Raw genomic sequence first — 144,179 nt, 5'->3', positions numbered from 1 at the left:
TGTCCTTACCAGCTACTAGGTACCAGCCACTTCTTGTGGTTATCCTATATCCTGTCCACAACTCTGTGACTAGCCCCTTTATGAAAACTCCTTTATGATTGCCCTCGTCTGTGTCAGTTGTTTCCTGCTGAGACTCTGACTGACATGCCCACTTGTTCCAAGTATAAGAAAAAGTCTTAATGTGACCCAACAAGATCAGGATCCACCATGTCTCTGACCATATCAACTTCTACCACACTTTTGTTGTCCCCAGCTTGTTCTATTCCAGTGTCACTGGCTTCTATGCTGTGAGACTTTGCATGCCAAGACTGCTCTTGCCACACAAATTCATGACTCACTGTCTCAACTCATTAAGGTCTCTGCTCAAGTGTTCCTTAACTAAAAGGCTTTCCCTTCCTATTTTATATACAATGGTAAGATCCCAATCTCCCTTAACTATTTTATAATGCTTTGGTTTTTTCTTTTTTTTAAAAAAAGATTTTATTTATTTATTCATGAGAGACACACAGAAGCAGACATAGGCAGAGGGAGAAACAGGCACCCTGCAGGGAGCCTGATGCAGAATTTGTTCCCAGGACCTTGGGGATCATGACCTGAGCTGAAGGCAGACACTCAACCACTGAGCCACCCAGGTGCCCCAGTGCTTTGCTTTTCTGTTGAACGCTTATGTTGCATGTTTTCTTGATTTTTCTATAATCCATCTTTCCCCCACTAAAACGTAAGTGCTTCAATAACAAAACTTGAGTTTCATTCATTGCTATAAACACCAGTGTCTTAAACAGTGCCTAGCATATAGAATATATTTAATAGAAAGATTTGTGGTTAAGAGCACAGACTGTCTGGGTTCAAAACTTGGCTCTACCATTTACTAGACAGGGAGCTCAGGTAAATTACAGGTACACCACATTAGTTTTCTCATCTGTAAAATGGGGATAATAACAGTACATGCTTCCTTAAGCTTATATTGAGTACTCAGTAAGTTAATATTCATAAGGCATTGAGAAGAATGCCTCGCCTATAGGAAGGGCTATGTAAATGTTTAGTCCTTTATTAATGTATTGAAATAACACTATAAAAAATGACCACTACATAAAAAGGAACAATTCACAAGAAAAAAAACTAATCCTGAATGTACTCAGTTATATGTCAAAATATATATTAGAAAAAAATGACAGAAATGGCAAAAAAGTGTTAATCCATATCCAGAGCAGAAGACTTTAATACATATCTATCATTAAATAAGTCTGAGGACAAAAATCTGAATGTACATACTATCTCTGAAAACACAATTAGCTTGAGTTAATAGGCACATACTCTACATCTAAAACTTAGAGAATATACATTATTTTCAAAGAAACATGAACACTTACAAAATGTGACCAACTAATAGGTTGACTAGTTAGATATTGCATTCAGCTGGACATGAACAGAATACCACCTCAAAAACAAACCAAAAAATAAAAATGACTTTGGCTTCAACCAGTTAGAGGTTATTTTTAATCATATAAGGACAAGTCTGTGAACAAGCAGTCCAGAGCTGATACTGCCAATCAGAGATTTTGGAGGAGCCCATATCATTGTGATTTTTTGCTGCACTGTGGTTTTTGTCATCATGATCAAAATATAGCTCTTTCAACTCTTGCCTTGAGTCCACGTTCAAGAGAAAGAACAGGTAAGATGAACAGAATATAGGTGAGGCAAACAAGTCAGATGATGTTCTCCTTAGTGACTCCTACCTATTTCTCATGGTCAGCAGAGCAAGGCAATACCCCTCTGGGCTTCAAAGAAGCCTTGGAGATTGAGTATTTTCAATCCTGCTCATTGACAGCTTGAACAACAACGAAAACATTTTTAAAGTAAATAAGTAGGGGAGAATGGACATTGGGAAAGAAGCTAAACAAAATACCATACCAGGGTAGAAAGATAAAAAAGAATCAGTGTCATAAACTCCACTTACCTGACAAAAATGCCATTAAACTAGGAAAAGTATATAGTAAATATAGTCTAATTTCCTCTATGATAAACTAATTCACTCAGGAGATATTCAGAAATGCTTTTTTGAATATGCTACGTACTGATTTTTTAAAGAGTAAATTATAGCAAACATACTAAATACAAAACTATGGAACATAACTTAACATTTATTTTAGAGTATGGCTCTAGACATAAGTGTTTATACTAAAACAAAAAGACTAAAAACTAACAAACTCGTGGCCCAATCTTAGGATGAGACACTGTAAAAGTAATCCCACACTCAACTATCTATTAATAAATGTCTGGTCCCAGTTTATTTTGTGGCCACTCAGTAAAGAGCGGAGGCATCCTCATACTGATTACTTTTCCAGGGTTTGCCTCCAAAGTCAGTTCTCATAAATCAACAAAGAATCACTGAAAGATTTTTCAAAATTAATACACCCACAAGTTTTGCATCCAGAGAAAACTTCATATTTTTCCTAATGTAGGAGGTATTATTAAAGGCATTCCCTTGGTCTTTATATTCACAAGCGTCTTTGCAGTGAATTCTCAGTTTCCTAAGGAATGTGGAAAAATGACTTTCCAGTACTGATGACATTCAATAGGACTTTCTCTCCAGAAGAAATCCTCATGCTTCTTAAAAATTCAGAGAACATTCAAGGCCTTCCCATAGTAATTGTATTCAGAATATTTCCCCATCTTTTGCTCAGTTAATGCAAAGACTTGTGCTGAAGGGGTTTCCACATTCTTTCTACAGATATTCCTCTCTAGTGGTTTCTCACATGTGCTCTAAGGGATGAGTGTCCCTGAAGGCTTTTGCATTCTGATGATATTGAAAAGGCTTTCTCCATAGTGTGAACTGTCACCTGACTCCCTAGAAATATCATGAAGGCTTTCCTACAGCTACTGCATTCCTCAGGTTTCTCCCCATACATAATCTTTTCTGCACATTGGGGTGAGTTTGAGCTGACAAGCTTACCACAAAGCTTGCACATGTGAGATTTCTCTCCAGAGCGAATTAATATGAGTTATTGAAGGCTACTTCATATAGGATAGAATGAGAGTCTGCTAAAGGCTTTTCTCCACTGATTTCATGGCAAGCTTCTCAGATGGTTTCTTACAATCTGTCGTCTCCTGATATACATACCCTGTGTAATTTCTTCCCACATTATATGAGCAATACAGTCTGGAAGAAGTGATAATATGTCCTTCTGAGGCTAGGTTGATAAAGTCAATGTGGCTTTTGCATTTAGTTCTCCCACAGATCAAATGCTTTGGGAGGAACCTGCTGCTACATCATAAAGATACTTAGCCCTGTGGAGAGTGAGGTAACGAAGGTTCCCTGCCAACAACTGGCATTAACCTGCCAGACACGTGAGTGAGCCATTTTGGAAGTAGATTCTTCAGCAGTAAAGACTCAGATGAGTGTTGTTCCAGCTGACGTCTTGACCTCACCTCATGACAGATCCTGAGCCAGAACTACACAGCTAAGCCATTTCCAAATTCCTGACCTACAGAAATTGTGAGATAAATGTATGTTGTCTGAAGCCACAATGTTTTAGAGGGAAATATGCAGCAACAGATAACGCATACATCTAGTGAGTTACCATCGGTTGCCAGAGGGATGAGAAATCAACGAATATTTTCCTGGTTACTGTACTCATATCCACCTATTATGAATCCTCTTGTGCACAGAAAGGTAAGAGTTAGTGGTGAAAGATTTTCCACAGTGATTACATTCGTAGGGCTTTTCTCCAGTGTGAGTTCTCACGTGTTTCTTAACAGCTGAGAGATTATTAAATGCTTTCCCACAGTTACTGCATTCATAGGGTTTCTCCCCAGTGTGAATTCTCTTGTGCACAGTCAGAGAAAAGCTACTGCTGAAGGATTTTCCACACTGATCACACTCATAGGGTTTTTCTCCAGTATGAGTTCTCATATGCTGGGTCAGATATGAGCTCTTCCTAAAGGCTTTCCCACAATCGTGACACTCGTAAGGTTTCTCCCCTGTATGAATACTGTTGTGCCCAGTAAGGGAGGACCTCGTGCTGAAGGCCTTGCCACACTGATTACATTCATGGTGATTCTCTCTTGTATGAATTCTCTTGTGGCTTTTTAGGTTACAACTAGTGCGGAAAACATGAAAACATTGATTACATTCATAGGGTTTTTCTCCAGTGTGAATTCTCACATGCAGTCTAAGGGATGAAGGGTCATTGAAGGCTTTCCCACAGTCATTGCATTCATAGGGTTTCTCCCCATTATGTATCCTCTTATGAATAGTCAGGTAAGATCTACTGCTGAAGGATTTCCCACACTGATTACAGTCATAGGGTTTTTCTCCAGTATGAATTCTCTTGTGCTGAGTGAGGTTAGATTTTGTGCTGAAGACTTTAAAGCACTGGTTACATTCATTGAGTTTCACTCCAAGGTGACTTCTTTCCTGTTGGTTAAGAGATGAATGATAACTATAATTTATACTATTTTTAATATTCAATGAATTTTATGCATATGGACTCTCTTTCCCAGGGATTCTGTTTCATTATTACAAATGATGTTTTGGCTATTTTCATGTATATGGCTTCTGCGCAGTTTGGGCTCTCAGAAGTTATAAAAGATAGACACTTTGCCACAAGTCCTCATCATAATCACAGAGCATCTTCTAATAAACTTAAGACCACTTTATATTTCAGCAGTCAATATCTTAGTCACATTTAAATAAATATTTACTTGTGGAAACTCCCAGTGAGGAAACAAGTTTGGAGCTAATTTATAGTTTTCTCCAAACTGACAACTTTTCATACTTTTCATTATCTTTCCACAGACACAATTTCCTCATGTATAAATGATAGTTTTCTTTAATGACTCTGTTAACTTTGTGACTTTTCTAACTTATTCTCCTACTGTGAAAAACCAGAAATCAGCTATCTTAGTCTTACCGCTTTTATACCATTAGAATGTTCTTTTCTAAATACATGCTTCTTAGGAGTTAACCATTTGGCTTTAAGTACAGTCTCCAAATCTGAAACAAAATAAAAAGAAATTAAAGTTGATGGAGAAAAAAAATGCACATATGAGTAAATGCAGACTCTGAGGGGTCAGCATATTTGAGGTTTGCCATGAAAGAGATAGGAATATGAAAATTGTAGGTTTTTAAAAAGTGATTCAAAGATGATTAAGACCATTGAGAAATTTACAGAAGAAGGGATTATCAGGAATGCAAAGTAGGAAGGAATTGGAAAAAGTGCTCATATGAGATTTATTTAAAAAGGTAAAGAACTATAATAGCATTGTATGGTGACAGATGGTAGCTACACTTATGGTGGGCATAGTGTAACTTAAACTTGTCAAATCACTACATTGTACACCTGCAACTAATTTAACACTGCATGTAACTACACTTTAATTTTTTAAAAAAAGGAAAAGAGGTCTTTTTTTCCCTCCAAGTCCAAGGTAATGTTTGAGGTGTTGAATAGAAAGATAAAAAGGAGTGAAAAAACATACATAGGGAAGCTCATACCAAAATTCTTGACCATCTCTGTCAGAAAAAAGGACACTATACAAACTTCCCTGATTGACATTTCCTAAATGTAATACTCTCATGCTCCAAATCACCGGCCAGAGCTATTCCTCAAAAAGATGCATATCCACCTGTCTACCTGGTGCTCACCTGAACAGGTGCCTTGGAGAATTCCCCGCTCCTCTGTCATCACCTTGTCTTCTTGCTCCAGTTGGGAGATCAGACTGGGCTTATCAACATGATATCCTGTTCAAAGAGGAAAGACACATGATGTTGGGTGACTGTGCAGGTGACAAGTAATCCTATGAAACTGGAACCAACAATTCCGAAGATGATCGAGTAGGACTTTTGCAGCAATGGAGTAACTATGCATACACTCTAGTGAATATAGTAACTCTCAAGAAGCAAAAATTCAAGCAAACTCAATGTCCAGATGACAGGACATAAACAGTCCCAGAGTTCATGTCCAAGTTTACATATATATCAGAAGCTCTAAAGCTTTTAACCATGGAGAATATAAAGTCAGGGCAAGCAACAGCTGTTCATTCACAGAGAAGGCATCACACAAAAAGTTCCATGAGGGTGAGGACTCACTCATCACTATTTCTAAAGACAGTATTGATCCAAGGACACAGAAGTGCTTCAGAAAGACTTGTGAGAAGTGATCATAGTGAAAACTGAGGGAAACTGAACCAAAAGTCTGTAACTTTACAAAAATGGTGAACTGGGGAAAACCATCAGAATCAACTTTATCAGAACTTTGGAAACTTACAAAAGTTCACAGCAACTTGGAAAATGTTTAATCAAAGACAACAACCAGCTGACATTTTGACTGACCCTTGTCTCATCCTCTATGTCCTGCTTTGGCTGTGACCTTGAAGATGACAGCCCACATTTCTAGGACAAGAGGGAGCAGGATGGACCTTATTCTCCAAGTTCTGTGGTTATTTGTTTTGACCTTTCTGCAGGTTTGGCTCAAAGGGCTTGCCTTTATTTAACTCCAAACTCTCCAAAGGCTGAGCTGCCTACTCAGTGGGCACATGCTGAACACATATAAAGGCAAATATACTAGCCACTGTCACCAGAGACATATGAAATAGCCCAGAAAACAAAAGACTAGCCAAGAAACTTGGGAGGAAAAGTGTGGAATAAGATGTTTGGGGAAATTTTTTTTTATAAATTTTTTTTATAAATTTATTTTTTATTGGTGTTCAATTTGCCAACATATAGAATACCACTCAGTGCTCATCCCATCAAGTGCCCCCCTCAGTGCCTGTCACCCAGTTACCCCCACCCCCTGCCTACCTCCCCTTCCACCACCCCTAGTTCATTTCCCAGAGTTAGGAGTCTCTCATATTCTGTCTCCCTTTCTGATATTTCCCACTCATTTTTTCTCCTTTCCCCTTTATTCCCTTTCACTATTTTTTATATTCCCCAAATGAATGAGACCATATAATGTTTGTCCTTCTCCGATTGACTTATTCCACTCAGCATAATACCTTCCAGTTCCATCCACGTTGAAGCAAATGGTGGGTATCTGTCGTGTCTAATGGCTGAGTACTATTCCATTGTATACATAAACCACATCTTCTTTATCCATTCATCTTTCAATGGGCACCGAGGCTCCTTCCACAGTTTGGCTATTGTGGACATTGCTGCTATAAATATCGGGGTGCAGGTGTCCCGGCATTTCATTGCATCTGTTATCTTTGGGGTAAATCTGTTTGGGTAAATTTTTAAAAATTTCCTTCCTAAGGTGCCTGGGTGGCTCAGTCAGTTAAGCGTCTGCCTTTGGTTCAGGGTTTGATCCCAGGGTCCTAGGATCAAGTCCCACATTGGGACTCCCTGCTTAGTAGGGAATCTGCTTCTCCCTCTACCCTTCCCCTCTACTCATGATCTCTCTTCTCTCAGATAAATAAAATCTTTAAAAAATGTTTTTCCCTCCTATTTCTTTAAATCTAGAAAGCCAGGATTGGTCACATGCTCAGAAAAGACTTGAAACAGTGCTAAGTCCTCAGCTTTGGCTGACCTTCAAGTCCTGCACAAGCAGAAAGTGACGATTATGGCTGAGTTGTAAACCACCTGATGATTTTGCAGGTATGCCCTATACACACATGCAGAACACATCTGCAGAGACTACAGGTTTTTAATCTCTGACAAACTACTAGCTAGCCATGAAGTTAACAAAACAGCCTTTAGGGACCACATGTGAGAAATACAGACATTACAAAATTAGTTCAGGAGTATCATTTAACAACATACAAGTAACAAAAAAAATTTTAGTGATAGAGAAAAATCTGATTCCAGAATTGCCATATAACAATGTTCCAAATATCCAGTTTTCAACAAGATTTTGAGGCAAGCAAAAAACAAATGTGTGGCCCATCACAGGAAAAAAAAATTCCTCCCTGAGGAAGCCCAAACATCAGACTTACTAGTCAAAGAACTTAAATAAACTATTTTAAGTATGGTCAAAGACGAAAAGAAAGCCATATAAAGAATAAAGGAGGGATCCCTGGGTGGCGCAGTGGTTTAGTGCCTGCCTTTGGCCCAGGGCGCGATCCTGGAGACCCGGGATCGAATCCCATGTCGGGCTCCCGGTGCATGGAGCCTGCTTCTCCCTCTGCCTGTGTCTCTGCCTCTCTCTCTCTCTGTGTGTGACTATCATAAATAAATAAAAATTAAAAAAAAAGAATAAAGGAAACCTTAAGGATGAATTCTCATGAAATAGAACACGTGTTAAAGAGATAGAAATTATAAACACAAGTAAAAAATTTTGGAATTGAAAAGTAAAAAACTGAAATGAAAAATTTGGAGGATGTGTCCAACAGCAGAAATAAGCGGGCAGAAGAAAGAATCTATAAGCATTTATACTATCTCATCAGAAGAATAGAAAAAAAAGTATGAAAGAAATATGAACAGAACCCTAAAAATCTATAGGATACCATCAAACATACCAACATACATATCATGGGAGTTCCTGTAGTGGAGAAGAGAATGAGGTAGAAAGAATATTTGAAGAAATAATGGCCAGAACTTCCAAAAAACTGATGAAAGAAACAAATGTATACAACCAAGAAGCTTAAGAAACCTCAAGTAGGCTAAACTGAGAGACACAGAGATCACTAGCACATCTACCCTACAAGAAATGCTAATGGGAGGCTTTCAGGCTGAAATGAAAGGATAATGGATATCAACTCAAATCCACACAAAGAAACAAAGAACCCGATAAATGGAAATACATAAGGCAATAATAATTGGCTCTTTATTTTTGGTTTTAACTCAAATTTATGACTTGAAATTCTTTTTTTTCTTATATAATTTCAAAGAGAAATGTCCAAACCGGTAATTATGAATCTATGTTAATGGGCATAGAAAGTATAAAGATATAATTTGTGAAAAGGCAATATAAAGGGGGTGGTGTATGTGCACCTATACAAGAGCAAAAACTTGGTATCTTGGTATGCTATTGAAACATGGTTGGTAATTAAATCAAAATAGACTGCTATAAGTTAAAATGTTCATTGTAATCCCTAGGACAGCCATTTAAAAAAATAACCAAAAACCAAAAAGAAATGAGAGGGAATCAAAGTGGCCCCCTATAAAACATCTAACACAAAAATAACAATGAAAGAACTGAGGAACAAAAATGGTGTAAGGCATGTTGAAAATAACAAAATGGCCTACCTACATGAATCTTTAATAGTAATTACCTTAAATGTAAATGGATTAGCCTGTCCAATTAAAAGGCAGATTTTGGCAGAATAGATAAAAAATATTCCATTATATGCTATCTATAAGAGACTCAATTTATATCTAAACACACTAAGGGGCTGAAAGTCAGCAGATAGAAAAATATATTCCATGCAAGAAGCAGCCAAAAGAGAATGTAGCTATGTTAATTTCAGGCAAAATAGACTTTAAGACAAAAACTATTACAACACACAAAAAAATTATTTCATGATAAAAAGGTCAATTCAGGGCAGCCCGGGTGTCTCAGGGGTTTAGTGCCACCTTCAGCCCAGGGCCTGATCCTGGAGACCCGGGATCGAGTCCCATGTCAGGCTCTCTGCATGGAGCCTGTTTCTCCCTCCGCTTGTGTCTCTGCCTGTGTGTGTGTGTGTGTGTCTCATGAATAAATTTAAAAAATTTCTTAAAAAAGGTCAACTCATCCAGAAGATGTAACCATTACAGACAGTAGCAACAGAATTCTACATATTAAATTTCAAGCTGACAGAATTGAAAGGAGAAATAGGAAATTCTACAATAGTTCCAAACTTTGTTGCAAACACCCCACTTTGGCAAGGGGCAGAACAACTAGTTAGGAGGTTAATAAGGAAAAAGAGGACTTAAACAATCTTACAAATTAATTAGACCTAACAGACATATAAAATACTCTGCTCCACAACTGAAGACACATTCATCTCAAGTGCATATGGAACATTCTCCACAACAGTCAGACCATATGTGAGGCCATAAAACAAGTCTGAATAAATTTTAAAACAGTGAAATCGTACAAAGTATTTTCTCTGAGTATAACAGGATCAAATAAAAAATTAGTAACAGAAAGATGTGTATTGGAAAACTTCATATTGTTAGGATGACAACACTCACCACAGTGATCTACAGGTTCAGTGCAATCATTACCAAAATTCCAACAGCTTTTATTTGTACAAATGGTCAAACGAAGCCTAAAACTCACATGAACTTGCAAAGGATCCCAAATAGACAAAACACTCTTGAAAAGGAACAAAATAGGAATTCTCACACTCCCTGACACCAAAACTTATTTCAAAGCAAGAGTAATGGACATTCTGCAGTCCTGGTATAAGGAGAGGTATAAAGATCCATGGGATGGGACTGAGTGAATAGAAACTCCCAAGTGTGGTCAATTTTTGACAAGGGAGTACAAATAATTCAAGGAGGAAAGAAAAGTCTCCTACAGAAATGCTGGGTAACTAGGTAAACACAAGCAAAAAAAAATGAAACTGGCACTTTCTCTAAGCTATACTGAAAATTAATGGGCAAAGGACCAAAGACCTAATTGAAGAGAAACTAGAAAAATTCCTGGAAGAAAGCAGGGATAAATGTTCAAAGCTTTGGTGGGTTTGGCGATAACTTCTTAGGTATGATACCAAAGGAACAGCAAAAAAAAAGAAAAACGATAGTTATCCATCAAAATAAAAACTTTATCAAAATTAAAACTTTCCGTGACTGGCTTATTTCGCTTAGCACAAAACTCTCTAGTTTCATCCACGTCATTGCAAATGGCAAGATTCATTCTCTTGTATGGCCGAGTAATATTCCATTGTATACATACACCACATCTTCTTTTTTTTTTTTTTTTTTTAAAGTTTTTTTATTTATTCATGAGAGACACAGAGATTTTTTTTTAAAGATTTTATTTATTTATTCACATGTATATGATTTTAAACTCAATTTAAGCCTCCTAACAATTTATGGCCTTATAGTTACTTCTGTCCTACAAGTTTGACTACATTAAGTCACACACACACACACACACACACACACACACACACACACACACCCCACATCTTCTTTATCCATTTATCTATCAATGGACATCTGGGTTCTTTCCATATTTTGGCTATTGTGGACATTGCTGCTATAAACATCAGGGTGCATGTATCTCTTTGGAATTAGTATTTTTTTTTATTATAAATTAATTTTTATTGGTGTTCAATTTACCAACATACAGAATAACACCCAGTGCTCATCCCGTCAAGTGTCCCCCTCCGTGCCCGTCACCCATTCACCCCCACCCCCCGCCCTCCTCCTCTTCCACCACCCCTAGTTCATTTCCCAGAGTTAGAAGTCTTTATGTTCTGTGTCCCTTTCTGATATCTCCCACACATTTCTTCTCCCTTCCCTTATATTCCCCTTCACTATTATTCATATTCCCCAAATGAGTGAGAACATACACTGTTTGTCCTTCTCCGATTGACTTACTTCACTCAGCATAATACCCTCCAGTTCCATCCACGTTGAAGCAAATGTACACCACATCTTCTTTGTCCATTCATCAGTTGATGGACTTTGGGCTTTTCCATAATTTGGCCATTGTTGATAGCGGTGCTATAAATATCAGGGTGCATGTGCCCCTTCAAATCAATATTTTTGTATTCTTTGGATACTTAGGAATGCAACTGCTGAGTCATAGGGTAGTTCTATTTTTAACTTTTTGAGGAACCTCCATATTGTTGTCCACAGTGGCTGCACTAGTTTGCATTCCTACCAATAGTGTGAGAGGGCTCCCCTTTCTCCACATCCTCACCAACACCTGTTGTTTCTTGTGTTGTTGATTTTGGCCACTCTGACAGCTCTGGGGTAATATCTCTCACTGTAGTTTTGATTTGAATTTCCTTGATATTGAGTGATGGTGAGCATCTTTTCATGTGTCTGTTGGCTATCCAGATGTCTTGTTTGGAAAAACAGGATTTCACTCATATGTGGAATTTAAGAAACAAAACAAATGAGGAAAGGGGTGGGGGGAAGAGACACACACAAACCAAGAAATCGACTCTTAACTATAGAGAACAAACGGACGGTTACCAGAGGGGAGGTGGGTGATGGCTGGGTTAAGTAGGTGTAGAGATTAAGGAGGGCACATGTGATGAACACTGGGTGATGTACGGAAGTGCTGAATCACTGTATTGTACACCTGAAGCTAATCTAACACTGTATGTTAACTAACTGGAATTTAAATCAAAACTTAAAAAAAATAAAACTTGGGGTGCTTTGGTGGCTCAGCTGATTAAGCACCTGCCTTTGGCTCAGCTCATGATCTCAGGGTCCTGGGATGGAGCCTCACATCAGACTTCCCTGCTCAGAGGGAAGCCTGCTTCTCCCTCTCCCCCACCCCCCACTTACGCGCTCTCTCTCTCTCTCTCTCAAATAAATAAATCTTTAAAAAAAATTAAAACTTTCATGTGTTAAAGGACATAAGAAAATGAAAATACATCACAAAATGGGAGAAATGATTTCCAAATCATATTGTGGATAAGGGACCAGTATTCACAATATATAATATATTTTTATAATCCAAGAACAAAAGATAAACAATCAAATTTCAAACTGGGTGAAGGACTCCACAGAAGATCTGCAAACAGCCCACGGGTACGTGAAAAAGTGCTCAAGGTCATTAGTCATGAGGGAAATGCAAATCAGAACAGCAACGAAATCCCACTTCATAACCACGAGGATGGCTATGGTCAGAAAAACAAATGTTGGCTTCTCCCTCTGCCTATGTCTGCTTCTCCCTCTGCCTATGTCTGCTTCTCCCTCTGCCTATGTCTCTGCCTCTCTCTCTCTCTCTGTGACTATCATAAATAAAAAAAAAAAAAAAAAAAAGGGATCCCTGGGTGGCGCAGCGGTTTGGCGCCTGCCTTTGGCCCAGGGCGCTATCCTGGAGACCCGGGATCGAATCCCACGTCGGGCTCCCAGTGCATGGAGCCTGCTTCTCCCTCTGCCTATGTCTCTGCCTCTCTCTCTCTCTCTGTGACTATCATAAATAAAAATAATAATAATAATAATAATAATAAAAAAAAGAAAAACAAATGTTGGCGAAGACATGGAGAAATCAGAACCGTCACACCCTGGTGCAGCGGCTGTGGAAAATAGTTTGGCAGTTCCTCCAAAAGCTCAACGTAGTAATATGTGACCCAGCATTCCACTCCTAGACACATACCCAACAAAAGTAGAAACATGTTCAGACAACAACCTGAACGCAAATATTCATAGTAGCATTGTTTATAACAGCCAGTCAGTGGAAACCACCCATGTTTATCAATTGATGAATGAATTTTAAAAATATGGTAGACCCATAAAAAGGTATGCTATTTAGTCATAACGAGGAATAACGAACTGGTACATGAAACACTACAGCTGGACTTTTAAACATTATGCTGCCCGCATGACGAGATGAGCACTGAGCATTATACTATATGTTGGCAAACTGAATTTGAATAAAATATTAAAAAACAAAAAAACAAACAAACAAACAAAACAAAAAACCCCATTATGCTGCCTGAAAGAAGCCAGACAAAAAAACATCACGTATTTTAAAATTCCAATGATATTAAATGTTCTCCACAGGCAAATCCATAGAAACAGAAGGTAAATTAGTGGTGGCCAGCAGGGGTTGGGGGGAAGGTAATGGGGACTGAGCACTTGATAGGGAGAGGCCGAGGGGTGAGGATGATGTTCTTTAATTAGATATGTTAGGGCTGCTGGCTGTATGGAAAGCTACTGAGTTGTAAGCTTAAAATAGTCACAGTGGTAAATTTCATGTTTGTGAATGTCATGTCAACTGAAAAAGGAGGGAGGGGCACCTGGGAGGCTCAGTGGTTGGGCCTCTGCCTTTGGCTCAGGTCCTGATCCTGGAATCCTGGGATCGAGTCCCACATGGGGCTCCCCGCAGGGAGCCTGCTTCTCCCTCTGCCTATGTCTCTGCCTCTCTCTCTCTCTGTGCCTCCCATGAATAAATAAAATCTTAAACAAAAAAAAAAAGAGGACCTGCATCATGTTATCTTTGTCACCTGCATCATGAAATAAATGCAGGGCTGAGGTCAGGCTTACCTAGAGATGCCAGGTTCCTGCAGTTTTCCCGCATCACATCTCTGTACAGTGTTCTCTGAGAAGGGTCCAGCAGGGCCCACTCCTCCTGGCTGAACTCCACCGCCACATCCTCGAAGGTCACCGAGTCCTGAGTGGTCACAAACATCATGGCTTAGCCAAGGACCACCCCCACCAAGTTAACAGGAGGATGACAGGATTGAAACAGGGAACCCAAAGCACAGGATGCCTGGGTGCGGTTCTGAGCTCAGCCTGCAGTGCTCCTCTCCTGTCAACCTACTCCCACTCCTAAGGCTAAACGTACCTCTAACACGTAGGTGATTCTCTTATTCCAGTGAGACTGTGACACTGCAGTCTTATTCCCTCAATCTCAGGGTTGAGCATAAGATCGGGTCATGGTAGATGTCAGAGAAATACTTGGTAAGTGAATGAGTGATTTCCCAACAGCCATCATCAATTACTTGACTCTAGGACACTTAAGTTTACCTTCCCCTTAAAACTCTCAGCAGAGCACGATGTAGACAGCGACCCTAGAGGAAACTATGAAAATGTAAAAAACGCTGACAAACATTGACGTTCCTGTGGCAGCCCCTAACCCCCTATCAGACACCCTCAGACCCTGGCCTGTCTGAGACCTGGTTCGCTGTGGGGCTCTGAGTCACTGAAAGATAACAAAGCCAACTGCCGATGAGAGGAATAATGATTCGGAAAAAAAGAGTATGTGACTCACCGGTAACCAGCCTGTCAGGAAGCCATGAGCCAACCCTTCCCCCTCCACGCATCCTCTCTGAGGGGAGGCCGAGTACAGGGAAGGCTGAGCTGGAGAAGAAGAAATGGGTCAGAAGAATCTAGGATTGCTCTATACTCTGGCACTCACCAGTTTGGAGGCTTCCCCCACTTAGTTGTAACTGGCCATACCCCAACACACACACACACACACACACACACACACACACACACACACACACACAGAGCTTTCACAGGACACGAGGGCACAGCCCTGTCTCACCAGGGCCAAAAAATAGGCCCAAGGCTCTTACTGCCCTGGAGGAAGACATTATTATTCCCATTTCACAGATGAGGAGATTGAAGTTCAAGGGACAGCACTGTTACTTTATCAAGTTTATAGAAAGAATGAAAGGTATAATTCAAAGGCTCTCCCACATTCACCACACAGGTGACACCCCCACGGACGCTCAGATCCCCAAATCCCAAGAACCACCTGGGGTCCCAGGGACCCCCGGACATTCGGGCCTCTACTCCTGCCTCACCACTCAGCCCCTCCTTTCCTGCTCTGTGGTGCAGGCGCCTTTAACACCGGGGCTCTGGGGGCCCCCAACTTACCGCAGGTGGGAGACAGAACCATGGCCGCCATCCTGTGACCCCGACAGAGAACCTGGATGCTCGTGCTCTTGTCCCCACAGTGCACGCAGGCCAGGCTCTGGAAGAAACGGGAAACAGGAAGCCTTCCCAGTCTCTCTCCCTCTCCCGCTACTGAGGACGAACCTGCCTCAGCCTGCCCGCCATGTCCTCCTTCAAAATGCAAGTGGGCTCTCCAGTCCTGGGTCTTCACTTTGCTTAGCAGGTGATGGGCGCAGGGCACGTGAAGGCATAACCTGTCCTCTTCTGTCCTGACCAGTACGACCAGCACATGCCTGTCCCACCCCACTCAAGTCCCCAGCTTCACTGGGTCCCAGGGCACCTTCTTCCCATCCAGGTGGTCGTCACACATTCCCAAGCACAACCCTTTACCAACTGGGGTCGCTGGCACCTGCCTGCCCTGAGTCCTTCAACCTCTGGTCCCAGCACCCTTGGATGATGTCAGAGCTCGTGAGGATGACCTCACTGTGTCACACGTTTGTTCCCATCCACCTTGGCTGCACCTTCCATCTGCATCACCCAAGACCTCATCATCACCTGACACTATTTTACCATCTAGAACAACCGCTCAGAAATGTCTCTGAACCCAGCCTCCTAAACTACATCCTTGCTCACTCAGCATCTCCTTCACCACACAGGGATCCATCCAGCCGCTCTCCTGCTTCCCCAATGCTCCCTGTTCTCACTTCACGCTTCCCCACTTTGGACTTCATGACCCTTCACGTACGCATTTCCTCATCTATATGCCCCACCTTCACGCTCACCCAGAAGAACTCCCAACTAGGCAGGACTCCCATCCTCCGCCGGCACCAGGGCTGTAATGCTGCCACTTCTAGGGAAACGCGGTCACCAACACGCAAAAAGCCCCTGACCCTGCAGGGTGTCTTGTAAGTCAGGGTGGCTCCCTACCCACCTGCTCGAATCTCTTTACACCTCACACACCCTCCCCTCTCCCTCCACATTAACCAGCTTCCTAAATGGCCCTCGATGACCCAGGCCTCCTGGTGTCCACACCCGCCTGCATCAGACTGACCTGCCAGACAAGACTACCTTGGAGGTGACTTCCGAGGCTGGGTGCTAGCCACGCTGCAAGGAACTCGAGCAGCCCCATGGAGAGACTTTCTGGGAGAAGAACCAAGGCCTCCTTCCAACAGCTGCACCAACAGGGCCAGCCTGGGAGTGAAAGGCCTTGGCCATGAACCCTCAGCACCAGCCAATGCCACACATCACTGCAGCCCCAGTTGATACCCTGCTAGGAACTCATGAAAGTCCTTGAGCCAGAACCTTCTAGCTAAGCTGCCCTGAATTCCTGAACCACAGAAACCATGAGAGATAACACATGATTGTTATGGTTTTCGGTCACTGCGGTTTGGGACAATCTGTTAGATGGTAACAGAAAACAAACACACCCTCACTTTGGGCAGATGGTCCTGCCTCCTACTTCTCAAAGTAACCTTCCTGAGAATGAATCTACCTGCCTGCGTTGCTGCCCAAATGGCCACGTGCACCAAGGTTTCCGCCCTCCCTCCTGTTACAGACCCAGAGCCATGTCCCCTTCTGCAGAAGGCCCAGCTCTTGGGCTCTGCTCCGTGCCCCGGTCCACCTGCTGCTTTAGGGGCTGCACACAACCCACTGCCTCCTGCCTGCCCTTCCTCCCAGCTCTCCCACTCTACTGGATCCTTTCCTACACCATTTAAACCTGATGCAGTGGTTTTCAGCAGTGAAATAAATCTATCTTAAGGGTAGTTTTCTTTCTGTTACTGGCCAGCCTCTCTCTCTGACCACAGGCCAAGTGTCTTACTCTCTATCTCATTTCCTCATATTCCACACCCTCCTCAACCCGGGACACTCTGGTTTCCATCACTACCATTTCAAGGACACCACCCTTGATAGAATCACAGTGATCTTATTCTTTTTTTTTTTTTAAAGATTTATTTATTCATGAGAGACACACACAGAGAGAGAGGCAGAGACACAGGCAGAGGGAGAAGCAGGCTCCATGCAGGGAGCCTGCTGCGGGACTAGATCCTGGGACTCCAGGATCATGCCCTGGGCTGAAGGGAGGTACTAAATCACTGAGCCACCCAGGCATCCCCTGATCTTATTCTTAATAACAGAGACACACACTGCAACTACACTGATACCATTTTTTACCTGTCAGATCAACAAAGACCTGGTGGACCACATCTCTGTGCAAGCTGTCGGTAAAGGCTACTCTCATACACTTCTGGGGCACAATTTCTATGGAAGGAAAATTGCCAATTTCAAGCAAAATGCAACACTTACACTTTCCCTGCCAATCACACTTCTAGGAGCCCATCTTGAGGATACACAAATACTAACTGGCAAGGGTGCTATGATTCACCTCGGCCTTACTTATAATATCAAAGGACTGGAAGCAATACAATGGATTATCAATAGGGAATTAGCTCAATAAATTAGGGAATATCCACAAAATGAAGAAACATGGGATGCCTGGGTGTCTCAGTGGTTGACCATCTGTCTTTGGCTCAGGGCATGTTCCCAGGGTCCTAGGATTGAGTCCCGTATCGGGCTCCTTGCAGGGAGCCTGCTTCTCCCTCTGCCTATGTCTTTGCCCTCTCTCTGTGTCTCTCATGAATAAATAAAATCTTTAAAGTAAATAAAGAATGAAGAAACATACAGCCAAAAAAGAAAGGAGGACCTCTAAGTATTGATAGAAATTCTTATCTTCAATAAATTCAGGTGAAAAAAAAATGAAGGTTCAGAGCAGTATCTATGGAATGAATGCCTCCTTTCCCTGGAGTTAGGGAACAACTCCTTAAAACCAGTTTTTTTTTTTTTTTTTTTTTATACAAGGAAAAGGAGTCTCCCCTAGAGCCTCCAGAAGGAATGTGGCCCTGTTGACCCATTTAGGATTTCTACCCCAGAATGGCAGGAAAATAAGTCTGTGTTGCTTTAAGCCACTGAGTCTCTGCAAATTTGTTACAGTAGCCACAGGAAATGAATACTGCCTCTCACCTCCAACTTTCCCTGAGGCTTGGAGTGAGTCCCGGAGACCCAGACAACTGCTGTGGAGGTGGAGGATGTTTCCTTTCTCCCCACCAGAGACCCAATTTACAGTTAGGAAGATTCTAGTCACTGAGCTGAGGAGTCACAGGGCTCCCAGGAACTGGGAAGATAGGAATGGCTGAGCTGAGACAACCAAGTTGGGGGCAGGAGGTGAGCCAGCCCAGAGCAGGGCAGGCTGGACCAGGTCAGGTCTTAGATTTGGACCTGTCTTCCCAGTTTCTGGAGCATACAAGGCTCTCTCCTGCTTTGGGGGTTGTCTTCATGTGGTTCCCTTTGCCTGATATGCTCTCCTGAAAGTAATCCCATATCCTTGCTCCAGCTAACCCTACAGCTAGCTAAATATCAGTTCTTCTCAAGAAGGCTTCTCTGTTCCCTCGACTGAGTGCTCTTTGCCAAGCTCCCACATCACTCCCGTCATTAGTTGTTTAAAATCACAATTCCTGGGTGCCTGGGTGGCTCAGTTGGTTAAGCATCTGCCTTTGGCTCAGGTCATGGTCCCAGAGTCTCAGATGGAACCCCGCAGTGGGCTCCCTGCTCAGCGGGGAGTCTGCTTCTCCCTTTGTCCCTCACCCCCCCACCTGTGCTTTCTCTCTCTCAAATAAGTAAAATCTTTAAAAATAAATAAATAAAATCACAATTTCCTATTAGAACATAAATTCCATGGCAGCAGAACAAGGTCTGTTTGGCTCTCTCTGTTTGGTCTCTATCATCTGGCCCAGGGTCTGGCTCAGGGAGATGATGAGCCATCCTGGTTGCTTAGAACTGTCCTGGTTTGAACACTAAATGTCCTGTGTCCTGGAAAACCTTTCAGTCTCAAATCAACAAGGAGGGTTGATCTCCATAAACTGTGCACTCAAAAAATACCTATTGCATGACAGATAAACATTCCCCTCCAAAACATTACAGGAAAGCGAGAATGAAAAAGGGGCACATACACGTAATTAGTAAAACCCGACAATTAAATAGTTAACAGGATTCTCTGTAATGTGAATCATCAGACTATTATTTCAGAAAAGTTTTAAGAAATGAAGTTAATTCCTGCCAGACGACAAGGTAGAGAGGACAATCTTTGTGGAAACTAGTGCCCTAACCTTCAAAATCTAAGCTGTTGTTGGATATTCCTCTAAATAATCTTAAATCTTATTAAGAAAAAAAAAATCTACTTCTTCAACATGCATCTGGTGGCTGGGCCATTCAATTTTACATTTCTATTATTCATAGAAAGAAGTTAAAAGCATTTTTCCCCCCACAGCTGTCATATATTTTGAATCTTTGTGGAGGATTTACAGGGCTTAGAAGTCAAATTGAATGGGCCTGAGGAATGTTGCTGAGTAGTCCTGCTAATCTTTAGTGGGATGACTTGTAATACTACATATATATGTAAAAATTTCATATATTTATGCTTATTTATAAAATCCTGAAATTTTTAGTATTATGGAATGCAAGAAAATCTGTCTTTCCCTAGCTAAATAACTAAATAACACACATTTAGTTATTTACATATTTTTCTAATGTGTACTTATTTGCATATAACTGTATTTACTGCCTTATTTCCACACATATAACCACACTCACCTTAGTATCTTTCCTTTGAACATAATCTATCAAACATACAAATAATTTTTCTTAAGATACCCTCGCTCTTAGGGGCTTCTTGTGATTACCACCTGAGCACAGGAAAGCCCATTAACAGCTCCTCTGAACAGTGGAAGCTGCTGGAACCTGTTGCAAGTACTCACCTGGTCACACCGAAATCCACGGATCAGTGAGGATGGTGGACTTTGAGGCTGGTGGGCCCTGAAGCTGGTTTTAACACAAACTGGAGCTGGAGAAATCCTTTTCCTGTCTAGAAAAAAAAAAAAGGCACAAAGATTGCTTTTGAGGCCTTTTTAAAGGTAGTTATAGTTCTCAGACAGAAAGACCACCCACCCATCCTTTTTTGTTTGTTTTTCATTTACTTAAAGTGTAAATTGGATTTACCTGATTCCCATCCAGCCATCTGCACCGTAAGTGGGAGAAAGCTGTGTCATACTGTGCGTGCATTTGACTTGCTCAACTCATCTGGCTGGATAAAGATTTTTATGGTGACTACATACACTATTCTCAAATTTTTATTTATTTATTTTTAATATTTAATTTATTTATTCATGGGAGACAGAGAGAGAGAGAGAGAGGCAGAGACACAGGCAGAGGGGGAAGGAGGTGCCATGCAGGGAGCCCGATGCGGGAGTCGATTCCGGGTCTCCAGGATCACACCCTGGGCCGCAGGCGGCGCTAAACTGCTGAGCCACCCGGGGCTGCCCCCAATTTTTATTTTTTAAAGATTTATTTAGGGATCCCTGGGTGGCGCAGCGGTTTGGCGCCTGCCTTTGGCCCAGGGCGCGATCCTGGAGACCCGGGATCGAATCCCACGTCGGGCTCCCGGTGCATGGAGCCTGCTTCTCCCTCTGCCTGTGTCTCTGCCTCTCTCTCTCTCTCTCTCTCTCTCTCATGAATAAATAAATAAAAGCTTTAGAAAAATAAATATTTATTTACTTTAGAGAGAGAGAGAGCGCGCGCGCGCGGAGGGTGGGGGTGGAGGGAGGAACTGAAGGGGAGGGAGAGGGAATCTCAAGCCGACTCCGTTCTGAGCAAGGAGCCTGAAGGCGGATGGACCCCAGGACCCCCCACAGGGTGACCAGGGAGGAAACCAAGAGTCGGAAGCTTAACCGACTGAGCCACGCAGGCGCCCCGCCGACTCCAGACACTTTATTTATAAGCAGCGGCTTGTCACTTAGGGGGCCCGTAAGTGACTCGGCTGACTCGGGACTTCAGAGATTCTGCAGCCCGAGAGCAGGATTCCTGGACCCCTGCCTTATTGATAATGCATCGTCGTGGGGGGTGGGGGGTGGGGTGCTGAGCAGCATCCCTTGGCCTCCACCCCCGAGATGCTGGTTGCGCCTCCCCACACCCCTGTTTGTACAACCAAAACAATGCCTCCTGACGTTGCTCAACGTCCCCGGGGTGCGTGTGTGTGCGCGAAATCAGCCCTCAGAGCGGGGTCGGTGGCGTCCGGAGCTGGGAGGATCAGCCGCTTGGGACCGACCTGCGGAAACAGCCCGGGGGAGGTCTGCGGCGCTCCGGCTAGGGACGCAGGGGCGCGGGGACGCCACAGCCCGCGACCGCGACCGCGACCGCGAACGCCCGCGGCCCGGGCCCCTCCCTGGGCGCCCGCCGGAAGCCCCGGACTGCCCGCCGCGCACCGAGTTCGGCCCTTCGCCGGGGAGACCAGACATACCACGTGAAGCCGGTCACGCGCGAAGGAGACCGCACACCCCACGCAGCAAACCACCCGAGGCTCCCTCCGCGGCACCGCCCCACGCTTCCGCTTCCGGTCTCGGGCGGGCCGCCTCGCGCCCCGGTTCCGGTCTCTGTGGAGCTGCCGCGGAGAAGGACGTTTAGGGGCCCCGGCGGGGGGGGTGGTGCGGGCAGGGGCGACCGCCGCGCACCCCAGCCTCCGGCGGGGGATTTCCCGGCTCAATTATTGAGGGTCCCAGGGCCCCGGGCTGGGTCAGCACCAGGGACGGAGACCAGCTCCGGGGGCGGGGCTGTGGGCGGCGCCAGGCTTCCGGGCGGAGACTCCTCTGTGGGTGGGGCTGTGGGCGGGAACAGCGAGGCGGCGGGCGGAAACGAGCTCGGGGGCGGGGCTGTGGGCGGGGCCGTGGCCAGGGGGCGGGGGCGGTGGGCGGGAACGAGCTCGGGGGCGGGGATGTGGGCGGGGTCATGGCCAGGGGGCGGGGCGTTGGGCGGAGACTAATTCCCGCGGCAGGGGAGAGTGGCCGGAACAGGCTCGGCGGGCGGGACGGTGGGAAGGGGGCGGGGCCGGAGGCGGGGCCGGGGGCGGAGCTTTCCGTGGCTGCACTCAGCCGCCGGGCGCGCCAGGGACAACTTTCCTGCAGTCCTTTCTCCACGTTCCCGCGGCACCGCACAACCCTATTGAACGACGTGCCCCTATTTAGGGCTTTTTATTTATTTTTTTTGTGCATGTTTGCTGTCTTAATTTCTTTAAAAATGGGATTATATATGCAGATTCCTCTACAACTTGTCTTAGAGATCTAACGCTATTTTAAGAATTTCGCGGGGACGGGGAGGCTACGAGGTTATAGATACACATACAGGAAAACTTTAGAAAGCGATACAAAGTCAGCAAAATATCCTCACTCCCAGCAGTGTCTCCCAGTCCTTTGCCCAGAGAACAACATCCTTTCCTCCTCTATCCTTTTAGATATAGGTGTATATGTATGCATCCGTATTTGCTCAAGCCCAGGAGGGATGTCCCCAAGCAACAACTTAAACTGATAGACTGTCCCATGCTTCTGGATCTACTGAAAAGACATTTACATTTCTGGTGGAGAGGGAAAAAACAGCAATGGATAGATAGGGGGCAAAAAAAGAATTTTACAAAGAGTCAAAAAAAATGAGAAAGAAAATTTGTTCATAATCTTCTACATGGCATATCAACGGATAAGATTCACATGTCACAAAGTGCTAAACATTTATGTAATAAAACAGACAGAATTTTGGTTTATCCTAATTCGTTAAATAATTACATTGCCCAAGGGGAATTATGTTTTAAGATATGTAAGAGAACTGCATGCCATTTTTTTTTCAGAGAAGTTATTAGAAAAAGTCAAAAGCTGAAAAATGAAAACGCTGTACAAGGAGCTAATTTAGAAATACGGAGTTACAACTTATAATGAAGAAGTTGTTTCTGAGAGTCAGAAAAGAGGATACTTTTTCATTATAAAGCATTAAGTTTTATTTAAAATATAATTGTATATATAGGGGACGCCTGGGTGGCTCAGTGGTTGAGCATCTGCCTTTGGTTTGAGCATGATCTTTGGCATGATCCCGAGGTCTCAGGATTGAGTCCTGCATAGGGCTCCCTGCATGGAGCCTCCTTCTCCCTCTTCCTGTGTCTCTGTCTCTCTCTGTGTCTCTCTCATGAGTAAATAAATAAAATCTTAAAAAAAAAAAAAGACACGAGTTGGGCTCTATGTTCCGTGGGGAGTCTGTCTGGGATTCTTTCTCCCTTTCCCACCCCTGTGGGAGTATCTTCCTAGATGTGTCTCTCATTAATAAATAAATAAAATCTTTAAAATATATACATAGTTGTATACACAGGCACACTTACACACAGAAGCCTGAATTTGTATTCCAAAGGGATCATTGGACTGTAAAAAGAATTTTGAAAGTGATTCACTTTGTAACAATAGAATAGATTTTGAGAACTTCAGTTTTCAATTATATAAAAAAAAACTATAGTCATCCTTGTGGAAAATGCATACAGCATTGCTTTCCAATGTACATGATGGTAAGCATTTTATGCATATCACTCCTAAGTATTTTCACAGCAAATCTATAAGGAAGATGCCATTATCTATCTCCATTTTACAGATGAGGGAATTGATGGCATCATATTGCTGAAATTTTCATATTGCATAGAAATTCTCAGTAGATATTGTCCTATTTTAACATTGTTTATTGAATTCTCTCTTTTAAAAAATTATTTGAGAGAGAGAGAGAGCAAGCATGAGCAGGGGGGGAGGCAGATGGAGAGAGAGGCAGACTCTGCTGAACAGGGAGCCCAATGTGGGGCTTGACCCCAGGACCCTGGGATCATGACCTGAGTTGAAGGCAGATGCTTAACAAACTGAGCCACCCAGGCACCCCTGAATTCTCTTTTCATTAATAAAATAACATGTGCCATTCTAACAAGTAAGCAAAGACTATGTAAAAAATGATTTAGTAAAACTACAGTTTTCTTTGGAATATAGTTAACTATAGCAATCACTTTATTTTTCTGCTCTCTGCCTCACATCTAGGAAGATACTTCCTATCCTAGAAAACACTACTAAATATTCAAGAATTAGGAAATTCTCAAATCATATGCAAACTTCCTGAACACACAAAAAGTCATTATGAAAAAATATTTGATGAAAATATCTTAAATTATTAATGAACAGAAGTCAACACAAATCACAATTAGGCAAGATTTATCTGTAGAGTGGCAAATATTTAAACTTTAGAAATTTACAAAGGTAATTTGTTACATTAGCTAATGTATATAAGAATTTTCTTTTTCAGTCTCTCTGAGTGACAGGAAAACATTAGAGAAAAATGCACTGCAGCAGTATTTACAATAGCCAAAAGATGGAAACAACCTAATTGTACATTGTTGGATGAAAGAATAATGAAAATGTGGTGTGTTCATATAATGGAATATTATTCAGTCTTAAAAGAGAAGGAAATCCTGTCATATGCTACAACATGCATGAACCTTGACGTCATACTAGGTAAAATGAATCAGTAACAAAATGACAAATACTGCATGATTATATGAGGTATCTAAAATAGTCAAACTCATAGGAACAAAGTAAAATGATGGGTGCCAAGGGCTGGGGGTAGGGAGTGATGGGGAGTCGTTCAGTAGAGCTTCAGTCATGCAGGATGAGAGCGGGTGGTTCTGAGGATCTGTTGCACAATAATGTGCATGTGGTTGATATTATTATAATGTACACTTGACAAATGTCAGGATGAGTCTTATGTTATGTGCTTTTTTTCCATAATAAAAATATTTTTGAGAAACATAGTATCCATTTCTAATATAGAATGCACAGAATGGAAAGGCATTCCTTAATTTGGGAAATCTTTAAAGGGCGTTAAAACCTGTAGGAGAGGGACGCCTGAGTGGCTCAGTGGTTGAGTGTCTGCCTTTGGTTCAGGGCATGATCCTGGAGTTCCAAGATTGAGTTCCACATTAGGCTCCCTGTGAGGAGCCTTCTTCTCTCTCTGCCTTCTCTCTGTGTGTCTCATGAATAAATAAATAAAATCTTAAAAAAAAACTTGTAGGAGTTTCCTGGGGCTGCCATAAGAAAGTATCACAGACTTGGTGTTTTAAACAACAGAAATTGATTTTCTTGCAGTTTGGAGGCTAGAATTCTGAGGTCAGTGTATCAGCAGAGTTGGTTCCTTTTGAAGATCACGAGGGAAGAATCTCTCTCAGGCCTCTCTCCTTGGCTTGTAGATGGTTGTTTTCCCCTGTGTCTTCACATGGTCTTGCTTCTGTCCATATCTCTGTCCAAATTTCCTCTTCTTATAAAGATACCAGTCACTTGGACTGCACTGAAGACCCAATTTTACCTTAATTACCTCTATAAAGACCTATCTTCAAATACAGTCACATTCTGAGATACTGGGAGTTAGGGCTTCAACATAGGAATTGTGAAGGGAGGCGGTGGTGCACACTTCAGCCCATAGAAATCATTAATGGTTAAGAACTGGAATAACTCTCAGTATATATGAGACCAGGACAAGGATATCTACACCGTCATTAATTTTCCTAATGACAAAATCATCTGCCCAGGAAATCCTAGAAGTTCTACTCACAATTTGATTTCTATTTTATTTTTTTTAGAACGAGTGCACAGGTGGGATGGGAGGAGGGGGGAGAGAGAGAATCTCAAGCAGACTCCCAGCTAAGCATTGAACCCTACACAGGGCTGGATTTTATGACCCTGGGATTATGACCTGGGCCAAAATCAAGAGTCAGACACTTAGCAAACCGAGCCACCAGGCACCCCATCACAATTTGATTTATAATCAGTAAGCTCATCATGGTGACTGCATACAAGACCAATATATAAGAAGCTTTTTATACCTGAGGATAACAAGTTGAAGCTGTAATAGAGAAAAGAACTCCTTTATTAGATCAACAAAACATGAAAAATATGAAGCAAAACCTTGAGAAATACCCAACTAGTAAAAAAGAAAAGAAATACACAAATAGTAAAAAAAAAAAAAATGTGTCTCCTGGTTTTGAACAAAATGGTATAGACTCACTTTTCCCTGATAAATACAATCAAAAGCCTTGGGAAAAATTCAACAAATAATTGTATAAAGACTAGAAGATGGAAATAAGAAGGTAGATTGGCTAAGGATCTCAGCACCTGAGGAATGACACAGTAAGTTCCTTAAATTTTATTAGAATTTTCCATTTTCCCCATTATTCTCATCACTGAGATGTCTGTAACTTGGCATCACCAACAGACACAGGCAAATTAAAAGCTCTTAGAAAAACATGTTCTCTCTGGCTAAAGGGTCAGGTCATGGAACTCAGCAGGACAGAAACATTTTTTACCCGCTCTACCCCACCTAAACTCTGTGCTGTCAGTGAAACGGAGTGGGAGTATAGACACCTATTTCCTACCATCAGCATCAGGCAGCAGAGACAGGTACTTTCTTACCTGCTGATGGTCTACTGACTCCCTGATTCAGCAGCAGCAAGTGCCCCAGGAACACACTTTACTGTCCTGCCAGCAACAACAACAAAGAGCAAGCCAGACACCTGGACTCTTGCTACCTACTGGGCAACAGCAGACATCCCAGCTGGGTGCTTTCCTATTTCACTGACAGCATCAGTGGACACAGTGTTTCTTTGTCTCCTGCTGGTGTGGTAGAAGATAGCCTTCTGGATCAATGTGAGGGGAGAATGAGTAGGAAATCTGGTCATTCACACACCCATGGGAAATCAGCAGGCAAACCAGGGTTGCATTCCCTTTTCCAGCTGGCATCTTGTTAGTAGAGATGGAGTGGGAGTCTAAACTTCCACTCCCTTCCAGTGGTGGGCACGTGGCATCCCTTATTCTCTGAATTAAAGACAGAGGGAGAATCTTGAAGAAGTAGGAACTGGAGAAAGAGCATGCCAAAAGTAGACTTCAGATCAAAGAAAATTGCTAGGGACAAGGGCATTAATTGAGGATAAAAGAATCTTTCCACCAAGAAGACCGTGATTACAACAGAGAATCAAAATATGTGAATCAAAAACTGATATATCATCACATTGTACACCATAAAAAAGACACCACATTGCACAACCTAAATATATACATTTTTTGTTTGTCAATCCTATCTTGATAAAGCTGAAAAAGAGAAAGAGAGAAATGTATCAAAACATAAGAAGGTTTTTTAAATGATAGATGATAGCTATATGCTAAAACAAGTATAACAAGGCATTAATGGTAATATCTATGTGATGAGTATGCAATCATTCACTGTAAAATTCTTTTAATTTCTGTATTCTTGAAAGTGTTCATAATAAAATCAAAATCTAAAAAAAAGGTACTAATATAACCAGAAGGAAAAGTAGAGGGATCCAAAATTCTAACTGTGGACTTCAACATCTCCCTCATAAATTTATGGTACTATTAAGACAAAAAGTCAACAAAGATATAGAAGAACTGAACAATTGAATTATGTCATTAGTATCAGTATCCAATTAACATTTATAGAACAGTCTGTTGACATTTAAAGAACATTGCAACAAACCACTGCAGAATACACATTCTTATCAAATTCCCATGGAACATCCACCAAGATAGAACAGGTACTGGGTGATAAAACAAATGTTAACAAATTAAAATCATACAGAGTATATTCCCTGACCACAATGGAATCATCCTTAAATCAAGAACATAAAAATAACAAGAAAGTCTCCAAATAACTGGAAATTAATCAATTTATAAATAATCTATGGTTTCACAGGCACTCTCAAATGAATTTTTAAAAAGAAAATAATACAACATATCTAAATCTGTGGCATGCAGATAAAGCAGTGCATAGAGGGAAATTTACAGCACTAAATGCTTACATTAGTTAAGAGGGGATGTCTGAAATCATTAATCTAAGTTCCCACCTCAAGAAATTTTTAAAAAGAAGAGGAACATAAACTCAGAGCAATCAGAAGTAAGGTAATAATGACTATAATAATGTCAATAAATTCTAAAGCAAATGCAATAGATAATATGAAAAAATGATAGAACATTAAAAAGGAAATAAAATCCATGATTAAGTAAAAATAAACTTGTATTTATCAATGGTTACAATATTGTAAAGAACTTATTTTCACCCCAAATATTTGATTCAGTGTAATAAAGTTGGAATAGAATCCATAATATAATTTTTTAGATGAAGATGTTGATTCTCAAACTCAAGAAAGTGAAATTTTTCTTTTTTTCTTTTTCCTTAAATGTTTATTTTAGACAGAAAGAGAGAGAGCACAAGTGTGTACACACATGGGTTGAGGAGGGGGAGAGGGAGAGAATCTTCAAGTAGACTTCCCACTGAGCTCAGAGCCCCACACAAGGCTTGACATGGGGCTCTATCCCAGGGCCCTGAGATCATGACCTGAGCTAAAATCAAAATACACACACACACACACACACACACACTGGAATACTACTCAGCCATCAAAAAATGGAATATTGACATTTGCAACAACATGGATGAAACTAGAGGATATTATGCAAACAAAGTTAAGTCAATCAGAGGAAGACAATTATATGATCTCACTCATACGTGGAATTTAAGAAACAAAACAGGATTATAGGGGAAAGGAAGCAAAAATAAAACAAGACAAAATCAGAGATGGATACAAATCATGAGACTCTTAATCATAGGAAACAAACAGGGTTGTTGGAGGGGAGAAGAGTGGGGGGACGGGGTAACTGGGTGATGAACATTAAGGAGGGCACCTGATGTAATGAGCAGTAGGTATTTTATAAGACTGATAAATAACTGACCTCTACCTCCAAAACCAATAATACATTATGTTAATTAATTGAATTTAAATAAAATTTAAAAATTAAAAAAGAAGGGATAATCTCTTGGTGAATAGAGGTAAAACAGTTTTGATTGTTTTCTAAATCTGAATGAATAAACAGATAATGTCATGTATCTGAATGGTTTATTGTTGGAAAGCCTAAAAATGTGATGGAGACTTACGAGATAAAACCTGAATCCCTATTTCCTCTTGGACTCATTTTACTTCTTAAAGCTCTTGAAGTGTAACTGGGGAGGAGGCTTCAGGGGTCCTCTTGGAGAACACCAGAGGAGAAAATGAGGACTACTGGTTCTGCTCCCAGGATCCAGCACACCGAGGAGCATCTTCATAGAGCTCTAGCCAGGGAGAAACCAAGATGACACCTTGAGGGTTGGGATTAACATGGGTAGAGGTCCTTGGTACCCAGAACTCACCTTTCCATCCCGCCAGCCATGAGCTGGGATATGAACATGACAGACTACCAGGTTTCCTACAAATAACAACCTACTCCTGCCCAGGAAGGCCCCCCCTCCTCATTTCCTGCCTTACTCCCCCTAACCCCCTCAACATACATAGGAAGGTGTAAAGGGCGTGGGCTGCCTGGTTGGATCACAGTTGTGGCTGGGCCTGGACTGACCTGTCCTGAGCTGTCCTGTGTCACCTTAGAGTACTCTGTACAAAATGGCCAGAGGTGTTAGAAATAAGGAGCCAATGTCTATAGAGACCAATAAGGCTCTCACTCTTGACTCTTCTGAGGCTAGAGCCTTGGAAAGTTAGGGATACAACAGGACCACATGTTGCTCTGTTGAGCATCTCTGGTCAAGTGAGTTGGATGAGGGACTGTCTCTAGAATGTGGGTACCTTGTGACCAGAATTCTGTTGGGTTCTGTCACCAGGGAATTGAGATTACTTCCAAGATTCCATTTCCTGGGCCCCTTCCTTCACTGAAACCCACTCAAGACCCCCACTGGGCTATTGACTGCTCACCCTCCTTAGTTGTGTTATCTTCATAACTGTACACAAATATCCAACACAGCCCACCCCCACCGCTCCTTGAAAATGTAACCAGGGTCCCAGCTTGGAGAATTTCAGAGCTGAGTTCAGTTCTCTTTTTTCTGTCAGTTTCTTATTCTGGAAAAGCCTTTGTGCCACTGGGGACCTCTCCAGTCTCCCAACATGCGCAATGGGGTTCATGCTAGTAACTACTTCCTTTTGACATCACCAGGTGTACATGAGATTATATCTGCAACATCTGTGGGTTGGTGACACATGTATCTGATGAATAAACTCAGAGATGAGAATTATAATAAAGAGACATAGCACAGAATACTCCTCAAAATGGGCTCTACCATTTATTAGGTATTTCACCTTGGATGAGTGACATACCTTGTCTGTACCTCAGTTTCTCCATCTGCCATTGGCATAATAACAAGTGTAACTATAAGGTCATGGAGAATCATTAAAGGCGTTAGTATTTGAAAGATGCTTGGAGCACCTAACATATTTCAAGTGCTATATCTGTATATTATAAATAAAATTTATAAATTCTTCTGGCACTGACTGTAGGCTCCCGAGGGCAGGAACTAGTGCCTTGATGTATGTAGAAAACACTCCATTACAAACGACAGATAAATGAATGAACCACATTTGTGAATGCAGTGCCTATGTCGCACATGTCTTCCTACTGATATTCCCTAGCAAAATCACACCCAAACATACCTGCTCTGTCTGGCACCCTCTTCTCTGATTCTATCCAGGAATCACTGGAGCTTCTTCTTAGACCCTGACACCCCTGCACACTATAGATTCTTTTCTCTGTGTCAGCGAATCTTAGTCCTTGTCCAATCTCTGCAGCTCCCAGGGCCTGCACCTTGATTCTTTCCTTCACCTGGGAGAGAAGTGTCACCTCCAGAGCTGGGCAAACACACAGAACATGAACCTTGGAGAAAATGTTTCCTTGGCTGGTAGCGGGTAGAAGAAAGTGGGATGTTGGGAAAATCCTCCAGGTATTGTCAGAGGGGTGGGGCCAGGGGATTGGCCAGCACCAGCTGGTCTGGTTGGCCAGCGGTGGTAGTTAAATAGGGCTTGCATGTTCCAGAAGTCCTAGTGCAACACGATCAATCTCACAGTCATGTAATCAGAATCAGCCTAACGAGTCCACATTAATCCAGTCTCATCTGTTCCCTGACTCACAAATCCAATAGTGATTTGATAATAATGATATTTGTGTTCTATCCTCTTATTTGCATTTATTGGTTAGAATGATTCTCATTTAGATTTATTGTGTATTTTTAAAATGACCCTCCCTGAAGAAGTTTCCCAAACAAATTGTATTTACAATAGAAGCCAATGGTGGGCAAGTCACAAAAAATTTTGACTCATGGTTTCTGGTTTGGCTCTTCTTAATTGGTAAATTATATGAACTTTGGATGTCTCTCTTGAGATCAAGTCCAGTTTGGGCTGTGTGAGGGTGCAACCTCATGGCATTTGAGAAGTAGTGGTAGTACTCTGAGACAATGTCCACTTCAGGGTGTGTGTGCTCAGGCACACTGCATCTTGCTATGGGGTCGAGATACACTCCTCTCCTTGGGAAAAGTTTTCCCAGACATTTTGCTCTGGGCTTTATTTTTACACATGCCTTGAGCTGTGCTGTCAGTAGGACCACTAAGCACTCTATATTATGGAATTTAAATTTTTATTTAGTAGCCACTTTTACAAAGATAAAAACAAACATGTGAAATGAATTTTAATAGCGGATTTTAAAACATTATAACAAGATGTTTTCACCTGTGCATGCAATCAATGTAAAAATTAATAGGGATAGCTCACATTTTTGCCTGTGTACCGAGTATCAGAAATCCAGCCCTTTCCATGTACAGCAGTCTCAATTTGAGAGTTGAATTTTGTCAGATGTACCTGCTTTGTATTTATATTGCATACTATTCACAACTGTAAAATAGGATTCACATAACTAAGTTGTTGCAAACGTAGGTTTTCCACTTAAAGATGTTGCCATATGAATACTAAAAAGCTCCTCCTAGGTCAAAGGAATCATTGTGGCCTTATCCAGAAAGGCCCACAGAATGGTGAGGGCAGATGGAAGAGTGAGGTGGTCTGAGGAGGTGAAGATGAGGCCCCAGAGGCACACGATGGAGATGACCTTTTCTCAGTGATTCACAATGAAATGGAGGGAATAGAAGGAGCCCTTTCTCTGTGAAATATCAGGCAAGTTAAGGGATCTTGGATATGGATGAAGTAAAAAGAAAAGTAAAAAGCTTGAAATAAGCTTTGTGAAAAACCAAGGAGTAAACATGCCAACACATAAAAATAAAGTTTCCAGGCATTATGGATGCTTTGCAGTGGATGCAGATGATTTTGGATTTATAGTGGTACCAAAGTATGTGTGCTCTTCTCAGCAGTTATCACAAGACTGACAGTAGCTATGACATGGCACATAGCCAGGGTCTTCCAGATTTGAAATTTTACAAGGCAGATATGATGAGTGTTAAGGAATTCTGGATTATTCCAAGGGAATTATTGAGATCATAGACCATGGAATCCAGGATTGATAGGAATAGGAGACAAAGTAAGGTGAGGTTATGGTGATCTGGCATCACTTACAATCTTGCGGGACAGGTAACTATTGTATGAGCATTTCAATGAAAACAAAAAATTAGGAATTTTTGATGGGTGAGTATGTTTTCTGAATTATTTGTTTTTGACCACGACTATGTGGGTTGATATAAAGTCTGGGATATGAGAGTGAGTTGCTAAGTGTTGGGCAGATGATAATTTCAATATTGGTGTAAGCTCTGAAGGAGCTATGAAAACCAAGTAGTCAAAGGGTCAACCAAATGAATAGTCACACAACACAGAAGGATGATGGGGCTAGAGATTTAGAAAAAGACTGGACATCGTTATCCAGGGAAGGAGGACCAGGAATTGTGTGGTTGAAAGTGACAAGGACAAATAAGAATAAATCATAAAAGAGAGGGCCTTACATGATCGTGAAGGAGAAATGATCTAGAGCAGGTCCTAAATTTTGACCTTGAACTTTCGAGGTTCATCTCTGATGACATCCCAGGACACAGGTCAGATCTATCCCCAGAGGTAGAGAAGGAAGGAAGAAGTACAAGATAACCCATACGATGCTCCTAAGAAGTCAGCCTTCATTTATCATTTTAGTCCAATCTCATGATTTATTTTTATAGGGTAAAAGGAAAAGAAGTATGATGGTCAAGCCTCCACAGAGAAAGCAACGTGATTGTGGAAACCAATCCAAACTAAAGTCTCGCTTAAGTGTCTCAATCCCTTTGAGGATGTCCAGTTACATATTCAAGAGGCCAGTTACCAGAATCACATCTCATCGTGGCAATGAGGTCAGATGCCATCACTGGGAGGAAACTCTGGAGAAGCCCCAACAGGTGTACTGGCAGAAGAGGCTGCAAGGTCTCCAGGCCTGCAGCAGCACAGGGGAGCCATTAAGCACTTTGGATCTTGCGAAAATCTTACAAAAACTTGCACCTACATGCACAGGTGACTATCTGCCAGGTGTTCTTGCAGGGGGTCTGAACTCTAGCTCCATACCCAACCCTGCTGGGTCTTCAGATTTGGCAAAGTTGATTCCAGGAGCTGGCCTGACTATCCCACAGCTCCTGTGCAAACAATTTCTGGTGACTGAGGAAGATATCAGGAAACAGGACAGGAAAGTGAAGACAGCAAGACGAAGGTTGGCCATGGCACTGGCTGTAGACAGGTTCGCTAGAGAGACAGAGAATATGAGGGACCAAGAAAGACATTCCAAAAAACACCACGAAAAGAAAGAGAAGCTGGTGCAGATGAAATGCAGCACAGCACTTTATTAATGCCTCTTTGCAGTGTCCATGTTGTCTTCGTGTTCCAAGCCCTTGACTTATTAATATGCACCAGTAATTTTCTTGTATTAAATTATTTTGTGTGACATAGACAATCGAGACAGGGATCTTTTTGAGCTGCAAGATTGGGCTTCGATAAAGATCATTCTTTTCCATGTTGTACTCTTATCTTCCCTTACTTTGTATATTATTTGTGTTATAGTCAACAGAGAGTAATCAAAGCCATGGGATTATTTAGTGTCTGCCCTCACAGTCGGTAAAATAGGCCTCGTTGAAGCAAACTGTTCTTTTTGTGTTATATTCCAGAAGATCCCAACAAAATATTTCTTTAAAGCTGTTCTATCTCAAAGAAGATATCTGCTCTCAAAGAAGGTATCTGTAGGTCTCTATTTTCTGTTCTTTGTCGCATGTTAATCCAGAGTTCAATACAAGGAAATACCAGACTTTTCACTTTTTAAAAAATATCTGTGTGTTGGAAATTCGATTCATGAAAACTGATGTGCCATTTTGGGGATCATGATGTCAAGAGAGACTGTTTTCAGCTTCATTAATCTATCACTGAGCCACTGCCCATTGGGATTTAATGGTCAATGCGCTTGAGCAACCTGTGGTAATATTCAAATCCTTTTCATCATTACTTACTTTGGTGTCATGGATTCATCAGTTTCTGAGAATGAGTTATTAAAAAATAATATTTGAGGTATTTCTATCTTCCCTAAAAATGAATTATTATAAAACGGAATCTTCTCTATTCTTCCATATGATATGCATCTGGAATTTTAGAATGTGTTTTGTCATCTTGTTTTAAAACTAATTTGATTTCAATACACTGAATTTCTTCTTTTCCTCATGAGTCCTGTTACGTTTTTCTGGGTTCACATCTCTGCTTCCTGATGTACATCCTTTTACTGGTTCTTTGACTGAAGGCCTGTGGAGGTCAACATTGAATCTGTCCATATTTCAGAGAGTGTTTTTATCTTTTTCTTTGACAGACAGTGTGGGTGAGGTGTTTAATTTAGGTTCTTAGGAATTCTTTTCCTTCCTTGTTATTTAGTATTTCTGAGCCTCCATATCATTAGCTATAAAATGGGAATGTAGCTCTCAAGGACAGTGAGTGTAAGACAATGCACACAGAACTTGCTACTCATGTTGCGTAGTAGATATTAAGTAGTCAATAATGATATCTCTTGTTATCTTTATTATAATCTCCAGAGAAGGCATTCTCAGAGAATGGCTGCTTAAGACTGAGGATGTGAAGCTCATACCAAGTAAGTTTGAATGGGTGGCATTGCTGTGATTTCTCTGCCCTTGGGTGTCTTCAGCTGTGGTCTGCAAAATGTGTAGAGATCATGCCAACTATTCTCACAAACCCAAAGCAGGACAGCACAGCTTGCCTCATGCCTGGCTCATTGAGCGCTCCTTGTTGGGAAGCCCCTGCTCTGTCTAGTTGGAGTCAGTGCAGAGAAAGATGAAGAAAAACTGTCTAGCTTTTTCCTCAGAATTTTTTCCACATTGGGTGTTCTTTGTCTTTATATCCAAGGCAGACACTGTGTCTCTCAAGCCTTGGTATTTCTCTGGGATTGAGGCTTCCCAGATCCTAGTGATTTCAGCTCCAAGTCCTAACATCAGTTGCAGAGTCATTTCTGACCCACTGCTTGTTCTTTCTTGGACTATTTCCCATCTTGGAGTACCCAGGAGGGAAGAGGAGCCACTGAAGCAGACTGGTCTAGAAGTCCCGGTGAACCTGAGCTTCAGAGAATGAGACAGAGTTGGGTTAACTTTGGGAGTGGAGAAATATTGGAGGAATGGAGATGGGTGCAATGGCTGACACAGAGCCAAGGGGAGGTGTGCTCCAAGGTTTCTAGGAAGAGAAGTCTCTCATGGAGGTGGGATGTTGATTTTACACAATGACCACATCTAGGCCTCTTGCCAGTTCTGCTGCCCCTGAGAAGTGAAATGGCATGAAACCAAAAGACAGAATTGCAATTGTCCTTCAAGACCTAGTGAAAGGGAACCTTCACCTTTTGTCTTGGTCTCCTGTGAACTCGTAAGGGGCCAAGTCAAGAAGGGCCCAGAGACTGTGTCTGACCAATGTGGTTTATTCTTGTTTCAGCCAAGCTCCGTTGGAGCCTCAGGCAGAGCTCTCACTGTAGCTTCCTCAGGTCTAGGTGTGGCAGGTAATAGCCTAGGCTGTCCTGCTGCACCTCGTATTCTCCCTCCTTCTTCCGCCGGCAGACAGTGACCTGCGAGGGCAAGGAGAGGGCATGAGAATGGCCTGGGACCACAGGATGGGGGTGGCCAAAGCCACAGAGGCCTGCTGCTCTCTGTATGTCTGTCAACCCTTTCCACTTCATTTTCTCTCATGCCTTGTCCCTCTTTTATCTCTTTCTCTTCTTTCTTCCCTTTATTCTTAATATATACATTTAAAGGTTTTTATTTATTTATTCATGAGACACACACACACGCACACACACACAGAGGCAGAGACATAGACAGAGGGAGAAGCAGGCTCCCTGTGGGGAACCCAAAGCAGGACTCAATCCCAAGACCCCATGATCCCGACCTGAGCCAATGGCAGACACTCAACCACTGAGCCACCTGGGTGACCCTATCTCTGATATCCCATTCATATCCTCTCCCTCCCTCCTTCCCTCCCCTCCCTACACAGACACACACATACACACACACACACACACACACACACACACACACTCACTGTAGCTTAATGGAGGTATAACAGGCATACAATGAACTGTTTACATGTAGTAAAGCAAACCATTTGATAAGTTTTGATTATAACTTCTCAAACAATCACCACAATCAAGACAAGGAATACTCGTCCTCTCCAAAAGTGTCCTATGCTCCTTTGTAATTCCTCCTTCCCTGCTCCAACCACTGATCTGACCAATATCCCTGTAAATTAGCTCGCATTCTACAATTTGTTTATAAACAGGATCATATACTACATACTTATTGTTGTCTGAGCTTCTTTTACTCTACATTATTATTTTGAGATTTATGCATGACAGTGCAATATTTATAATTCACTCATTTTTATTGCTGAATTAGTATGCCATTGTGGGGCTAGATGACAGAAGTCTTATAACCCAATTGTTAAAAGACAAGCAACCCTTCTTTACTTACCAGGAAGCAGCAGATCAGGCATGTGATGAGTACCAGCAGTCCCGCCAAGCAGATAAGGATGATGGCCCAGAAGGGGAGATCTGGGGAGACAAGTGCTGATGTGAGCCACCTCTTGTCATTCCCCCCCAGGGTTCCTATTGTCCCTGCACTGTGCCTAATAGTCCCTGACATGGGGTGTCCAGTTTTCATCATTATGAAGACTCTGGGTACATGGTTTTCTTTGACTAGGGACAGCATTAAGACATTCCTTCCCCATCCTGGGCTGGGGCTTCTTGGAGGCTTACCAGAATTCTCAGCCAAGACATCATTTTTGTTGGGAGAATATCCTGCAAGTGAATGAAATGGAGAATGCATGTGAGTGTGTTTTATGCTTTTTTTGTTTTGTTTTGCTTTATGCTTTTTAAAAAAAACTCTTCAAATATACAGAAAAACAGAACACTATCATAAACATATGATTTAAAACAATATTAAAAAAATAAAAAATAAAAAAAATTAAAAAAATAATAATAAAAATAAATAAATAAATAAAATAAAACAATATTAAAATATTGTTTAAAATTAAATATTAAAACAATATTTCATCCAATGTATCAATTATCAGCACTTGTCATCCTTGCTTCATTCCTATTTTCACTGGAATCCTAAAGTAAACATCATAACGTTCATCCATTTTTCTCTGAAAAATGAGGACACTTTGCTACATAATTCAAGGCTAGTATCACACTACAGGAGTATAATAAATCAATCAAATTCATACCTTTGAGGATGGAGGACTGAAATTGGGCTAGGCCATCTTATGATGATTGAGAGAATGGGTCATCATAGTTGGCAAGCCCAAGTGATCTCTCGACCTTTGTAAATTCCCACTCAAACACTCTCTTCTCTGCCTAGAAAAATACTCACCCCTTCTCCTTCACCAAATTATTTTATACTCATTTTCCAGGATTCAGGTACAATGTAATTTCTTCCAAGAAGGCTTCTCTGATCCCCACTCCCAAGTATGAATTATTTCATACCAAATAATTTATAATTTTCAATTGCCCATTCTTGTTATTGCAACTGCAACATAAACCCCATGAGGGTAAGGACACATAGCATTCACCAGGCATGGGGGAGAGTTTCAGGTCCCCCTACTGTACAACTTCTCCCCAGTCAACTTTTTATAGATGTGCTGTCCAATATGGAGCAGCTCCAAGTGGTTTCTTAAATTAAAAATAATCTTAATTAAACAAAATTTTAAAAATATGGTACCTTAGTAACATTAAAAATCAGTAACTGCAAAAGCCAGTCATAATAGCCAGACTTTAAGTACACAATAGTTGCATGTGGCTACTGCTCTGGATGGCACAGATATAGAACAGATGGAGAGATATAGAACATTTCATCATTGCAGAAAGTTCTGCTGCATGGTGCTGATCTAGAACAGAACTTGGCAAATATAGCCTATGGACCAAATCAGGTCCATTGCCTGTTTTTATGTAGTCTGTCTTGGAGAAAACAGGTCCATCCCCTATGCCTGGTCAAGGCTGGTTCACGTATAGCTCAGAGCTAGAGTCCCTCACTGACCACTGGCCAAGTGACTTTCAGTACAGGGATGAGAAACAGAATTACAGAGAGGGAAAGTGACCAGCTGGAGGATACAGAGCTATCTCTAAGAAGGCAAGTATCTCCAATATTTTATTGGGGAGAAAAGGGCCTCTCCCTCAGTGGTGGGTAAAGCCTGAGGAGCTATGCTACCTCCTGCCAGCCTAAAAAGGTTTAATGCTGACTCAATCCCAGGTCTATAGATTCTCAGGAAAGGTCCCACATGTGGAGGTTGGTACCCAGTCCCCTGTCCTGGCCCAATGACTAGGAAGCCTTACCATTCACAAGGACACTGTTTCTGTCCAGAGTAAAGTTCTGCAGTTGGGTGCCATTTTTGGTCAGCCTCAGGAACTCCAAGTAGATAGCAACTCTGTCTAGTCTCCGAGCCAACGGTGAAAAGTTACACACAGAGTCCACCCCAGTGTGGTTGCTTTGGGGGACAGACCTGGAAGGGCAAAAGGGATGAACAAGGATATCTTGAATTCTACCCTGCTTCCAGGTTCCCTGCTTCTAGGTCCTGTCCAAAAGAACTTTCTGCAATGATACAAACATTTGTGTCTACAATATCAAAATACAGTCATTAACAGCCCCATATTGTTGTTGAGCACTTAAAATATGCTAGTGTGAATGAGAAGCTTAACATGTCATTTAATTTAATTTAATTAGCTTATAAATAAATAGCCATGGGGAGAAAATTTTTGAAATATTTGGAGTAAGGCCTTCCAGAAATCCATAAAATCATTGAGAACATTGGCAAGAATGATCAAAATCAACTTTTTCAGAAGTCTAGAAATTAACCAAAGGCTTGCAACAATCTGAGGATCATTTAGTTAAGAAAAAAATGGCTTAATCTCAGTAAAGGGAACAAGCTTTCTGGCATTAGAACTTCCGTTATTCACATCCTGCTCTCATAATATCCCCAGAAACTTTGAAAGCCAGCAGTCTGAGAACCATGGTAGCTTAGAAAACCAGCAGCTTAGCAGCCATAATCTTTTGGAGATCCCAAAAAGATCCATTCCCATTTTCAATTGCCCATTCTTGTTATTGCAACTGCAACATAAACCCCATGAGGGTAGGGAATTTTCAATAGTTGACTTGTCTGGAGATTCCTTTAAAAGCCCCATTTCTAGGGACTGTCTTTATTTGACTCACAGCTTTGTCAGTGAGGACAGCCTATCCCCAGGGCACTTGCCAAAAACAATCAGTGGTAGTTGTTTAACATGGCAGCTGACTGAGGGAGCCATACCAGTTAGGGTAGGCAAGAGGTGAGCCAAAAAAAAAATTTTTTTTAAGTGGGGAAAGATATGTCTCTGAGGGGTTTGGAAAACTCCAATGTGTCTGTGGGGATCTAGAAGGTCACAAGTGTGTGGGGCTGTGTGAATATTTCTTTTTTTTTTAAAAGATTTTATTTATTTATTCATGAAAGGCACACACAGAGAGAGGCAGAGACACAGGCAGTGGGAGAAGCAGGCTCCATGCAGGGAGCCCGATGTGGGACTGATGCAGGGACTCCAGGACCACGCCCCAGGCCAAAGGCAGGTGCCAAACCACTGAGCCACCCAGGGATTCCCCTGTGTGAATACTTGAAAAGGTCTTAATCTCTCACCTCTAGCTAAAAGGTTGGCTTAATATCTGAAAAAAATTATCAGTGGAATAGAGCATATTAATAGAATAAAGGACAAATACCACACAATGTCAGACATATCCAAAAAAAAAGAATTTGAAAAAATACAACATTCTTCATGATTAAACAAACAAAAAAGTTAAACAAACTAGGAAAGTGGCTCAACCTGAAAAATAGCATTCATGAAAAACCCACAGATAAAACCATACTCAATGATGAAAGACTAAAAATTTTTTCCTATGACTAGGGACAAGACAGTGTTGTCTTCCCTCATTTCATATCTTATTTACATTTTAATAAATGAAATTCTAATAAAACAGGCAAGAAAAACAAAGAACAGGCATTCAGTTTTGAAGGAAAGATGTAAAATTATCTCTATTCACAGACGACATACTATTGAATATAGAAAATCCTAATATACACACACAAAACTAAAAACTGCTAGTTCAGTATGAATGTAGGATAGAAGGCCACTATACAAAAATCAATTGTGGGGATCCCTGGGTGGCTCAGCAGTTTAGTGCTTGCCTTCGGCCCAGGGCGTGGTCCTGGATCCTGGGATCAAGTCCCACATTGGGCTCCCTGCATGGGGCCTGCTTCTCCCCTGCCTGTGTCTCTGTCTCTCTCTCTCTCTCTCTGTGTCTCCCATGAGTAAATTTAAAAAAATCTTCAAAAATCAATTGTATTTATATACACTAGTAATTAGTTCTTAAAGTGAAATTCATAAAATGATTCCATTCATAATAGCATCAAAGAACAAAATACAAAACACTTAAGAATAAATTAGAAAAGTATTGTGAGATATGTAGACTGAAAACTACAAAATATGCTGAACTAAATTTTGAAATGCCTAAATACATGGAAGAGCATCCCATCTTCATGGACTGGGGACTTATTATTTTTAAAATACTCCGCAAATTGGTCTGCAGATTAAATGTAATCCCTATTAAAATCCCAGCTCTTTTACAGAAATTAACAAGCTGGTTCTAAAATTCATATGGAGCTGCAAGAGACCTCAAATAGGTAAGCCAATATGGAGAAAGTACAGAATTAGAGAACTCCATTTCCCAATTTTAAAACTTACTACAAAGCTATAGTAATAAAAACAGTGGCCACTAGTATAAGAATAGATATATAGTCAGTGGAATTGAACATAGGGGAAGGGAAGGAAAAATTAAATAAAATAAGATAAAAACAGAGAGGAAAGTAAGCCATAAGAGACTCTTAACTATAGGGAACAGACTGAGGTTTGCTGGAGGGGTGGTGAGTTGGCGATGGGGTAACTGGGTGATGGGCATTAAGAAGGGCATGGGATGTAATGAACATTGGGTGTTATATGCAACTGATGAATCACTAAATACTACCCCTAAAATGTATAATACACTATATGTTAACTAAATTGAGTTTAAATAAAAAATTAAAAAATATGCAGAACTTATAATCCATAAACAGACTCATGCAATCATGGACAACTGATTTTCAACAAGGGTGCCAAGATAATAGGGAAAGAATAGTCTATTTAACAAATCATACTGAGACAATTAGATATGTACACAGAACATGAGAGACTCCTATCTCTGGGAAACGAACTAGGGGTGGTGGAAGGGGAGGTGGGTGGGGGTGGGGGTGACTGGGTGATGAGCACTGAGGGGGGCACTTGATGGGATGAGCACTGGGTGTTATTCTATATGTTGGCAAATTGAACATCAATAAAAAATAAATTTATTATTAAAAAATAAATCAAATGACTAAATGTGAGAGACAAGATTATAAAAACCTCAGAAGAAAAGCTGGTGTAAATTTGTAAATTTGGATTAGGCAATGGTTTCTTAGATATCGAACTAAAATTACAAATAACCAAAGAAAAAATTGATAAATTGAGAGTCATAAAAATTAAAAATGTGTTTCAAAAGGCAGTACCAAGCAGGTAAAAAGGTTAAAAAGGCAGCATAACAAATGGAAGGACATATTTGCAAGTCACTTATTTGATAAGGGTCTAGTATCAGAACATACAGAGAATGATTATAACTCCAACAATAAAAAAAGAATCAATGTAAAACTGGGAAAAGAGAATAGGCTCTTCTCCAAAGAAGATAGAGAAATGGCCAATAAGTCCATGCAAATATGTTTAACATCACTAATTGTTAGGAAAAGGCAAAATGAAACCACAGTGAGATACCACTTCACATCCACTAGGATGATATGGATGATTGTAAAAAAGGGACAATAACAATTGTTGGTGAGGATCTAGATAGTTTGAAACCCTCATATATTGCTTGTGGGAATGGGGCATGGTAGGGCCACTATGGCAAACAGTTCAGTAGTTCCTCAAAAGTTAACACAGAATACCATATGACCATACAATACCTGCCCTATGTATATGCCCAAGAGAACTGAAAACACAAATTGATGCAAAAATTCACACAAGAATGATCATAGATCTATTATTCATAATAGACAAAAAGTGGCTACAACCCAAGGTCCATCAATGAATGGATGGATAAACACAAAGTGGTATAGCCACCCTTATGGTTTGCCTCCATAAGAGACTCATAACTATGGGAAACAAATTGAGGGTTCCTGGAGGGGAGATGGGAGAAGGGATGTGGTAATTGGGTACTGGGCATTAAGGAGGGCACTTGGCATAATGAGCACTGGGTGTTATATGCAACTGATGAATCACTAAATTCTACTTCGGAAACTAAGAATACAGTATATGTTAATTAAATTGGATTCAAAGGAAAAGCCTTTTAAGTGGCCTAGCTATATTACAGAATATTATTTAGTAATTAAAAAAGGAATAAAGTACTATATTGCTACAACATGGATGAACCTCAGGGAAACATTACACTCGGGAAGAGTCAGTCACAAAAGACCACATTGTATAAAACCGTTTTATATTGAATGTTCAGAATAGGCAAATCTAGAAGACAGAAAGGAGATTATTTGTTGGCTAGGGGATGGGGATAAGGGAAGAAAAGGAAGCAATTGCTAATGGGGACAGGATTTTAAGAAAATCCGCCATTAGTGGGATGGTTATACCACTCTATAAATATACCACTAAATTGTACACTTCAAAGGGGTGCATTTTAGGGATGGCTGGGTGGCTTGGAGATTGATTGTCTGCCTCTGGCTCAGGGCGTGATCCCAGGGTGCCAGGATCGAGTCCCACATCAGGCTCCCTACAGGGAGCCTGCTTCTCCCTCTGCCTACCTCTCTCACTGTATCTCTCATGAATAAATAAATTTTAAAAACTCTTTAAAAAAACCCCAATGGGGTACATTTTATATGTGAATCATATCTCAATAGATGTGTAAACAGTTTTGATTGCCTCATGTGATTAGTGGCTACACTACTGAGCAGTACAGTTAGACTGCTGGATTCTAAGTCATCTGGTTCTAGTCTTCTAGACTATCTTCTATGGATCTTGACTTCAACAGCAATTAGTTTAAGGCGTGGATGCTACACTCCATATTCTATGGCCCCAACACAAGGCACCTCCATGTCTGCTGAGGTCTACACTGCCTCTCTGAGTTTCTAAACCAGTTGGGCTCACTGGTTTAGGAAGAAGTTGGTTTTTAGGTAACAGTTCTATGCTCCCAGGGCTATGTTCCATAAGAGCTAGAAACTGGGACCATGACACAGGGACACTTTTACTTAAAGGATAGTGGGAATCTCCAGAGTGATTAGGTCTTGAATTGGAACTCACCTGAATGCCAAAACTTGACAGCTAGAGAAATAGCTCTTGATACTGCTGTTTCGGAAGACCTGGTTGAGCTGAAAGACAGGGCGATATTCTATTGATCACCATCCCAGGCCCAGTGGCATTAGAGAACTTTTAGCCACTGAGCAAATTTTCCCACCTATTTTTTTTCTTTTCTCAACAAACACTAGCCTGGATATGTATACCAAAGGACATCCCATTCCAGGGTATGACTTAGCTATATGACCCCAGCCTAGCTACTAAAACTCTCTGAGTCTGTTTCTTAATTTGTAAATGGGTATTAGAACCTGTCTTCACGGGATGCCTGGGTGGCTCAGCGGTTGAGCATCTGCCTTCAGCTCAGGTGTGATCCCAGGATCCGGGATTGAGTCCCACATTGGGCTCTCTGCGTGAAGCCTGCTTCTGTTCCCTCTGCCTATGTCTCTGCCTCTCTCTCTGTGTGTGTCTCTTATGAATAAATAAATAAATCTTTATTTAAAAAGAACCTGTCTTCATGAATTGTTATGAAAAATCACCCTCTGACTACCCAGTATCCATAGGTCTGTCTCTACATAGGGACAGAGTGGACATACAACCCCATTCTCACCGCATTCTCAATACTTCGCTTGTTTCGCTGATGTGTGGTGGTGCCTGGCTGGGCTATGTCCTCGGAATAGAGTAGGTTGGTGACAGTGAAATTCAGCTGGAAGTGCTCGGTGCTGGGACTGCTTGTTGGTTTGTCTGTCAGTAGGTGAGCTGATGGCTCCACTTCTATAATAAAAAGAAGGCATAGAAGTCCTAATTAGGTCAAGATTTTAGCCAAGAAGTCATTTTAGCTTGGCTACTTATTCCGGGAAATGTGACCTGAGCTGGATTTTTAAAGTGAGCTACATAAGACCTTCTATTTACTGGGTCACTTTGAACCTGCTCATCTGTCCATCCATCTGACTCTCCTCTAAGCATTATGAGAACTCACAAGTATGTGGGGAAGAGGAGACTGGGCCCCTCTGGGGGCACAGAAGGCAAGTGCAGGTGCTGACCACCTCAGGGGACATCCCTCATATACCTTTGCTGACCTAAGTTATAATGTGTCTTGCCGTCTCTAGTCTTCTCCCCTTTCCAATCTACTCACTATACAGCACCAGAGGATGAGCTTTCTAAGGCAGAACTCTGTGTTGTGTTCCCCTGCAAACTATTCCAGTGCCCAAGAAAGTCCCTCCCTGCACCTATAGCCTTACCTGCCACTTCTTCCATGTCAAAGTGTTTGCTCCAGCCACACCAAACTCCTTATAACCTCCCTAAGTATTCTATCGTCTAGGTTATAAACACATGTAGCTCAGCTCCCTATCTCTTCCCACTGGCTGGGTCATGTTCACCATCACATCTCAGTTTGTTCCTCACTTCCTCCAGAAAACTTCCCAGGATGGTCTGCGTGTCCCTCCTAGGGGTTCCCACAGGCTCTTGAAATTCCCTGATTATAACAGTTATCACAGTGTGTCATCAGTGCCTATTTACTTTCATAACATATTTGTTGAATGAATGAATGAGTCCTTCCATCAATCAATGCATGACTCATAACCAGAAGGCCTAAGAAGGCAACTCAGGATACACTACATTTGGGGTGGGAAATACTTACATGTAAAAATAACCATTCCCTTGGGTGCAACTGCTCCATGATTTTTTCCTACCTCCCGTTGGATGACCCACGGCCATGGGTCATCAACATGGGCATCCAGAAAGTCCCCCTTTCCCCTCCAGAGCCTCTACCCATTCCACTGCTACTGAGAAGCCCCATCCTTCCTCATAGCCCCATCTCTTCAAACCATGAAACCAGCCCCTAGTCTTGCACCTGTCACATGCAGGTCCGCCAGCTGATAGGTGGTGCCTAGCCAATGGGATGAGACATTCAGGGTCTTGTTCAGAAAGACTTGCTCCACCACACTGGGGTCCACATTAGAAGAGAACAGTGCCTTGATGGTGACCAACATGGAGCCCAACCTAGGGACAGAGACCATGGAACTCAGCCAGCATTCAACACCAGCAATGCCTCCTGAGTTCCTGTTTTATAGACCCAAAGACCTAGAGGCAAGATGTGAGAGATTATCTGGCTTCCTCTTCCCCCAAGCTAGAGAAGAGACTCTGACTAAAAATACAAGGTTTCCAGGAGTTGGGAATAGAACAAATAACTATAAAAATAATGAACATCTATTGAGCACCTCTAGGAAGTGACATACATGTTCCCTCAACATCACTGTGATGGAAGCTATTATTATAATTATCCCCATCTTAAAGACAAAGGAACTGAAGTTTGGAAACACTCAAAGTTGGCACTGTGTCCCATGATCCTCCTGTTCCCCGGTGTAGATGTTTTGGTTCCTCCACCCATTCTTCCAACCCAATTTGGGCGATTCTTGGGATGTTCACTTTGCCTCTCAGAGCCTCAGCTTCCCCATCTGAACAATGGGGATGACCACAGATAATATCCGTCTCACAGGGGCTGTGTGAGAATCCCATACGATGACTATGCATGAAAGTGTCTTATTTGTTGAAAGTATCCAGAAGAGGAGAAGGTGGAAGATGCTGGTATAGGTTGCCCAGTGAGGTTAATCTTTTTCCTGCCCACCCCCTAGACCTATGGAAGGAGCTGAAAGGGATGTGGGGGAGCATGGGCACCATGTCAGTGACTTCCAGCTCAAGGACTATGCCAGGATGGGAGCTCAGAGTCACAAACTGCCATCTCAGCCAGTGCTTCCAACTTCCTCAACTTACGTCAAGTTCGTGACCAGGCAGGAGTGGAACATGTCTTGTAGCTGGCTGTCTCTATAGAGTTTGGTGACCTAGAATAAAGGGTGGGGATAATGGGTGAGATGGAGACCTTCTGGGGCTCGAGGGAGCTACTGGGGCCAGTGAAAAGACACAGGCCTTGGAGCAAAGGAGGTTTGAGTTTAAATCCTGACTGTGTGATCTTAGGTACACCACTCCCCTTTCTGAGACTCAGTTTTCACATCTGGGAAATGGAGAAGGCAGGCAGGGCACCATCTTTGGAAACTGAGAGGACTCAGAGCACATAGGTAAAGTGTTGAAGCCATCACTTAATATATGTGAATCAGACAGAGGAATGAGGGGGCACCCAGGTCAAGGAGAGATGGGATGGGTGAGAGAGACTCCACCTTGTCCTGGATGTCCCTCTGCAGGGATGTGTACTCCAAGGATGTGGGGTCTGGGTTGCTGAGGTTCCAGTTGATGATGCGGAAATTTAGCTGATACTCACTCTGGGTAGATAAATTCTGGGGTGCATAGCCTGCAGCCAACGAGATGAAGAGAAGACAGTTGGAAACTCTTAGCCTTTAGCACAGAAAGAGGCGTGGTGCCTATCATCAGAATCAGCCAAACTCGGGCCCACATGTTGGGGGCTTCCAAATTGAAAGTCACCCCACAGAGAGGGAAAATGGAAACTTTACAGGGATTCTCTTGAAGTGAGCTTTTCTGCTTGTGCTTATGCAGGTCCAACTTCCTGGAATGTTCTTCAATCTTCTGCTTTTCCTGGAAAACTCCTACTCATGTTTCAGAACTCCAGTGAGATGGAATTCAAGGAGAATAGGGACCCATTTGTCTTGTTCTTGTCATGCCCCAGTGCTTAGTATAGTGCTGCATACATAATATCCTCTTCCAGGAAGTCCTCCCTGACTTATCTGTGCTTTCATGGTGCCCTGTTAATAGCAGTGTTTCTGCCTTTTTTGTGTGTCCCCAAGTAATGTTTAGTTATCCTGATTATGAGTTTTTCAGGGAGAGAAACTGTGTGTTCTATCTCTGTACCCAGCACATGGCTTGGGATAGAATGTATATGTGTTTGTTGAGGATCTCCTGTTCATTGGAGGACATTAACAGCATCGCTGGCATCTCACTCTTCCCCTATTGTGGCAACCAGAATGTCTCATCATTGCCAAGTGTCTCCTGAGAGGCAGAATTGACCCCTGGTGAAAACCACTGACATAGAGGAGTTTCACATAGAGAATTCCTGTACCCAAAGACCCCTTGAGTCAGATATCTGGGGTTCAAATTAAAATTCATTATATTGATTTGTTAAAGAATTTCATTCTATTTACTTGAAATAACAGGAAAGAATCTCTCCATGGAGATTTTGGGAAAGGTTTCCCCTAATCAGAACTTGGGCTGACTTGTTAAAGAGGAAATAAAATAGAACGGGGACAAAAAATGATTGCTGTAAATCACTCACCATTGACGAAGAGGCTGTCCCTGACCAGGGTGTAGGGGCCCATCTGGGTGACACCATGGGTCAGCTGGTTCAGCTCCCAGTAAAGTCGCTCTCTGTCCAGCCCATGGCCCATGGAGTCATGGCGGTAGTTGCAGATGGCATCAACACGGGTGGCTGCCCCATCCTTATCAGGTCTGGGGAGAGAGGGATGTGCGGACTCTAAAGAGAGGTCCTGAAACCTTACTATGGGGGCCGCAAAGAGGGAGGGACAAAATGGGAGGTCAGTGGGAAGACCAGAAGGGTCAGTCCCCAAAATGGTCACTACTGGCAAATACTCAGGAAAAAGTCCTACCTGAGGGAGATTAATCTGAAACCTGAGTAGAAGGGTCCCAGACTGCTCCTCTGGATCAAGGATCCAAGCTGGGGAGGAAGAATGAGGAGGATTAACAGGAGGGACAAGGATAAAGGAAGGGCTGGGTGGAATTTAACCCACTAGGAACTGCTGGGAGCAGGGTCTTACCAGGCGCTGCAGGGTCCTCTTGGTGGAGTTGAACATGGCTGAGCCATTGCTCATGTCCATTGAATATGGGAGGTTGGAGACGGTGAAGTTGAGTGTGAGGGTCTTCAGACTGTGTCCCGTAGCTACAAGAAGAGAGAGGAGAGAGGGCTACTATGGACAGTTGGCCTGAGACCAAATCAGAGTCCTGAATTCATTGTACTCTGTTGTCTTCTCTTCCATTGGCACCACCACCCACCATTTGGTCGCCTAAGTCAAAACTAGCATGTGGCTCAGGTCCTCTTGCTTCCCCACCAAGTAACACCAATTCCACTTTTAGGATGGCCCTCACATGCATCCTCTCTCTCTATCCTGTCCCAGTTCAAGTCTTATATTCTCTCACCTAGACAAATACCTCAGCAGACTTATTGGATGCCACATTTAAAGAATGTTTTCTACACTGAACACTAGAAGAAGTTTTCTTAAGTGAAAAAAATCTCAGTATAGTCACTGCTATCCATGGCTTCCTTTGGCCTTCAGTGTCAGGTTAAAGCTTCTTGACCTGGCATTCAAGGTCCTTCCAAAACAGTTCTTGCCAACCTTTCAGCTTCACTTATCCATCTACTCCAGGTTAAGTTTATGCTTTATGCAAACCAAATCCCTCTCAGTTGTCTCCATACAGTATGCTGAGCCTTTGCTCATCAAATCCCCTAGAACAGGAAAACTCTTTATCCCCTATTTTCCTGGATGACTCCTACTCATTCTTAAAGACTCAGTTTGTGTGAAACTTTCTCCAGAAAGCCCTTCCCCTCCAAATTATGCTACGTGCCTCTCCCCAGAATATCTCACATTGTGTTATCATGGTCTGTTGATCCCATAAGACTGGGAGCTCCATGAGTGTATGCATTAGATTAAATTGTCAGTATACTCTTTCCGATTGGCATGAGTGTCCTAAACCAGAATTTTACACCCTGGCTTCCCAGCTCTTGTGTACAACTGGCTGGTAGAGGTGTTGGGCTGGAGAACTTCTCTTGGGAAGGAAAAGGGATCTCCCAGATACCTGTGGTGGCTTCTGGTTGTGCAGGTGATGATGAATGAGGCAGGGATGTGGTGGCTACCTCAGGAGCTGTGGAAAGGGCAGTCATCAGAAAAGAGCAGAGCCCCCCTCCCCAGAGCAGGAGAAACTCCCCAAACCTTGCCTGGGCTCTAACAGTGCTTTTCCCAGGACAAGCATTCACAGGTATGCCATTAGTGAGAGTAAGGGAAGGAAGAGTTGTGGGAGCAGAGGGTTGAGTGAGCCCATGAATAAAGTAAACCCAACAGAGTACATGTAGGTGAACAAGAGAGAGAGTAATCAATGGGCATAAAAGTGGACAGACAGATGGGTAACCTGGATGGACAGAGGAAGAATGAGCAAATGAAAGGTCAGAGAGAAAGCAAGAATAAACACAAGGAAGAAAGTTGGACAGATGGATGTAAGGACAAAAAGAGGAAAGGACAAACAGGTAAACAGGATGGATGGATGGAGGGGGGAAGGGAGGGAGGAAGGGAAAAGGAAGAAAGGATGGAGGGAGGGATGAATGGATGGAAGGAAAAAATGAAAGATGGGTAGATGGAAGAATGAACAAAGGAGAGGAATGAAAGATGGATGGAGGGATGAAGGAGAGATGGAAGGATGGATGAATGGATGGATATGTAGATGAAAGAACAGAGGGGAGGAGAAAAGGATGGATGGATGAATGGAAGGAAGAATGGATGAATACATGGATGGACAAATGGAAAGAAGGAAGAAAGGATGGAGACATGAAAGAATGGATGAATGAATGGATGGATGGGTGGATGAAAGAATAGAGGGAAGAAGCAAAGGAAGGATGGATGGATGAATGGAGGAAGAATGGATGAATACATGGATGGGCAAAGGGAAAGAAAGAAGAAAGGAAGGAAGGTAGGAAAGAAGGAAGGAAGGAAGGAAGAATGGCAAAGTCTGAGAGAAGGTCTAACTTGGAGAATGGAAGAATGGATGGGTTAAAAGATAGATGAAGGAACCACTGGACAACTGAATGGGCAAATTTGGCCAAATCACTGAATGGCCACCACAGTTTGCAGCTTGATATTAAGGCCCCTTCTGTGGCCCTTGTAGGAGATCTTGCTTTCAGGAGGCATGGATTCCTCATCTGACCTCAATCCCCATCCCTGTAGGAAATGCTTGTTCAAAATTCTTCCTCCAACCCAGAAAGGTATGGAAAGTTTAAAAAGCCAGTACTATGCCCGCAGGCCCAGAAGGGACCCAGGGACTCAGCATTCTTCTTCCCACTGACACCTGGCCCTACTCAGGAGAGCAGCCTGAGTTTGGGGCAAGCTCCCTTTATTAGCGAGGAGAAAAGCTTGGCTCAAGACCCATACAGGCTGATATGGGTACTGGATGCAAAGATACATACTTGTAGGAGGCTCATCTGGACCGCGTTCATTATAACCTGGAAACAAAAATGCCACACATAAGGGGAGATGGCAGAAAAATCCCAGATATTCCATGCCTTTGTCCATATGGGGCTCCTGCTGGATGCCTTTCCATCTGTGAACCAGGTAAGCATCTATACATCTTCTAAGATCAGATTCAAATGTCATCTACACCATTAAGGTTCTCCTGATCTTCCAGTTAGAAATGACCCTTCCCTATTCACCTCTCCAGCATGTCCCCAAGAAACTCTCATCACATTTATGTTCACACATTTATTTTCCCATATAGGCAACCATCCCACCATCTGCCTTCCACCTTCCCTCCAATCTATCCCTCCATCCAACAAATATTTAATGAGAACCTACTGTGTGCTAAGTTCCATTACATTTGGGGGAATACAGCACTCTACAAAATGTCTCTGCCCCGTTGGAGCTTACATTAGGACAGGTTGCACATGTGACCTGTCTGTGTCCCTGGTGTCAAGCCTGGCTTATAACAGATGCTGGTGATTGCTGACTGAGTGAACAAAATGAAGCACATTTTACAGGGGGAAATATCCTAAAATGGCCTCTGCAGTGGCCAAGGTGAAGGGAGCAGATGTGAATTCAGGCATAGGGTGGGGTGCAGCATTGGATACTGACCACTGGGGCAGTGGCTCCAGTGGCTCCACCCCATTTTAACCTGGGTGTCCACTTGAGAAAATTACTTAATCTTTCAGAACCTCTATTTATTCATCAGGTGTGATGAGGGACAGCCTTGCAGAGTAACTGTTGGAGGGTGGGGGGTCAGTGTGGAGTTGAGATTCACACCCGAGTTTGTCTCAAGGTTTCCCCTAGAGACCTGACCTGTGGTGAGTGGAGACCTTTCTGGGAATGAGGGGTGGAAGCAGTGAGGTGGGCTGAGAACCACTCACCATTGAGGTAGAGGCTGTCCTTGTCCAGAGAATAGGGGCCCAGCCGGGTGATGCCACGGGTCTGCTGGCTCAGCTCATGGAACACCTGCTTGGCAGGTAGACCCGGGCTGCTGGGGTGCTGCCGGTAGGTACAGAGGATATCCACCCTTGTTTTGGCGCCATTCTTTACAGACCTGAGGAAGGAGAGATTGATGTTTAGGGAGTGCAGCTCATGTGGCACCTCTTCACCTGTGGTCACTCCACACCTCATATCCTGTGTCCTAGCCTTGTTGAACCATTCACAGTTTCTCTACCTGCCCATGCTCTCTCACCCCAGGATCTTTGCACATGCAGTGACTTCTTTCTGGAGATCTCTCCCCTTCTGTCCTTACTTGGGTAATTTCCTGGTCATTCTTTAGATCTCAACTTAGACACCTCCTCCTTCTCCAAGAACCCTCCCACGCTGTCAAGGGAGGGTTCTGGCTGCCACATTCCTCAGGCTTCTCCCATCAAAGCCCTGATTGCTCTCAGTGTGAACATATATTATTTTTTCCTGTTCCCTCCAGATGGTGACCTCTATGAGGGCAAGTAACAGGACAGTGTAGCTCACTGTTGTGCTGAACCCCCAGTACCTCACATATTGCCTATTCCATGTAAAAACCAAAGCCCTGAGGAATAGATAAACAAAATGTGACTTTCATAGTTCAATATGATATATCCATGCAATGGAATATCATTCAGCATTAAAAGTGCGGGAAATCCTGACACCTGCCATAGCATAGATGAACCTTGGGGACTTTATGATCAGTGAAATAAGGCAGTCACAAAAAAACACCATATAATTTCACTTGTATGAGGCACCCAGAGTAGTCAAATTATGGAGATGGAAAGCAGAATGGCGATTGCTAACATCTGGGGGTAGAAGGAAGCAGGGAGCTGTTATTTAATGGGTGTACAGTTTCAGTCGCAAGTTCTGGAGATTGGTTGCACTACAGTGTGAATATACTTAACACTACTGAACCAGACACTTACAATTTTTCTTTTATGAATATTTTACTACGATTAAAAAATATCAATTCACGCCCAGACTCTATACTGTGTAGACCCTGCTGATGTCTGGAAACACACCTACTTTCTCTCTGTCCCTTGTTCTCTCTGCTCCAGCCACCCCGGCCTCCTTGCTGTTCACTGCATATGCCAAACTCATTCCTACCTCAGGACCTTTGCCCATGCAGTTTCCTCTGCCTGGAACAGTTTTCATGGCCATGTCCTCCTTTTCTAACTGGGACACAGCTCAGAAATCACCTCTGCAGACAGGCTATCCTGTGACCTGGGTAAAGCTGCTTTCCCGTCTCTAAGCATTTCTGCTTCCCATCACCTTACCATATTTGAGACCATTTTAGATATTTATTCTCCCACTTAGTTTCTGCCTTCTCCACCAGATGAGTGCAGGGGCAGTGCCTGTCCTGTCACTGTGGTGCCTACCACCTGCCTCAGAAGAGCTGTATCACCAATGAAAGTGAAATGAAAACAAAGATGCAAGACTCCTAACTCTGGGGAATGAACTAGGGGTGGTGGAAGGGGGGGAGGGTGGGGGGTGGGGGTGAATGGGTGACAGGCACTGAGGGGGACACTTAATGGGATGAACACTGGGTGTTATTCTGTATGTTGGCAAATTGAACACCAATAAAAAATAAATTTATTATTAAAAAATTAAAAAAAGAAAACAAAGATGGAGAAGTGCTTTGTAAACACCAACAGGAAATACCTTGACCTGGAAAAGTGCAAGTAATTGCCTGATGGGCACACAGTGATGAAGAGTTTCAGAACTAGGTAGTGGTGATGGGTGCACAGTATTGTGCGTGTAACAGATGCCACTGAAATGTATACTTAAAAATGGTGAAAATGGCTAATTGTATGTCCAAAACGTATTTTGTCACAATCATAACAATAAAGTAACATGAAGAAGTGGATTCCAAAAAGGACCCTCCATGACAGCTTGCCATGACTGGGAGTGAACCCCTCCCACAGTCAGAAGTCCTGTCCTTTGGTGGTGGGCCATGGTGGGTAGAAGGGTTCTCACCTTAGTGAGGTGACCTTGCAGCCTGCATATCGGGCGCCGAGGCTGCTCCTCTGGAACAATGGGCCAAGCTGGAGAGGAAGGAGAGGGCCAGCGTGGTCAGAGCTGGCGACAGCCCCGAGGAGGGGTCGTGGAGGTGGGGACGGGGAAGCTGGCCTCTCACCAGGTGCTGCATGAGGGTGTCTGTGATGTTGAACTTCAGGGAGCCGGGAAGGCCCATATCCGCTGAGTAGCGCAGGTTGTCGATGGTGAAGTTGAGTGTGAATGGCTCCTCACTGACCTCCCCAGCTGCGGTTGGTGCAGAGAGAGCCAAGGATGTGGGGAGGTCGAGGTGCCCAACATCAACCCACGGTCGGGCTTCCAAGGGCCTCTTGTCTTCCTCCCAATGAACCCAAGGGTCACTTGTTAACAGAGACTACTCCAGCGACAGGTAAGGACAGGCTTAATGATTTGGGGGCTGGATATGGTTTTCCTACCCAGGTGCCGGAGTGGAGGGCTCTGTGAAAACACTGGTGGCTTTGTTCTTTCCAGGAAGGAAAGGCTCCAACTTACCACACTAATTTGGGATTGGGGATAACCTCAGACATTGCCCTCCATTCTCTCTGCTGTCTTTATCTCTCTGTCTCTGTCACCCTTTTCCTCTCTCTCTCTCTCTCTCTCTCTCTCTCTCTCTCTCTCTCTCACCCAGGTATGCCAATCTTCTATGCATTGCACATACACAAAAGGCCAACCAGCAGCTGTAACCAGCCTCTCTGTGTCTTGATTTACTCATCTACAAGATAATGATTCCTATTTCAAAAGTTGTAATGAGGTTTGAACAAGTCAAATTCTGTACAGTGCTTGAGCATAGTGCTGGGTACAGAGTAAACAACATTTAAGTGTTCATCATATAAAACATATAAGAAAATACTTTCTGATCACTCACTACATATGGAGCTCTTTACCTGGATAAATACGAACTGGGCACTAGAATCATCCACACTGAACAAAAGAGGAACCACAGTACAGAAATGGTTATCTGCCCAGGGTTACATGACTGGAAGGGAGTGTCTGGGTTTGGACCCAGATTCTCCAATCCCAGAGTCCTTTCTTTCTTTTTTTTTTCATATTTTATTTATTTATTCATGAGACACAAACAGAGAGAGGGGGAGAGAGAGAGAGAGAGAGAGAGACAGAGAGACAGAGACACAGAGACACAGAGACACAGGCAGAGGGAGAAGCAGGCTCCATGCAGGGAGCCTGACGTGGGACTAAATCCTGGGTCTCCAGGATCAGGCCCTGGGCCAAAGGCGGCGATAAACCGCTGAGCCACCCAGGCTGCCCCTAGAATCCTTTCTAATTACCTTCCCTGTGAAGACACACGCTCTTGTTTAGACACGTGACACTGGGTCAGGTTCAGTAGTTGGGGTGATCTGTGTAGACCCCAGAAGAAGTATGATAAATGAACATATGATAGAAGTGAGATCAGAGGCCCAGTGGCCTGACTCTAGAGTAGAGAAGCAATGAGCAGCGCAGGGTTAACTATTCAGGATAGACCTCTGGAAGAAAGACTTATCTCCCCTCTATCCTCCCTCTCCTATTTTTTACTTCTTCCAAGTTCCCTTTTATCCTTTCCTCCATCCTTTCTTCTTTCCTTCCATTTTTCTTTCTAATCATCCATACACTTATCCTTTGTTCCTTCAACCTTTCTTTCCATCTATCCATCTTTTCTTTTATCTCCCTCCATTCTTTCTTTCCTTTCTTCTATCATCTATCTGCCCATCCATCTTTCCATCCATCCATCCATCCTCCATGTTTCCATCCATCCACCCACCCTCCCATCCATCTACCCATCCATGCATCCATCCATGTACTCATGACATCCATCCATGCACCATCCTTGCATATATCATTCCTTCCTTCCTCATTCCTCCTTTCCTTCCTTCTTCCTATTCATACCCCTTTCTATGCATCCTTCTCTCTGTCCTTCCTTCTAACCCCACTGTCTTCCATCTATCCAGCTTCCCTTGCTTTCTTCCTCCACTCTTTCTTTTCTTCCATCTACCCATCCATCTTTCCTTTCTTCCATATCTGTTCCTTCTATCAATCCAGACATCTTTCCTCCATCCCTTTCCCCCTCCATTCATCCTTTCTTCCATCTACCATCCCTATTTCCATTTACCATTACTTGCTTCCTTCCATCTATCCACCCATTCATCCATCCATCTTGCCTTCCCTCCATGTACATGATCCTACAATGCTTCTGAACTATTCCAAGGACTGGATACTGATAAACAAAACACAGTCAATGGAACTAACTTTAGCTTATTTTTCCTCCTATCGTTTGGGAAAAGATGGTTGTCATTGGACCTGAGGATCCTGGAACCCTACTGATGTTCAAAGGAGCAAGGGAGGATGCTGTGGTAAAAGACCAGAGATGGACCCAAGAAGAGAGTTTGAGAGGGTTGCAGAAACACTTCCAATGCAAGGGCAATTAATTCTTGAAAAAGCTACAAGATCCTTATTTCAGGATTTGCTGGGGATGCAAAGAGAGTTTGGTCCACGGACTTGAACAACAGGTGTACACCAAAAATTAGCATGTCTTTCTAAAGAAATGAACTGATGGATGAGTGAGATTATGAGTTTTTGGAGACACAGGAACTCTTGGTTCTATTATTTATTTGCTGTGTGGCTTGGCAGCCTCTTGGAGCCTGAGTTTACTCCTCTCTAAAATGGAATTAAGTCACATGATTGTAGCGACAACTAAAGGATAAGATGTATGTGTTCTTGGATGAACTGTGTCTCCACTCCCCATCACACACCAAAATTGAAGAAGCTATAATCCCTAGTACCTCAGTAGGTGATTTCATTTGGAGACAGGACCTTTAGAGAGGTAATTAAGTTAAAATGAGGCTGTTGGGGTGGGGCCCAATCCATTCTGGCTGCTGTTGGTGTAAGAAAGGGAGTTTAGGACACAGAGGGACACTGGGAATGTGTGTACAAAGGACTGACCGTGCCAAAAGGTGGCAAGAATGTGTCATCTGCACATCAAGGAGAGGCTGTAGAGAAACCAACCCTGCTGGCACCTTGATCTGGACTTCTAGCCTCCAGCACTATGAGAAAATATATTTCTGTCATCTGAGCCACCCAGCCTGTGGTATTTTGCTTTGGCAACCAGAGCTGACTAAGATGGTATGTAACTAAGCATGGTGCCCAGAAGGTGGACAACTTCCATATGTGTTTACTGAAAACCCAACGAATGGTGCAACACCGATGCTGAGACACATCCAGAGCAACAAGCATAGAGGTGAGTAAAAGAATAAGAGCAAAGTATCAGGGCAGGGTTTTTAGGAGAATCTGAGTGATAACATGAGAGTCAGGATAGTGGGAGGACAGACCTGTATGTGAGAGACACACTTGCCCTGGGCTAGAACTCTCCACCAGAACCAGGGGAGAGGAGGGATGAGTGAAGGACCCTTCCAGGTATATTCCTCACCGAGGACAGGAGGCAAAGGAGAAGGGACAGGGCCCAGGAATACTCACTAGTGGTAGTCGGGGCTATAGCTCCATAGGTGTAACCTGCGGAGAGAAGGCCAGAGAAGCTGAGCAAGAGTCAGGATGAGCATAAAGGATTAAGGGAAAGGTAGGATTTAGGGGCCTTTGTGGGAAAAGCAGAGGGGAAGAGGCAGTGGAGGGAAGGAGATTGTAGGTGGCTGGAGCCCATGATTATATCATCAGAATGAAGACTGATCCCAGACCAGAGGAGATGCACCACAGCAGTTCCTTTTAGAGAAACACAGAGCTCTGGCCAGGAGAGAGACCCTGGCTGGAGCATAGCCCCTCACCATTGACATAGAGGCTGTCCCTGTCCAGGGTGAAGGATCCCAGCCGGGTGATGCCATGTGTCTCACGGCTCAGCTCCCAGTACAGCTGCTCTCTGTCCAGCTTGGGGCCTTTGGGATCAGAGTGGACAGTGCAGATCATGTCCACTCCAGTGGATGCTCCACCCTTCTTAAGCCTGGGGAAGAAAGGACATGGGGACGTGAAATCATGAGGAGGGGTCCTTCTGGATGTGGAAAGCAAGAGAATAGAAGGCAGGAGGCTGAGAGAGTACAGAAAGGTCTGGCTCTGAAGGGGCTCTCCTTAGTGTCTCTCATCTGGGACAACCCCTTCAAAACTAAGGACAGAAAACACTCTAATTGTAATTTGCAGACAAGGTACAAGCATTCCTCTAAGAGGAATGCTTTCATCTAAAACAAATAATCATCTGGATTCCATAAGGATAAACAGGATGCCTCATCTCTAAGCCTTGAGCATTCCCAGCATCTGGGCATAAAGAACACATGAAGGTGTTAATGGTGGGTGCTGGAGGCCAGCAGTGCCAAAGGCATGCCCAGGAACTAAGCCCCGCTAGCTAGCACATGAGAGTCCACCAGACGCAACACATCCCTCCATTTGGGGGTCTCACCTGAGCGAGGCCAGTCTGCAGCCAGCATAGAGGGGGCCAATACTGGTCTTACTGAACAAAAGCCTGAGCTGGTGAGGAAAGAGAGGGAGGGTGAGCAAAAGGCCTAAAGGACTATGTGGGCAGGTGTGTGGTGGGGCTGATGGTAGACATTGACGGTTTCTTACTCGGTGCTGGAGGATCCTCTCAGTAGAGTTGAACTTTAAAGAAGTTGAGTGCCCCATGTCTTCAGTGTAGCGCAGGTTGGTGATGGTGAAGTTCAGGGTGAAGGACACCAGAGTGGGGCCAGTGGCTGCAGTGGGGGAGGAATAGAAAATTGTCCAGTTTGCACGATAGTAAGGACACCAAGGTTGCCTGGAGTTCTAACAGTGGAGAACCAGCAATGGACCTAAGTACAGCCATGGACTGCAGAAGCTGAAGGAGAGAATATTATGAGGTTTTAAAGAAGTCAGGAACCTTTGCTCACTCGTTCAGCAAGTGTGTAAGTGTGTATCTAATGTATATGCGGCTCTGTGCTGGGGTCCGTGGGTCCAAGGATGAATAGGGCATAGTCTCTTAATACTGTGGCTAGACCATTATGCTACAGGAGAGCCAGAAGGGTGTACAATTCCAGGGAGACACCCAACCAACAATTGAGGACTGCTTCCAGGAGGAAGCATCATTTCAGGTGTTACCAAAGGCATAAATAAGAGTTAGGTGAACATGAGCTGAGCAAGTAGAAGAGTGCTTAAGCAGAAGAATCAGTCTGGGCTTGAGCCCGACAGCAGGACAGAGCAGTTGCACCCAAGGGACTTGATGGTTTCATTATGGGCATGTAAAAGTATACACATGAGACTGGAGGAGCCCTCTGAGCCCAGAAAGGGGGGTCAGCGACTGTGCATCTCAGGGATTTGGACATGACTTGTAGATAAGATGGAGTCATCCAAAGATTGTGAACAAGACAGGAACTACATGGACAAAGGTACATTGGGAGGGCCATGGCAGTTGCTGTGCAGAGGAAACCAGAGTAGAGGCTACTGCATTAGTCCTAGCAAAAAAAATGTCAGTGGCTTGAATAAAGGCTGAATGACACAGATGTAGAGAAAGGACTTGCAAGATATTATAAAGGGAGAAGAGATGATTTGGTGGTAGATGGATGTGGGAGGTGAGTGAGAGGGTGGGTCAAGGTTGGCATCTGTGGGTAGGAGTATGGGTCCCCATTCACCCGAGGCTGGGGGTGGAACGGGGTGCACAGGGCAGGCCATGGGCTCCTGGACACTTCCATTTTAAGGGCAGGGACTCACAGGGTTGTAGAGACTCCTGAACCCTCTGAATACTCACTGCTGGGGGTGGTGGCCTGGGTCTTGCGGGTGTAACCTGCATAGGGAGAGGGAGGAAGGGTGATGAGGTTGAGTAATGAAAAAAAGGGAGGAATGGCGAGGAGGATGTAGGGCCTGTTGAAATGTGGACCAAGATGGCAATCCCTCACCATTGATGTAGAGACTGTCTGCGTCCAGGGTGTAGATACCCAGCCTAGTGACACCTCTGGTCAGCTGGCTCAGCTCCTGGTACAGCCGCTCTCTGTCCAGCCCAGAGCTCATGGGGTCAGGGCGGTGGGTGCAGATGGCATCCACTCCAGTGGCTGCCCCATCCTTCTCAGGCCTGGGGAGGGTAGGGAAGGGTAACACTAGATGGAGTCCCAGGGCAGGGCTCCTGGGACCTTGGGGGCAGGCCAGGAGGGGGCCAGGGCAAGTGAGAAGGCTGGCACCCACTTCTGGCCAGCCCAGGACTGTGCACACAGTCATGGGGGGCGGGGGCAGGATTTTTCTTAAATTGCAAATCTGAAACCTGCAACCTCAGAGCATGGGGACAGGAGAGCTCCTACTTGAGACAGGTGAAAACCTGGAATTCGGATTAAAGCAAGTGGAAAAGGCAAGCTTGCCTTGAGAGGAATCCTGGGGAAGGAACTGAAAACCCAAAGGAAATGCCTTCTTTGGTCAAAGGGAGGCAGGAGGGAATTGGGAAGGATGACCCAGACTAGGGGCTCTGCAGAAGCTGGGGACTGTGTGTGTGGGAGGCAGGGCAGGGGTGGTTACAACCAGAAGAGGCCTTGGTTCTGGAGCCAGTGCCTCCTGAATTCCACCTCTGCTGAGGACATGGACAGAGAGGGCAGGTAGGAAGCAGAGGGAACTCTTGGGGTCCTCAGGGAGCCCTTGACGCAGCCCTGGCCGGGGATTGCAAGGTCTCACCTGAGCAAGGTCAGTCTGCAGCCGGAGTACAGGGGGCCCAGACTGGTGTTCTTGAACAATGGTCCGAGCTGTGGGTGAGAGCAAGGGAAGTAAATAGATCATCTGAGATGCAGGGGCAGGATGGGCATGGGTGGGTGGGGCAAGAATGAGGTGGGAGGGGTTAGTCCCAAGGTCGGGGCAGGCATGGGCGGCCTGGCGTCAGGATGAGGCATGAAGGCTGGTTGGGCGGGACTGGCAGGGGGAGGTGTGCGGGGCTCTCACCTGGCGCTGCAGGGACTTCTCTGTGCTGTTGAATTTCAAGGAGCCTGGAGGCTGCATGTCCTCTGTGTAGGGCAGGTTGGTGACAGTGAAGTTGAGGGTGAATGGCACCAGGGGTTGTCCGGTGGCTGCAACAGGGGAGGGAGACGGGAGGCTACCTTGAGTCAGGCCAGGGATGGATATATGGGCAGGGCCTGGGACCCACTGCTACCTCACTGGAGACTGCACAGCAAATGCTGGGGGGCCTTGGGGACCTAATGCCAGAACCACCAGTGTGGACCACAGGAGACCAATCCAAGCAGCAGGTGAAGGTGGGCAGGATTTGCAGGGGACAATCTACCACCTAACGTTCTTATTTATTCAAGCTACGTACAGGTACCTTCTTCCGTGCACCTGACCTGGACCACATGGTGGCCCTTTCTCTGTGTCCAGCCAACAGCACAGAGGTGATGCACAGCTGAAGCTTACTGCGATGACTTCCCAGCCTGCATCCTCGACCCCTTCCCTCCCTGACAGCTGGAGGTGTAGGCAGGGGCATGCTGCTTCCTTCCCTATTGAGGGGTGGGGGGCAGAGCTCCTGAAGACCCTTGAGTACTCACCACTGGGGGCGGTCACTGGTGTCTGGTGGGTGTAGCCTGCAGAGAGAGGATATAAGAGAGAGGAGGTGCTGAGGTGGAGAAGGAATAAAGAAGCCTTGGGGGGTGGGGGTGGACCATGAGCTTCACAGCTCAGTGGAGCGTGGGTGGCCACTGCTCACCATTGACACAGAGACTGTCCTGCTCCAGGGTGTAGTGGCCCAGCCACGTGACGCCATGGGTCAGCCGGCTCAGCTCCCAGAACAGCTGCTCTCTATCCAGCCCGGGGCCTGCAGGCTCCAGGCGGCGGAAGCAGATGGCATTCACGTGGGTGGCTGCTCCGGCCTTCTCGGGCCTGGGGAGGGCAGGACACAACAGTGCAGATGATTAAGATCCATTTGTGGAGAGTCCTTGAGGGGTACCATTATGGGGGTACCATGGGGACAGCTAGGAAGTAGTGGGGCTTCTGGTGACAGGCCCCAGGAGGCCCATCATCCACTGCTGAGAGAATCTGCTCCACATTCTGAAATGTGGCCACCTTCTGAGTCCAGGCCTCCCGGTGCTCCATGATCCACGCTCATCACAGCACCAAGTCCCACTTAAGATGGGAATCTTCTCTTGTTAGGAATTTGCTGAAATCCTCTGGCCCCCTACTGCCTGTGTATGAAGCCCCACTGCGCCTGCCCCATCAAGTACAACAGGTCATCCACCACCTGCCCTGTGCATCTCCCTGCCTCCCCACCCCTGCTGGTGAGCATTTCTGCTCTGCATGCTCGCTACCTTAGGCTCTCCACCTGTGGTTCCTTCTCCCTGAATCATTCCTCCTGGCCCGGAGCTGTGACATCTCCTGGCCACAACGACCTCCTCACTAGGAACTGAGCTGCCACTTCAGCTCCTCCTAGACCCACTACACTTCCCGTATCCCAACACTTCAATAGGATCTCTGGGCCTCAGTTTTATATCTGTAAGATGGGTGGAATCATGGTACCCAGGTGTATCCTGTGAACATTAAGTCTGTTGATATAAGCATAATACTTCTAATAGGATCTGCTGCATCCCTAAGTGCCAGGGAAGTGTCTGTCACTATTTTATTTAGTATTATTTTTGCTATTAATTATATGTCTATATATATAATTACAAAATTCACATATAACAATCACACGTAACTAATTTGTATAAATGTGTTTGTTTACATTATAATTAATATAATACACGCTTCTTGATAGCAGAGTCTGTGCTTTGGCCTCCATGGAGATTTCAGGGCTCAGCAAAGAGCTTGGACATAGTAGGTGTTCAAGCAATGTTTATGGATGGAAAGAAAATTTGTGGAACTCCAGGCCAGGGGAGTGGAGAGGTCACTTCTGCTGTGGGTGCATCAGCATCGTGGCCTAGGCCCTGAGACAAAGGGCTTTATTCCATCTGTCTCTATCCTAGCACCTTAGTGAGGGAATGCTTTCTTAGATTCTATTTTTGGAGGCAGGGAGATATCGTGGAGAGCTGTCCACTGAGGATAAAGCCTCCAGGGGATCTTGGAGTGGAGAATCTCATTAATGCTCAGAAGCCCCATCACTCAGTGAAGTGAGGCCAAGTTGCACCTCTCTACCCTGGAAGGGAGCAGGGAAGTGAAGGCTGCGATTACAGGGAGGGGGGGTGAACTTATGGTTCTTCCCAAAGAAAAGAAGCAAAACAAGCTTAGTGGGAAAAGGTATGGACTCTGAAGAGGCTAGGTTTGAATCCTGGCTCCGCCATTTGGCAGCCATTGGCTCTGGGAAAGTTCCTTAACCTGTTTGTGCCTGATTTCTCATCTGTAAAATAGAGATAACAGTAGTGACATTAAGGGAGTCTAGGGAGATGATGGACAGGAAGCATTTCACCCAGTGACTCTAACCTGGGGTGCTCTGCATCTCAGGAGACATCTGGAAATGTCTGGTGACAGATTTGGTTGTCCCCAACTTCAGGGGTTGGGTACTTACAGCATCTATCTAGTGGCCAAGATGCTGCTAAATATCCTATCGTGCAGAGGATAACCACCCACGACAATAGCTAGCTGGTCAATAGTGACCAAACATTGAGAACCCCAATGTCTGACACATACTAAGTACTGGCTGAGTGTTAGCCAGAAATATTTAATGCAGTGTGGGGCTGGAGGCACAGTAGACCAGGGATTGCATCCTTTGTGAAGGATCAGAGGTGCATCCTTTATGAAGGATTTTGGTGCATACTTTGCAGTTGCTATGTTTCGTCATTTTGTTCCTATCAAATACCCCATGGGAGATTTGAGGCTCAGGAGGATGGGAAGGGCCAGCCAGAGCAGGACCTGGGGGGCCAGCAGCCCAAAGGACAGGCTACCCCAGGTTGGGAGTTGGAAAGGGCTGAGGCCAAAGGGAAGACCTAGCCCTAGCCATGGTAAGAATCTCCGCTGTGCTTCACTGGGCCATCTCCTAGGGCGTCCCACCTGAGCGAGGTCAGTCTGCAGCCAGAGTAGAGGGAGCCAACAGTGGTGTTCTTGAATAATGGTCTGAGCTGTTGAAGGAGAAGGAGGTGAATAGGATTGAGCTGGACAGGGGGGGACCTGGGTGGGGCATGAGGGAGGTGGGTGGGGCTGGCATCTGCTGGGAGGCAGGGGATGAGTGGAGGGGGGGGTGGGGTGGGGGGGTGGGAGGAGCTGGGCAGGGTTTGGGGGAGGTGGGTGGAGCTGGCCTCAGAGGGTAAGTGGGAATCAGTGGGTGGTGGGATGAGGTGGGTGGGACTCTCACCAGGTTCTGCAAGATCTTCTCTATTTTGTTGAACTTGGCTGAGCCTATTAGCTGCATGTCCTCCGTGTAGTGCAGGTTGGCGATGGTGAAGTTGAGGGTGAATGGAACCAGGTCGGGTCCAGAGACTGCTGTGAGGTTGGGTGAGAAATATCCCCTGAGTCACTGCCTTAGCTGGATTTAGGGATGGAGGGATGGTGGGGGTAGTGTCTGGATCCACATCCCTGGTGCCCAGTATATTCACATCTGGTGCGAGAGCTCAGAATATCTCCTCCCAGAAGAAATGTGTGGGAAATATCAGAAAGGGAGACAGAGCATAAAGACTTCTAACTCTGGGAAATGAACTAGGGGTGGTGGAGGGGGAGGAGGGTGGGGGGTGGGGGTGAATGGGTGATGGGCACTGAGGGGGACACTTGATGGGATGAGCACTGGGTGTTATTCTGTATGTTGGTAAACTGAACACCAATAAAAATTAATTTATTAAAAAAAAAGAATATCTCCTCCCCAAATGGGGAACTTTATTTTGTTATTCTACTAATATAGTAATGATATAAACAATGGCCCTAAATAGCAATAATAATGATAAGACCTGATGTTTGGTAAGAGCTCACTCTGTGCTAAGAACTTTTCATCCAGTATCTCATGTCATCCTCAAGCAAACCCTGGAAGTGAATCCTTTTATTTATCCCCCCAACTGACAGAGGATGAAAATAAATTTCAGAGAAATTAAGTCACTTCCTCAAAGCCACACAGCTGTTTTAGGGCAGAAGCTCAGATTCTAGAGTTTGAATGACTTGAACATGAGTCCTGCCCATCCACTGGCTGCGCAACCTCAGTAAAACACCCAGATCCCCAAGAACCAGCCTGTTTCTCTTCAACAGAGAAAGATCAGTGTCCATCTGCTGGGACTGAAGATGGTACATGTGAGGCAGAGTCCCCATCATGTGGCAAACAATCATTGAATGCAGCTGTCATGGCTTTGTAGTCATTTTTCTCGTTGCTACTTATGCCTGCTTCCTCTGCTTTAGTCTCTGCGCTCTGGGAGTTAGTTCTGGATTTGACCTTGACTATTTCCATTCCATTCTAGAGAAGGTAAAGCTTTAAGAATTGTTCTAGAATGTACCACTGCATCTAATCTCACTACTCACCCCCTGGGTCCCCTCAGGCCAGCATGGTCACAAGTTGGACCCTGGCATGCCACATGGGGTGGACTGCAAAAGTGACCACAAATTCTTCACCTCCCCAGGCTGTCCCCTTGCTTTGAGCTGTGTGTGCATACGCTCTTGCTCTTCTCGTTGCAAAGCACAGGTGTATGGTGAGAGGGAAGGAGACATGGAGAGAAGGCTCTCACCTGTAGGGCTGGAGGAGATTGGAGCCGCCGAGGTTTCTGAGGGCATGGAAGTCACAGGGACTGAGGAGGAAGCAGCAGAAATAAGAAAGATGAAGCCCCTGTCACCTTGGAGATGCCAGAGACAGGAGCCCTTGATGCCCCTGATGCCCAGCCCGAGTCACGGAAGGCAGAGGTGGGGAAAGGAGGGGGACCATGCCCCTACGGCTCCATTCCTCCATGAGGCCCTGGGTGGGGAGAGGGAGCAGCTGTTCCCATGAGCTGTGGGGACATGAAGCCATCTAGGATTTGAGCACTTACCACTGGGGCTGGAGGTCAGTGGTGGTCTGGTGTAACCTGCAGGAAGTGGATAAGAGTGAGGTGGGATGTTTGAAAGGCTTAAGTGAGGGATGATGGGGCTGGACCGCTGGTGGAAGAACAGTTGCCATGAGGAGGCCCTGTCCCTTCCACACTGTGGATGGTGCCTCCCAGAACCTTTATCTGACTTTCCACCTCCCTCTGTGTGATATAGCCCTTGGTGGGGAAGGGGGATCTCATAAGGAAAGGAAGAAGGAGGAGAAAAAAGTCTAGAGGCAGATGCAGGTGTATCCTCTGGCCAGAGCTCAGAGCATCCACAGAATAGTCCATCTGGGGTGCAGGAGGAGACCCCTGTCACCACCAGATGCTCACCATTGACATAGAGACTATCCCTGTCCAGGAAGTAGGAACCGAGCTGAGTGACACCACGGGTCTGGTGGCTCAGCTCCCAGTAGAGCCGCTCCCTGTCCAGTTGGAGACCCGAGGGGTCAGGTTGGTAAGTGCAAACAGCGTCAACTCCAGTGGCTGATCCACCCTTTTCAGGCCTGAGGGGAGAAGGACATGGGTATGGGAACAGGACGGAGGGGCATCCCTGCCAGGACATCCTTTCAAGGGCCCACTTGTATGTGAATACCTGTTTTTCTGCCCTCTTGGTCCAGACATAAGCTGCTCATAAGAGAAGGGACATCCTTGCCCAATAAAGGACCAGAGTGGGTGTTCTAGAGTCAGGTGACCAGTGGTTCAAACCTTAGCTCTGTCACTTGTTGAATAATCCTCGTGTGTCTGACTCGGTTCTCCCATGTTTGCAGTGTGGATAAAGCTCTAACCCTTTTGCTGGAATGCCATGGGGTTCAGAAATGACTGATCTATCACACCTAGCTCTGGTGCCAAATGCTCATCAATTAATTGTTTAATTAAACAAATATCCACAGAGCTGAATATTTACAGTCCCTAGCACTGGATAGCGGCTCTGAACAACCCAATGTTTGGACCTGAGCATCTGAGCATGAGATGCTGCATAGCAAAGACGCCACCCACTGGCCACCTGCTTCCCATATTCTCAGCTATCTGGGGAAGGAAGCCGGAAAAATTAACCCTGACGGGACAACCTGGGGGAACTAGCAGGCTGCACTGCCAGAGTATTTCTGGGGAGAAACAGAATATCCCTTGCGCCTCAACAAGATGGAAGTGACCTTGAGCTAAGTTGCTTCTAGCTCTGGTCTCCTAGGAACTTGCTACAGGTGCAATGTCAGTTGTGTCACCTGGTGATGTTGGTTATGGTGAAAATGACCCCTTGTGGGTGACCTGCATCTTCTCTGGGAGGGCAGAAAATGGACAATAATACCTGGCGGGAAGCTAGAGCTTTGGGCTTCCTTTGGTATGGTAAACCTCTTAACTTGTCAGGACTGTTACAAGAGATATTAGTTACCTTTTGGGACATGGGACATGTAAGCCGGGGGAGCTTGATCACCTATCTACTGAGGTTATATTTCTTCTTTTTAAATTTTAATTTAATTCTTTAATTTAAATCAAAGTCACCTAACATATAGTGTAGTATTCGTTTCAGGGGTAGAATTTAGTGATTCATCAGTTCCACATAACTCCCAGTGACCGTTACATCAAGTGCTCTCTTTAATGCCCATCACCCTGTTACCCTGTCCCCCCATCCACCTTCCCTCCAGCGACCTCCACTGAAGTCATATTTATTAATTGTCACCTGAATGCCAAAAGAATAGTCCTTGGACTGCCAAGAAGGTTCTTACAAGAAAAGAAATGCCCAGTGCTGCCCCGCTGGCATGCCCTTTCCTGTCTGTGTATGGCTTGTTCAGGTCTTGCAAGTCTGGTTATCTGATTGGGCTTAAGATGACCCAGAGAGGGCAGTGCATGGGTCTGGCACCAGAGCTGGGGACTGTGTGAGACAAGCAAGGGGCCTGGACACAACATCTAACGGAGTGCTTACTCTCAGGGCTGTGCAAACATCGAGTTAGTCCCTGAGCATGAGCACTTCCTTCGATACTGTGCTCAAGGTATCTTGCTGGCCTCCCTAGTCCAGACCCTGGCTAGCCCAACCAGCCCACACCTTATTACACCTGCTAAGGCCAAAAAGGAGGTCTCACCTGAGTGTTGTCACTCTGCAGCCAGTGTAGAGTGAACCAATGCTGCTGTTGGCAAACAACGGCTTGAGCTGAAAAGAATGAAGTGAGTGAATGAAAAAGAAATGTAAAACCAATCATCATTTCAAAACACAATATTTTACAAGGAAACAGCAACTCCCCAATTGTCTCAATACAACACTGAATTCTCAAAAGAACCCTCTGGGATAAAGGCTTTTATTATCTTACTTTTACAGATGAGCCAATGATACCAAAAGGCAAGATCACTACTCCGAAGGCACATCACCTGCCTGTGGCAGTTCCGAGTTTTGAACCCAGAAACTGTCCACCCTGGGGCCCTCTGTATTCTCCAAAAGCACAGTAAGGAGACTCAAAGAGGATGGAGAGGATGGAAAAGAGGGATGGGCAGCAGGGGGCTCTCACCAGGCCTTGTAGAACTGACTTGGTGGAGTTGAACTTCGCAGAGCCCGGCCGCATGTCCTTCGTGTAGTGCAAGTTGATGATGGTGAAGTTGAGGGTAAAGGGCACCGGGGCATGGCCAGCAGCTGCAGAGGGACAGGAGAAGAGGAGGCCATGCCCTGAGTCAGGCCTGGATCAGATGTGGGGCAAAGGGCCATTGGAACACAGCTCCAGCCTGCTCAGAGGACCAAGTATCTTGGAGATACTTGGGAGAGGCTGCCCTCCCCTGGGACTCTCCTGAGTATCATTCTCTGTTCATCTGAGGCTGGAGATGGGGTGGGGGTTGGGAATGGAGGCAGCTTTGGCCACATATGGAAATGGAAGATGCTGGTGTCTGGGTGTTACATAATGAGCCAGAGATGGTGCCTGCATATGAGCTCATGGGGTACTTAATTCTTCACAGCAGGCTGGGATCCATGAGCTCAAAAGCCTGCCAGGACCAAACTCAAAATTTTATATCCAGTTCTTTTAAATATAGCCCAAACAGGCAGATTTCAGTCACTTTGAGCCTGCCTGCTTTGCATACCCCTGAAACTGTACCCAATAGCTGGGAGCTATAAAATAGATGGACCCCGTGGCTTTGGAGAGCCTGAGCCACTGCTGCTGGGCAGAGCTGTGCAACCCAGAGACTCCTTGCCAGGCTGCCGGGTGACATCACCTAGACAGGAGAATGTCTTCTCCGACCACTCCCCTCCCCTGGGAGTCCTCTTGCCCTTCCCCCTTTTGAGAAGGGATGCCCACCCAGAACCTCCTGAAGACGTCACAGGCTGACACCTGCTGGGAAGGCAAACCTGCGCTACTCACAAACATTTGTGCTTGCTACTGTCATCTACTGGTCATGTTTTTTCTTTGCTCAACCTAGAAATACCTCAAAATCCCAATAGCCAAACTGTGGAAGGAGCCTCGGTGTCCATCGGAAGATGAATGGATAAAGAAGATGTGGTCTATGTATACGATGGAATATTCCTCAGCCATTAGAAATGACAAATACCCACCATTTGCTTCAACGTGGATGGAACTGGAGGGTATTATGCTGATTGAAATAAGTCAATTGGAGAAGGACAAACATTATATGGTCTCATTCATTTGGGGAATATAAAAAATAGTGACAGGGAATAAAGGGGAAAGGAGAAAAAATGTGTGGGAAATATCAGAAAGGGAGACAGAACATGAGAGACTCCTAACTCTGGGAAACGAGCTAGGGGTGGTGGAAGGGGAGGTGGGCGGGGGGTGGGGGTGACTGGGTGACAGGCACTGAGGGGGGCACTTGACGGGATGAGCACTGGGTGTTATTCTGTATGTTGACAAATTGAACACCAATAAAAAATAAATTTATAAAAAAAGAAAAAGAAAATAGGTGAAAGAAAGAAAGAAAGAAGAAAGAAAGAAAGAAAGAAAGAAAGAAAAGAAAGAAAGAAAGAAAGAAAAAGAAAATAGGGGAGAAACCCATAGCTGAAGACCATGAGACTGTCTTGGCTTGAGCCAGTTTCTTCCTCCTCCCAGGGCACCTTTGAAGACCCACCCAGACAGGTTCAGCTTTCAATGCTGCGTTTGAAAATTGACCTCAGGAGCAATTTGCCAACTAACAATTTCTTTCCCATTTAATAAGATGTATTGTGTGAATAATTCCTCTCCCCCGCACCATTTATTGAAGAGACTGTCTTTCTTCCAGTGGATCGTCTTTCCTCCTTTATCGTATATTAGTTGACCATAAAGTTCAGGGTCCACTTCTGGGTTCTCTGTTCTGTTCCATTGATCTATGTGTCTGTTTTTGTGCCAGTACCACACTGTCTTGATGACCACAGCTTTGTAGTACAACCTGAAATCTGGCATTGTGATGCCCCCAGATATGGTTTTCTTTTTTAAAATTCCCCTGGCTGTTCGGGGTCTTTTCTGATTCCACACAAATCTTAAAATAATTTGTTCTAAGTCTCTAAAGAAAGTCCATGGTATTTTGATAGGGATTGCATTATACGTGTAAATTGCCCTGGGTAACACTGACATTTTCACAATATTAATTCTGCCAATCCATGAGCATGGAATATTTTTCCATCTCTTTGTGTCTTCCTCAATTTCTTTCAGAAGTGTTCTATAGTTTTTAGGGTATATTTTGAGACCCATTTGAATGGCAAATGGTTCTCCAACCTTTTATTTTCAGGTTGTAGGTGTCCTTCTGTCTAAAATGAGTCTCTTGTAGACAGCAAATAGATGGGTCCTGCTTTTTTATCCAGTCTGAAACCCTGCGCCTTTTGATGGGGTCATTAAGCCCATTCACGTTCAGAGTTACTATTGACAGATATGAGTTTAGTGTCATCATGATATCTATTTAGTCCTTGTTTTTGTGGATTGTTCCACTGAACTTCTTCTTAAAGGGGAGTTTTAAGAGTCCCCCTTAAAATTTCTTGCAGAGCTGGTTTGGAGGTCACATATTCTTTCAGTTCCTGCCTGTCTTGGAAGCTCTTTATCTCTCCTTCCATTTTGAATGAGAGCCTTGCTGGATAAAGTATTCTTGGTTGCATGTTCTTCTCATTTAGGACCCTGAATATATCCTGCCAGCCCTTTCTGGCCTGCCACGTCTCTGTGGAGAGGTCTGCTGTTACCCTAATATTCCTCCCCATGAAAGTCAGGGACTTCTTGTCTCTTGCTCAGAATATTCTTACTCAGAAGTATATTTAAAACAAGCAGGCAAAACCAGCTTCTGTTCTGTTGTCTTTAAAAATCAAAGCCCTAGGGGCATCTGGATGGCTCAGCGGTTGAGTGTCTGCCTTTGGCTCAGGTCGGGATCCGGGGATCCTGGGATGGACCAGTCCTGGGATCAAGTCCTGCATCGGGCTCCCCGCAGGGAGCCTACCTCTCCCTCGGCCAATGTCTCTGCCTCTCTCTCTGTGTCTCTTATGAATAAATAAATAAATAATCTTTTAAAAAAGAAAAAAGCCACCTATGAAAGGGAGATATTTGGGGAAAATGTGAATACAAACTGCAATGCTAGATGACACCATAATATTCTTATTTTTTGAAGCACAGTAATGCTATTATGGTTACATAAGGCAATGTCCTGATTTTGTGGGGATTCTTGCTGAAATCTTTAATGGTGAGGCCTCACGATATTTGCAAGTTTCAAGTGGATCAGGGAAAAAAATTACGTCTACATCTTTGTCTAGTCAGTTCTACCATAATGCTTGTTTTGAAAACACAATTTTTTCAGGGTCATTGATACATTAGGTAACTGTGAACACAATGTAGATTTCATGTTTGTGTGTGTGTGTGTGCAATTTTGTCTGCAAGACACACAAAAGCTGAACCCTGAATGCAGCTAAACCCCCCTCTGTAGGCGTACACAAAATGCATGGACACAACTCAAGCATCTACTGGCTCAGTCACACCCCTGAGGTATTAGGAGGGATGGCCCTACTCATCCTGGGTTTCTGCTTTCTGTAGGATTTCAGGTAACCCTCCTTCTTTAATCCATTTGCTAACTACTTCCACAAGCCAACAACGTCAGGCCTCTTTCAGAGTAGAGTGCTGCATTTATTGCACTAATTTATATTTCTTAGCCATTTAACATTTGTAAAACTGTGCTGTCTTATTAGATGCCTATTTTTTTATTTTGTCACTGACAAGGTTTTCAAGTGTTGACCCCATCCTCAGCCCTGCGCCTTCTGTCGTGTGATTTTGCATAGCATAGTTTAGGGACACCTATGTCATATAACAGAATCATGTACAAAGACAAAAGGTCAACAACTGTGGTGGACAGCTGGATTTCCTTGTGCTATTCTTTCAATGTTTCTACTACTTTTGGCAATTTTCATAATAAAAAGGATAAAAGGATTTAGATATTCATGAAAAGTGGAAATGACCCCATGGTCCCTAGACTTTGACAGATCCAACATTCCTTAAATGAAATGATTATATGCATTGACTATGGTCAGGGAGAGACTATACATATTCACAAGGAACATATTCATAAAGACATGATAAGAAGAAAAAGTCATATCTATTGAATATGTTCACAGAGAATATTCCTTAAAATAAGCTGTTGGTAAATTGGTTAGCTGGGGAAACTGAAGAATTGATTCTTCACTGACTTGGCTTTGGCAAACTGGCCACTGGACAAATCTATTATCAGTGAATAGATCTGCTCTCTACTTTCCAAGGGATGCAGGGTGATTTGGATGTCAGGGGTCACCTACAGGTTTCAGACACAGGCTAAAGAGAATGGTTGAAGACTCCCAGTGCTGGGAGTGGGATTGGTGTTCAAGAAGTCCCTAGAACCTGGGTAGGGCCTAGCAGATCCTCAGAAGTCACCCTTGGGCTCCCCTGGGAGATACCACCCACTCTACTCCTCCTCCCATGTCCTGTGATTAGTATCCATCAAGAGTAGCTGGGAGCCTCTTCAGAGGAGAGAATGCCTACCTGTGGGACTGGAGAAGGAGGCTGGCATCCCTGCAGAAACTGTGGCCACCATAGAAGCTGGAGAGAAAAAAACCCAAGAATTTGGGGGTGAGGATCCCTCACTTCAGGGATTACCAGCGAGGGGGTGGCCATGCCTGGGAATTTCTTAGGTGTAGGTCCCTGTTCACATAGAGCTGGGGGTGGAGCAGGGGTGCACAGGGCAGGCCATGGGCTTCTGGACACTTCCATTTTAAGGGCAGGGACTCACAGGGTTGTAGAGACTCCTGAACCCTCTGAATACTCACTGCTGGGGGTGGTGGCCTGGGTCTTGCGGGTGTAACCTGCACAGGGAGAGGGAGGAAGGGTGATGAGGGTGAGTAATCACAGAAAGGGAGGAATGGAGAGGAGGTTGTGAGCCTGTTGAAATGTGGACCAAGATGGCAATCCCTCACCATTGATGTAGAGACTGTCTGGGTCCAGGGTGTAGATACCCAGCATAGTGACGCCTCTGGTCAGCTGGCTCAGCTCCTGGTACAGCCGCTCTCTGTCCAGCCCAGAGCCCATGGGGTCAGGGTGGTGGGTGCAGATGGCATCCACTCCAGTGGCTGCCCCATCCTTCTCGGGCCTGGGGAGGGTGGATAGGGGTATCACTAGATGGAGTCCCAGGGCAGGGCTCCTGGGACCTTGGGGGCAGGCCAGGAGGGGGCCAGGGCAAGTGAGAAGCCTGGCACCCACTTCTGGCCAGCCCGGGAATGTGCAAACAGTCATGGCGGGGGGTGGGGTGGTGGTGGTGGTGGTGGTGGTGGTGGTGGTGGTGGCAGGATTTCTTAAATTGCAAATCTGAAACCTGCAACCTCAGAGCATGGGGACAGGAGAGCTCCCGCTTGAGACAGGTGAAAAGCTGGAATTCGGATTAAAACAAGTGGAAAAGGCAAGCTTGCCTTGAGAGGAATCCTGGAGATGGAACTGAAAACCCAAAGGAAATGCCTTCTTTGGTCAAAGGGAGGCAGGAGGGAATTGGGAAGGATGACCCAGACTAGGGGCTCTGCAGAAGCTGGGGACAGTGTGTGGGAGGCAGGGCAGGGGTGGTTACAACCAGAAGAGGCCTTGGTTCTGGAGCCAGTGCCTCCTGAATTCCACCTCTGCTGAGGACATGGACAGAGAGGGCAGGTAGGAAGCAGAGGGAACTCTTGGGGTCCTCAGGGAGCCCTTGACGCAGCCCTGGCCGGGGATTGCAAGGTCTCACCTGAGCAAGGTCAGTCTGCAGCCTGAGTACAGGGGGCCCAGACTGGTGTTCTTGAACAAAGGTCCGAGCTGTAGAGGAGAGGCAAGTGAGTAGAAAGTCTCAGGGGTGGAGAGCAGGGCAGAAATGAGAGAGGTCGGGCCAGCACCAATGAGCCAGGCCTGCATGGGGGCTGCACAGGTAAGGTAGGTGGGTCTCCGTGGGCGTGACAGAGATCAGGTAGGCGGTGCCTGCATCAGTGGGTGGGGCAGGAATACTGCTGGCGGAGCTCTCACCAGGCCCTGCAGCTTTCTCTGGGTGGCGTTGAACCTCCAGGAACCAGGGTGACTCATATCCTCTTTGTGGGACAGGTTGGTGATGGTGAAGTTGAGAGTGAACAGCACCAGGGTCGGACCAGTGGCTGCAATGGGGGCAAGAGGGCAATGTCAGGGAGCCTAAACATGGGTCATCCCACATTTATCTCTTTAAGTACTGGAGAGGGGCTTCCTCCATGATGCGCAGTTTCCACAAGAAGGAGATCCCAGACATTAGCATTAAGTGAGGGGCTCTGGGGATAAGTGTGGAAAAACACTATGGAGGTAAATGCAACAAACATTCTGACCCTCCAGTTGGCTAAAATTCCAGACAGACATCCTCTTTTTCTGAGGGTTTTTTTTTTTTAACTCAAATTATTTCTCACTATTTACTGATTTTTAAAGATTTATTTGAAGAAATACACTTCATTTGTATAGGTCAGGCCCTGTTTTAAATGCTTCACTTAAATTTTAATCCATTTAAGCCTTGAGGCAAATCATTCAGAGGGAGATAGTATTCTTATCTCATTTTACAGATGTAAGAACTGAGCCCAAGGGTGATTAAATAATTTGCCCCCAGTCACACAATCTGTAAATGGCAGAGCACAGTTCAAACTTGAGCATTGTGGTTGCAGAGCCTGTGCTTCTAACCCATCTACTCTAGTACCAAGGGCAGGTCCATGCAATAACCTCACTCTGGCCTGAATGGTCAGTGGTCAGAACACCCTCAGGAGGCCCTAGCTGATGAGTAAGTAGAGACTCAAGTAAGACAGTGTTAGTAATGATGGGTCATCCAGGACCCTCAGCAGTGTCAGTGGGTGGTATCAAAATCTACCTTGGGCCAGTGAGAAGCCAAGAATGGGAAGTTAGCTGTTGGCCAAACCAGAGTCTGCCCAAATCCCTAACCAGAACCTGTAGGAGGGCATTTTCAGGTACATACGTAGCTCACACTGTTGTTCCCTTCTTTGTTGGAAATGAAGACCAAGTATTCAAGAGAGAAGCCCACATACACATTTGCGGATCTCACCCCACAACCATGCTGATTGTAAGTCAATACTTATTCGTACACTCAAGTCCTTATTCTATTCTCTTTCTTGCTGGAAGCCCATCAAAGACTAAGGCCCTTTCTATTCTATTCACTGCTGCATTACCAGGGCCTTTTGTCCAGTAAGGGCTAAATGAATGCTTCTTGAATGAATGAATGAATGAATGGGCATGGTGCTCCATATGATACCAGCCACTGGCCAAGTGCATGAGACCTTTGTAGGGGAGGAATGGCAGAGAGGAAGCTCGTACCTGTGGATATGGAGGTGGGGGTTGCTGAAGTTGCTGAGGAGATGGTAGAGGCTATTCCAACTGAAAAAAAAAAAAAAACACAGTGAGGCAAATATGGGAGAAGGGAGGGCCTCCCCAGCTAAACAAGGCCCATCAGGGGTCCATGGAATGCTCCTCAAGCCTGTGTCAGGCTTGTCTTTTCTGATCTGGGTAGTGAAGTTGGGGAAAGACTAGAGCTTTCCAGGACCCTTCTGTCCCTGGGGAGGTGGGGTAGGGATAGCGAGGAGGAGAGATGGGTCCCAATGCAGAGAAATGCGAGGGCCTGAATTACTACACACTGTTGGGATTGGAGGTCAGGACCTGATGGGTGTAACATGTAGAAAGATAGGAAGAGAAAGTGTGGAGAGTTGTAAGGATGGGAGAAGAAAGGAAGTGTCAAGAATCTGGGGTTCTTTGGGTGTCTATGAATCTATTTATGTAAGTAGCATTTAGAGAGCCCCCTCAAAGTGCAGACCCAATAGACAAACTCCAGAGAATGCAACTGAAACCCAGGGAGGCATTTCTCTATCAGGTCACCTACAAACTATCCTTCTGCCATCTGTGCCCCAATTCTCTCCATGTGTCTGATCCCTCCATGAATCCCCAGAAAAGCTGTGAATGTTTATTGCCTCATACAAGAAAAAACAAAGGTGCAAGCCAAAGCAGTTTTCTTTCTTTTATTTCTTTCCCTCTCTCTCTTTTTTTTTTTTTTAGATTTTTATCTATTTATTCATGAGAGACACACAGAGAGAGGCAGAGACATAGGCAGAGGGAGAAGCAGGCTCCATGCGGGAAGCCCGACGTGGGACTTGATCTCGGGATTCCAGGATCATGACCTGGGCTGAAGGCGGCGCTAAACCACTGAGCCACCCGGGCTGCCCCAGGTTGAGCAGTTTTCAACTCACAAGAGCCTTCCACACATCAAGGAACTTAATTTCCTTGAGCTCTATCCCACAATCCTGTGGCAACTTCAACTGAACTGGTAGTGACTGCCTAGGGTATTTTGTTGGTAAGGATTCTGGAGCTGTTTTGAATTCAGAAAGCAGGGAGGCTGTTACCACTTAGTGATGTCTGCCATGGATGAGGGAATAGGGAGTGATGGCACAGATGGCATGTATTTGTCCTGGACAGAATCTGACAGTCATTAAAGATTTGAACAAGGACAAGAAGGAAGTATTTCCACATATTACAAAAAAGTGTATTTCATTCCTTCTTATCCTGAGAAAAAATCTACACACTTCCTGTGGACTTACAATACACAAATGATCTAAGATCACCATCATCATCACCATCACCACCATCATCATCATCACCATCACCACCACCATCATCATCATCATCATCATCACCACCACCACCATCATCACCACCATCACCACCACCATCATCATCATCACCACCACCACCACCATCACCACCATCCTCACCATCACCATCATCACCACCACCACCACCATCACCACCATCCTCACCATCACCATCATCACCACCACCACCATCACCACCATCCTCACCATCACCACCACCATCTACCACCATCATCACTATCACCATCCCCATCATCACCAGCTCCATCACCACCACCATTATCAATATCATCATCATTATCATTATCATAAGAATATGAGCTTTATGAAGGCAATAATTTTTGTCTGTTTGTGTTCCCTGCTGTCTTCCCCAGGTCCTGACACAGAGTAGGTGCTCAATAAGGCTGTTGACTGGCTCATTATCACTAGATTTACTATGAATTTCTATAATTATTTGAGTGAGCAATACTAAGTATGTTTTTACTCATCAGGTGCCCCCCGTAGATGTGCCACTGACTGGTACTTACCCGTGGGGCTGGGGCTGGGGATGGAGGATGGAGTTCCAGAGGTTCCTAGGTCCACTGTGGAGGTCCCTGGAGCTGAGAAAAAGCCCTCATCAGCGAAAGCAGAAAAGCAATCACATAGCAGAAATGCCAACAAGAGAGACTATTTATTAGGCTGCATGTGGGGCTGAGATTCCCTCTGGATCTGGGGCAGAGAGGAGAGTAAATAACTTGTGGCCTCCCAGGATCTTTCTTCCTCTTGGCATGAGGAGGCATCAGTGCTTTGCCTGCCCTGGGTGAGGGGGCCCTGGGTCATAGATGAATACTCACTGTTGGTGATGGGTGCAGAGCTTTGATGGGTGAAACCTGTAGGGAGAGGGAGGGAAGATTATGGGTAAGGGTTAAGAGAGAGGCAGAGGACCAAACAGGAGGCAGGGCTATCCTGGTGCAGTGGAGGGGTCTCTAGCAGGGGGTGCTGTTGGGGATTCTCCATCAATACCCATCAGGAAAGAAGGCTCTAAGGGTGAAGTTAGTCCAAGATGAAGAGGAAACCATGAAGTGCAGACCAGAATCAGCACATTTAGTGCATAGGGCTAAGGCCCTAAGGGCCAGACAGGGAGCGCATTCTCAACTAGAGGGCAGAGGTTGCCCGGTGAGGGGGAAGAGACTGACCACATCACGGTTGCTCACCATTGACACAGAGACTGTTCCTGTCCAGGGTATAGTGGCCCAGCAGGGCAATTCCATAGGTCAGCTGGCTCAGCTCCCAGTACAGCTGCTCCCTGTCCAGTCCAGGGCCTTCAGGGTCAGGGCGATACATGCAGATGGCATCCACTCTGGTGGCAGCACCATCCTTCTCAGGCCTGGGTAAAAATCACCACATAGTTGGTCTAACCATCTATGTATGGATCCTTTTCTCTCTCTCCTTCTAGCCCCTAAGGCAGAAACTTGGGAAACCCTAGTTAACAAAAGCTGTGGCCATCAGGGAGATGCCCTCCATAAACAATTAGCACACCACAGGTCTGAAGCCTCCTGCATGCCTAGGAGAGAAGACTCCGAAACCCCTGGGAGTGGCAGATACACGAGGATGCTGTTGATGGAGTGAGCCGGAAGATGCCAGATGAAGCTCCAACCGCCACATCCTGTTACAGGTCTTGATGAGCACAAAAAAAGATGTCTAAGATCATGCTGCAATGGGGGGGGGAGGGGCAGTGGCCCCAGGAAAAGTGACTGCAGCATGGTTTGGTGACATTTTCCTGCAGAGAGTTGAGGTTTCCAAAGAGTGAGACCAAAAAGCTAAAGTCACTCAGTCTGGAAGCAGGACTGGGGCATTTCTAAAAACTCAAGAGACTAAATGGTCAGAGACACACATGCCCTTTTGGTGAGTCTGAAAGCATGACCTGTCCATGTCTCAGCATCACCTCTGGCCACAGGACACTACCTACCCACCTGCCCACGCAGCCATACACTACTGAGTGATGTGGAGAGAAAGGCGCTCCCACACCCCAGAACCATGGATGCAATGTCTCTTGTAAAAACAACCACCCCTTGACAACGTGGATGGAACTGGAGGGTATTATGCTGATAAAATAAGTCAAACAGAGAAGGACAAACATTATATGTTCTCATTCATTTGGGGAATATAGATAATAGTGAAAGGGAATAGAAGGGAAGGGAGAAGAAATGGGTAGGAAATATTAGAAAGGGAGACAGAACATGAAGACTCCTAACTCTGGGAAACGAACTAGGGTTGGTGGAAGGGGAGGAGGGCGGGGGGTGGGGGTGAATGGGTGACGGGCACTGAGGTGGGCACTTGACGGGATGAGCACTGAGTGTTATTCTGTATGTTGGCAAATTGAACACCAATAAAAAATAAATTTATTATTAAAAACAACAACAACAACAACCACCCCTTGTTGAATTAGCATGCAGCAGGCCCAGCACTTTGTACTCAGGAACACATCGCTTAACCCTCAGAGCGTCCCTGTGGGCTGTATTGCTGAACTCCCAGAGTTGTTATTCTATCCATCACACTACATAGTATATGCAATGTAATTATACATAAGGTAAATAGAATATATAATATAATGATTTAACACATAAGTAAATGGTATATGTTTGTTACATTTTTATTTTTATTATTATTACATTATATATTATACCTGTTATACCTAACATATATAATACATAATATATATTAGAGATTATATCTATATTGTTATATATAAAAGATATTATACCCATACATAATATACATAATATTTTACCTATATACAGTATACATAGCTTACATATTGTATATATATATATATATATAAGGTTTGGGTATTGATGTTTCTAGCAGCAATGTCCACAATAGCCAAACTGTGGAAGGAGCCTCGGTGTCCATTGAAAGATGAATGGATAAAGAAGCTGTGGTCTATGTATACAATGGAATATTCCTCAGCCATTAGAAATGACAAATACCCACCATTTGCTGCGACGTGGATGGAACTGGAGGGTATTATGCTGAGTGAAATAAGTCAATCAGAAGGACAAACATTATATGGTCTCATTCATTTGGGGAATATAAAAAATAGTGAAAGGGAATAAAGGGGAAAGGAGAAAAAATGAGGGGGAAATATCAGAAAGGGAGACAGAACATGAAACTCCTAACTCTGGGAAACTATCTAGGGGTGGTGGAAGGGGAGGTGGGCGGGGGGTGGGGGTGATTGGGTGACGGGCACTGAGGTGGGCACTTGATGGGATGAGCACTGGGTGTTATTCTGTATGTTGGCAAACTGAACACCAATAAAAAATAAATTTATAAAAAAATAAGGTTTGGGCATAATTATATATTATTCTCATATTGTCTATACTTAGGTAATACGTGTATTATATAATATACAAATATATTAGGAATATACTTATATATCATCTATGTTAGATATTATATCTATATATGACATATTATACCTATTATGTGTATATATGACATATATGTAATATATACCCCTGTATAAAGTATAGGTATAATTATATATTATACTTATATATGATATATATTATATATAACTTTATTATAGTTATATATTATAGTTCTGTATTATATATAGATTATGTATATTATAGTTATATTATAATAATTATAGTTATATATTATATGTAGGTATAACATACACCTATATTATAGTTATAGTTATATATATTATGTATAATAATATATATAACATATATATAGGTATAACATATATATTAGGTATAGATATAACAGATATACTATAAAATTATACCTATTCTTTCTCTCCCTTTCTCTCTCTATATATGTGCATACATATATGTATGTATACAGCTGACTTTTTTTTTTAAAGATTTCATTTATCTATTCATGAGAGACACAGAGGGAGAAGCAGAAACAGGCAGAGGGAGAAGCAGGCTCCCCGGGAGAGCCCAGTGTGGGACTTGATCCCAGGACCCTGGGTGTCCCTATACAACTGACTTTTGAACAACATGGAGGTTAGGGGTACGGACACCTAACCCAGTTGTAAATTTTCATAGACCTTTTGATACCCCTAAAACTTAGCTACTAAAAGAGTGCTGTTGACCAGAAGCCTTACTGATAATACAGTCAACAGATATTTTTATGGTATTGGTATTATATACTCTATTCTTACAATAAAGTAAGCTAGAGAAAAAAACGTTAAGAAAATCATAACAGAAAATACATTTATAGCACTGTACTGTATTTATCAAAAACAAAATCAGTTTATAAGTGAACCCTGCAGTTCAAACTCAGTGTCCAAGGGTCAACTCTCTCTCTGTATACATATATATGTTAGTATACACATATTATGTATAGGCCTAATATGTCATATATAACATGCGGAGTAACGAGGCACAGCAAGGTTTGGGATCTCATTAAATGGCAGAGCTCACATTTGAACTCTGCTCTGGCTTCACCGAGGCTCTTAGCCACTAGGCTCCTATGCCTGGTCTTGCCCCAGGAAGGCAGGGGAGCTGGAGGTAAATGCCTGTGATAAAACAGGAATGTGAGGAGAACCAGACCTAGAGATTCTGAGAGAGATGTAGGAGGCAAGAATGCCAGGTGTGAAGTAGGTCAACCAACTGCCTCCCCAGCTGCACCCATGGAATGGTGTCGTCCCCAACCTTGAGCCATCCTAGGGCAGGGCAGTCCTCCTTCTGTGAGTCGGACCCATTCAGGAGCACACGCTCTCTCTATAACAGTGTGCTTGCTTTCCTTCCCTCTTAGATTCTTTCCTTTTAGAGGTTGCCAGGTCGGTAATCTCCCCAAGCTGCAAGGTCATAATGAGGCAGAGGAAGCGGTGCTGCTTAAGAGCTAGGAGTTTGGCTCTAGAACCCACAATGTGGGGTTGCTCTGTGTGACCTGCACAATCTACTCAATTCCTCTGAGCCTGCTGCACCTCTGGTTCCTGCTTCATGAGGCTGTCATGAGGGCTGATGGGTTGAAATATGAAGTACTAGCACAGTGCCTCGGATCTTAGGAATTACTAACTGCTGGATTGTCATTGTCAATGATGATGTGTAGTATCCATGGTGGTAGTCGTCCCAAGTATGGACAAAGTCAGGGAGCCTGTAGGTGAGGGTCCCATACACCTGTTGGGCTGTGTTCTTGGGGAGAGTCTTACCTGAGTGAGGCCAGTCTGCAGCCTGAATAGAGGAAACTCAGACTGCTATTCTTGAACAGGGGTTTGAGCTATGAGAAAAGAGATTGAAGGTGAGAAGGAACCTTTGAGGGAGGCCAGGGGGAGCAGGGGTATTGGTGATGTGAATGGGGCAGAGGTGATATGGGTAGGGGCAGAAGTCAGGTGGACAGGGCTGACACTGATGGGCAGGGCAGGGGGTGTTGTAGGGTTAGGCTGGTACCGGTGGGTGAGGCTCTCACCAGACCCTGCAGGATCCTCTCTGTGGAGTTGAATTTCCAAGAGCTTGGAAGCTGCATGTCTTCTTCGTAGCGCAGGTTGGTTATGGTGAAGTTGAGGGTAAATGGCACCAGGAAAGGAACCGCTGCTGAAGCAGGGGGAGGAAAAAGGAGGCCATGCATGAGTCACACCTGGTCTGGATCCTAAGACAACTTCTGGGGATGGAGATGGAGGGTCCAGATCTGAGGTAGCAGGGGTTCCGAGTAGGCCACCTAGGCTAGCTACCTTAGGACCAATGACAGAGGCCAGATAAAGAGCAAAGCTAGATGTTATTAAATGCAGTAACATACACATCCTTTAGGATGGCTATTAGGCTATTATAGAAAGAAAGAAAGAAAGAAAGAAAGAAAGAAAGAAAGAAAGAAAGAAAAAGTCAATCGGAGAAGGACAAACATTATATGGTCTCATTCATTTGGGGAATATAAAAAATAGTGAAAGGGAATAAAGGGGAAAGGAGAAAAAAATGAGTGGAAATATCAGAAAGGGATACAGAACATGAGAGACTCCTAACTCTGGGAAACGAACTAGGGGTGGTGGAAGGGGAGGTGGGTGATGGGTGGGGGTGACTGGGTGACAGGCACTGAGGGGGGCACTTGACGGGATGAGCACTGGGTGTTATTCTATATGTTGGCAAATTGAACACCAATAAAAAATAAATTTATAAAAAAAGAATATTTTTTATCAATAAATCTATTTCTACATCATTAAAAAAGGAAGAAAGAAAAGAAAGGGAAGAAAAAGAATTAGTTTTGTCAAAGATGTGCAGAAATTGGAATCCTCGTGCATTGTTTGTGGGAATGCTGGTGGAGCTGCAATGGAAAACAGTTTAGATTCCTCAAAAAGTTAAATATAGGATTACCATATGATTCAGCAATTTTGCCGAATGCTAGGTATAGACCCAAAAGAACTGAAAACAGGGACTCGGATCCTTGAATACAAAATATTCATAGCAGCATCATTCACAATAGCCAAAAGGTGGAAACAGCCTGAGTCCATCAGCAGATGAGTAGATAAACAAAATGTGGCGTATACATACAGTGGAATAATATTCGGCCATAAACATGAGGGGAGCTCTGACACCTGCTACGACACAGATGAACTGTGAAAATATTATACTAAGTGAAATGAAACAAACACGAAAGGACAAATGTTATATGGTTCCAATCACATGGGGTACCTAAAATAGGCAAATTCGTGGAAACAGGAGGTAGAATAGAGGTAACTAGGGGCTAGGATTGGGATTATAGGGAGTTAGTGTTCATATGGGAACATAGTTTCCATTTGGAATGATAAAGAAGTCCTGAGAATGGATAGTGGTGATAGTGGCATGACACTGGGAATGTATTTCATGCCACTAAATTGCACACTTAACAGTTGGTTAAAATGGTAAATTCTACGTGTTCCATAAAAATTGTTTAATGCAGCAGTTGGATCAAAATGTAGGTTATGGGGCTCTTGAGTCTGCATATGGGCCAGGGTAGGTGTCAGGTGTTGAGGTTTTGGGCTCTGGTGAGACTCCAGATTGGCTTGATAGTCTTTACTTGAGAGGTTAAAAGTAATAGGATTGGAGCAATCTCATGGATTAAGGGGAAAAGAAAGAAAAAAAAATCAATTCAATCCCATCCAACACAGAAGAAAGATTCTTTTTTAAATATAAGCCAAATATCGAATTTTAAAGGAACCTTCCTGTCACCTACTCAACTCACCCCACTCTACCTGCCCCGTAACTCTCAGGACTTGACCTTTAATAGAGACCATGTGCAGAGCTGTGGTTACTATGATCACCACCACACTAATAAGTCAGACTTGGCTTCAAGTGCCCTCTGTCCTCTCCCCAGCTGTGTGACCATGGAGACATCACTAAACCTGTCTCTACAGTTGTTCCCTTTATCTGCAGCTTTGTTTTCTGTGGTGTCACTTACCGGAGGTCAGCTGCAGTCTCAACACACGTGGTCCTCTTTCTGAGGTATCATCAGGAGGTCAATAGCAGCCTAACACTACGTCACTCACCTCACCTCATCTCATTGTGTAGGAATTTTATCATCTCACATCATCACAAAAGGGTGAGTATGGTACAATTAGACATTTTGAGAGAGAGCACATTCACATAACTTTTACTGTTATAATTTTTCTATTTTATTATTAGTTATTGTTATTAATCCCTTCCTGTACCCAATTGATAAATTAAACTTTATCCTAGGTACATATGTATTTTTTTAATAATAAATTTATTTTTTATTAGTGTTCAATTTGCCAACATACAGAATAACACCCAGTGCTCAAAACACGTATATATAGGGGTCAGTACTATCTGTGGTTTTGGGCATCCATTGGGGGTTTTGGAAAAAATCCCCCATAGATAACAGAGCAGTACTCTACCTTCATTTCTTCACTAAAAAATACTACTTTGTAGAGGAATTATAAAGGCTAAGTGACTGTTTGCTAAAAGAGTTAGCATATTTTAAGGGCTTTATGCTGAGTGAAAAAAGTCAGTCCCCAAAGGCGACATGCTATAATGATGCCATTGGTACAACGTTCCCAAAATAGCAACATTACAGAGATGGTAAACACATGAGTGGTTGCCAGGGTGAGTCTGGGTGGGTATAACTGTAAAAGATCCTTGCAGTGATAGAACTGTTCTGTACTTTGACTGCAGTGATGCTTAAAAAAAATTCTGCCTACGTGATAAAATGGTATAGAATCACACATGTACATGGGAGTGTACACACACACACACACACACACGTGTGCATGTGCACACGCGAGTCCGTGAAAAACTAGTAACATCTGAAATCTGAAGTCTGTGGATTTTAACAACTACTTGGCAGGTGAAGACACTGAGAAGAGGGTCAGTCAATTGTCCAAGATCAACACAGCTGGAAAGTTAAGGAGGACACAGTCTCTGCTCTTGTGGAGTTCAGAACAGAGCAGGGGAGCCCATGGTAGCTCCGTGATCCCTCACTGCAGCTTCTCTCTACAACTTCCAGATATATCTTTGAGCCTCCTTACAAGGAGCTGGAGAGAGAAGTCGCCTACCTGTGTAGCTAGAGAAGTGGGTTGGCACCGCTGAGGTCCTTGGAAAGAGCACGGAGGTCACAGTAGCTGAGGATAAACAGTCTGGAGTAAGAATGGGGATTCTGAGTGGGGTGTCTTTCCTATCCGGCTACAGCCACTGAATGTAGGAGGAACTGGGTAAGACTATCAGGTCTCCTGGCTTCTTCTCTCCCCAGGCCCTGGAGTAGGTCGTCAGTTGCTATCCACCAGGGCCCAGAGCATATGGTTATCAGGACTGTGGGACTGGGTTTTCAGGACTCACCACTGGATGTGGGAGCTGAGATCTGGTGAGTGTAACCTGAAATGAGAAAAGGAGACAGAACTAGAATGCAAGCACGGGAGGGAGGTCCAAGGTGTAGCCCAAAGCCACCTGCCTCTACCCCCAACAAAGACTGCAAGTCTACACAGTTCAACAATTGTGATTCAGGGGTAACTATTTCTTGTTCCTAAATGGCTGAGAAATCTAAGACCCAGTTTCCTGTCTTCATGAGCTTATAATTTATTTGGGAAGATAAATACACCAACATTTCTAGAAATGGGCTTGCAAACTGTGCTTTTCAGGGTCCAAAGGGGATTTTTGAAATATCAACAGGGAGAAAGATAGCCAGATGCTTGAATCATTGACTTCAGCCAGAGGGATATCCCCTTTCATCAGTCTGGATAAAGACTTTGTGGTTCAGACAAGTATATAAATCACAGCCCTGAAATGCAGAGATGCAAAGGGAAGAAAAGGGTTTGCAAACCGAAGGGCCTATGAGGGCCTTTGACTCATCATGGGATATCGCTTAGGTGGAAAACAATACATACAATGAGTCCTGTGGCAAAGTGGATACTCTATATCCCTTCCTGGGGGCAGATTCTCAGCTTCAACTTGTGGTTACAAAAAGGTTGCTCACCATTGACATAGAGGCTGTTCTTGTCCAGGGTGAAGGAGCCCAGCTGAGTGACACCATGGGTCTGATGGATCAGTTCCCAGTACAGCTTCTCTCTGTCTAGCTTAGGGCCCACAGGGTCAGGGTGGTAAGTACAGACAGCATCAACTCCAGTGGCTGTTCCCTTTTTCTCTGGCCTGGGCAGGGGAGGACACAGGAATGGGGAGGTGGGGACTCCAGGCAGGGCCCCTGAAAAGGTTCACTGAGGGAGTGGACAGAGAAAGCAGGAGGAATGGTAGGCAACCTGGAATGGTCTTGGTGCTGGTGGAGGATTGGAAATGGATGGGATGACCACGGTCCCTGAGCATAGAGGATGCAGCATCTCCAAATGCTAACATTTGTGCTGAGCTTTAAAATGACAATCATAACAAGGCAACATACATGCTAACAACAGAAGCATGATGGAGGGGACTTGGACAAGGTGGGAAAAAAGGCAGTGTCAAATGGCTTAAATTCCAGTTCTGCTGCTCCATTTCTGCAAGACTCTGAGTAAGTCTCTCAACCTCTCTGTGGCTTATTTTTATTTCATCCATCAGATGAACAGGACAGACTTCATAGCCCTAGTAAGTGCTCAAGAAAAGACAACTATTTTTATTAGGCATTAATAGGCCCAAAGTTCTTGGTGTGGAATGGACCTTGCAGTGAGAGAGAGCCTAAGCCTTTTGAAAGAAAGAGTGAGGCCAAGTAGCCATCCTAGGATGGAGATGGGCATGAGGCTATGTGGTATCCCAGAGCCAGAGAAATCTCAAGGCCAGTGGAAAGGGATGACGTAGCATCATGGATGGAGGACAATGTATCTTTGAAGCTGAGGGCATTCCATCCTCAGATGAAAGGTCAGTGATTGGGAGATCTCACACAAGGGGTAAGGTGACCCAAGTGTACAGATGGGGGCTCCCACGTGCTGGAGTTAATTCTCAGCACCTGGGTTTAGGAAAGGTCATGAATAATTTACTGCATGTTCTCAATATGCTAGTTCCTGTCCTAAGCACCTCTCATCTTAATCCTTATTATGCTCACACAAATGGCCACAAATTCTTCCCTTCAATCACTAGTGGAGTCTGTTTCTCTGTCTCTTGAATTGGGGTTTGGCCACAAGACTAGCATTGGCCAATGGACCTTCACAAATGTGATGTAAGCAGAGGATTGGAAAGCATGTGTGCAATAGGGCTTGCCATTTCTGCTGCTCTTGGAACTCTGAGCATGTGAATGAGCCCAAGCTAGCCTGCTGGATGATGAGAAACTATGGAGGAGAACCAAAGTATCCCAGCCAGGAGCTGACTGCAGACATATGAATGACCCTCATTTAAGATCAGGTGAGCCAGGTCAGGCAGGAGAATCTACCAGCAGAATCGAGACCAAATCACCATCCAACAGAATCATAGGTTAAATTCATTGTGCAAGAAAGCAAATTGAGACACTCCAACTGACAGGTGAGGAGGCTGAAGCACAGAGATGTTAAGTAACTTGCTAGGGTCATGCAGCCTTGAAGTAGGGAAGCTAGGCCTGTTGGACTCTTTATAACCCCTGTAGTTTACTACTCAGAGATCCCAAGTCCACCTCTGAGAGGTTAGAAAGCAGGAGGTCATTGATAGAGGACAGAAGAAGGGAGGGCTGGCTAGGTGGTCCAGGCAGGCCAACCATGAGCCAAAATGTGACACAAGCAGGAGAGAGAATTATGCATCCCTAGAGCAAGGTTTCTCAACCTTGGCACTATGCATATTTCAAGTCAGGAACTCTTGGTCCTGGGAGACAGTCCTCCATACTGTAGGATATTTAGCTGCATCCCTGACCTCACTTGCTAGATGCCATTAGCAATTCCCACTTTTGAGCTGTGACAACAAATAATGTCTTCAGACATTGCCAAATATCCTCTGGGAGGAAAATCGCTCTTGGTTGAAAACTAGGGCTCTATTGTGATGAAGCTAGCATGATTTACTAGTTGTTTTCTCAATGGGTTCCAGAAGAATGATCTTTCTGAAGAGTTCAACCTGGGCAGTTGTTACCTGGGAAGGAGAGTCTGAGAGGATTCTGCATTTTTCTGGTTAGGAACACAATGTGACAGATTGGTCAGCAGTCCCTGGAACAGTGGTCCCCTCACCCCCTGCCCATTGCCTGCGTGTGCACCCTGGAGTTCTCACCTGAGCAAGGTCAGTCCGCAGCCATTATAGAGGGGCCCAATACTGCTGTTCTGGAATAAGGGTTTGAGCTGGGGATGAAAGACATGGAGGTAAGTAGATAGGCCAAGGGGCTGGGCAGGACAAAAGTAGGCACTGGAGGGTAGGCATTAGAGGGGCTCTTACCAGACGATTCAAGGTCCTCTCTATGGTGCTGAATAGCTCAGATCCTGGGGGCCCCATGTCCTCTGTGTAGCGCAGGCTGGTGATGGTGAAGTTGAGGGTGAATGGCACCAGAGATAGGCTTACACCTGCAGCCAGAAAAGGGGAGGGGGTTTCATGATGATCTCTGGCTAGGATGCTGTAAGAGGCAGATCCAAGGGTTGCCACTCCCTCAGTGTTACCCTTGCATCCAGCCAGACTTACAGATGGGGAGAGGCCTCTATACTGGATGGATGATTTCAGCTGCAAAAAGAACCTCAACCCTTCAGTTCAGTGTGTCTACAGGCAAACAATTGGTAGATATTTTGGTGGGAGGAAAAGAAGCAGTCACTCCGCTGGCCCCTGGGATAGAGATCTCGCATAGTCTTCTGACTTTGCCATGGGAGAATGTGCAACTGCTGAGTGGTCAAGTCTGTTCCCTGTACAGTGACTCCTGCCTCAGCTTCATTAAGCCATATTTGAAAAGTGAATTATGCATGAACTGACCACATCTCCTGGTTTTCCCTGGACAGTCATGTGGGTCTCATGTAAATGTTAATTTCAACCGTCCCTTTCTTTGTCAAAAGTGCCCCATAAAAACAAACAAACAAACAAACAAACAAACAAACAAAAAACAACTGTATGGTCATCCTGGGGTTAGGGTATGAAGAATCAAAAGGCCAGAGGTCTGAACTGGGTGACTATACCCTTTACAAATTTCATCTGAGTATAACCTGAAATCTGGCGTTGTGATGCCCCCAGCTATGGTTTTCTTTTTTAAAATTCCCCTGGCTATTCGGGGTCTTTTCTGATTCCACACAAATCTTAAAATAATTTGTTCTAACTCTCTGAAGAAAGTCCATGGTATTCTGATAGGGATTGCATTAAATGTGTAAATTGCCCTGGGTAACATTGACATTTTCACAATATTAATTCTGCCAATCCATGTGCAATCAAAACCACAATGAGATCCCACCTCACACCAGTGAGAATGGGGAAAATTAACAAGGCAGGAAACCACAAATGTTGGAGAGGATGTGGAGAAAGGGGAACCCTCTTGCATTGTTGGTGAGAATGTGAACTGGTGCAGCTACTCTGGAAAACTGTGTGGAGGTTCCTCAAAGAGTTAAAAATAGAGCTGCCCTGACCCAGCAACTGCACTGATGGGGATTTACCCCAAAGATTCAGATGCAATGAAACGCCGGGACACCTGCACGCCAATGTTTATAGCAGCAATGTCCACAATAGCCAAACTGTGGAAGGAGCCTCGGTGTCCATCGAAAGATGAATGGATAAAGAAGATGTGGTTTATGTATACAATGGAATATTCCTCAGCCATTAGAAACAACAAATACCCACCACTTGCTTCGACATGGATGGAACTGGAGGGTATTTTGCTGAGTGAAATAAGTCAATCGGAGAAGGACAAACATTATATGGTCTCATTCATTTGGGGAATATAAACAATAGTGAAAGGGAATAGAGGGGAAGGGAGAAGAAATGGGTAGGAAATATCAGAAAGGGAGACAGAACATGAGACTCCTAACTCTGGGAAATGAACTAGGGGTGGTGGAAGGGGAGGGGGATGGGGGGTGGGGGTGAATGGGTGACGGGCACTGAGGGGGGCACTTTACGAGATGAGCACTGGGTGTTATTCTGTATGTTGGCAAATTGAACACCAATAAAAAATAAATTTATTATTTAAAAAATAAAAATTAAAAAAATTAAAAAAAATTTCATATGAGAAACACCAGTTTTGTGCTAGCCTTTGTACTGGGCACTTCATCTACAGCATCTCAACTTACCCTCATCCCAATCCTGAGAGTGAAGTATTACCAGTTCCATTTTACAGTTGGGGAAACTGAGACTCAGAAAGTAAATTTTACCCAAGGCCCACATGCAAATAAACAGCACAGCTGCAATGGTTTTTTTAATTCAAAAATAGATATTTTTCTGTTTGTACAACCATGTTTATAGCAATATTATTCACAATAGTCAAAGGGTGGAAGTAACCCAAATGTCCATTGACAAATGAGTGGATAAATAAGGTGTGTTATAAATCAAAACTACAATGAGAAATCACCTCACACCTGTCAGAATGGCTAAAATAATTTAAAAATAAGAAACCATAGGTGTTAGTGAAGATGTGGAGAAAGGGGAACCTTCCTGAACTGTTGGTGTGAATGCAAACTGGTGCAGCGACACTGAAAAAAGGTATGGAGGTTCCTCAAAAAGTTAAAAGTAGAACTACCCTATGATCCAGTAATCGTACTACTGGGTATTTACTCAGAAAATACAAAAATATTAATTCAAAGGGATACATGCACCCCAATGTTTATAGCAGCATTATCTACAATAGCCAAGCTATAAGAACAACTCAAATGTCCATTGACGGACGAATGGATAAAGAAGATGTAATGTATACATATATGTATGAATATTAGTCATAAAAAAGAAATCTTGCCATTTCCAACAATATGGGTGGAGCTAGAGAGTATTGCACTTGTGAAATAAGTCAATCAGAGAAAGACAAATACCATATGATTTCACTCATATGTGGAATCTAAAAAACAAAACAAACAAGCATAGGGAAAAAAAAGAGAGAGAGAGAGTCAAATCAAGAAACAGATTCTCGGGCAGCCCAGGTGGCTCAGCAGTTTAGAGCTGCCTTTGGCCCAGGGCCTGATCCTGGAGACCTGGGCTCAAGTCCCACATCGGGCTTCCTACATGGAGCCTGCCTCCATGTTCTCCCTCTGCCTGTGTCTCTGCCTCTTTCTCTCTCTGTGTCTCTCATGAATAAATAAATAAAATCTTAAAAAAAAAAAAAAAGAAACAGGACTCTCAATTATAGAGAACTGATGGTCACCAGAGGAGGGATGGGTGGGGAGATGAGTGAAATAGGTGATAGGGATTTAAGGAGTGCACTTGTGTGAAGTGATGTATGGAAGTGTTGAATCACTATATCGTACACCTGAAACTAATACAAGACTTATGTTAAGTAACTGGAATTTAAATAAAAACACACAGAAAAAGAAAACTACAGCAGACAAAGCTATAGTTATCAAGATAGCAAGGTAGTGGATGAGGATAGACACAAGTCTAGAAACAAATCCTCATATTTGTGATGAATTGATTTTCAACAAGGGAACCTGTACAATTTAAGGGCAAAAGAAATTTTCTAAATAAATGGTAATGGTATAACTAGAAAAAAAAGAAAGAGTGGCTAAAACCTCCCCAAATTTCTTAAAAACACATATTTTCAATTCAGGAAGCTTCAAAAATCCCAAACAGTATTTACCGAAAGAAAATCATGCTGAGATACATCATACCCATCATACCCAAAGATGAAGAAGAAATCTTGAATGCATCTACAGAAATGATGCCATCAAACATGGAATGACTTGGTCTATGGTGTATGTCACAAATTTACAAGCTTGTAGCAGTTAGGCCTATTATAGAAATGGTTGAATTGATCAGGGTAGAGTAAGGACATGGAAAGTGTGCATTCTGTCTAAAGCTTATAAAAAGTTTGCAATGCTTTGACCCATGAAACAAAGAATGCCAGAAGACAGAAATCAAATTATAGGACACCAGCTTGGATCCCACAACTCCAGACTCCCATGGCAGGATTAAAGGTCAGGGACACCCAGCCTGGGTCATGATGTAAGCATGAAAAATACCCATAGACTCAATTTTTAAAATAAATCTTAAGAGTTGAAGTAAGATGGTTTCCTGACATAAACCAAGCCCTTGTGTCAGGTTCCTGGAAACTCAAGAGCCCTCAGATCCACATCTGGACAAGATGAGGAGACAGAGCAAGAAGCAAGTTCAGATCCTGAATGATTTTCTGGATGTTCAAATAGAATCCACAAATGTGGACATATACATGATTGCTACATTCATCCATTCATCCAGTCAATAAATATAAAGCAAGTGCAGACTAGGCCCTCAGCTCCAAGGTGACAAATACATGAATAGTCTAAATAGGGCCAATAGTAGTAAATTCCATGAGAAAATACTCATGTTGGTGGATAGAGAAAACCTGTGGCCCAAGTGCCAAGTGTGGCATTCAGATGTGCTACTTCCTATAAGGTGGTCTAGGAGCATTTTTTTTTAAAGATTTTATTTATTTATTCATGAGACACACACAGAAAGAGAGAGAGAGAGAGAGAGAGAGGCAGAGACACAGGCAGAGGGAGAAGCAGGCTCCATGCAGGAAGCCTGATGTAGGACTTGATCCCAGGATTCCAGGATCACGCCCTGGACCAAAGGCAGGTGCTAAACTGCTGAGCCACCCAGGGATCCTCATAGGAGGGTTTTTCAAAGGCGATGGTTGAGCTGAGATTTGAAAGGCAATAAGGCCCCAGGTGCAGCTGATCTCCAGAAAGAGCTAGTATAAAGGCCAGACAGAGGTTAAGACACCAGAGGAACAGACAAGTGTCTGATGTGGCCAAAGTTTAGAGAGCGAGGGAGACAGTGAGTAGGATAGGCTAAGGATAGGTGGTCGATAGCAACCAGACCGCGTAGAGTTGAAGTTTCACAGGTCCCAGAGAGCAGACTCCTACCTGTAGAGTTGAGGATGGAGGACAGAGTTGTGGAAGATTCTGGAGTGAAGGTAGAAGTCACTGGAGCTGAGAAAAAAAGAACACGGAAAAAATTATTAAGTCCCATCCTGAAGGAATGTGGGACCAAAGCTGTTCATTAGAATTTGGTCTTCTGTCTTGACTCTGAGCAAGACCCTGGGTGAGTTGGGGGTTCTTCTGAGTCTGTGGCTGGACACTTAGGGAGGAAGCATTGTCAGCTTCTCTCCAGAAGAATGTGCTTGGGGAATAGGGTCGAGTGGGCATTGAAATTTCACAGTCGTGAATACTCACTGCTGGTGGTAGTGGTCTGGTACCGATGGTTATAACCTGCGGAAAGGAATAAAGGACGGTTATAATGGGCAAAAGTTAAAGAAAAGGTAAGATGGTAGACATAGAGATGAAATTCATTAACATGCTTGGTGAGATTCATAAATGAACAATAACAGCCACATTTTATTCAGTGCCCTTATGTGCCTTGTCCTTTGCAAATAATGGTGAACTTCTTCACTGTTATTATTGCCAAAAGAAAAATACAATAGTAAGAGCTGTCCCTATTTATTGGGAAATACACTAAGCACCAGAAATAATGCTAAACACCACATGACAAGGAACTGGGGATAAATTTACAAACAAGTGTGTTCCAAGCCTTATCCATGTCTTCTCAATCCAGAAAGATAACTTATCCTTGCTCTCTCAGCTTCTCTCCATTCACAAATTTTATGATAATGTGATTTTATCTTTATAACTTAGTTTCTGATTTTTTGGGAGTGATGTAAAAATGATAGAATTGTGGCAGGTTGAGAGAGGGGTCTGTGGAAGTGAACAAGATTCCATGTGGTTTGGAATATCAGGGTAACTTTGGAAATGGGCTAGGATAATGAAGATAAGAAGAGAACTGGAGGTCAGATGGACGGCATAAAAATTGGAGTCTGAAAGGAATTGGGAATTGAGAATTTTTTATGAGTGTTTCTCTGAGTCATGGTCATCTCCTTGGATGCTCTGTGAGGGGTGGGCGTCAAGACTGGACCTCTTCCATTTGACAATCAGGACAATCCTACATGACATGTATGCTTATTCCATTCTGCAAATGGGATATTAAAGCCTAGAGAGGTTGCACAGCTTGTTCAGCATCACATAAAACAGAGATCTGTCATTCACCAATCCTCAAAATCCTCAAAGTTAACCACTGCTTTAAGGAAATCTCCATGTTGATATAGAGCGGAAATAACTAATCAAGATATAGATTAGATTGTTAGGCTAGATGTCCCTCGTGCCCCTTTCTGTCCTGAAATTTGAGGCTTTCTCTATCTGGATGGTCTGTGGCGTTGCCTTGTGGTTAGGAACTTGGGGTTTAGATTCAGTTCTGGGTTTGAGTCTTGTTCTGTCATGCATGATGGCTGGATTATCTCAGGCAAATGACTTCCTGTTCGAATATATAATGGCTCTCTCTGTAAAAATAACTATAACAACTCACAGGGGTTTGAGATGAGATAATACAAATAAAGATGTTATCACAATTCCTGGCACATAAGAACCATTTGATGAGAATTAACCATGATTATAGTTACTGTTCTCAGTGTTTGCATTGGTCTTAAGGGCATTGTTGCCAATGGTTTTGTGCACAGAGTCATTACTTATGGAGCATGTGCTAAGTATGATGTTATTTCATGAAGTCTGTGTAGCTCTGACTGGCCTCTGGGAACTTAAACATTGGTTGTCGTGATGGAGAGAGTGACATGGGGTGAGGGTTGACATGGTTACCCACTGCCCATTTGGAAACCTTAGCCACAGAGTTCTGCATCACCCACTTATCCCCCTAGAGTCTGCATGCTCCAGTTGGGCTCTTGTGGGGAGCAGTGGAAATAAGGAGGAAGAAAAATGTCATCTAAGAGGTGAAAAGGGAAAGGAGATCAGCCTCCCATGATGTGTTAAGCAGTCAAAAATGAGTCCCCAAGGAAACGCTAGGTTTGCATGAGAACTATAAATCTGTACATAGCAATTTCTCACACTCAGCATTATCGACAATTTGGTCTAGATAATTCTTCATGGTGGAGGGCTGCATTGTGTGTTGCGGGATGTTCAGCAGCACCCCTGGCTTCTACCCACTAGATGTCACTAGTACCACTCCGGTCATAACATGAAATATCTCCAGACATTGCCAATGTCCCCTGGGGAGCAGAATCATCCTGGTTGAGAACTACTAGTATAAAGAAGTATGGGACTGGAGACCCTAACTGCAGCACAAACACTCACCATTGACATACAGACTGTCTTTGTCCAGGGTGTAGGTACCCAGCAAGGTGACACCATGGGTCAGCTGACTGAGTTGCTGGTACAATTCTTCTCTATTCAGCCCAGGGCCCGTGGGGTCTGGATGATAGGTGCAGATGGCATCCACTCCAGTTGCTGCTCCATCTTTTTCAGTCCTAGGGTAGTAGGGACATGGGAATAGGGGTATCCTGAGATGTAGGAGAATTATATACTTTGTTCAACTCTAGCCTTCAGCTTGCTGCCCCTTGCCCCCAGCCTTGTTTTATGACGTTTCACGTTCCTGGGTCTTGTCTGGTTTCTCATGCACATTCTTTCTGGGGCCTTCTCAACTAAGATGAGCCAAATATATGGAGCCAAATATGTGGAAGCATTCTGGACCTTCCCCTGTCCTTGGTACCCCCCATCCAAGCAACATCCAGGTCTAGCCCAGCATCTCACTGGTTTCCCCACCTCCTGCTCCTTCCTCACATCTACCAGTGCACTACTTAAAATAAATGATATCACATCAAAATTCTGCATACAACTCCATGGTTCCTCATGGATCTGAGACATGCCACCCCTTGAAATATCTTTGCCAAAATTTCTTCTAGCTAATACCTATTCATACCTATTCAGCTCAGGCATCACCTTCTCCAGACTGTCTCCACTCCACTTCCTCACAATGAGCTAAAAGTCCATCCTCCGGGCCTCTATGGCCTCCATTTAGTGCTTTATCATTGTAGTAATACTGTTCCTATTATGGTTTTAAGTCCATATGGTTGCTGTCCTCTCAATACTGTGGGTACCTTAAGGGAAGGGCCCATGACTGACTCTCTCAGTGCTCTTAGCACCTGTCACAGGCCATGGCCTGAGGTGTGTCATTTTATGTCTGCCTAAAGAGTCAATGCTGCCCTTTCTGACCAGTGAGCATGAATGCTCCATGGCTCTGCTTATACAAGTAATTTAAGACCTTTATTTGACAGCCACCTCTTTCAGGAAGCCCTCTCTGAAATACCCAGAGGGGATGTCTTTCATCTGAATTCCTGGAAGACCTCAGCCATTCATGATTCTTCTGGTTGCTACGTTCAGGTCTGCACTACCAGGTGAACTTGCCTGTAACAGTGCAAGCCTTCATGTTATAAGAGAAGGAAGTCTCACCTGAGCAAGGTCAGTCTGCAGCCAGAGTACAGCGGGCCAACACTGGTATTCCTGAACAAGAGGCCAAGCTGGGAGGAAGGAGAAAGAGTTAAGCAGGAGAGGCTGAGGTGACTGGGTGAGGAAAGGACAAGGCAGGCCAGAGAAAGCATTGTTGGGCTCTTACCAGGCGATTCAGGGCCCTTTCAGTGGAGTTGAACTTCATAGAACCTGGGTGCTTCATGTCTGGGGTGCAGAGCAGGTTGGTAATGGTGAAGTTGAGGGTAAATGGCACCAGGGCTGGACCCACACCTGCAGCAGGAGGGAGAGAGGGAAGAGACCTATCACAGTCTTAGGCCTGAGACCTCCCCCTGTACATCAGAGGGAAGACACTAGTGCCATCTCTCTGTTCAGTGCCCAGTAGGTGAAGCCTGAGTTATCCCTTCCAGGGTACCCTCCCTCCTTAGCCAGTCAAGGGAGGAGAGGGGACCTCCATGGTAGATGTGTCATAGCAGCTCAAAAGGAAACTTCAATCTTCTTATCCCAGAGTGTTCAAAGGCTGACCTGTCACAACATCTTGGTGGGAAGAGGAGGGGCCAAGACTTTTGGTGTCACAAATGCTTGGACAGTCAAGAAATCCAAACAATAGTAATTTCCATGAAGGAAATGATCATAGAGATAGAATAGAGATTAGAACACATCTATGTGTGAGATATGGGGAAAAGCTACTTTCTAGGAGGAGGTTTAAGCAAGAGCCAGCTGACCTGAATCTGGAGGACAAAGAAAAACCAGGAACAGAGCTGAGTTCCCATTACAGTGAGAGCAAAAGCCCTGAGTATGGAAAGATGTTTGGTCTCTGGTGGAACAGAAATGGGGCTGGTATAGCCAGAGATGAGGGAGCAAGGGAGACAGTGGGACAACCTGGGGTTGGGTGGATAGCAGGGTCCAGATCATGCAGGGATTCACCAGTCAGAACAGGAGTTGCAGTTTCATGGGACTCAGAGATTAAACTCCTACCTGTAGAGCTGGGAGTGGGAGGCAGAGATGTAGGGAGTCCTGGAGAGAATGTGGAAGTCAGCAGAGCTGAAGGAATGAAAGAATACAACATGAATGCAAATTGTTGGGTTCTATCATGAAGCAATGAGAGGACAGGGCTGTTGACAGGAGCTTGCATCTCTAATGGGTGGTCTGGAGCTGCTCTGGGGCTGAGAACTGGGGGTCGGTGGATACTTCCCCCCCTCAGGGAGCAGGTGTAGGGAGGAAGCATCCCAGGGGTGCAAGGACATCTGGGCCCTCGTGACTTACTGCTGGTGGTGGGGATCCTGTACTGATGGTTATAACCTGCAGAGAGAGCCAGAGAGGAAGAGTAAACTGATGGGAGGAGGTTAAGAAAAGAGTAAGGGGTAGGACTTGAAACACACAACACAAATCTCCTTGAGTGGTTTCTCTGAGACTCATCAACTCTTTATAAATTAACTGCCTCATACTCCAGTGCTCATGACCATGTCATCCTCATGGTCACCCACCACAAAGACAATAATGATCAAAATCTCCCTCATCGTGTAGGAGTTTACTAGGTGCCTGGGACAGTATTAACCTCATTAAATGAGTATTAGGAACAGCAACTTTATGAGAGTATTTTCAGCCTTATTTGTGTTTTCTCTGCCAATTAAATATACCTTTGTCCTTGATCTGAATTTTTCCCACTACCTCACTCTTCAGGGACAGTGTGATCTTTGACATGGTTCCTATACTTCTGTAATGTGGAACTGAGATCATGACGGTGAGAGAATGAGACAGGCAGACAAAGGGGGGAGTCAAAGTATAAAGTTGGAGAGTAAGAGGGAAAGGGATTTGAATAAGTATGGTTCTGGATCATAGATTGGATCCTCTCTGATGACCTGTAATAAGTAATACAAGTAAAACTTAGATTTATTTTATATTTGATGGTCTGACTGGGCTCCTTGAAATGGAATTCTTCTTTGAGACTGGATCTTGTGGAGGGAGCCCTGTAGTGTACTTAGATTATTCAGGTTTTATCTCATTTGACCTTTACAATAATCTTAGATGATGTTTTTAAAAATTCCATTCTAAAAATAGACACTGAGGCCTAGAGAGGTTGCATGGTTTGCCCAGGGTCACAGAATGAGCAAAAAACCAGGATGAGGGCTTAAGGAAAGACTTGTAAATCATCCAAACCCACACTCAACTACAGCTTTAAGGAATTCTTGAGGACTATTGAAATACAACACAGGTTTTAATCCAGATAGAAAGCCAATGTCAAAGTCAATACAGTGGGAATGTAATTAATTAATCGACCATTAGTTTAAATTGTCATATTAGAGGTTTCTTGATATGCCTTCCCATCCTGAGATTTGAGGCTTGTTCTAGTTAGTCTGTAGGTAGCCTAGTGGTTAGGGGGCCTCTTGGGAGGCCTTGGAGCCAATTTAGGGTTTGAGTCCTATTGCTACCACTTATATTAGCTGTCTGAACTTGGGAAAGTAGATTTCCCTCCTTGAGCCTTGGTTGCTCCTCTGTAAAACATACATAATATGTCACAGGGTATTGGACAGGATTAGTAAAAGGTGATACACAGAATGTTCCAGATCATAGGCATCCCTCAATAAATATTAGCCTTTAGTATAGGCGTTACTGTGGGTTTTGTTTCTAAGAGCATTGGTGCAGAGGGATTTATTGCTAAAAACATTGCTAACAGCCTTGTTGTTTTATACTCAGGTGAGGTGTAATCTGGCTGGCCCCTGGAAAATGCGTAAGGGCCACAGGCTGTCATGACAAAGAGAAAGAGGCAGATCAGTTACCACCTTGGGAACTTGTTGCCTGTTGGGGAGGAGTTAATGCCTACAGCCACTGTGGGCTTGCTTTACCTTCTTCCGTCCCTGACAGCTGCATGCTCCAGATTTGGGTTTCTGTGAAAGGTTACTGCAATAAAGAAGACTATGGAGGGAGTCCTTATTTCCATACCTTGGAAGTTGTTCTGTGAGTACCAGGTAATGCACGAAGTGCCAAATCACTATCCTGTACATCTGAAGCTAATGTAACACTATATGTTAACCAAGTGGAATTAAAATTAAAACGTTAACAAAAAAAATAGTAGGACTTAGAGACTAACTGACCATGGAATGTCCACACTGCTTATATTTGAGAGGCTACATTTGTGCAACTAGAGGAATGTAGTGAAGACAAACATCAGTATTCATGAGAAGAGATGTAACAAAAAAGTGATGGCCCAAGGAAGTGACATCAGCAAACAAAACTTCACATTAATGAAATTTTCAGAGTAGTTTACCATACTGGAAAGCACACAGGGTAAAATGCTGGAATCTGATAAAAAATTAGAAAGTAATATAACAATTCACCTTGGCAGAGAAAAAGGCAGGCTCTGTGTTGTAAATCATGTGATAAGAAGGTTCCTAAGAATTTTCCCTAAAATACCCCTTTCATTCTCAAAGTTTCTAATATTTAAAATGACAATGTACAAAATAAATATTAGATTTACAAGAAAGAAAGGAAGAAAGAGAGAAAGAGAAAGAAAGAAAGAAAGAAAGAAAGAAAGAAAGAAAGAAAGAAAAGAAGAAGGAGAAGAAGAAGAAAGGAAGGAAGGAAGGAAGGAAGGAAGGAAGGAAGGAGGGAGGGAGGGAGGGAAGAAAAGTTGCTTTCTAGGTGTTCTGATGGAAGAGAATTTCCCCTTGGAAATTCTAGGTTGGCCTAAAACTATGAACATGGGTACTGAGAAACTGTACCAAGGAGCGCCCATCTGGGACTCAAGAGGAGACCCCAACAGCAATGGAGGTGCTCACCATTGACACAGAGACTGTCCCTGTCCAGGGTGTAAGAGCCCAGCCGAGTGACACCATGGGTCTGCTGGCTTAGCTCCCAGTACAGCCGCTTTCTATCCAGCCTAAAGCCTGTGGGATCTGGATGGTAGGCACAGACTGCGTCCATTCTGGTGCTTGTTCCATCCTCTTCAGCCCTGGGGAAAGAGAGACACAGGAATAGGGACATGCAAAAAAAAAAAAAAAAAGGAATAGGGACATGCAGAGACACCTGAGAGTTGGCCACTCTTGACAAAGCCTTCCTTCGTTGTACCCCTTGGTGTGTATTAGCACTCTTCTCTGGGTTTCATCTGCTTTCTCAAACACATCTTTTTCTGTCTCATATGGGGATCCAGACCACCCCACCTTAAATGCAGTATTCTCCAGGGCTGCTCCATACCTAATTTCCCTCTTTTGCTCCTCAATCATTTTATTAATTGGTTTATGTTCATTGTGTCAACTACCAGCACCTAGTACAGTCCCTGTCCACTCAAGAAGGTAAGTATAGGTGGTGTCCCCTCCAGTAACAGCTGAATCCTGCTTGGGTCATGGAATAGGGGGTGTGGAGTTCCCGGGGAGGAAACGAGAATCCTGAGCCCAGGCCATGTATGGAAAGGAATAGCAAAGGACTGAAGACCTTGGAGGAGGTGAGTGAGTCACCCCTGTGGCTGACTGTGACACTGTGTAACAGCCGTCATGGAGCCTGAAAGGAAGACTTTGTTTCAAGTTGGTGAATCCCAAGCCAGACTAACCCATTGGGAATCCCAACCCATTGGGAACACCTTAGGAGCAGGCAACCAAGTTTGGAGAAAAACAGAGAAAATGAATTAAGAGGTGATAAGAGGACTTTTGTCCTGAATTTAAGCTGAACCTACTGTGCTTGGCCCACACTGGGGGCTTTACAATGAGAAAGATCCCCTTCTTCCCTTGCCTGGGAATTCTTTCTATTATCCATGATACTCAAAGCATAGTTGTCAAAGTGTGGCCCAGGGACTCCTGGTATTCCCAAACTCTTACAGGGAGTCCATCAAGTAAAATATTTTCATATTCATACCAAGACATTATTTTCACTTTTATTCTCTCAGGAGTGTCACTGTGAATTTTTTTCCAGAGGCCACAAAGTGAAATATTGTAAAAGACTGAATGCAGAAGCAGATATCCCAGTGTCTTCTCCTAAGCCAGACATTAAAAAGATCTGCATAAAGGCTCTCTTCTTGTTATGCTTTTGGGGGAGGCAGGGGAAATATGGCTATTATTCATTAAATTATGTTATTTATGTTAACATGCAATATAGTTATTACTTTTAATAAATTAATGAATAAATATTTATAACATTTGTTTTAATTTTTAATCCAGTAAATATTAGCAGAAATAACCTCCAAATCCACAGGCTCTTTGGAGTTCTGAGTGCTCTTAAGGATGTAAGTTGTTAATCCCCGTGACTTTGAGCCAGCAGTGGTTAAAAGGAGGAACTCAAGATCTAGAACTTTTGGGTTCAAATCCTGGCTCCCCTCAAGTAAGTTGATTACTCTGAGTCTCAGTGTTCTCTTCTGCAGTGTAGGATAATAATCATGTTGTTGTAAAGATGAAATGAATGAAAACATGTATATCACTTAGATTTTTAGGTGGCATATCATATGGGCAATATTATCTTATTGATTCCCCCATCTCATGGGGTGGTGGGGGCAGGTGTGGTGGGTCTACAACACTCCAGGAACCTCTTCTCACGGAGCCATTTGAGTAGAAGACACCCCTCTCTGGCGGATGACTTGCATTGGCTGGATGCAGGACCCCAAGGAGAAGTCATAAGGTCGTGAAATGTACGGAAAGAATTCTGAGCCCCCACTGACCTCAGAAGATACCAAATGGGCATAGGCAGAGAGGAGAAGATGGACTATTTCTGCAGAGTTCAGGTCCATTTGGGAATTTTTAAATTGCAATGTATCCTGCCAGTATTCAACATTTGGGTTTTTTGCCCCCTTTGGTTCTATATAACATCCTTTGGGAAAGTCCCTATCTCTTTTCAAGGAATATACTGCAGAATTTCAGTGTCCAGAGTTTGTCCCCAATAGGATAGATAAGAGCTGGGGCAGGCAGAGTGTTGGGGATTCTGGGGACATGGTTGGCAAAGATACTACACTGGCTAATACTATGAGATCCCATTGAGTGTTCACAATGGGCTAGGCATGGTGATGAGTGATTAAGAACCCCAAGAGTAAGGTACTAGTATTATCACCACTCTGTAGATAATGTGATTGAAGAACAGAGAGGTTATACAACGTTCCCAAGGTCACACAGCTAGCAAATGGGAGGGCAAAGGTTCAAACCCAGGTACTTTGGATCCAATATGATATGCTGCCTCTCGGCAAAGGCCCGAGGCTGTGGTTGACTAGGATGTGGGGGACCAAGAAAGGAGAGAACTGGGGTTCTGTAAGTCCTTTGGAAGAAGCCTCACCTGTGCAAGGTCAGCCTGCAGCCAGCGTAGAGGGAACCAACACTGCTGTTTTCGAACAAAATCCTGAGCTGGGAACAAATGAGAGGGTGATGAGCTGGAGAGGCCAAGACTTCATGGTTTGGCAGGCTTGGAAGAAGGTGAGCTTTGGTGGGGGGCTCTCACCAGGCGCTGCAGGTCTTTCTCAGTGGCATTGAATATCTCAGAGCCTGAGTTTTCCATGTCCTCTGTGTAGTACAGGTTGGTGATGGTGAAGTTGATGGTAAAAGGTGTCAAGAAAGGAACTGCAGCTGTGGTGGTGGGGAGAGTAAAATGACCCAGTCCTGAGTCAGTCCTGGGTTAGGGATGGGAGGGAAGGCTCTGAGGACATACCTTAACTCCAGCACTGAACTGGGGTTTGGCCTAGAATGGTCTGCTGTTAAAGACCCTCCCATACAGGGTGACCAACCATCCCAGTGTTCCCAGGACTATGTGAGTTCCTGGGATCAGACGTCCAGTTGGAAAAGTGAGACAGTCTTGGGAAAACCAGGTTGAGTTGGTCACTGTCCTCTCACTTCCCCTTGTCTCTTACCATTTCAGCACACAGCAATGCTTGCATCTCCTTGTCTCAGGGGAATAAACAGGCCCAGGGAGCAATGATTGATGGGAGCTGATGGATAAATATCTCAGCTCCCTAACTGCCCCTGCAGAGAGGATGACTCCAAAATTCATGTTCTATACATTCTCCCAGGATCCCCTTCAGCCTCTAGAACTGATAAATTTCTATTGTTCAAAGCACCCAGTGTTTGGTGTTCACCGCTGCCCTAACAAACTAGTACACCACATGACTCAGCAATTCTTTCTCGAGATATTATCCCAAAGAATTGGAAACAGAGACTCAAACAGATCCGTGCATACCCACATTCATCGCAGCATTGTCCACAGTAGCCAAAAGGTGGAAACAGCCTGAGTGTCCATCAACAGATGAACAGACAGATAAAATGTGGCCCATCCATACAATCGAATGTCATTCATCCATAAACAGGAATGAAATTCTGATACACGCTATGACATGATGAACCACCATGACATTGCACTCAGTGAAATAAGCCAGACACACACAAAAAAACAAATATACTGATTCCACATACATGAGATCTCTAAAATAGGCAAATTCAAGAAGACAGAAGTGGATTAGAGGGGCTGAAAGGAGTCCAAAGGAAAGCTAACGTCTAATGGGTACACAGATTCTGTTTGGGGTAATAAAATGTTTTGGACAAAGGATGATATTTGTAAAACACTGTGAATATAATTAATGCCACTGAATTATACATTTAAAGCTAGTTTTATAGTATATATACATTCTTACTGCAGAAAAAAAAAGTCATTCTTACTTGTTTCTGAAGTAACACTCAGAGAGGCCAAGGTGGACATCTCAGGTGAGGTCTCAGCGACAAAGGAACTTCCTGCCATTGTACTGAAGGTGGTTGTGGTCTCTGCCATGGTGGGGCCTGAACCGGTAGTAGCTAAATTAGTGGTTTCAAGAATTGTGGTTTTCAGGACAGTAGTTGCACTCAATCCTTCCCTGTGGCTTGTTTTAGGCGGTGTTGGGGTCTCTGATGCTCTCAAGGTCACAGTCTTGGACAATTCAGGGAGTCCAACTGATGTCACAGGTGGTGATGGTTCTGTGCCCCAGGAAGTTAAGGTATAAGGCTCGCCGGTGGTTTCAGGGGTACTGACAAACCCAAGAACACCAGCAGTCAACGTTGAGATACCTGTGCCAGCATCTGATGCAGGGCTGGTGGCCAGTAAGCCTGTGGTTGCCAAAAAAGTAGGGGAAAGAGTTGAAGTTGAACTAGTTGTGCTGATGTCTGTGCCAGGACCTGTGGAGAGTGAGGCTGTTTCTGCAGAAACACCAGGTGAGACAGTTGGACCTAGATCAACTCTGCTGGTCTTGGTCACAGATGTGGCGAAGGATGTTGTTTCTGCTGAACTGAAGGAAACAGTCTGAGTTGGAAGAGCTGCACTGATCTCCAACTCGGGTTGGATAGATGATGAGGCTATGGTCTCTGGTAAATGAGGAAAAGCAGTTGTGCTTGTCTTTGCACTGGACTGGGTGACTGATAAAGTTGTGGTTGCTGGTTCACCAGGAGAAAGTGTCACACTTGGAATAGTCATATTGGCATCTGTCTTAGAACTAGGGAACCAGGAGGTCACCATATCTGTTACACCAGGAGAGACTGTTGGAGCTGGAGCAATTGAACTGGCTTCTGCCCCATGGCTGGTGGCCATCAAGTGTGTGGTATATGGTTCACTATGGGAAATATTGGGGGTTGTCCTGGGAACTGTTGGGCTGGTCTCGGTAGGATGGTTGACCAATGAGACTGCTGTATCTGGCTCCCCAGGGGAAGAAGGCAGAGCTGCAACAGCTGAACTGGCTTCTTTCTCAGGATGGGTGACCCATGAGGCTGTGGTCTCTAGTTCATGCAGAGAATTAGTTAGACTTGAAAAAGTTGTATTGGTTTCTGCTTCAGAACTGGTAACCAGTAAGGTCACTAACCCTGGCACACTGGGTGAGATAGTTATAGCTGGAAGTGAACTGACTTCTACCCCTGGAGTTGTGGCTGTTGAGAGTGAGGTATCTGATTCACTGTAGGAGAAATTTGGAGTTATTGTGGAAACAAGTGTGCTGGTCTTTGTGGAATGGGTGACCTGTAAGGCTGTTGTATCTGAATCATGTGAGGAATCAGTAAGAGTTAGAAAAGTTGTACTGGTCTCTGCCCCAGAACTGGTGACCAGTGAGGTTGCCACCCCTGATACACCAGGGGAGACAGTCAGAGTTGGAACAGAACTGGTCTGTGATCCAGAATGATTGACCCATGGGACTGTGTTTGTTGGTTCACCAGAAGAAAGAGTTCGAGGTGAAATAACCATACTGGCATCTGTCCCAGAACTAGTGGCCTGTGAAGTCACTATATCTGGTACACCAGGGGAGACAGATGTAGTTGGAACAGCTGAACTGGCTTCTGTCTCAAGGCTGGTGGCTGTTGAGGGTGCACTTTCTGATTCACTATGGGAAACATTGGGGGTTGTGGTCCTAGGAACCACTGGGCTGGACATTGCAGGATGGGTGACCAAGGAAACTGTTGTATCTGATTCATGCAGGGATTCAGTCAGAGTCAAAGAGGTTGTACTGGCATCTGTCCTGGAACTAGTGGCCTGTGAGGTCACCATAGCTGGTACACCAGGTGAGACAGTAATTGCTGGAGTGGTTGAGCTGGCTTTTGCTCCAGGAGTGGTGGCCATAGAAAGTACAGTGTCTAATTCACTTTGGGAAAAATTTGGAGTTATCCTGGAAACAGATGTGCTGTTCTCTTTGGAATGAGGCCATGAGGCTGTTGTATTTGGTTCACCAGGGGAAACAGTCAAAGTTGTAATAGTGGAAATAGTTTCTGTCCCAGGAGAGACAGCTGGAGGTGGAATGGCTGAACCAGTCTGTGCCCCAGAATGGGTAACCAATGAGACTATTGTATCTGGCTCACCAGGAGAAATAGTCAGGGTGTGATCAGCTGGGCTGATCTCTACTCCAGAACTAGTATCTAGTGAGGTCACCAGCCCTGGCTCACCAGGGAAGACATGTGAAGTTGGAATGGCTGAACTGCTCTGTACCCCCGGATGAGTGACCCATGAGGCAGTGGTCTCTGATTCATCTTGGGAATCAGCCAGAGTTGAAATAGCCATACTCGTCTCTGCTCCAGGACTGGTCACCAGTGAGGTCACGATTTCTGATACACCAGGGAAGACAGTCAGAGTTGGAACAGCTGAACTGACGTCTTCCCCAGAACTGGTTGGGGGTGTGCTATATGATTCACTGTGGGAAGCATTCAGGGTTTCCCTGGAAAGAGTTGAGCTGGTTTCTGCAGGATGAGTGACCCATGAGGTTGTGGTCTCTGGCTCACCAAAGAAAACAGTCAGAGTTGGAACAGGTGAACTGTTCTTTGCTTCGGAACTCAGGACCAGTAACGGTGTGGTTTCTGACCCTCTGTTGAAGACAGACGAGGTTGTCCTGGGAACCTCTGTGCTGGTCTCTGCTTCAGGTCTGGTGGCCAATGAGGCTGTCATTTCTAGAACATCAGGGGAAACATCTGGGGCTGTAATAATTGTTCTTCTTGTGCTTGTGCTGGCCGTTTTACCTGATGTCCCGAGGAGAGTCAGCATTCCGGAAGTGGGAGTAGAGACTGTAGTGGTCAAAGTTGCTGTAGAGGTGTGCTTCAGAGCTGTGATCTCTGCTCTTTCTGTCCACTCTGTTGGTAGTCCTGTGAATTGGGGGATGGACACACAGTTTGGACAAAATGATTGTTGCTTACCGGACTGGCAATAGCTTATTTTTTCTCCACATGAGGAAAGGGAGAGAAATGTGTCTGCCTGGGATATGCCTGCAGTGCTTCTGGAATGGGAAAAGGAATTGTCATTGACATTCCTGCACCTTCCCCTTCTCACCTTGTGCTGTAACTCCGTGAATTCTTAACCACTCCCTGTTCCCAAATGTTGTCTGTACTCTCCAGTCCCTAACCCTTTGTTCAAGCTGTTTTCTCTGTCTGCCTTGCCCATCTTTCATCAGCTTCCAGACTCTCAAATTGACCTTTACATGTCAATCCATGTCAGAATTAATTTCTTCCTTCTCAATATTTCACTATTCTACCGCCTGAGTCTGCACCCTGGCACTCCTCACAGTCTGCTTGATAATAGCTATTAATAGCTAGAAGACTGCTTGGCATATAGGAAGCGTCCACAAACATTTGTTGAATAAATGAATGAATGAGTGAATGAACGGATATGTAGATGGATGTATGCAGAGACAGGTCTCCTTTGGCTTGAGAGAAATTATGTGTCATTGTACTTAAGAACTTGGGTTCTGGAAGAAGGCAGTCCTGCACTTACATTCTGGCTTCTCCACGAATTGGATGTATTATCGAACCTTGCTAGACTTTCATCTTCTCATTTGAAAAGTAGGTATAAGTAGAGTGGCCATCTCAGAATGCTGATAAAAATGTACCAAGCTGGGGCGCTTGGCTGGCTCAATCGGTTGGGCAGCCAACTCTTGGTTTCGGCTCAGGTGGTGATCTCAGGGTTGTAGGATCGAGCCCCATGTTGGGCTCTGTGCTCAGCCTAAAGTCTGTTCAGATTTCTGTCTCCCCCTTCCCTGCTCTTGCTCTCTCACTCTTATGCATGCTCTCTCGTTCAAATAAATGAATAAATCTTTTTTAAAAGTGCACCAAGCCTGGTGCCTCCTGGCTCACAGTACTACCACTGCTACTTCTACAACTACCTGCTGTTACTGCCATTACTACTGTCACTGCTACTATCTACCATGACTGCTCTTATTGCTACTATTACTAATGCTGTGACTACTACCACTGCTAATATCTACCATCATTGCTGTTACCTCTATTACCATTGTTACTATTATTGTTGTTACCGCTACTCTTACCAACTATTACTGGTTATTACTACTGTTTCTACTATGGCTACTTTTTGTATTTCCACTACAAAATAACTATTTGTTGAGTCAGATTTGCCAGGAATCATGCTAGACCAGTACTGAAGCTGGCCAGGGTGACTGGAATTCAGACCCTGAAGATGCAGAAAGTCATATTGGTTGAGACAGCAGCTGCTGACTGGAGCTTCAAAAAATGGTCCCCAGGAAGGCAGGAGAACAACCAGCAGACTTCTCTATAAGGACCACAAGACTATCCGGCGCTTGATCCAGGGACAAAATAAAGGGGATTTAGACTCTGATGGAAAAGCGATGTCCCTCTTTTGCTAAGACTATCCCAAACCCCTAAATTTCTGAGAGTGGACTACTGAAGTGCTTAGTATGTATTTGGTGATGAGGAGGAGGAGAAGGAGAAAGACGAGGAGGAGGGGAAAAGGAGGAAGAGGGACATTTGCAAGCACCTAGCATATTTTATCTCTTTGATCCTCACCAGAGCACTGAATATACATCATATTATTCTTGTGGTTTCATAGAAGAGAAAGACAGAAACTCAGAGATCATCATCTGCCAAGGTCACACAGCTACTGACTGCTAATGTGGAAATTCGAACAGTATTCTGCCTCATGCTAAACCAATGCTCTCTGGCACTGTAGTATATCATTCTCTAACTGAATTTCAGGATTTTGTGGTGGTTCTGATGAAAAGAGAAGAACGTAAGGAGGAAATGCACATCTGGAGAGAATGTTAAACAGAAGTTTTTTGGTTCAGGTTCTCAATCCGGGGTGATTTTGTTCCCAGGGGATACTTGGCATTGTTGGGAGACAGTCTTGGTTGGCACAACTGTGTGTATGTGTAGGATGCTACTGGCATCTAATGAGTAGAAGCCAAGGATGCTGCTAAACATCCTACAGTGCACAGGACAGCTCACAAGTAATTATTTGCCTAATAGGGCTGAGGTTGAGAAACCCTGCTCTATATTGAAAGGAGTCAATGAAAACTGTTAGCTATTCCTCATATGCTTTGCTATCTAAATACTGGTCACCACCTGAAACCCAGTGATTCATTTCCTGGTGAACTGATGTAACCAATCCTGTCAATGCCCAACTATATTCCATATAGTGACCCCAATGGGGTCCTGATGCAGCCCCTGTGACTCCACACCTAAGGGCTCTCACTTAGCCTGTGGCGGGGGCAGGGGGTAGGCTGGAAGTATTGAGAGTTATTACCCAAGGATCAAGCATTCTAGAGCCAATAATAGAAGAGAGTCGGACAACAAATGCCCCACATCCACTTCGTTCCTCAGATAGAACAACATTGAGGTACTCTCTGCTGTCTCCCAGAGCTTCCTAGTGGGATTGACACTGTTGTTCACAGCTGTGGCCTGCTCATGAATGCAACTTGCATTCACTTCCTTTCCTTGTCTTCTCCAGTGCTTCCTGGGACCATCCCCCACCTGAGACAAGCCACTTGCCCCATATCCTTAACTCAACTCTGCTTTTAAGGAAATCCAACCAAAGACGCCTGGGTCACAGGATGAGACTAATCATCTGATTGTGGGGTAACTCTGTCTAAAGCCTGTATCTTGCAGAAAGCTTCCAAAATGTAAAATAGTCTGGGCTCCAAAAATCTTGGGAATAAATCAATGGGTATGGGGAGCTTTACCTTTTAACCACACAGTGAGAACCCCTTGCTGTATACACCTGAACTTCTTAAACTCTCAGGCAGAATAATCACACTGAGAAACATTAGCAGGTGCCTTTTAGAGAGAAAGATTATATAGTCAAGTAATTGTGTAAAACTCTATGTTGAATAAAGCTAAACAATTTCTTTACAGTAGGATTTCTCAGAGCCTTCAATATGTTTATACATGTTATGGTTCTTTAGGAAGGAACAACATGTTTGTCAAACCTTTTTTTGCCTCAAAATTCTTTGTCCTTTTGTTAAATAATATCCAACCAAGCATTACCAAGCCTTAGAAGGTTTTCTGAATGTTGTTTTCTGCCTCTGTCTCCAGTATCATTTTCCACCACTCTATCCTTCTATCTCACATTTTAGCAATTTTTTTGTACCTCCCAAATATTTCCAGTCTTATCCCTCTCTATGCCTTTGCACGTGCCTGTTCCCTCTATCCAGAATGTCTTCATCAACCCCCTTCGTCTTTCTGTTAAATCCCTAGTCATTCTTTCAAACCCAATTCAAATATTATCTTCCTCATTAAGCTTTCCTTCTATAGTTCAAATACATCTTCATTGCATATGTTTAAAGTTGCATCATAGTAATTCTGTTCCTTTGTTTCTTCCCTGCGGGTCTGAGAGCTCCATGAATACAGGATTTTCATCTGTGCATTCTCCATTTCAGCACAGTCTCTAATACAATGAAAGTGATTAATAAGCATTTTCAGAATTCAGTTAAACTGGGTCATATTTGTGGAACTGACATATCCAATCTTGAACTCAACTCACTATGCATGTTATGAGTAAAAGAAAAGTGGCAACATCCCCTGGTAGCTATTAGACAAAAATCCAGCTAAGACAGGGAATCCCATGGCCACCCCACCATTGTTCTTCCTCTAAAGAAACAAACATGCCATCTCTCTGGAAAAGGAAATAAGGCCACATGTGGGATTACTGGTAAGTAAGCAAAGTTGAACCTACCTCTAGGACTAGCAGATGATGTGGGTGACACATGGACATGGTCTGGTCCTGTGGCACCTCCATGGACTGCTTCGTTGGGTATCTTTGTGATGCGTTCCACGATGCCATCAGTCCCTGAAAGTGAGGTTGGAGAAGAAACCTGAGTTAATTCATTTTATCCAGAAGGAGAGCACTGTCTAACTGGATCCACTTAGATGACTATACAATTCAATTCTTCTCAAGTCCACCTGTATGGACTTGAGCCAGGCTATGTGCTATGAATGGCCACCTCTGTCCATTGACCCATTCATCCACTTGTAGATTTGTCCATCTTTCCTTCCATCTATCCCTATATCTACCCATCCATCCTTCCTTCTTTTCTCCCTTCTCTACATCAAGCCTCCCTTCTATATATCGGATCTCTCTTCTTTCATTTATGTCTTTCTGTTCTTCCTTTTATCCTTCTATCCATCCATCCAACCACTCATCTACATTCTTATCATCCCACTCATCACTTGCTTACTGAACACCCATGACTCAACTACTGAGCCACCTTTTAAGACATGCATCAACACCGTTCAATGTGTCTAATTTTACTGTGAATTGAGAGGTAGTCAATTCATCTTCCTATAGATATTGTCTAGCAACGCAGGTGCTAAAGTAGTTAGAGGACTTCTTTATACTTGTCTACCAAACAAAAGTTGGGGGAAAATTCAACTTTTCAGAGGAATGGAATCCCTAAGAGGTTCCCTTCTTCATCTAAGGATCTCTTGGAGATGGTGTACCTCCTTGACCCCGAATCCTTCCCACATTGCATAGTTACTTTGTTCCATCATTTCCTTTGCTCACCTTTTCCTTTCACTTTTCCCTTACTTTTGACTCTGTTCTTAACATAAAAACACACTCAATTCAAAGGGGGATATCCTAATTCTGGGAAACAAACAAAGGGTTGTGGAAGGGGAGGTCAGTGGGGGGATGATGGGGTAACTGAGTGACGAGTACTGAGGAGGGCACTTGATGGGATGAGCCCTGGGTGCTATACTCTATGTTGGCAAATTGAATTTAAACTAGAAAATGTAATTAAAAGGGGGGATATCTCCCCGGCATCTATGTGTAGTTCTAGTTATAGTTTTTTGCAACTTACTCATACTCCCTTCATTAAAGTCCCTGAGTGCCCAAATGTTATAGAAGGACTCACCTCATTTCAATTTGACTATTAGTAGCATTTGACAGAACTGACCATTTTCCTTCCTAAAACTCTCCCATCCTACAGCTTCTGCAATGTCAGAATCTCCTGCTTTTTCACCCCCCTCTCTGACCACTCCTACTTAGCCTAATAACTAAAAACATAGACTCCTAGGGCCACACAATCTGAATTCTTACCACTTACTAGCTTTGTGATCGATTTTGAGTGGATTACATAACCGTCTGTGCCTCATTTTACTAATATGTAAAAATGAGCTTATAATCATCCTTTCTTCAAATTGTGTTCCCATAAGGATTAAATAACTTAATACAACAGTGCCTGACACAGAATAAGTGCCCTATAAAAAAATCTGCTGTTGTTAGCATTATCATCATAATCATAGTGATGTTAAAACATCTATCATGGTACTAGAATCATCTACTTGCTTACTTATACTTTGTTTCCTAGTTTCTAGCCTAGGACTGAGGATAGATCAACAAATGTTTCCTAAAAGAATTTCTGTGCAGTTATAAGTTCCTTATTAACTCCCTTATGCCTCTCAGGAAAAGAGTCATTTCATATAAGCCACTAAAAGTAGGAGTATAGGAGCTGTGGGACCTTACTTGTCAACTGTGTTGAATTTAGAGGAAGTTGAGAAGGGCTTGTCACTGTTTCCAAGTGAATTTGTTCTGTTATTCTGGTATCCACATTGGACGACAAAGATGTCCTGACTGGTTCAGTCCATGTCTCCAAAGTACTGACCACAGTCAAGGGTTGTTCAGCAGTGCTCTTTTCTGTCCCGATGTTGGTACCCACTGTACGCTGGGTAACCAGTGAGGAAGTAATTCCCTGAGGGGCTGGGCTGATTGAAGAATAAGCAATAGTGAAGGTCGAAGAGGGGAATGGTATTGAAGCTGATGAAGGTAGACTCTCTGCAATGGTGGACATGGCATCTCCAGGGCCTGGTTCTGTTCTCAAAAATGGACTGGCTGAGAAGGCAGCTGGGCTGGCACCTGAAACTCCAGATGTGACTGTAGCTGCAGACAGAGAAGGGACCGATGTGTCAGTTGAAATGGTCTCACCTGAAGACAGCCTTACTGTGCTCAGGTGATAAGTAATTTCTGACACAGACATGGAAAGCTTGGGTTCTGGAGAGGAGGTTATACCAGCAGACCCTGCACAAGAGAGAAGCATAAGAGTGAGAGAGAGATTTCCACTGAAATTTTAGCACACTGGCCAGATGAAGGCTGGTCTGAAACCAAAACCGAAAAGGTAATATCAGACTTGGAACACTCCAAAACATGGTGGACGAGGAGATAAAGGTGTATATGTGGGAGTGGTGGAACTAGAGTCCAGGGATATGAGTATCTCCTGCAGTCCAGAAAAGACATGGGAAAGTAGACCTGTCTCAATGTTCTGGGGTCAAAAAAAGACAGGTACTGAAGTAAACATAGTGGTCTCCTCCATAGAACAGATACTATCAACTGGAAAGAGGCTCTGCATAGGTCACAGAGAAGGGGACAGAGGAAGGTGTATGATATCTACAAAGGCTAGTCAGCACATTAATTAAAGTTATATTTATAAAAAATATTCATACTTTCAAAATCTGTAGTAACATCAATGGTGGCCAATGTTTCAATGAAGTTGTTCTTAAAAACTAGAGGTAAAATGATTTTAGTTTCCAAGACTATAAGAAGAAACTAAGCTTTACAGGGACAAAAATGAGAAGTGAGGTCACAGGAATAGGAAATGACGTTTACTAAAGATACTGTGAAAAAAATTTAAAAGTAACATCGTGGAAGGGATCACTGCCAGAAAAACGAAGCACAAAGTTTGAAAAAAGAAAAAAAATTCACATAACCCCTTACAAACATTCACAATACTAGTGGTCATGTAGCCTGTGCTAAAACCAACCACTCTACCCAGGATTGTGGTTGATGCATCCAAGAGTGATCTTTGATACATCCCCAAAGGATGTATCAGTTAAGAGGGTGATTTTCCTATGATCAAAAAAGGGAAGAAGTAGAAAGCCTGGTGTTGATTCCTGCAGGAATATCAGGTAACATGGATGGAGCAGGGCCAGGGACAGTGTTCCTACTAGAGGACAAGATACCTGTTTTGAAGGATTCGACAGCATTACTGGTGAACACATCAGAAGAGAGAGTAGTTTTCTCTATGGCCTGGTAGGTGGGCCTAGAGGTGCTGCTTTCCCATGGTTCCATACTAAGGGGTGATTTAGACTCTGTGGCTTCAGAAAGGCCAGGCAATTGTGTGGAGCCCATGAATTTCTCCCTGAGGGAAGAAGTGACAACTGGAGTGGTGCCTTTGGGGGTCTCTGACCCAGGTGGGGCAGAGGAGTGGGACTCCTGTGCAGAAAGGTTCATTCCCACACTGGTCACTGCTGTGTTGTCAGAACGCAGGATTTCCACTGTGGCAGTAGAGGGTTCAGTAGTGGCCTGTATCCCTTCTGGGGTTCTGCTCCAATCTGAAGGTGAACTTGTCACAGGTGCCAAGCTTGTGGTCCATCCTCCAGTGGTCATCAGCGGTTCAGGGACTCCAGGTGAGGTGGCAAGGACAGGTGCAGAAAAGCCACTGGTCTGTGATATGGGGGATGCTAGAGAAGTCAAGCTCATGGCATGTGAAGGCACCAGGGAAGATGGGGATTTCATGTCCTGTTCAGAGGAAGGGCTTGTCTGGGGCAGGCCCTCAGATGCTGTGTCCATGCTAATGGTCATGTCTGACTGTACTGAGCCCTGAGTCCAAGCTGTGTGACTCTCTGACAGGAAGACCATGGCTGATGCATCTGTGGTTTGTGTGCCCTGTGATGAGGCCCCGGGGGGAACTGTTTTGGTGGCCATGGCTGTATCTGCAGACACTGTCGGGACTGGGAAGGTAGAGAGCCTGGTGTCAATACTCGAGGAAATGTCTGGTGACATTGTAGACTGAGCAGAGCCAGGGACAGACATCCTGCTAGACGAGGTGACCTCTGTTATGGAGGCCACAGTAGGACTAGCAGTGGACAGCTCAAAAGGGACAGTCGTGTATTCTGTGGCTATGCTGGTGTGCCACACGGTGCTGGTGACCCTTGGCTCTGGAGACAGGGATGATTTTGACTGTGTCGCATACTCGGTGGTGTCAGAAAGGCCAGTAAATGGTGTGGAAACTGTGGAGTCCTGACTAAGGGAAGAAGTGACAATTGGAGTGGTGCCTTTGGGGGTCTCTGAGCCAGGTGTGGCAGAGGAGTGTGACCCCTGGATGGAAGTGATGGTCTCCATGCTGCTCACCACTGTGTTGATGGAACTTTGGATGTCTGCTGTGGCAGTAGAGGGTTCCGAAGTAGCCTTTATCCCTTCTGAGGTGCTGATCAAATCTGAAGATAAACTTGTCACAGGTGCCAAGGTTGTGGTCCTTCCTCCGGTAGTTGTAAGCAGGCTAGGGGCTCCAGGTGAGGTGGCAGGGACAGGTGCAGAAAAGCCACTGGTCTGAGATGTGGGGGATGCTAGAGAAGTCGAGCTCATGGCATGTGAAGGCACCAGGGAAGATGGGGATTTCATGTCCTGTTCATAGGAAGGGCTTGTCTGGGGCAGGCCCTCAGATGCTGTGTCCATACTAATGGTCCTGTCTGACTGTCTGGAGCCCTGAGTCCCAACCACGTGACTCTCTGCCAGGGAGACCATAGCTGATGCATCTGTGGGTTGTGTGCCCTGTGATGAGACCCCAGGGAGGACACTTTTGGTGGCCATTTCTATATCTGTAGACACTGTCAGGACTGGGAAGGCAGAGACCATGCTGTCGATACCCGTGGAAACATCTGGTGACATCGTAGATGGAGCAGAGCCAGGGACCGACATCCTATTAGATGAGATGACCTCTATCATGGAGGCCACAGTAGGACTAGCAGTGGACAGCTCAAAAGGGACAGTCGTGGTTTCCATGGCCATGCTGCTGTGCTGCATGGTGCTGCTATCCCCTGGTTCTGGAGACAAGGATGACTTTGACTGTGTCTCCAACTCTGTGGTTTCAGAAAGGCCCGGCAATGGTGTGGAGACCGTGGAGTCTTGACTGAGGGAAGAGGTGATGATTGGAGTGCTGCCTTTGGGGGTCTCTGAGCCAAGTGGGGCAGAGGAGTGGGACTCCTGTGCAGAAGTGATGGTCCCCACACTGGTTGCTGCTGTGTTGTCAGAAGGCTGGATGTCTACTATGGCAGTAGAGGCTTCCCAAGTGGCCTGTATCCCTTCTGAGGTGCTGCTCCAATCTGAAGGTGCACTTACCAAAGGTGCCAAGCTTGTGGTCCATCCACCGGCGGTTGTCAGCAGATTGGGGGCTCCAGGTGAGGTGGCAGGGACAGGTATAGAAAGGCCAAGGGTCTGTGGTGTGGGGAATGCTAGGGAAGTCAAGCTCATGGTATGTGAAGGGACCAGGGAAGATGGAGATCTGATGTGGTGTTCAGAGGGAGGGCTTGTCGGTGGTTCCCTCTCAGATGCAGTGTCCATACTAATGGTCACGTCTGACTGTGCTGAGCCCTGAGTCCCAGCTGTGTGACTCTCTGACAGGGAGACCATGGCTGATGCATCCGTAGGTCGTGTTTCCTGTGATGAGGCCCCAGGTAGGATACTTTTGGTGGCCATGGCTATATCTGTAGACACTGTCAGGACTGGGAGGGTAGAGACCAAGGTGTCAATACTTGTGGAAACATCTGGTGACATTGTAGAATGAGCAGAGCCAGGAACAGACATCCTACTAGACGAGTTAACCTCAGATGTGGAGGCCACTGTAGGACTAGCAGTGAACAGCTCAGAAGGGACAGTCATGATTTCTGTCGCCATGCTGCTGTGCTGCATGGTGCTGGTGTCCCCTGGCTCTGGAGACAAGGATGACACTGTTTGGGTCTCCAACTCTGTGTGTTCAGAAAGGCTAGGCAATGGTGTGGAAACCATGGAGTCTTCACTGGGGGAAGAGGTGGTGATTGGAGTGGTGCCTTTGGGAGTCTCTGAGCCAACTGGGGCAGAGGAGTGGGACTCCTGTGCGGAAGTGATGATCCCCACGCTGGTCACCATTGTGTTGTCAGAAGGCTGGATGTCCGCTGTGGCAGTAGAGGCTTCCCAAGTGGCCTGTATCCCTTCTGAGGTGCTGTTCCCAATTGAAGGTGAACTTGCCAAAGGTGCCAAGCTTGTGGTCCATCCCCCAGTGGTGGTCAGCGGGCCACGGGCTCCAGGAGAGGTTGCAGGGACAGGTGCAGAAAGGCCAAGGGTCTGTGATGTGGGGGATGCTAGAGGAGTCAAACTCATGGCATGTGAAGGGAGCAGGGAAGATGGGGATCTGATGTGGTGTTCAGAGGAAGGGCTTGTCTGTGGTACCCCCTCAGACTTTGCGTCCTTGCTAATGGTCATGTGTGACTGTGTTGAGTCCTTGGTCCCAACTGTGTGACTCATTGCCCAGGAGGACGTGGCTGATGCATCTGTGCTTCGTGTGCGCTGTGATGAGGCTCCTGGGAGGACTGTTTTGGCGGCCATGGTTATCCCTGCAGACACTGTCATGACAGGTAAGCTGGAGAGCCTGGTGTTGATACTCGTGGGAATGTCTGGTGACATGGTGGACTGAGTAGGACCAGGGACAGAAATCTTGCTAGAGGAGATGACATATGTCGTAGAGGCAACAGTAGGACTAGCAGTGGAGATCTCAGTGTGGACTGTGATGTTTTCTCTGACCATGCTGGTGTGCTGCCTGGTGCTGGTGTCCCCTGGCTCCAGAGACAGGGATGACATTAACAGTGTTGCCAACTCCGTGGTTTCAGAAAGGCCAGCCAAAGGTGTGGAGACTGTGGAGTCCTCACTGAGGAAAGAGGTGATGATTGGGGTGGTGACATTGGGGGTCTCTGAGCCAATTGGGGTGGACGAGTGGGACTCCTGTGTGGAAATGATGGTCCCCACACTGGTTACCACTGTGTTGTCAGAACCCTGGATTTCTGCTGTGGCAGTAGAGGATTCCCATGTGGACTGTATCCTATTTGAGGTGCTTATCAAATCTGAAGGTGAACTTGTCACGGTTACCAAGCTTGTGGTCCATCCACCAGTGGTCGTCAGCAAATCAGGGGCTCCAGGTGAGGTGTCAGGGACAGGTGTAGAAAAGCCACTGGTCTGCGATGTATGGGTTGCTGGAGAAGTCAAGCTCAGGGAATGTGAAGGTACTAGGGAAGATGGTGATCTGTTGAGTTCAGAAGGGCTTGTCTGTGGCACCCCCTCAGACCCTGTGTCCATGTTAATGGTCATATGTGACTGTGATGAGTCCTGAATTCCAACCTTGTGACTCTCTGCCCAGGAGGCCGTGGTTGATACAGCCAAGGAATGTGTGCGCTGTGATGAGGCCCCAGGGAGGACTGTGTTGGTGACTGTTGCATTATCTGCAGACACTGTCAGGACAGGGAAGGTAGAGACCATGGTGTTGACACCCATGGAAACGTCTTGTGACATTGTAGACTGAGCAGGGCCAGAGTCAGACACCTGGCTCGAGGAGATGACATGGGTCATGGAGGCCACAGTAGGACTAGCAGTTGACTGCTCATGAGGGACAGTTGTGTTCCCGGGGGCAATTCTGGTGTGGCCCACGGTGCTGGTGACCCTTGGCTCTGGAGACTGGGATGACTTTGACGGTGTCTCAAACTGTCGGGTTTCAGAAAGGCCAGGCAATGGTGTGGATATCATTCCGTCTTGACTGAAGGAAGAGGTGACAATTGGAGTGGTGCTCTTGGGGGTCTCTGAGCCGGGGAGGGCAGAGGATTGGGACTCCTGTGTGGAAGTGATGTTCCCCACAGTGGTCACTGCTGTGTGGCCAGAATGCTGGATGTCCACTGTGGCAGTAGAGGCTTCCCAAGTGGCCTGTATCCCTTCTGAGGTGCTGATCAAATCGGAAGGTGAACTTGTCACAGGTGCCATGCTTGTTGTCCATTCGCTGGTGGTCTTCAGCAGGTCAGAGACTCCAAGTGAGGTTGCAGGTACAGGTGAAGAACGGTCACTGGTCTGTGATGTGGGGGATGCTAGCGAAGTCAAGCTCACGGCATGCGAGGGCTCCAGGGACGATGGGGCTCTGCTGTCGACTTCAGAGGAAGGGCTTGTCTGTGGCACCCCCTCAGACTCTGTGTCCATGCTAATGGTCATGTGTGACTGTGTTGAGCCCTCAGTCCCAACCATGTGACTCGTTGCCCAGGAGGCTGTAGCTGATACATCTGTGGTTCCTGTGCCCTGAGATGAGACCCCAGAGAGGACTGTTTTTGTGGCCATGGCTATCTCTGCAGACACTGTCGTGACAGGGAAGGTCGAGAGCCTGGTGTTGATACTCTTGGGAATGTCTGGTGACACTGTGGACTGAGCAGGACCAGGGACTGACGTCCTTCTAGAGGAGATGACATCTGTCATGGAGGCCATAGTAGGACTAGCAGTGGGCGGCCCAGAAGGGACAGTGATGTTTTCCCTGGCCATGCTGTTGTGAGGCATGGTGCTGGTGTCCGTTGGCTCCAGAGACAGAGATGACTTTGACTGTGGCTCAAGCTCTGTGGCTTCAGAAAGGCCAGGCAATGGTGTGGAGACTGTGGAGGACTGACTGAGGGAAGAGATCACAATTGGAGTGGCGCCTTTGGCGGTCTCTGAGCCAGGTGGAGCAGAGGAGTGTGACCCCAGTGAGGAAGTGATGCTCTCCACACTGGTTACCTCTGTGTTAATGGAATCTTGGATGTCTGCTGTGGCAGTAGAGGTTTCCCAAGTGGCCTGCATCCCCTCTGAGGTGCTAATCAAATATGAAGGTAAACTTGTCACAGGTGCCATGCTTGTTGCCCAACTGCCGGTGGTCATCAGCGGGTCATGGGTTCCAGGTGAGGTGGCAGGTACAGATGAAGAACGGTCACTGGTCTGTGATGTGGGGGATGCTAGCGAAGTCAAGCTCACGGCATGCGAGGGCTCCAGGGACGATGGGGATCTGCTGTCGACTTCAGAGGGAGGGCTTGTCTGTGGCACCCCCTCAGACTCTGTGTCCATGCTAATGGTCATGTGTGACTGTGTTGAGCCCTCAGTCCTAGTCGTTTGACTCTCTGCCTGGGAGGCCAGGGCTGAAGCAGATGTGGTTCTTGCATCCTGTGATGAAGCCCCAGGAAAGACTGTTTTGGCATTATCTGCAGACACTGTCAGGACAGGGGAGGTAGAGACCATGGTGTTGACACCCATGGAAACGTCTTGTGACATTGTAGACTGAGCAGGGCCAGAGTCAGACACCTGGCTCGAGGAGATGACATGGGTCATGGAGGCCACAGTAGGACTAGCAGTTGACTGCTCATGAGGGACAGTTGTGTTCCCGGGGGCAATTCTGGTGTGGCCCACGGTGCTGGTGACCCTTGGCTCTGGAGACTGGGATGACTTTGACGGTGTCTCAAACTGTCGGGTTTCAGAAAGGCCAGGCAATGGTGTGGATATCATTCCGTCTTGACTGAAGGAAGAGGTGACAATTGGAGTGGTGCTCTTGGGGGTCTCTGAGCCGGGGAGGGCAGAGGATTGGGACTCCTGTGTGGAAGTGATGTTCCCCACAGTGGTCACTGCTGTGTGGCCAGAATGCTGGATGTCCACTGTGGCAGTAGAGGCTTCCCAAGTGGCCTGTATCCCTTCTGAGGTGCTGATCAAATCGGAAGGTGAACTTGTCACAGGTGCCATGCTTGTTGTCCATTCGCTGGTGGTCTTCAGCAGGTCAGAGACTCCAAGTGAGGTTGCAGGTACAGGTGAAGAACGGTCACTGGTCTGTGATGTGGGGGATGCTAGCGAAGTCAAGCTCACGGCATGCGAGGGCTCCAGGGACGATGGGGCTCTGCTGTCGACTTCAGAGGAAGGGCTTGTCTGTGGCACCCCCTCAGACTCTGTGTCCATGCTAATGGTCATGTGTGACTGTGTTGAGCCCTCAGTCCCAACCATGTGACTCGTTGCCCAGGAGGCTGTAGCTGATACATCTGTGGTTCCTGTGCCCTGAGATGAGACCCCAGAGAGGACTGTTTTTGTGGCCATGGCTATCTCTGCAGACACTGTCGTGACAGGGAAGGTCGAGAGCCTGGTGTTGATACTCTTGGGAATGTCTGGTGACACTGTGGACTGAGCAGGACCAGGGACTGACGTCCTTCTAGAGGAGATGACATCTGTCATGGAGGCCATAGTAGGACTAGCAGTGGGCGGCCCAGAAGGGACAGTGATGTTTTCCCTGGCCATGCTGTTGTGAGGCATGGTGCTGGTGTCCGTTGGCTCCAGAGACAGAGATGACTTTGACTGTGGCTCAAGCTCTGTGGCTTCAGAAAGGCCAGGCAATGGTGTGGAGACTGTGGAGGACTGACTGAGGGAAGAGATCACAATTGGAGTGGCGCCTTTGGCGGTCTCTGAGCCAGGTGGAGCAGAGGAGTGTGACCCCAGTGAGGAAGTGATGCTCTCCACACTGGTTACCTCTGTGTTAATGGAATCTTGGATGTCTGCTGTGGCAGTAGAGGTTTCCCAAGTGGCCTGCATCCCCTCTGAGGTGCTAATCAAATATGAAGGTAAACTTGTCACAGGTGCCATGCTTGTTGCCCAACTGCCGGTGGTCATCAGCGGGTCATGGGTTCCAGGTGAGGTGGCAGGTACAGATGAAGAACGGTCACTGGTCTGTGATGTGGGGGATGCTAGCGAAGTCAAGCTCACGGCATGCGAGGGCTCCAGGGACGATGGGGATCTGCTGTCGACTTCAGAGGGAGGGCTTGTCTGTGGCACCCCCTCAGACTCTGTGTCCATGCTAATGGTCATGTGTGACTGTGTTGAGCCCTCAGTCCTAGTCGTTTGACTCTCTGCCTGGGAGGCCAGGGCTGAAGCAGATGTGGTTCTTGCATCCTGTGATGAAGCCCCAGGAAAGACTGTTTTGGCATTATCTGCAGACACTGTCAGGACAGGGGAGGTAGAGACCATGGTGTTGACACCCATGGAAACGTCTTGTGACATTGTAGACTGAGCAGGGCCAGAGTCAGACACCTGGCTCGAGGAGATGACATGTGTCATGGAGGCCACAGTAGGACTAGCAGTTGACTGCTCATGAGGGACAGTTGTGTTCCCGGGGGCAATTCTGGTGTGGCCCACGGTGCTGGTGACCCTTGGCTCTGGAGACTGGGATGACTTTGACGGTGTCTCAAACTGTCGGGTTTCAGAAAGGCCAGGCAATGGTGTGGATATCATTCCGTCTTGACTGAAGGAAGAGGTGACAATTGGAGTGGTGCTCTTGGGGGTCTCTGAGCCGGGGAGGGCAGAGGATTGGGACTCCTGTGTGGAAGTGATGTTCCCCACAGTGGTCACTGCTGTGTGGCCAGAATGCTGGATGTCCACTGTGGCAGTAGAGGCTTCCCAAGTGGCCTGTATCCCTTCTGAGGTGCTGATCAAATCGGAAGGTGAACTTGTCACAGGTGCCATGCTTGTTGTCCATTCGCTGGTGGTCTTCAGCAGGTCAGAGACTCCAAGTGAGGTTGCAGGTACAGGTGAAGAACGGTCACTGGTCTGTGATGTGGGGGATGCTAGCGAAGTCAAGCTCACGGCATGCGAGGGCTCCAGGGACGATGGGGCTCTGCTGTCGACTTCAGAGGAAGGGCTTGTCTGTGGCACCCCCTCAGACTCTGTGTCCATGCTAATGGTCATGTGTGACTGTGTTGAGCCCTCAGTCCCAACCATGTGACTCGTTGCCCAGGAGGCCTGTAGCTGATACATCTGTGGTTCCTGTGCCCTGTGATGAGACCCCAGAGAGGACTGTTTTGTGGCCATGGCTATCTCTGCAGACACTGTCAGTGACAGGGAGGTCGAGAGCCTGGTGTTGATACTCTTGGGAATGTCTGGTGACACTGTGGACTGAGCAGGACCAGAGACTGACGTCCTTCTAGAGGAGATGACATCTGTCATGGAGGCCATAGTAGGACTAGCAGTGGGCGGCTCATGAAGGGACAGTGATGTTTTCCCTGGGCCATTCTGTTGTGAGGCATGGTGCTGGTGTCCGTTGGCTCCAGAGACAGAGATGACTTTGACTGTGGCTCAAGCTCTGTGGCTTCAGAAAGGCCAGGCAATGGTGTGGAGACATGTGGAGGACTGACTGAGGGAAGAGATCACAATTGGAGTGGCGCCTTTGGCGGTCTCTGAGCCAGGTGGAGCAGAGGAGTGTGACCCCAGTGAGGAAGTGATGCTCTCCACACTGGTTACCTCTGTGTTAATGGAATCTTGGATGTCTGCTGTGGCAGTAGAGGTTTCCCAAGTGGCCTGCATCCCTTCTGAGGTGCTAATCAAATATGAAGGTAAACTTGTCACAGGTGCCATGCTTGTTGCCCAACTGCCGGTGGTCATCAGCGGGTCATGGGTTCCAGGTGAGGTGGCAGGTACAGATGAAGAACGGTCACTGGTCTGTGATGTGGGGGATGCTAGCGAAGTCAAGCTCACGGCATGCGAGGGCTCCAGGGACGATGGGGATCTGCTGTCGACTTCAGAGGGAGGGCTTGTCTGTGGCACCCCCTCAGACTCTGTGTCCATGCTAATGGTCATGTGTGACTGTGTTGAGCCCTCAGTCCTAGTCGTTTGACTCTCTGCCTGGGAGGCCAGGGCTGAAGCAGATGTGGTTCTTGCATCCTGTGATGAAGCCCCAGGAAAGACTGTTTTGGCATTATCTGCAGACACTGTCAGGACAGGGGAGGTAGAGACCATGGTGTTGACACCCATGGAAACGTCTTGTGACATTGTAGACTGAGCAGGGCCAGAGTCAGACACCTGGCTCGAGGAGATGACATGTGTCATGGAGGCCACAGTAGGACTAGCAGTTGACTGCTCATGAGGGACAGTTGTGTTCCCGGGGGCAATTCTGGTGTGGCCCACGGTGCTGGTGACCCTTGGCTCTGGAGACTGGGATGACTTTGACGGTGTCTCAAACTGTCGGGTTTCAGAAAGTCCAGGCAATGGTGTGGATATCATTCCGTCTTGACTGAAGGAAGAGGTGACAATTGGAGTGGTGCTCTTGGGGGTCTCTGAGCCAGGGAGGGCAGAGGATTGGAACTCCTGTGTGGAAGTGATGTTCCCCACAGTGGTCACTGCTGTGTGGCCAGAATGCTGGATGTCCACTGTGGCAGTAGAGGCTTCCCAAGTGGCCTGTATCCCTTCTGAGGTGCTGATCAAATCGGAAGGTGAACTTGTCACAGGTGCCATGCTTGTTGTCCATTCGCTGGTGGTCTTCAGCAGGTCAGAGACTCCAAGTGAGGTTGCAGGTACAGGTGAAGAACGGTCACTGGTCTGTGATGTGGGGGATGCTAGCGAAGTCAAGCTCATGGCATGTGAGGGCTCCAGGGACGATGGGGATCTGCTGTCGACTTCAGAGGAAGGGCTTGTCTGTGGCACCCCCTCAGACTCTGTGTCCATGCTAATGGTCATGTGTGACTGTGTTGAGCCCTCAGTCCCAACCATGTGACTCGTTACCCAGGAGGCTGTAGCTGATACATCTGTGGTTCCTGTGCCCTGAGATGAGACCCCAGAGAGGACTGTTTTTGTGGCCATGGCTATCTCTGCAGACACTGTCGTGACAGGGAAGGTCGAGAGCCTGGTGTTGATACTCTTGGGAATGTCTGGTGACACTGTGGACTGAGCAGGACCAGGGACTGACGTCCTTCTAGAGGAGATGACATCTGTCATGGAGGCCATAGTAGGACTAGCAGTGGGCGGCCCAGAAGGGACAGTGATGTTTTCCCTGGCCATGCTGTTGTGAGGCATGGTGCTGGTGTCCGTTGGCTCCAGAGACAGAGATGACTTTGACTGTGGCTCAAGCTCTGTGGCTTCAGAAAGGCCAGGCAATGGTGTGGAGACTGTGGAGGACTGACTGAGGGAAGAGATCACAATTGGAGTGGCGCCTTTGGCGGTCTCTGAGCCAGGTGGAGCAGAGGAGTGTGACCCCAGTGAGGAAGTGATGCTCTCCACACTGGTTACCTCTGTGTTAATGGAATCTTGGATGTCTGCTGTGGCAGTAGAGGTTTCCCAAGTGGCCTGCATCCCCTCTGAGGTGCTAATCAAATATGAAGGTAAACTTGTCACAGGTGCCATGCTTGTTGCCCAACTGCCGGTGGTCATCAGCGGGTCATGGGTTCCAGGTGAGGTGGCAGGTACAGATGAAGAACGGTCACTGGTCTGTGATGTGGGGGATGCTAGCGAAGTCAAGCTCACGGCATGCGAGGGCTCCAGGGACGATGGGGATCTGCTGTCGACTTCAGAGGGAGGGCTTGTCTGTGGCACCCCCTCAGACTCTGTGTCCATGCTAATGGTCATGTGTGACTGTGTTGAGCCCTCAGTCCTAGTCGTTTGACTCTCTGCCTGGGAGGCCAGGGCTGAAGCAGATGTGGTTCTTGCATCCTGTGATGAAGCCCCAGGAAAGACTGTTTTGGCATTATCTGCAGACACTGTCAGGACAGGGGAGGTAGAGACCATGGTGTTGACACCCATGGAAACGTCTTGTGACATTGTAGACTGAGCAGGGCCAGAGTCAGACACCTGGCTCGAGGAGATGACATGGGTCATGGAGGCCACAGTAGGACTAGCAGTTGACTGCTCATGAGGGACAGTTGTGTTCCCGGGGGCAATTCTGGTGTGGCCCACGGTGCTGGTGACCCTTGGCTCTGGAGACTGGGATGACTTTGACGGTGTCTCAAACTGTCGGGTTTCAGAAAGGCCAGGCAATGGTGTGGATATCATTCCGTCTTGACTGAAGGAAGAGGTGACAATTGGAGTGGTGCTCTTGGGGGTCTCTGAGCCGGGGAGGGCAGAGGATTGGGACTCCTGTGTGGAAGTGATGTTCCCCACAGTGGTCACTGCTGTGTGGCCAGAATGCTGGATGTCCACTGTGGCAGTAGAGGCTTCCCAAGTGGCCTGTATCCCTTCTGAGGTGCTGATCAAATCGGAAGGTGAACTTGTCACAGGTGCCATGCTTGTTGTCCATTCGCTGGTGGTCTTCAGCAGGTCAGAGACTCCAAGTGAGGTTGCAGGTACAGGTGAAGAACGGTCACTGGTCTGTGATGTGGGGGATGCTAGCGAAGTCAAGCTCACGGCATGCGAGGGCTCCAGGGACGATGGGGCTCTGCTGTCGACTTCAGAGGAAGGGCTTGTCTGTGGCACCCCCTCAGACTCTGTGTCCATGCTAATGGTCATGTGTGACTGTGTTGAGCCCTCAGTCCCAACCATGTGACTCGTTGCCCAGGAGGCTGTAGCTGATACATCTGTGGTTCCTGTGCCCTGAGATGAGACCCCAGAGAGGACTGTTTTTGTGGCCATGGCTATCTCTGCAGACACTGTCGTGACAGGGAAGGTCGAGAGCCTGGTGTTGATACTCTTGGGAATGTCTGGTGACACTGTGGACTGAGCAGGACCAGGGACTGACGTCCTTCTAGAGGAGATGACATCTGTCATGGAGGCCATAGTAGGACTAGCAGTGGGCGGCCCAGAAGGGACAGTGATGTTTTCCCTGGCCATGCTGTTGTGAGGCATGGTGCTGGTGTCCGTTGGCTCCAGAGACAGAGATGACTTTGACTGTGGCTCAAGCTCTGTGGCTTCAGAAAGGCCAGGCAATGGTGTGGAGACTGTGGAGGACTGACTGAGGGAAGAGATCACAATTGGAGTGGCGCCTTTGGCGGTCTCTGAGCCAGGTGGAGCAGAGGAGTGTGACCCCAGTGAGGAAGTGATGCTCTCCACACTGGTTACCTCTGTGTTAATGGAATCTTGGATGTCTGCTGTGGCAGTAGAGGTTTCCCAAGTGGCCTGCATCCCCTCTGAGGTGCTAATCAAATATGAAGGTAAACTTGTCACAGGTGCCATGCTTGTTGCCCAACTGCCGGTGGTCATCAGCGGGTCATGGGTTCCAGGTGAGGTGGCAGGTACAGATGAAGAACGGTCACTGGTCTGTGATGTGGGGGATGCTAGCGAAGTCAAGCTCACGGCATGCGAGGGCTCCAGGGACGATGGGGATCTGCTGTCGACTTCAGAGGGAGGGCTTGTCTGTGGCACCCCCTCAGACTCTGTGTCCATGCTAATGGTCATGTGTGACTGTGTTGAGCCCTCAGTCCTAGTCGTTTGACTCTCTGCCTGGGAGGCCAGGGCTGAAGCAGATGTGGTTCTTGCATCCTGTGATGAAGCCCCAGGAAAGACTGTTTTGGCATTATCTGCAGACACTGTCAGGACAGGGGAGGTAGAGACCATGGTGTTGACACCCATGGAAACGTCTTGTGACATTGTAGACTGAGCAGGGCCAGAGTCAGACACCTGGCTCGAGGAGATGACATGTGTCATGGAGGCCACAGTAGGACTAGCAGTTGACTGCTCATGAGGGACAGTTGTGTTCCCGGGGGCAATTCTGGTGTGGCCCACGGTGCTGGTGACCCTTGGCTCTGGAGACTGGGATGACTTTGACGGTGTCTCAAACTGTCGGGTTTCAGAAAGTCCAGGCAATGGTGTGGATATCATTCCGTCTTGACTGAAGGAAGAGGTGACAATTGGAGTGGTGCTCTTGGGGGTCTCTGAGCCAGGGAGGGCAGAGGATTGGAACTCCTGTGTGGAAGTGATGTTCCCCACAGTGGTCACTGCTGTGTGGCCAGAATGCTGGATGTCCACTGTGGCAGTAGAGGCTTCCCAAGTGGCCTGTATCCCTTCTGAGGTGCTGATCAAATCGGAAGGTGAACTTGTCACAGGTGCCATGCTTGTTGTCCATTCGCTGGTGGTCTTCAGCAGGTCAGAGACTCCAAGTGAGGTTGCAGGTACAGGTGAAGAACGGTCACTGGTCTGTGATGTGGGGGATGCTAGCGAAGTCAAGCTCACGGCATGCGAGGGCTCCAGGGACGATGGGGCTCTGCTGTCGACTTCAGAGGAAGGGCTTGTCTGTGGCACCCCCTCAGACTCTGTGTCCATGCTAATGGTCATGTGTGACTGTGTTGAGCCCTCAGTCCCAACCATGTGACTCGTTACCCAGGAGGCTGTAGCTGATACATCTGTGGTTCCTGTGCCCTGAGATGAGACCCCAGAGAGGACTGTTTTTGTGGCCATGGCTATCTCTGCAGACACTGTCGTGACAGGGAAGGTCGAGAGCCTGGTGTTGATACTCTTGGGAATGTCTGGTGATATTGTAGACTGAGTAGGGCCAGAGACAGACATCCCGCTAGAGGAGATGACATCTGTCAAGGAGGCCATAGTAGAACTAGCAGGGGACAGCCCCAAAGGTACAATTGTGTTTTCCCTGGCCATGCTGGTGTGCTGCACGGTGCTGGTCCCCGTTGGCTTCAGAGACAGGGGTGACTTTGACTGTGTCTCAAGCTTGCTGGTGTCAGAAAGGCCAGGCAATGTTGTGGAGGCCATGGAGTCCTCATTTAGGTATGAGGTGATGATTGGAGTGGTTTCTTTATGGTTCTCTGAGCCAGGGGGTGCAGAGGAGTGGGACTCCTGTGTGGAAGTGATGGTCCCCACACTGGTTAGCTTTGTGTTAATGGAATCTTGGAAGTCCGCTGTAGCAGTAGAGGTTTCCCAAGTGGCCTGTATCCCTTCTGAGGTGCTGATCAAATCTGAAGGTGAACTTGTCACAGGTGCCATGCTTGTTGTCCAACTGCCAGTGGTCATCAGTGGGTCATAGGTTCCAGGTAAGGTGGCAGGAACAGGTGCAGAAAGGCCACTGGTCCGTGATGTGGGGGGTGTTAGAGAAGTCAAGCTCATGGCATGTGAAGGCACCAGGGAAGATTGGGATCTGGTGTGACGTTCATAGGAAGGGCTTGTCTGTGGCACCCTCTCAGATCCTGTGTCCATGTTAATGGTCATGTCTGTCTGTCCTGATCCCTGAGTCTCAGCCATGTGACTCTCTGTCCTGGAGACTATGAATGATGCATCTGTGGTTTGTGTGCCCTCTGATGAGGGCCCAGGTATGATAGTTTTGCCAGCCATGGTTAGAGTTGCCATGCTGGGGGAGGTAGAGAGCCTGGTGTTCATTTCTTTTGGGATGTTTGGTGATATTGTGGTCAATGCAGGGCCATTGGTTAACATCCTTTCAGAGGAGTCTTCCTTAGTAGTCTCAGTGGGCACTTCAGACGTTACAGTGTTTTTCCTCATGGTAATGCCAGTTTTCTGGGATGTGCTTTCAGATATTGTTGCAGAAACCTGGGTAGAATTCTGCTCTGCTTCTTTGCTGACATTGTCTAGCTTCCATGAGATCGTGACTCCAGAACTACTTTCCACATATGCAGGTGTGACCCCACTTGTCATTTCTGTTGTAAATAGTGGCTGTTGTGAGGTAGTTGAGCTGATTATGTTCTCCACAGGGAATGTTTGAGTTGTGTCCCCTTGAGGAACTGAGGTAGTGGTTGTGGCTGATGACACAAATAATCCAGTAGCCCAGTCAAGAGTGGGCAGAGAATCAGACTTTGCATTTGAATGGTCAGTAGAATCCACTGAAACAGGTAGAAATGTTTCTCTTCTACTAGTAGTCCAACTTGTGCTTAAAATAGGAGGAGATGAGGGTCTCATTCTTTCGATACCAGAAGTAGTTGAGATGGGCATAGATGCCGTCATGTCTGAATGACTGAATGTTCTCATACCTGTGGACTTCATCTCTTCAGCTGAAGCATGAGAAGATGGAATGGGTAGGCTGGTTCCAGTGACAGTCTCAGTGTCATGGGGAGTAGATGTAGAGCCTGATTCAGTGCTCGATGCTAAGGATGAAGTTGTACCCATTGCAGAATTTGTTTCAGGGGAACCTGTGACTTCCAAAACTGAAGTTATTTTTTTAAAACTCCGAAGGCCTGATGTTGGGGCAGAAGCAGTTGTAGGTGACCATGTGGAAGGATGCTCTAGGGCAGATGTTCTGGTCTCTGTGGCCAGAGTGCTCACTGTCCTCTCTGAGTCAGACATGGTAGTCAGGACTGGGTTGGTTCCCATGGTGGTGATGGTGGTGGTAACATCTGGAGTGGGAGGTGTGGTTACACCCACGGTGCTCATTTCTGCAGGAGATGAAGTCTGTGACAGTAGTCCAGTCCTAGAGGGAGCATCACTTGTCACTACATTTGTGATGGCCACCAGCGTCTTAGATCCCATTGAAGGAAGTATGATAGATGGTAAAGAGCTCATTTTTCCTCCTGAGGCACTGGGGGGGCTGGTAATGGCTTGACTTTTAAAGGTCAGAAATGGTGATGTGGTTTGTTCTATGGAGGTTAGATGCAATGTGTCTGTGGTCTCTGGAGACGCATCATGCAGATCACTTCCAGTTGTCTTCTCTGACCATGTGATAGCAGATGAATAAGCCTCACCCACAGATATACTTGACTGTTGTTCAGCTGTTGCAACAGCCACAGCTGAGGAAGCAAGTGTCCTGCCTGTAGAAGTGTCTTTGGGCAAGCCAGTGGCATGGAAGTGGGCAGCTGTGTCTGTGACAGTCCATGGAGAGGTCTCTGGTGCTTCGGTGCTGTCTGTGGTTCTGGACTTCCTCTGTGGGCTAGGCATTACAGTTGAAACTGACCTTGCTCCCTTGGGGCTAGAGGTGATGACCCTCACAGTGGGGGTCCCACCCTTGCTTGTTAGTTCTGTAGGAGATGATGTCACAGAAAGGGCCTCAGGTGGAGATGCAGTTTTGGTAGTGTCCAGTCCTGTGATGGACTCAGACTTAGGCCCCACTGAAGGGGAGGTAGCAGATATAGAGGAGACAGTTTTCTCTCTTGTCATTCTGATGAGGCTGATAGTGGTTGAGCCTTCTGACCCATCAGAAGGGAGGGTGGTAAAAGCTGTGTCTGGATCCACAGGGGAGGCACTCAGTGTTGGGCCATTCCTAGCTGTCTGCTTTGACCATGGGCTGGCAGACGAATAAGTCCCATCCACAGATCCACCTGAAGGCCATTCAGCTGTCATTGCCTTTTTACTGAAGGCAGTGAAAGGAGTGACCATAGTGCTGACCCATGTCCTGGCTTCAAGTCCAGATTTCTCTGTCACTGAGCTTGTGGCTATCTTGGGGGTTATAACTAAACTTGTTTCAAAGTCCTGAAGGCCAGTGGAAGATGTGCTGGAGGGGAAATGTGTGTCCATTGCAATTCCCTCAGTGGAGCCAAGCCGTGTGGACAAGTCCACTTCAGTTGTTTTGGAAGTCAGGACTGAGCTGACTTGCTGGACATTCCCTGTGGAAGTTGCCTCTGGGTGGAGGAAGGACATTGTTCCTCTTGACTGGCTTGTCCTTTCTGGCGTTTCAGTGTATGCAGTGGCCCGAGCTGTAACTGGATATGGGGAGTGGGAGGTGTTATTTGTAACTACTGCCATCTCTGTAGATGATTCTGCTGGCACCGTGGTTCCTGTGGGCAAGTGAAGGAGTCTGGTGCTGTCACTCCCTGTGGTCATAGCAGTCTCTGTTGAAGTCTCTCTAAAAGAAGTTTCCACAGTGGTCCTGGTCTTGTAGCTACTGCTGGACCCCTTGGAGGTTGGATTTATGATATCTTCAGATGTTCCTGGGCTTCTGGTGGACAAGCCTGTGACTAAAACAGCTCTTCAGTTAGGAAGTTTGCAAGGAGATTTAAAAAAAAGGGGGTTCTTTTGGTTTTGATTCTCCTTATAAATCTGTACATATTCTGCTCCTTTGGATGGTAGGAATCCTATCATCCATCCTTGTGTCTGATGTTGGGTATATGAGCTTGGTCTACTGCCTGCAGGGTATCCTGCAGCTTTCTATATCAGTGTGGCCTCCATGTGGACCTATGTACCACATCTCATGTCTTAATGGAGGGTAAAGATTCTACCTGGGAACAGGGGAAAACTCTCCCACCTTTTGCTCTGTTTTTCCTCCTTGGTCCAACCTTCAATCAATCAATTTTAGTCTGATATCTGCCTTTATCCCCTAGACTTCAAAATTGTGATTCCAATTAAAAGTTCTATGGCTTGGTTTTAACAGGTTAAAGAAAGAGGTCAACCAAGGCACCTTACTTCCTATATATTTTCATGTTCTTTCACCTCTCATCAGGAAAAGGTGGAACATTTTAATGTCTAGCACAAAATACATGTCAAATGATTGCTTTCAGGACTCAGGACAACTGTATCCATCTACTTAAGCACCATACGTTGACACCTCTCACCTGCAGGCCATGTACTGAACATTGTAGCAATGGACAGTGTTACAATCATCTTATAATTATGAAGTGACCCATAGAATAAACTTATGACAAGTGTTCCTTTCTCTGTTCATGGGAATCCCTGACCTTAGTGACCTAGTGTCTGAGTTAGGAAGGCTCTTCACAATTGGTCAGCTGATTTGTAGAGATACTATATCTGTTCCTAAGGTTGAAGTGATTGGTTCTTGAACATATAAATTACTAAGAAGCAATTCATATTAGAAACAGGAGTGCCTGTGTGGCCCAGTCAGTTAAGCATCCAATTCTTGATTTCTGCTCAGGTCACGATCTCAGGATCCTGGGATGAAGCCTCACACTGAGCTCTGTGCTCAGCGAGGAGTCTGCTTGAGGACTCTCTCCTTCCCTCTCCCTCTGACCCTCCCTACTCTCTCTGTATCTAAAATAAATAAATAAACCTTTAAAATAAATAAATAAATAAATAAATAAATAAATAAATAAATAAATAAATAAATAAATTCTCCATAAAAAAGATTGGCTGCTGGAGGGGAGGTGGGTGAGGGGATGGGGTAAATAGGTGATGGGCATTAAGAGAGCATGTGATGTGATGAACAATGAGTGTTATAAACAACAGATGAGTAGTTGTACTTTATGTCTAAAACTGAACACACACTATATGTTAACTAATTGAATTTAAATAAGGTAAGTTAAAAGCTAAAAAATAAATATATATTATCAAAAGCCTCTGGATACAACAGCAGAAAATTTTGATTATGTATCAGCACATGGGACCCAGGCAATCAATTATTTTACCCCAGAGACCAGTGTTAAACATAGTGTACACAGGGATCCCTGGGTGGCGCAGCGGTTTGGCGCCTGCCTTTGGCCCAGGGCGCGATCTGGAGACTCCGGATCGAATCCCACGTCGGGCTCCCGGTGCATGGAGCCTGCTTCTCCCTCTGCCTGTGTCTCTGTCTCTCTCTCTCTCTCTCTCTGTGTGTGTGTGACTATCATAAAATAAATAAAAATTAAAAAAAAAAAAAAAACATAGTGTACACAGATAATCATACGTACCCAGGCTGATGGTAGTCATCAGAGATGCAGGGTCACTTGTTGACCATGTGGTGTCTCCATGTGCTCCCTCACTGAGCTCCCTGCTGGTGGTTGTCAGGGATTCCTGAGTCCCTGAAGGATAAGAGGATTGAGGTGTCAGCCTAGCATTCCCTCAAGATGTGCATAGACAAGAAATGCTCTCACTAGACGCTGGCTCGGCCATGTCCTCATTTATCTCTGAGAAGGCACATTGCAAGGAAGAATTCTCTTGTTGGCATGAAGTCAAACCCACAAGATGGCCTGCATCATAATAATAGAAGAGCTTCGTGTTGATGGTGGGATTGTTGTATTGATTGGTCTCAAGCAAAAGCATTTGGTGATACTCTGTCTTCGTTACCTATGATATGTGAATTCATCATTGATTGACCTCCCATGTCTGATCTACTCCGGAAGCCTCAACAAATGCAGCGGTCATCTGCTGGCCATCAGGAGAAGTTGTGACTTGGACAGTATAGTTGGCTCCCCCCAGCCCTCTATTGCTAAAAAGTGTACTCATGATGTTAGGAGGTATTAGTTTTAGTTGGTCCCTACTAACCCATCTGAAACTCTTGACCACTGAATATTATTTCCAAGGAATTAGGGCATAATTTAATATCTATTTTATTATTGTTGTTGTTATTATTATTATTATTTCCCATTTTGGAAATTCCTGTTTGGCCCTTAAAGAGAAACTAAGTGCAGGGAATATTAGATTATAAAATGATAGGTCAGTCTCCAAACTCTTATCACTTCTTCCTGACAAGAGAGAACCATTTCCTTTTCAGAAAAACCTCTAGGACACAGAGTTGACTTTCTCGTGGCATCACATCTTCCAAGATGGTGGCTTTTTCTCACATAAGGATCATTCCAGGAACCATCAACTGTCCGTGATCAATTCTTATCATGATAGTTTGGGACTTCTTTCAGTAAGAGCCATATACTAATGAATATGTCCTAAACACAGAATGATCTCTTGTGTTCTTGGAGATACTTATCTTCCATATTGAAGAAACAGCAAAGAGACCTACATTCTTAGGAGAAATCCAGGTAGTGCCAATTTCTCAGACTAGTTCTAGCAAAAGCACAATTTACCAGGGATCAGAAAGCATGGTTCCTAGAGAGACAAAGCTAAGCAGCGGCTATCATACCTGCAGAGTCCACCACTGTCACAGGTGTTGAAGGATCACTGTTCAGCCGTGAGGAATTTTCATATGTGGAAAAGTTAGTGATGGACACCACAGTCCCATCAGTGCCTGTAGGAGAGACAGGTGGGTTGGATGGATATTGGTCAGTTTAGAAGGAAGGCACCTGAGAAAAATCACACTTTGGGAAACAAAGATTATTTACAAGGAATTGTTAGTCAACGGCTAGAGATAGGAGAACACAGGCTTGGGGTGATTTGAATACCAACTCTGCACAAGAATTGTGCCATGAACAAGCACAATGGAATAAGGTATTAATGGGCAGTAACTGATTCTCTTCTCTCCTTAATTCCAGCATCATCAGAATCCACATTAAGTCTGGAAGGTCATGGGCATCAAAGTGCTGGTCTATTCCATAAAGAATGTGCTGGTCAAAGAGGTATATGAGTGAGGCAGACGGCTGCCCAAGTGACTTCAAGTCAGATATTCTAATAGGACATAGTGGAGGGCATAGACTAGAGAGTGTCAGGGAAGACTGTCAAGATTCCTGATGGGAGGGACGCCTGGGTGGCTCAGCGGTGGGGCACCTGCCTTGGCTCAAGTCGTGATCCTGGGATCTGGGATCGAGTCCCGCATCAGGCTCCCTGTGAGGAGCCTGCTTCTCCCTCTGCCTATGTCTCTGCCCCTCTCTCTGCGTCTCTCATGAATAAATAAATATTTTAAAAAAAGAAAGATTCCTGATGGGAAGCTGTTTATTTTTAAAGATAATGACAACTAAGGTGATGTGATCAGTCATCTCAGGGAGATGAGTCAGGCACAGAAGCCACCAGTCTTACTGAGAAGGATCTCATCAATCAGGGATACCTGGGGAAGCTTAGTTATGATGGGCTCATTCTCATCTGGGTGAGAACAGGTGACCCCAAGAAGAAGTTTCAAAACCTAAACATAAAAATATAGTATTCCATTACATTGTGTAGGAATCCCACTACTAGGTATTTGCCCCTAAAACATGAAAAAGGGGATCCCTGGGTGGTGCAGCGGTTTAGCGCCTGCCTTTGGCCCAGGGCGCGATCCTGGAGACCCGGGATCGAATCCCACGTCGGGCTCCCGGTGCATGGAGCCTGCTTCTCCCTCTGCCTGTGTCTCTGCCTCTCTCTCTCTCATTCTATGTGACTATCATAAATAAATAAACATTTAAAAAAATTTAAAAAAAAAAAAACATGAAAAAGACTCAAACTGGTATTTGTACATGTTCACAGCAGCATGATTCTTAATAGAAGGTGGAGACAACCCAGATGTCCACCTATGGGTGAATAAACAAAAGGTGGTTTATATCCACAATGGGATATTATTCAGCCTTAAAAAGGAAGAAAACTCTGACACCTACTACCATAAGAATGAACCTTGAAAACATTACACCAAGCGAAATAAGCCAGACACAAAAAGGCAAATATTACATGATTCCACATATATGAGGTACCTAGAATAGTCAGATTCGTAGAGATGGAAGTAGAATGGTGATTTCAGATGCTGGGAGGAGGGGGAAATGAGGAGTTAGGGATTAATGGGAAGAGAGTTTCAGTTTGGAAAGATAAAAAAGTTCTGGGGTTGGGTAGTGGGGATGGTTGCAGAACAATGTGAATGTACTTAATGCCACTGAACTATATATTTTACCTCAATAAAAAAAGTGTTTAACAAATGTGTTATGCACTGAACACCTGGGTGTTTCAGTCACTTAAACATCTGACTCTTGGTTTCGGCTCAGGTCATGATCTCAGGGTCGTGATCTCAGAGTTGTGAGATCAAGCCCTGTGTCAGGTTCCACACTGAATACAGAGTCTGCTTGTCTTTCTTCCTCACCCTCTGCCCTTCCTCCCTGCTCATGCTCTCTCTTTCTCAAATAAATAAGTCTTTTTTTAAAATGTGATATTCAGGGGTGCCTGGGTGGCTCAGTCGGTTAAGCATCTTCTTTCAGCTCAGGTCATGATCTCAAAGTCCTGGCATCCAGCCCTGAATTGGGCTCCCTGCTCAGTGTGGAGTCTGCTTCTCCCTCTGCCTCTGCCTCTCCCCTCCATTTGTTCTCTCTCTCTCTCTCTCACTCTCTCTCTCAAATAAATAAATAAATAAATAAAATCTTAAAGTAAAATAAAAATGTGATATTCAGCAGGAATGGCTACAAAGCACAATATGGATGAGCAATCCCATACTCTGGGTATATGCAGGCAACTTCTACAGTGAACTTCTTCTCTACAGTCCTAGAAAACCAGGTATAGGGAGCCATAGTGGCAACCATGGCCAACTGGTCATTTCCTTGCACCCAGAATCCTGAAGCAATACAAGTAAAATACCCCATAAAAGAAAAAAAAAAAAGGAAGGGGCTTTCTTACCATCCTCAATGACCAACCAAGGAAAACAAACCCATTTCCAAGAAGGCAGAGGCAGCAGGTCCTTACTCATGAATGGAGGCAAACTATCACAATCAGGAACAGGTGCTTCCTAACCCAGAAGTCTCACCTCTGTGGGATGAGGCCTCTGACAGTGCAGAGGTGGATGTCCGGAGGGGTTCTCTCTTGGCTTCAGAAAAGGTTAATGCTCCTGGTGAGGTTCTGGCCAGGCCTGTCTCCACTCCCGGGCTGGTGTGCTCCAGCCCTGGGTTTCTAGTCTCAGGAGAAGCATGGCTAGTCTGTGCCAGGAGGTTGGCAAATGCTGATGAAGAGACCCAGGTTGAGGCCTTGGGATCTAAGGGAGAGGCCCCAGTCACTGCTGTGGTGGACAGATCAAAAGAATCAGGACTGTTGCTAATGGTGGGGGATGTGTAAGTAGAGGAATTTATTTTCCTTCCAGAAGATGAGCTGTACTGTGACATGGTTGAGCTTGTCCCTGGGTTCTGTGACGCTGCTGTGCCAGAAAGGGGTGCCCTGGAGCGCTCAGAGCTCCCAGGCATAGCCGTGCTTGTGCTGTGCCCTGCGGGGGCGCCCCGTGTGCTTCTGAGCTCCCTCATTGGGTCAGGTGAGGACGCCTGAGCATCACCTGTTGCCCTGCTGTCAGGGCTGGTTAAACCTGGGCTGGAGCCTGAAGTGACAGTCAGATTGTTCTCTCTTCCAGGAGCAGAGGTTCTGGTCGTGGTCTCAGCTGGGAAAGTAAAAGACAGGGCACTTTTGTTCACTGTAGTCACACCTGTGGAAACCTCACATCGCCAACTGGTGCCTGTGTGCCCATGTGGATTCGGTGCTGCGGCCCCATGTGTTACAGGATGGGGTAGGAGCACTGGATCCGAGGAGGCCCACAGGGTCAAGCAGGGATGGGTCAGCATTTGCCTTTTGGGGACAGGTCTAAGACTTGTCCTCTGGGAGCCAGCTGCTGGCTGCCACGGGGCTCCCTGCAACTTTTCCTGATGGGCGATGTAACTGGAATCTCTGCACTTCTCCTGAACAAACCTACGTCCGTCCGGAAGATCTGCTGTGGATGTGGGAAGCTGGGGGGAAACTGGGCAATCTTTCTGACTGAGAAGAGACAAATTTGTACAAGAGAAATGACAGGGCAACGACAGAATTTCCCTAAGATGAAAAACCAGACTGCATCAGTTCCCCCCTTCAAATCTTAGTCCTCAAAGATCCATCTTGCCTCTTCTTCTCACACTGGTTCTCAACTCGGTCTGACATTCCCCCCCAAGGAATATTGGGTAAAGGTGATGCCTTTTGGGTTTTTAACCCAAAAAAACCCTTTGCTACTACCTAGTGGGCAGAGGCCAGGGATGCTGCTACCAACCACAGAGGCTTGAGCCACAGTACCACCCCCCTGCAAAGAGTACTGGACCCCCAATGGTCAAGAAGGCTGAGGTCCAGAAACCTTGCCCCAGCTTTACCTCCCAAAACATCCTTCCCATCGCCTTCTGTAAGTCATAGTGACATTGTTGAGATTCCCCAGCCAAACAAATCATAATTCTTCATGCCTCTTTCCTTTCTGTCCATGGTTCACACTCTCCTCTTTCACAAATTAAGACCTATTCATCATTCAAGATCCAGTTCAAGCTAGTGTATTCATTCTTGTGTCCTCACTGAATTTTCTCAGTGTTCTACAATGGGCACACATGACTTCCACTGGAATTTTCAGGAAAGTCTGAGAAGGAAAATAAATATTGAGGCAAAAGGAAAAAAAAAGTTAAATTTCTTTACAACTTACAAGTCAGAGAAAGGCAAGTACCATACGATCTCACTCATATGGGGGAAGGGAAGGAAAAATCAAATAAGATAAAAGCAGAGAGGGAAGCAAACCATAAAAGACTCTGAGCTCTAGGAAACAAACTGAGGGTTGCTGGAGGGGAGGTGGGTGAGGGGATGGGGTGACTGGGAGATGGGCATTAAGGAGGGCACTTGATGTAAAGAGCACTAGGTATTGAATGCAACTGATGAATCACTGAATTTTACCCCTGAAACTAATAGTATACTGTATGTTAATTAAATTGAATTTGAATTTTAAAAAATTTTTAAATAAAAATAAAATAGAGAAAAGGAAAATAAAATTAAAAAGTTACTGTGATAATTTTAAAAAGATCATTATTCAATACAATTTTGTCTTAGAGGTGCTGTATATCAGTATTGCTACTCCTGCTCAAACTAGGATTATGGTTCTCTTTTGGGGCAAACTCCTGGAGTTGCCAATTTATAACTGTATCGTGAAAGACACATGACAGTAATTCAACATTTCTTCCTTCTTAGTTCATTTAAAAATCATTTTAGTGTCTTAGTGAATGTTTTTGTTACTCTGCATTTTTTGTTGACTAGTATATTACTTTATTATTTTAAAGATGTGTATTTATTTATTCGTGAGAGATAGAGAGAGAGGCAGAGACACAGGCAGAGGGAGAAGCAGGCTCCTGTAGGGAGCCCTAGTATATTACTTTATTTATTTATTTTTTAGGGTTTTTTTAAAATTTTATTGGAGTTCAATTTGCCAACATATAGCATAACACCCAGTGCTCATCCCATCAAGTGCCCCCCTCAGTGCCTGTCACTCAGTCACCCCCACCCCCTGCCCATCTCCCTTTCCACCACCCCTTGTTCCTTTTCCAGAGTTAGGAGTCTCTCATGTTCTGTCTCCCTCTCTGATATTTCCCACTCATATTACTTTATTTTTAAATTGTGATCTAAGTTTGGTTATCTTTATCATTCGCCTTGTAAAACAGAGGCTGTAAACATTAAATACGAAGGTAAATTTCCCTATGACTTACAGCCCGTTGACAAGTCCTTGAAACAGGCAGAGTGACCTTCTAGGAAGCCAACTGCCTTTTGGAATATTCCTCAGCCATCAGAAAGGACGAGTACCCACCATTTGCTTCGACGTGGGTGGAACTGGAGGGTATTATGCTGAGTGAAATAAGTCAATCAGAGAAAGACAATTATCATATGGTTTCATTCATATGTGGAATATAAGAACTAGTGAAAGGGACCATAAGGGAAGGGGGGGAAACTGAATGGGGAAAAATCGGAGAGGAAGACAAACCATGAGAGACTCCTGACTCTGGGAAACAAAGGGTTGCTGGAGGGAGGCGGGAGGGAGGATGGGGTAACTGGGTATCCATTTGTTGCATGAATGAATCAGTGCATGAATGACTTCATCTCAGGAGAGCACAGCCTGAGCACACCTATCATGGGAATGGGATGAAAGTAAAATTCACTGGTCCATTCATATATTAAGTCTCTACTGTTCACAGAAATACTGTGCTGAGCTAAAGATGACATCAGCTTCCTTAGACACCTGTAGATAATCTGTCCTGCAGAAAGCTGCCACCTCCATCCAGAGGGGTAGAGGATGATGGAGACAGAGCTGATAATGGTAAAATAAAAAAGAATTATTCAAAGATCTCTGTACCGGGTCCTCTCTTTACATAGGTTGCCCCACTGACTCTCCATAACTCTGTGAAAGTTCTTACTATTGAATGAATTAATATGTACAGTGTTTGTGTGGAAGGAGCCTCGGTGTCCATCGAAAGATGAATGGGTAAAGAGGATGTGGTCTCTGTATACAATGGAATATTCCTCAGCCATTAGAAACGACAAATACCCACCATTTGCTTCGACGTGGATGGAACTGGAGGGTATTATGCTGAGTGAAGTAAGTCAATCGGAGAAGGACAAACAGTGTATGTTCTCATTCATTTGGGGAATATAAAAAATAGTGAATAAAGGTATTGAATGCAACTGATGAATAGGGAATAAAGGGGAAAGGAGAAAAAATGAGTGGGAAATATCAGAAAGGGAGACAGAACATGAGAGACTCCTAACTGGGAAACGAACTAGGGGGGGTGGAAGGGGAGGAGGGTAGGGTAGGGGGGTGGAGGTGACTGGGTGGTGGGCACTGAGGGGGGCACTTGACGGGATGAGCACTGGGTATTATTCTGTATGTTGGCAAATTGAACACCAATAAAAAATAAATTTATTTAAAAAAGAAAAAAAATATGTACAGTGTTTGACACATAGTAAGGCACCCCAACATCAAGTCACTCTACCTTCTCAGGACAACCTAATGCAGAGGTAATATAGACAAGATCATTTTTGTTTTCATACCCAAGATCTAGACAGCTCTCTCCAGTACCTGGAGTGTCACCAGCTACCCCGCCACACCCTGTTTCAATTGAGCTTGGCATGATGGTCTCTGTAGTTAGGCAATGGAAGACACAAGGAGCAATGGTACGTATAAAAGTTCACTCTCTGAACAGAGAATTCTTTCTGAGAAGGTTCTGGTATAGAGTCCAAAGCTGAGGTTACACACTGGCTTTCTGTTCTCCAACTGGTAAGAGGTAAAATCTCAAAACAGAGTAAAGGTCAGGATTGTGAAAGCTTGCTAGATCTAGAAGGCAAGGAATCTTTAGGACCCAGTAGGTCAGGTTGTCATCTTACAAGTGATTAAAGAGATGGATGCGGTCTTGGGGAATGGAGCACAGAGAGGTCTGTGGTGTATCTCAGAAACCAGAGACTGGTGTAAGTTTTTAAATGCTCCCAGAGGCCCTGACAGAGATAAGACCAGTATTCCCAAGAAGACACAGCCCCCAGTGTGAAAACCCCAGGACAGAGGACAGTGGGCACTGAGCAGTCTTCTTGCAAAAAGGATGGATTGGAAGAAGCAAGGACAGGATGTTTAGCAGCATCCCCGGTGTCTACCCACCAGATGTCAATAGCCCCTGCTCTCCGGACACAGTTAATGTCCCCAGAGGGCAAAAATTGCACCCAGTTCAGAACCACTATTTTGGAGGCATCTTCTCATTTAATATAGATTTCACAACTACTCAATCACACATTTTTTCTCACATTATAGATAAGAATCTGGAGGCTTAAAGAGGTTACCTCACTTGTCCGGAAAGTGGCAGAGGTGGGATTAGAACCCAGGTTGTCTGGCACCAGCACGGGTGCTGTTAACTGCTCTGCTGGGTTGCATCTTGGTCATCCAGCTATAGGGGACAATTTAGACTCCATGATGAGGAAGAGCCATCACTCAGGGGCAAGGAGCAGAGCGTGAAGAAGCCAGATGGGACTCGGGCCTCAAACTCCCCTTCTTGTCTGCACCAGTTCCCCCCGAGAGGACATGTGGGCAGCTGTATCCCAGCAACAGGAAGCTGGACTGTGCATGTACCAGAGCTGATGGCCAGGTCCAGGCTGAGACCCGTCCACACTATTTGCATCCAGGATAGGAGACAGATGTGGATAGAGAAGGTGGATTGGCAGCCAGGAGGGTAGAGGCAGAGGGATAAGAGCCAGGCTGTCTCTCTCCTGGCTGCTCTTAGGGAAGCCAATATTCATGACTAAAGCAGAGGAGGTGTGCCAGGCCGCAGAAGAAGTGCCAGGAATGGAATAAGTACAGGAGAGGGACCGGGATGGACTGCGATCAACTTGTTGTGGTTTGCCCTTGGACTTTCTCAATTTTAGCACTTAAAGATTCACATTCCGGGAGCACCCTCAGTCTCCGGCAAACCAGGATGGCTGGGTGGTGGCCCTCCTGGGATGTGTCCTCCTGACCTGGCATTCGTGCTCCCACAACCCTGGATCTGTGATGCACTGAAGCTTCTGGGGACAGCTCTGAGATCTGAGTAGGGAGCCAGAAGACAAGGGAGCACGCTGGTACCCACATCCAGAAGCCAGATCCGAATAGTGGCAGGGCGATACAGAGCATGGTGTTTGGAGTCGCAGCCTGGGTTCCAAGCACAGCTCTCCCCCGGCCACATGAGGGACCTTCCACTGAGCTTCTGTGTCCTTCATCTGTGCAATGGGTGGGGTAATCTGGACCATGGAATCTACTGTCAAGAGTGGGTGGGTCCCTGTAAAAGCCACTGGGTCGGGCCTGGACTCTCCCAGAAGGTGGGAAAGGCTCATTCACCTGCTCACACTGCCCACCTGGGGGCAGCCCTGGGGACATCAAGTGACAAATTAGATGCAAAGAAGCCTAGGGCTGTCCCACCTGTCTGGACCCATCACTTTCCTTTTGGGGAAGGCCACCCAATCACTGGGAGGAAAGGTGACTTTTCCTTGAGGCCCAAGGAAAACATGAACAAATCTTTCCTCTTCTTTGGGAGATGAGTCCCAAGTGGTAAAAGATGAACTGAAATCCTGGCCAGAGCGGGTTGGACTCAGGGGCCCACCTCTTAGTTCCAAATATCCTCTGGCCATTGTCCAGGGACCCAGGAAGGCACTCAGCAGAGCGCAGTGAGATCTTTATATGTTCTATGCAGTCTTCGCCCTTGGGGAGCCCTGCTGGGAGGGGCAGTGGAGGACAGCCCCTCATTTCTCCTGGGGGAGGCACCCGGGGACCAGGAAACTCCCAGGACACCAGTAATCTTGGCCAACCCTCTTGCCAGGCAAAGGGTGAAGTCAAGGCTTAGGAATCACCCAGACACTGAGATTTGGATCCTTGCTGTGTGACTTTGAACAAAAGAATTCACCTCTCTCTGAGCCTGTCTCCTCTTCCACAAAACGGGAGACAGTAGAGGTCCCATTTTCAGCCACACAAGGCTCAATTGAGATAATGCAGGTAAAACCCTGGCACACAGGATGTGCACAATGTAAGATGACGGTTACTAAGGTCCTTTGGGATTACTCCAGGGGAAAGGAGAGAAAGAGCACAGGATACAGATATGGGAAAAGATGGATGGGGCCCAAGGTGGAAGGAGAGGTAAGGAATAGATTTCCTCCAGCTCTGGAATTTTTAAAAAATTACTCTTTGGGGGCACCTGGGTGGCTCACTGTTTGAGCATTTGCCTCCGGCTCAGGTCGTGATCCCAAGG

At 45.3% G+C, this 144,179-nt stretch overlaps 3 protein-coding genes across 3 annotated transcripts; 1 reads left to right on the top strand and 2 right to left on the bottom strand.

Moving 5' to 3' along the window:
- Positions 1-489: 489 nt before the first annotated feature.
- On the bottom strand, positions 490-22,074 carry LOC129521671 (zinc finger protein 558). Its single transcript, XM_055343353.1, has 8 exons — positions 21,798-22,074; positions 20,260-20,366; positions 15,434-15,530; positions 14,820-14,908; positions 14,093-14,219; positions 5,645-5,740; positions 4,914-4,996; positions 490-4,417 (listed from the first exon to the last, which is right to left on the bottom strand). The coding sequence occupies exons 3-8, from the start codon at positions 15,462-15,464 to the stop codon at positions 3,635-3,637; spliced, it is 1,209 nt and encodes a 402-aa protein (XP_055199328.1). The 5' UTR covers positions 15,465-15,530; positions 20,260-20,366; positions 21,798-22,074; the 3' UTR covers positions 490-3,634.
- An 11,317-nt stretch (positions 22,075-33,391) lies between these two features.
- Positions 33,392-34,024, top strand: MBD3L1 (methyl-CpG binding domain protein 3 like 1). Its single transcript, XM_055344352.1, has one exon. The coding sequence runs from the start codon at positions 33,392-33,394 to the stop codon at positions 34,022-34,024; it is 633 nt and encodes a 210-aa protein (XP_055200327.1).
- A 1,372-nt stretch (positions 34,025-35,396) lies between these two features.
- On the bottom strand, positions 35,397-131,949 carry LOC129522220 (mucin-16-like). Its single transcript, XM_055344351.1, is given in 67 exon segments — positions 35,397-36,276; positions 37,178-37,257; positions 37,462-37,503; positions 39,040-39,206; positions 44,095-44,162; positions 44,696-44,859; positions 45,938-46,086; positions 46,858-46,925; positions 47,259-47,389; positions 48,326-48,498; positions 48,657-48,704; positions 48,805-48,946; positions 49,861-49,926; positions 51,239-51,274; positions 52,172-52,344; positions 54,234-54,301; positions 54,394-54,518; positions 57,753-57,788; positions 58,055-58,227; positions 58,678-58,745; positions 58,842-58,966; positions 59,995-60,030; positions 60,143-60,315; positions 60,903-60,970; positions 61,164-61,288; positions 61,760-61,795; positions 61,918-62,090; positions 64,191-64,258; positions 64,492-64,616; positions 65,840-65,899; positions 66,137-66,172; positions 66,506-66,678; positions 68,251-68,318; positions 68,671-68,792; positions 73,120-73,176; positions 73,404-73,439; positions 73,551-73,723; positions 74,345-74,412; positions 74,617-74,741; positions 75,931-75,990; positions 77,783-77,854; positions 78,089-78,124; positions 78,449-78,621; positions 82,405-82,472; positions 82,662-82,786; positions 85,735-85,800; positions 86,015-86,050; positions 86,649-86,821; positions 88,823-88,890; positions 88,985-89,109; positions 93,565-93,630; positions 93,874-93,909; positions 95,836-96,008; positions 96,991-97,058; positions 97,154-97,278; positions 97,984-98,049; positions 98,272-98,307; positions 100,785-100,957; positions 103,255-103,322; positions 103,417-103,541; positions 104,625-107,546; positions 111,382-111,495; positions 113,170-113,733; positions 113,736-113,851; positions 113,853-114,043; positions 114,679-123,578; positions 123,669-131,949. Coding segments are annotated over 67 exon segments (26,949 nt in total). The 3' UTR covers positions 35,397-36,177.
- Between the last annotated feature and the right edge of the window lie 12,230 nt (positions 131,950-144,179).

The sequence above is a fragment of the Nyctereutes procyonoides genome, unplaced genomic scaffold (assembly GCF_905146905.1).
Source record: "Nyctereutes procyonoides isolate TBG_1078 unplaced genomic scaffold, NYPRO_anot_genome, whole genome shotgun sequence".
Classification (NCBI taxonomy): domain Eukaryota; kingdom Metazoa; phylum Chordata; class Mammalia; order Carnivora; family Canidae; genus Nyctereutes; species Nyctereutes procyonoides.
Note: the sequence above shows the minus strand (reverse complement) of the source record. Positions and strands in the feature narration are given on the sequence as shown.

What these genes read in the sequence shown, in the direction of transcription:
- LOC129521671 (XM_055343353.1), bottom strand. Translation starts at nt 15,464, where the DNA reads ATGGCGGCCATGGTTCTGTCTCCCACCTGCG. An exon ending in CAGGAACCTGGCATCTCTAG is followed by an intron (nt 5,741 to 14,092) that starts GTAAGCCTGACC and finishes CTCTTTGAACAG; the next exon opens with GATATCATGTTGATAAGCCC. An exon ending in TCTCCAAGGCACCTGTTCAG is followed by an intron (nt 4,997 to 5,644) that starts GTGAGCACCAGG and finishes ATTTTGTTTCAG; the next exon opens with ATTTGGAGACTGTACTTAAA.
- MBD3L1 (XM_055344352.1), top strand. Translation starts at nt 33,392, where the DNA reads ATGGTCAAGCCTCCACAGAGAAAGCAACGTGATTGTGGAAACCAATCC.